Genomic DNA, 142,246 nt, shown 5'->3' on the forward strand with positions numbered 1-142,246 from the left:
GGCACAAAAGCTTGTTCGGGATAACTTATGTAACATCACTTTGTCGGGCAAAGACCCAACATCAAAACTCAAAATAACAAACACTCTTCTGTTTCACCACTCACGCCCCCTGTCTGCGTCGCCCCAAATGACGACCATCACAAACACTGGGAATCTTCCCCTTCAGATGGTCAACTTTCACATTTACCGCTCCCCCAGAAATCACTCCTTTCAATGGCGCCCAATTCACATCTCATCTCTTGTCCCCATTCGTTTGATGCGGAGTGCCTGCTCCCTCTAACCAGCAGAATCACAAACAATTATCAGAAGACCACTTCTGGTTACCTTCACTGATTCCACAGCACCCATCTCTGTTTTTACCAGCCCTGAAACCAAAAATGGATCAGCCAGAAGGCAAGGGTCCACTTTTTCCTAAAATGTCACTCCTACTGTCAGACTTATCTTTATCCTGACCCTCCGTGTAAGCTGAGAACTACACAACACCTACCACCTCCTGTCTTCGATCCAGCGTACAGCTCACTCTGCTTACACTTTCTACCATTCTTCTTTAACAAACCATCTCCCTTTTTGTCAGCCATTCTTAACCGATTCAAGCTCACCCTCTTCCTCCCTCTCTCTCTTCAACCTCCTCTGCCTCTGTTTTTCCCTCCATTCCTCCTCTGTATTCCATGTATACGGCTCCTTATGATAACATTGTACTTCCCCTAACATGCATCTCGTTCTTGCCCTCTCAAGGGATGTCATTCCCCTCGCTACCTGGGGAACCCACCAATAGCACAGTTAAATCGTCTCCTGGTTTAATATTAATATTTGTTGATAAACTTTGGAGCCGGGTGTTCTCTGGGTGAAAATGTTTTGTTGCATTTCTTCAGAATACGGATTTTTTCTTAAATCACGGCTTTATTTAAACACCATCCTCATCCCTGTATTTGTTTTCTAATGAAATGTTGCATACTTATTAGTCTATGGGCCAGAGGGTCAAATTTCACATATTTGTCCAATATGGGGTGGCAAAGTCGAATGATGACTTTCATTAAGGTCCATGTCTGTGGGTTATATTTTGGTATGATTACCACTTATCCGAAGTAGCTAAATATGGTTATCACCACATTATATGTTATGACCTCGATGCAGTGTTGTAAAGTACTTAAGTAAAAATATTGCTGCTTAAGTCGTTGTTTGGGGTATCTGTCTGTACGTTAATGTAGTTTTATTTTTTTAAATTTACAATAATGTACTTTTTACTCATTTTCCCTGACACCCAAAAGTACTTGTTACATTTTGACAGGAAAATGGTCCAAGAACATCCCTGGTCTTCTCTACTGCCTCTGATTTGGCGGACTCACTAAACACAAATGCTTCATTTGTAAATTATGTTGGAGTGTGCCATAAAAAAATGTGCCTTCTGGTTTGCTTAATATAAGGAATTTGAAATGATTTATACTTTTACTTTTTATATATTTTAGAAATTCCATTTACTTTTGATTCTTAAGGATATTTAAAACCAAAGCCTTTAAGACTTTTACTCAAGTAGTATGTTACCGGGTGACTTTCACTTTTAGTGGAGTCATTTTTTATGAAGGTAACTTTACTTTTACTCTCAAGTATGACTTTTGAGTACTTCTTCCACGACTGCCCTTATGCGGTTACTTGGGCCAACAAAGCTGTTAGAATTGCTGAGTTTTGTAATTGTTTCAAATATATTACATTAAAACACTTAAAAAATGTTTTAGAATCATTCACTGATGTCTATTGATTAAAAGTATATGCAATATGATTCTATTAATTGTGTTAACGTCAAGAAATGTGATGTGAAACCTGCCTCGTACATCGCACCTTCAGAAAGTATTCAGAACCCTTGACTTTTTCCACATTTTGTTACATTACAGCCTTATTCTAAAAATGTTTATTTTTTCTCATAGCTAGGCACACAATACTCCATAATGACAAAGCAAAAAAAAAAAATGAAATTTTTGCTAATTGATTAAAAATAAAACACTTAAATACACCATTTGCATAAGTATTCAGACCCTTTACTCAGTACTTTGTAGAAACACCTTTGGCAGCGATTATAGCATCGAGTCTTCTTGGGTATGGCACCACAAGCTTGGCACACCTTATTTGGGGAGTTTCTCCCATTCTTCTCTGCAGATCCTCTCGAGCTCGGTCAGGTAAGATGGGGAGTGTTGCTGCGCAGCTATTTTCAGGTTTCTCCAGAGATGTTCAATCGGTTCAAGTCCGGGCTCTGGCTAGGCCACTCAAGGACATTCAGAGACTTGTCCCGAAGCCACTCCTGCGTGTCGTGGCTGTGTGCTTAGGTCGTTGTCCAGGTCTCTGGAGCAGGTTTTCATCAAGGATCTCTTAGTACTTTGCTCCGTTCCTCTTTGCCTCGATCCTGACTAGTCTCCCAGTCCCTGCTGTTGAAAAACATCCCGACAGCATGATGCTGCCACCACACTTCACCGTAGGGATGGTGCCAAGTTTCCTCCAGACGTGACACTTGGCATTCATGCCAAAGAGTTCAATTTTGGTGTAATCAGCCCAGAGAATCTTGTTTCTCATGGTCTTAGAGTCTTTAGGTGCCTTTTGGCAAACTCCAAGCGGGCTGTCATGTGCCTTTCACTGAGGAGTGACTTCTGTCTGGCCACACTACAATAAAGGCCTGATTGGTGGAGTGCTGAAGAGATGGTTGTCATTCTGGAAAGTTCTCCCATCTCCACAGAGGAACTCTATAGCTCTGTCAGAGTGAGCATCAGGGTCTTGGAGTCTTGGTGGTTCCAAACTTCTTCCATTTAAGAATGATGGAGGCCACTGTGTTCTTGGGGACCTTCAATGCTGCAGAAATGTTTTGGTACCCTTCCCCAGATCGGTGCCTTGACACAATCCTGTCTTGGAGCTCTACGGACAATTCCTTCAACCTCATGGCTTGGTTTTTGCTCTGACATGCACTGTCAACTGTGGGATCGTATATAGACAGGTGTGTGCCTTTCCAAATCATGTCCAATCAATTGAATTTACCACAGGTGGACTCCAATCAAGTTGTAGAAACATCTCAATGGAAACAGGATGCACCTGAGCTCGAAAGGGTCTGAATACTTATGTAAATAAGGTTATTCTGTTTTTATTTTTTAGACATTTGCAAAAATGTCCAATTGCAATCCAACTCCACAACTGGGTTGGGAGAAACAAAGGTCGAGTCATACATCCTCTAAAACATTGCTTCATAACGCTTAACCCTGAAACCAACCGCACCAATGTGTCGGAGGAAACACCGTTCAACTGACTACCGAAGTCACCCTGCAGGTGCCGACCTGCCATAAGGAGTCGCTAGAGTGCGATGAGCCAAGTAAAGCCCCCCCGGCCAAACCCTCCCCAAACCCGGACGATGTTCGGCCAATTGCGCACTGCCCTATGGGACTTCCGGTCACAGCCGGTTGTAACACATCCTGGGATCGAAACCGGGTCTGTAGTGACGCCTCAAGCACTGCCCTAGGCAAGACAGAAAAATGGCTGCCCCTACTAGAATAGTCCCAGTAAGCAAAATGACGTTGAAAAGACGTCTAAAATATGTATTTTTCCAGATGTTTAAGTCAGTGGAGGCTCCTCTGAGGAGGAAGGGGAGGACCATCCTCCTCAGTGAATTTCATAAAAATAAAAACAGTAAAATATATAGAAAGTTATCCTATTTAGATAAAACTATACTAAATATATTCACATGTCACCAAATAATTGATTAAAACACACTGTTTTGCAATAAAGGTCTACAGTAGCCTCAGCAGCACTCTGTGGTGTAGCCGGAGGAAAGCTAGCTTCCTTCCTCCTCTGGGTAGATTGACTTCAATACAACAACAAAGAGACTCATGGTTCTCACCCCCTCCCATAAATGGAATTACTTCCGGAGGATGTCCTCCAACTTATCAAAGCTCATGCACTATGAAATTACATGTTGTCCACCCAATCAAAGGATCAGAGAATTAATCTAGGACTGAAAGCATAAGCTACAGCTAACTAGCACTGCACAGTGCATAAAATGTGGTGAGTAGTTGACTAAAAAAAGAGAGAAAAACAACAGTTGAACAGATTTTAACAAATCAATTTCTTCAAAAATGAAGGAGAACGAAGAAAGAGATAGAGCTTTGTAATTTTTGTCTCTTTCATGTTCACTTACTTAGCTAGAAAATACAGCTAGCTAGTTTAGCCTACTCAAACACCTGGCTCAAACAGATGGATGCTATGTTAGCTAGCTGGCTATGACTATCCAACACAACACTGGAACTCTTCCAAGTCAAGGGAAGCTTTTGGTTTTACAAATGTATTGCCACTGGGGACTGCCAGTGTAACTGCTAAACTGCTTACTGACTGTACACTGTAACATTACTTCATGATTGTAGCGGGTTTACTAACGTGATAGTTCTGTTAGCTATGTTGACTATGACGTTACTTTAGCAAATATGGTGACAACGAAGTAGGCTGTGTGCAGCGGTTATTATATGATTTGGCTTGGAAAGGTTTTTTTGCCTGGTCACATACAGCTGATGTATTTTGCATTGAAGTCCACAAGCTAAGGGAAAAGGTGAGAGGAGGATAGCGCATAGAGGCGAGAAGGAAAACAACGTGGCTGCTATGAAAGTGAACTGTGTTTACGGGTGATCAGGGGAGTATTCATTCCGCCGATTCTGTTGAAAAACGCTTATTAAACAGAACAAAATGGGGATAAACTTACCTGAATTTTTCCAGTAGAAATGCTTGTTTGCAAATGTGGACTAATGATTACACCCTATATTAGCTAGATGCAGGTAGAGGGTGCACATTCAAGTGTTGAATGTGTCACTGTCTGTCCATGTGTCACTGTCTGTCACCTCTAAAAGAATTCTCGACCTGTGTGCACCTACTAGTAGAAAGAGGAGGAAGGGAAGCGCTACTAAGGTACACAATAGTAAATGTTGGTAGACAGAAGGTGCTCTTTGGTAAAAGGGTTGAGTTGGTCTTCAAAAAGAAAGGAGGACCAAGGCACTCTTCATATAATTGATTAAAATGCCTTTATTAGTATGGCATGTTCAATAGAAACAATGTTTTTAAAAAACCGACGCGTTTCGGCTGCATGGCCTTCATCAGGGTGTACAAAGAAATAATACAATGTTCTCTGTTTAACAGCTTTTCCAATTAACCCTAATTAGAAGGGGGAGTGGTTAAAATTGATTGGACACACCTAGTAAGCAATAGTATACACACTTTAAAGTGAAATGCTGTAGCTATGTTATCATAAAAATGTAACTCCAAACTAGAAGTATCAGAACACTTAGAAAGGTAGTTCTAACCTTAAATATGTCTGGGCGAAGTGTCAAGAATAAGAAAGCAATACATTCCATAGTACACTAGAACACAGCAAAACATGAACAACAAGAGTCTAAACATAGCTGAGGGCAATTGAGCAAAGATATCCACTAGATGACAGCAAATGTACCCATCACAACCCTACAGGAAGGGTGAGAAATCCATATCTTCATTCAAACCCGGGTATTTAGTGGCCTGTAGTTTGTAAATCCAAAAACTTTCCATTTGGTTTAACTGTTTAAGGCGGTCCCCTTTTCTAATAGAGGCCGGGATATGATCAATACCCATAGCTTGTAGGGAGGCAGGGTTGCCATGGTGTAAGGACTTGTAGTGCCTTGCCATGGGGTAGTCTTCATTGCCTACCCGTATGGCGTACTTGTGTTCCGCTAGGCGATCTTGAAGGCGTCTCTTTGTCCGTCCAATATAGAACACCTTGCACTGTGGACATTCCAATCTATAGATGACATGAGTGGTTTTGCAGTTAATGAAATGCTTGACGTAATACTCCATTTTGGAAGCTGTATCAACGAAATACTTTTTCTGTGCAATATTTCTGCAATGGTTGCACTGGTTACATTTAAAAGAGCCCTTGGGTTTGTGGCCAAGCCAAGTTTTTTGAGAGTCACCCGGAAGATAACTGTGGACTAATTTGTCCTTTAGGGTAGGACATCTCTTAAAGCTTATGACTGGTGGCTCAGGAAAGACTTGGCGTAGTAGCGTATCACTTTGGATGATTCCCCAATTATTTTTAATGATTCTTTTAATGTTCTCTGCTTCAGTGCTGTATTTTGTAACAAAATACACTCTCTCTGATGCATCACGAGGCACTCCCCTTCGCAACAAGTTCTCTCTGTCAAGTAATCCAGCCCTTATACCTGCATCTTTCAGGAACTGGACGCTGTAGCCCCGATTCAAGAAACGATTCTCCAATTCAGCAGATTTGACAACATAGTCTGTTTCCTGATCGCAAATTCTGCGGACTCTTTGAAATTGGCCATATGGAATATTCTCTTTTAGCCTTTTGGGGTGAAAGCTGTCTGCTCTCAGAATGGTATTCCCATCTGTAGGCTTCCTAAAGATTGATGTGTGCAAACAACCTTTGTCATTTTTACTGATGTCGAGGTCCAAAAAATGAATGTTATCCTTGCTATACTCCATAGTTAGTTTGATGTTAGGGTTAATGCTGTTAAGGTATTGGTGGAAGGAAATAAGTTCATCTTCTGAGCCGGACCAAAAAAGGCAAACATCATCAATATAGCGTCCCCACCATATAATCCGGTCAAAGAAATGGTTATTAGAAGGATCCAAAATGAAGTCATCAAACCAGCATAGGAAGGGCTATAGCAAGCTCCCATGGCACATCCTTTGACCTGTTTAAAAATACGGTCCTGAAAGATAAAGATGTTATGATTAAGAGTCCATTCAGTCAGTGAGACAATGAATTCTGTAGGAGGCATCTCAGTTTCAGGTCGGGTACTCAAGAAATGGTGCATAGCTGCCAAACCTTGTTCATGTTCAATGGTGGTGTAAAGAGACTCCACATCCATGGTGACTAAAAAGGAAGCTGTACCTATATTATTCAATTCCTTAATTTTGTTCAACACATCTGTGGTATTTTGAAGATAGGCTGGGAGTGACGTCAGAAAAGGCTTAATAAAGTAATCAATGTACTTAGAGATGGGTTCTGTCAGACTTTCATTACCACTAATGACTGGCCTGCCTGGGGGATTTTCAAGATTTGTGTGCACCTACGTTGTAAACTTTCATTCATAGGCTAGGTTGTAGCAACCTCATGATGGGTATAGGGACAATTTGAGTATCATGTAGTAGCCTAAACCTATCGATGTTAAATTGAACTGGGTGAATGGAATATGAATGACAGTCATCCAATATGCTGTAATAGAAATAAGGCCATGCTAATTAAAACAAATGTCCTCCCTCATCTTAAATGTCAGCCACCGCCACTCGTTGAAGTTAAGTTCAATTTAGGTTCTGAATGAAAGTTGCATTTCTTTTTTATTTTCCAGACTTTGAAAATGCGTATTTTCCGGACCTTGAAATCAGGTTAATTTTCGGTTCTGAAATAAAGTTGAAAATACGTAATTGTTTGGGCCAAATCAAGACTGGTCCAAGCCAGACAAAATAATTTAAATGTTTTAATTTAATTTTAATCTATTTTTTTAACCCCGTTTTCTCCCCAATTTCGTGGCATCCAATTGGTAGTTACAGTGTTGTCTCATTGCTGCAACTCCGATATTGACTTGGGAGAGGTGAAGGTCGAGAGCCGTGCGTCCTCCGAAACACAACCGAACCAAGCCGCACTGCTTCTTGACACAGTGCCCACTTAACCCGGAAGCCAGCCGCACCAATGTGTCAGAGGAAACACTGTCTACCTGGTGACCGTGTCAGCATGCACTGCGCCCGGCCTGCCACAGGAGTCGCTAGTGCTCGATGGGGCAAGGACATCCCTGCCGGCCAAACCCTCCCCTAACCCAGACGATGGGGGGCAATTGTGTGCCGCACCATGGGTCTTGGATCGTTGCGGCGATGTGTCTCTCCAACAGCACCCTGGAGAGGCGCGCTGGGAATAGACGCACTAAATATGTTTGTGTCTCTGCCTTTAAATTGGGCACGGCTTATCACAGGACGTCATCAGCGGTCACCAAAAAACCCATATGCCACTGGTTGAAAGAAATTCTCATTGTTTTGGGGCAGAATTATGTGAGGTTTTATGTCTTGTTGGATGTGTGTCTTGGTCAATTTAGCTCAGAAAATCCGTCCTCGTCAATCTGCCGCCATAGGCGGCCGCCTAAACCTGCCTTATGAGCGGGCCGGCCCTGGGCCCATCTCTCTATCTCTGTCACAGGAGCAGTGTGGTACAAAGAGCCTGGAGGACCAACAGGGAAGAGAGGTCCCAGAGCCACAGTGTGAAATATGGGGTTATAGTGAATTCAGTGTTTGAGATTTAATGATTACATTAAGACTACTATATTTACATGTTGTCACATCAGCGGTTAAATGTGAGCAAATACGTAATTGTTCCTTTATATTCCAAAATCTTTTATTTTTGTGCACTTGCTGAGGGTGTGTTCGTAAATTCACTTTAGAGTGACAGAGTGCGCTCAGAGTGCAGTCTGGGCATTCATAAATTCAGGGCATTGCCAAGATTGTACATTCCTAAATTTAGAGCGCTTCCAACACTGGACTCCCAAGCTGTCTAAAGTTGGCTAGCTTGCTAGCTACTTCCAGACACAAATAAATGAGAGAACACCTCACTCTGGCCATTTTACCAGGCCTAGCAGAGCTGTTTTGATGTTATCCAGAGCGTTGGTGACGTAACTGTGCTGCTGGCAACAATTTAATTCGCTTTTTTTGCCGACGTTTACCGACACTGGCTATATTCAACGGGTGTTCAGCGTTCATAAATGCATGTTATTCTGCGCTCTGGCACACTCAGACGATAGTTGTCTGAAATCGGAGTAGATGGCCACATTGAATTTACGAACACACCCTATAACGTTGGTGACTGTAAATGTGATGCTAGCAGCAATTGAATTACGTTTTTTGTCGACGTTTACTGAAACCCGTCATATTCAACGGGCATTGCGCATTCGTAAATGGCTCTGGCACACTCTGACAAGCTTGCTCAGGAATAAGAGTAGACAGCCAGAGTTAATTTACGAACGCACTCCTTTGTTGTAGCGCTATCGATGACGCGCAGTGTGGTTGTCAAGGAGGGCGTAACATTATTATGGGATGGTAGGGGTGAAATGGTGCTAGGCGCGGTATTTTGAACAATCGTCTACGTTTCTGTGGGTTTTACCGAGATGTTGCTCCGCCTGTACGGAACAGCGAAGGAGTGTGTGCGTTAACACGTTTCGTGTCACCAAAAGTGTTGCACCGAGGAGGAAAACAAGCCACGTAAGAATCTATTCGCTGTGTGAAAGGGGCAAAATAATGTTAGCCAACATGCTAATGAGTTAGCTGATGGCCAGGCTTGCTAGCTAACAGCTGATTATGTCCATTTGGCCAGTTAGCAGACAGCTAGTTAGCTGCATAGGAAGATACCTTATGCTAACTAGCTAACTTAGCATAGGACAACTGTTGTAGAAGCGATATGAAGTTAGAAAACATGCATAGGCACATTATAACACATTTATTTACCATTCATTCAAATAAAGGTGACTATTATCAACGTTACATAGCTGCATTTGCTGATGTTTGAGAATGACATTGATTATTCAGACTAACTTTGTGTGATTTAATATTTAATGACATCACATTACAAATGCAGCTTGTTTCCAGCACCCTGACAAATGGAGAGTAATGTTATGATTTCGTTCGCCCAGTTTGTAGTTAGGGCTTAGCTTGCAGGGGGGTTTTCCACTGCAGTTATCCTGTCTATTCAATTTTGGCAAGCCGGAAAAATACCCTCCTGGTCTGCTTACTGTCTGCTTGGTGAACTGGCTTGAAAGCAGCTGGGGCTTCGACTGTCAAATGGTCTGATTCTCGCCTCGGGCTTGGTTCCTCTAAGGTTGCTTTTTTTCCCAAGGAAGGTCATATCCCACTTTCTATATCAAGGTTTCTGGGGTGTTGTTCTGTGACAAATGACTGTAAAAAGGGTTGTTCTAATGAAATTTGTTTATTTTACATGTGAATATTTTTTTCCCCAAAGCACAAAATAACAGTTCACCACAGATGATTACCAATGGACAATAATGTAGATGTATTATTCGTGTCGTTATTCACTGTGTAGTTTTACACAGAGTACCATGTAAATATTTACAAGATAATATGGGTTGTAACGTTATGTGACAACGCGGAGTACTCTCTTAATATTGCAAACGGTACCACCATTACTTCATTGGTAAACAAGATACATGGCATGGGCGTTCATCTCCATTGCTATATCTTCCTCTCATCTCTTTAGTTAACTGATGACGAGGTGAAAATGGCGGATCTTTCGAAATCCAACCCCGGCCTGAAAATAGAAACGGAGCTAGCTAGCTGGTCGTTTTCATAGTGTTGCTCCTGTCACCAGTTTATGGTTTTGACAGGCTGCTTAGTTGAGAAAACAAGAATCAGGCCCCAACATATATCTTATAGAAAATTGAGAAGATGAACATCGATACCCCGTAGTTTATCGACTTGTATAGTGTACCATCTGTCTTATTTGGAGTACGGCGGAGGTAGGACAAAGATTGTTATTCTCTTGGATGTCCGAAGCGGCCTAGCCAAGCTAGCTATGTTAGCTAGCTAACTAGCTATCAACACAATCGATGACATGTTAGTTAGCTAGCTAGCTAAATTCTAATTTATACCGTTCGAAATCAGGTGGACTTTGTTGCAAAGTAAGCTTTTAATGTAGTATTGTAATCAAAGAGTTCGGGTCATAATGTCGTTACATAAACAAAAAAATGTGGTATTGTTCTTGGTGGCTGGCTACACTACCGCATTTAACTTAGCATTAGAAATGTTGGATAGCTATTTAAACATATCATTTATGATTATATATTTCTGTAACGTCAGATACTCGATGTTCCATTGCCTATGTGTGTACCAAACTTTTCATTTCTTATGAAATTCATCGCTGTCTTTGAAACTATTTGGTGGATTTGCTCTTGAGTCTTGCGTTATTGATAGCAGATCTATGCATCTCAATATATTTACTGATGTCACACACTACATGTTTTGGACTGTATATGACAATGACATCCTTCAAATCAATAGTGTTGGGTTTGCACCTTCTCGTGTCGTTGCAGTAGTGTGTGTGCGCAACATCCACACCGTTATATGCAAACATCAACACTTGTTTATATGCAGGAATTGGAAAAAGGTAATTCAGTTTTAGGCATCTCACTTTATTTAACTTTTTTTCTACATATAAAATACTTTTGCAATTGTTCTTGGTTGCCTATCAATTGCTTATTGGCACCAAGCAGGATCTAAAAACCTCTGGTTGGAAATGCATGTTTTGATTATATCCCAAAAGTTGCTGCAGCTATTTCTGTCGTTTTTTGTGTGTACTGGTACTTTCCTTGATATGAAAGGAAAGTACCAGAAAAGGTGTTTGATGCTTCTAATAAATTATTTGGACTGACATTCTTATTGGACTGACATTCTAATGTACCCCGTTTTGTCTCCTGCAGCGACTGATTTGAGCTGAGTGTAAACCTGGAGACATGGATGTGGTGTCGCCAGAGCTGAACATCCTCCTCCCTGACGAGATAATGGACACCGAGGCCATCGTCATGGACGACGACCCCCCGGCCGAGTCCCCTACAGCCTCTGGCCAATCACAGCCCAGCGACGATGCACCAATCCCCATGGAAACAGATGTTCTCGCCGTCCCAGAGATCGTTAGCCTGTGTTCGGATGCCACTCCGACCCAGCGGACCCAGGCCCTGACCACCTCCATCACCACAGACTCCACACTCTGTAGCACCACCTCTGCCACTCAGCTCCTCCTCACCCCATCCATAGCTTCATCCTCCCCCCTTACCCTCCGACCCGCCACAGCCTCCACCCTCACCTCTACCAGCCCGGGCGTGGTCAGTCTCACCTCGGGGGGCTTACAGAAGCTCTCAGCCAACCACCAGATCATCCTCAATAAGGTGGCCTCATCCCCGGGAGCAGACACCACCAGGTCCCCAGGCACCACCACTATCACTCCAGGGGGCCAGAAGTTCATGGTGACGGCCATAGGCAAGTCAGGCCAGTCTATTGTGCTGCAGCTGCCCCACACGGGCTCCAAGCCTGGCTCAGGTCAGGGGGAGGCCAAGGCCCACCCGCAGCATTTCAAGGTGCTGACAATAGGGGGGAGGACAGACCTGAAGCCAGTCATGGTGGGGCAGGCGGTCAGCTCGGCCAGTCAGGTGTCCACCTTGCAGGCCCAGCAGCTGAAGACTGTTCAGGTGAGACCTGACATTTTTGTAATTTTATTAGATTTTTCTCCCCAATTTCGCGATATCCGATTGATAGTTAGTCTTGTTCCATCGCAGCAACTACTGTACGGACTCGGGAGAGGTGACGGTTGAGAGCCGTGCGTCCTCCGGAACACGACCCTGCCAAGCCGCTCTGCTTCTCGACACAATGCTTGCTTAACCCGGAAGCCAGCCGCACCAATGTGTCGGAGGAAACGCCGTACACCTGGCAAGCGTGCACTGCGCCCGGCCCACCACAGGAGTCACTAGAGCGCGATGGGACAAGGACAACCCGGCCGGCCAAACCCTCCCCTAACCCGGACGACGCTGGGCCAATTGTGTGCCGCCTCATGGGTCTCCCGGGTCGCGGCCGGCTGCGACACAGCCTGGGATCGAACCAGGATCTGTGGTGACACAGATTGCGATCCAGTGCCTTAGACCGCTGCGCCACTCGGGAGGCCCGAGGCCTGATTTGTTTACTTGTTTGTTGACCTGTTTGTCTGTGCTCAGCTGTGTACACATTTTGTATTGAGGAGATTAATGTAGCCACAGGTTACCTTTTTGGAGGTTTGCTGGTGATTTGGCCAGCTTCATGTGTAGGTCTCTTCTTTGCTGTAGTTTGTACAGTGAAGGTCAATGAATGTATTTGCCAACAGATTGCAAAGAAAACGCAGGTGTCATCAGCTGGACCAATCAAGTTCATCATCACTAAAGCTGTCAACAACAAAGGTCTGACCGCCCAGACATCAGTATCCAATGTCATTACAGGTAATCACCATCACGTGTTTGTAAGCTGTGTAATCATTGAACGTACAGCCCGAGTTATAACTGTGTCATAACCGCTTTGAGCCATAGAAATGTATGTAGACTTTGACCCCTGTCCCTGGTTCTGACCTCATCGTTGTGATTCTGTGCCCTCCCCCAACCCCACCTCCCAGGTCGAGTCCTGTCCACGAGCAGCCCAGTGACCTCCCCGCGGACCATCACTCTCTCTGAGACCCTCAGCTCCAGCAGCAAGATTGCCATCTCCCCCCTCAAGTCACCTAGCAAAGTCAGACATGCTGCCACTCAATCCCTCTGACCCCACTTTGAGTGAGGGAGAGAGAGACCCATTGCAGTTTTCCCCATTTTGCGTTTGGATTTCATGACTTAAACCGATACTGTTTTCTTTTTGTGTAACAGTTGACAGTGGTGTCGGTGGCCTCCCAGGTACCCAACTCCCCTCAGAAGTCAGTGTCTCTGCCGCTCAACATGGCCCACCTGGGACAGCAGATACTAGTACAACAGTCTACAGCCACCTCTCCAGCCAAGGTAGTCTCCAGCCATTCTACTGCATAGGTAAAACTAACCTCTCTAACAGTTTCTCTGGCCCTCTGGGACCCCAGCCTCAGGACTGCACATTTTTTTGGTTCTATTCAAGCACAGGATCACCTGATTCAACTAGCCAACTTATCACCGAAAAGTAGCCTTACTCCGTTTGCACACACTGTATCTCGATTTTTCTATTGTGTTATTGACTGTACTTTTTGTTTATCCTATGTGTAACTCTTTTGTTGTTTTTTTGTCGCACTGCTTTGCTTTATCTTGGCCAGGTCGCAGTTGTAAATGAGAACTTGTTCTCAACTGGCCTACCTGGTTAATTAAAGGTGAAATTAAAAAAAAATACTCTAACCACAAGGCCGCCAAGTTAATCACCAAGCCCTTGATAATTTGAATCAGACATGCTACTGCTGACCCTGACCATTTTTTCCCCCCTCCTCTCTCCTCACAGCCCATGAAGCCGGTGCAGACTGTGACGGTGGGCGGCCCCCAGTTTAAGACCATCTTCCCCCTGTCCACCTCGTCCAACGTGCAGCAGATCCAGGTGCCAGGCAGCCGCTTCCACTACGTCAGGCTGGTCACTGCCACCACGGGCAGCAGCACGGGACAGGCCGGCAGCCACTGCACCAACTCATCCATGACCGGTAGGAGACAGACTCACCATCCATAGCATTTTGTGACATCTGTTGATGTAAAATTACGATTGATTGATTGACCATCCGTAGAGACTGTCAGGGGTAGTCTTGTAGGTCCAAACAGAGTCATAATATAGAGAAGCATTTACCATAGTGTGCTTTCATATGACCTCTCTTCCTTCCACAGCCAAGCCCATGGTGGTCAACACAGCCCAAGTCAGGATGTCTGTCCCCATCATCCCAGCACAGACCATGAAGCAGGTGAAACACACACATTACTTACAGATGGAATTGTTCCCCTACTCATTCATTCACTCGGCCACAACAGCTACAGACATGCACTCTCAATTAATGTAGTGTAATTTAACTAACCTTCATTACTCTCCCCCTCTCTCAGGTGGTGCCCAAGCCCCTGACGTCGTCGGGCCAGTTACTGACTACCCAGACCCAGCAGAGGTTGATCATGCCCGCCACGCCGCTGCCCCAGATCCAGCCCAACCTCACCAACCTACCCCCGGGCACCGTGCTGGCGCCTGGGTCTGGGAACATGGGCTATGCTGTGCTGCCCGCACATTATGTCACGCAGGTATAGTGCTGGGTTGTATGTTAGAGGTATTTTAAACGTGTGTGTCCGTGTTCTCACGTCTCTCTTGCTTCCGTTCAGCTCCAACAGTCTGCGTATGTGACTTTGGCCAGCAGCTCTGGGTTCCCCAACCCTACAGGCATCCAGACTCAGGCCAGACTGCCTCTCAATGGGTGAGCACAGCAAAGCATCACACAGTGGAAGTCTCCAACTGGATATGATCTGTGCTTTGATTGGAAAGAAGTCCTTGTCAGTAAAAATGCGGTTTGCGATCAAGCTATGCTATGTTTATTTATTTACCGAGCTCCAAAAGTGAAATTACACTGACTATGAGGCTAAAATGTACTGTCAGCTTTAATTTGAGGGTATTTTCAAAATTACAATACTTTGTACCTAGTCCCATCATTTTATGGGACCAAGGTATTGGGACAAATTCACTTATGTGCATTAAAGTAGTACAAAGTTCAGTATTTGTGGTCCCATTTTCATAGCATGCAATGACTACATCAAGTGGGTGACTACAAATTTGTTAGATGCATTTGCTGTTTAATTTGGTTGTTTTCCAGGTAATTTTTTTGGCCCAATGGAAATTAATGGTAAATAATGTATTGTGCCATTTTGGAGTCACTTTTCTTGGAAATAAGAGTAAAATGTTTCTAAACACTTCTACATGAATGTGGATGCTACCATGATTGCAGATAATCCTGAATGAATCATGAATAATGATGATCATACCCCCAAGACATGCTAACCTCTCACCATTCCAATAACGGGAAATTTGCATATTTTTTTGGGGGGGGTGTGTATGATATTTGGTGTGTAACTTTTTCACTCTTCATTATTCAGGATTATCTGTAATCATGGTAGCATCCACATTTGTGTAGAAGTGTTTAGAAACATATTCTATTCTTACTTAGAATTTAGTCATTGTATCATTTCAAATCCGCAGTGCTGGAGTACAGAGGCAAAACAACAACAGATTTGTCACTGTCCCAATACTTGTGGAGCTCACTGTATTTCATGTTTTGTTGTCACATACGCTGGATAGGTGCAGTGAAATGTTGTTTTACAGGGTCAGCCACAGTAGTGCTGCGCCCCTGGAGCAAATTGGGCTTAAGTGCCTTGCTCAAAGGCACATCGACAGATTGTTTGTCCACGTTGTTAATGCGCTGACTAATCATACGCGTATTCCTTCCTCCCACAGTTTATCAACATCAGACGCTGCCTCCAGACCACGGAAGCCCTGCAACTGCAACAAGTCGCAGTGTCTCAAACTGTATGTACTATAACTTACAGGGAACTCCAACCCACGCAACTGTGCAACAGAATTCCTGCTTTAAAAAAAGAAAAATCCTGTATTTAGAGTGTAGACATCATGGAGATGAGCATAACCTCTGAATGTGGTATTGCTCTCTGCAGGTACTGTGACTGCTTTGCCAACGGGGAGTTCTGTCAGAACTGTAACTGTACCAACTGCTTCAACAACCTGGAACACGAGACTGAGCGAGCTAAAGCCATCAAGGTGAGGAACGGGCCGCCACCACAAGACAAATCACATTCGACTCTGTCACCTTATTTGTTTTGGTTTTTGTGTGGAGAAAAGCTTTGCGTGGCTAATAGGCCTTGATTAGTGTTATCATTTGGTCTTATGTTAAAAGTAACCATCAGTTGTATCTGACTACTTGTGTAAAGAGTTGTTTTAAAAGGGGTGTATTATTTCCCCCAGGCGTGTCTGGACCGTAACCCGGAGGCGTTCAAGCCGAAGATCGGTAAAGGTAAAGAGGGCGAGTCGGACCGCAGACACAGCAAAGGCTGCAACTGTAAACGCTCAGGATGCCTGAAGAACTACTGCGAGTGTTACGAGGTGGGCCTCCATCTCTCTCTCTCACCAACATACCTGTCCTTCTACGGGTGGATGTTAAAGTTGTATTCTCTACTGTTCTATTCCATCTTACTTTCACTTGTCCAATCTTTTGATATCACTGTAGATAAAAGGTAGGAAACGATGTGAAGACTAGGACTGTGGCGGTCATGACATTTTGTCAGCCTTTAACTGTCAAGCAAATAACTGCCGGTCTCACGGTAATTGACCGTTAATTAACAAACACATTTAGCATCTCCTGGCTTCCACACACAGCCTAAAAGACACTGATGCAGACCTTTGGAACATCTACATTTTAAAAGTTGTAAGGTTTTTTTTGGGGGGGGTCACATGAAAGGCATGCGCTCTGCTCTGTTTCTTGCACAAGCTGCACACACTTCATCAGTCTCCCATTCACAATTTGACAAGCACTTGATAATATTCTCACCCATCAGACTATTCTTAATTGAATCTATTCTTATTTTTTATTTAGAATATTCCACAAAAAAAACATAATCCGTAGCCTGCAAATAGAGGTTGTTTTTAATATACCAGGTGGTTGTAAAGCAGATTTATGTGCTTAATTTTAAGAATTGAGCAATAAATATAGCAGCACGAGAAAGCTGGGATCCTCTTTTAAATAGTGGCCAGTCAAAACTCTGTTTTCACACACGATTGCGCAATGGCTGCTTATAAGATCACATGTTTCACTAGGCTATGGGCTCTCCAACCCTGTTTCAGAGGTCCTGCACAGCAGGTGATCCTATTCCACTCAAACTGAATGCCAGGGCTCTCATGAAGTGTTTGGTTTGATTTTCGATGGCATTTGCATTGATGTCAGAGTGATTCGATTTTTAAATGTTTTTGTTTAACCTTTTATTGAACTAGGCAAGTCAGTTAAGAACAAATTCTTATTTACAATGACAGCCTACTCCGGCCAAACCTGGACGACGCTGGGCCAATTGTGTGTCGCCCAATGGGACTCCCAATCACGGCCAGATGTGATACAGCAGGCTGTTTGCAACAAGGCACTTAAGTAATACTGCAAATAAATTAACATTTTGTCCTGAATACAAAGTGTTATTTTTGGGGTAAATCCAACAACACATCACTGAGCACCACTCTGCATATTTTCAAGCATGGTGGTGGCTGCATCGTTATGGGTATGCTTGTCATCGGCAAGGACTAGGTAGTTTTTAAGGATAAAAATGTGCGCCGCCCTATGGGACTCCCAATCACGGCCGGATATGATATAGCCTGGGTAATGGAGTGCTGAGTACCAGACCATTAGCAAGTTTGGTAGGCTACTAATGACCATCAGCGGCATCAGTGCGCCTTGGAGAAGCCTGGTTATCGTGACTCAACGGTCACATGGAATTTGACTGTGACTCGTGACTGGCGATAACACGGTCACTGTAACAGCCCGAGTGAAGACCTTACTTGTCGGTGTGGGCGCATGACTTTTGTTCCAGCCAAGCAGTAAAACCAAGCTGTAACACACCTAATTCAGTTCATCGTTTTCGGGGGTAAGATTCCCCACCTGACCTCATTGAGACACAGCCTTACTGTTTCTTCTCTCTCTGCCAGGCCAAGATCATGTGCTCGTCTACCTGTAAGTGTGTTGGCTGTAAGAACTTTGAGGAGAGCCCTGAGAGGAAGACTCTGATGCACCTGGCCGACGCAGCTGAGGTCAGAGTTCAACAGCAGACGGCAGCCAAGACCAAGCTGTCGTCGCAGATCTCAGACCTGTTCACAAGGACCACCCCGTCCATCACCAGCGGAGGGGGGAGGTAAAGACTCCCTCTAGACTCACTCTCTCCAGCCTCACCTTTCTAGATTCACCCTCTCGCTTTCTAAGTTTACCAGTAAACTACCAGATTTTTGTTATCTTTCCAGGATTTTATGTAATCTATCGAAAAACAACATCTAGTGGCCCTTTTTGGTACTTCAGACTATCATAGTCTGTAATAGTCTCTGGCCCACTGTGTAGTTTTATCACATGTAAAATATATGACATAAGATAATTACATACAGTACCAGTCAGAAGTTTGGACACATCTACTCATTCCATGTTTTTTTTCTTTGTTTTTACTATTTTCTACATTGTATAATAATAGTGAAGACATCAGAACTATGAAATAAGACACGTGGAATCATGTAGTAACCAAAAAAGTGTTAAACAAATCAAAATATATTTTTATATTTGAGATTTTTCAAATTAGCCACCCTTTGCCTTGATGACAGCTTTGCACACGATTGGCATTCTCTCAACCAGCTTCATGAGGTAGTCACCTGGAATGCATTTAATTTAACAGGTGTGTCTTGTTAAAGTTTATTTGTGGAATTTCTTTCCTCCTTAATGGCTCAAGTGCAATCAGTTGTGTTGTGACAAGTTAGGGGTGGTATACAGAAAATAGCCCTATTTGGTAAAAGACCAAGTCCATATTATGGCAAGAACAGCTTGATTTAAGCAAAGAGAAACAACAGTCCATCATTGCTTTAAGACATGAAGCTCAGTCAATCCGGAAAATGTCAAGAACTTTTAACGTTTCTTCAAGCGCAGTCGTAAAAACCATCAAGTGCTATGATGAAACTGGCTCTCATGAGGACCGCCACAGGAAAGGAAGACAAGTTCATTAAATGACCAGCCTCAGAAATTGCAGCCCAAATAAATGCTTCACAGAGTTCAAGTAACAGACACATCTCAACATCAACTGTTCAGAGGAGACTGCGTGAATCAAGCCTTCATGGTCAAATTGCTGCAAATAAACCACTACTAAAAGACACCAATAAGAAGAGACTTGCTTGGGCCAAGAAACACGAGCAATGGACATTAGACCGGTGGAAATCTGTCCTTTGGTCTGATGAGTCCAAATTTGAGATTTTTGCTTCCAACCGCCGTGTCTTTGTAAGATGCAGAGTAGGTGAACGCATGATCTCCGCATGTGTGGTTCCCACCGTGAAGCATGGAGGAGGAGGTGTGATAGTGTCACCAGCAAAGCACCGTCAGTGATTTATTTAGAATTCAAGGCACACTTAACCAGCATGGCTACCACAGCATTCAGCGATATGCCATCCCATCTGGTTTGTGCTTAGTGGGACTATCATTTGTTTTTCAACAGGACATTGACCTAAAACACACCTCTAGGCTGTGTAAGGGCTATTTGACCAAGAAGGAGAGTGATGGATTGCTGCATCAGATGACTTGGCCTCCACAATCACCCAACCTCCACCCAATTGAGATTGTTTGGGAGGAGTTGGACCACAGAGTGAAGGAAAAGCAGCCAGCAAGTGCTCAGCGTATGTGGGATCTCCTTCAAGACTGTTGGAAAAGCATTCCAGGTGAAGCTGGTCGAGAGAATTCCAAAAGTGTGCAAATCTGTCATCAAGGCAAAGGGTGGCTACTTTGAAGAATATGAAATATATTTTGAAATGTTTAACACATTTTTGGTCACTCCATGATTCCATATGTGTTATTTCATCGTTTTGATGCCTTCACTATTATTCTACAATGTATAAAATAGTAAAAATAAAGAAAAACCCTTGGAAGGAGTAGGTGTGTCCAAACTTTTGACTGGTACTGTGTGTGAAAATAATACTATATATGAATCCTTTTTTGGTTATTCCTATATAAATTACCAAAGTTATTGCTATAGGTTTTCTTTTAATTTCCCAAATTACTGACGATTCTGGTAACTTTGGTAAATTACTGTTAGCTTTGCAACTTCTCACCCCCTCTCCTCCACCCATCCTCTCTAGATGTATTCTGTGTAGCCTCAACCCCTCTCGCCTCCCCCTCTTCAGCCTATCCTGCTTTGTACTCCCCCTTTATGTTGTGTATCTTGTGGTAGAACAGTGGCTGATCTCATCCTCTATCCACCAGGATGCCTTTTACATTTGTGACGAAGGAGGTGGCAGAGGCCACGTGTGAGTGTCTGCTGGAGCAGGCTGAGCAGGCAGAGCTGATCCAGCAGCCCCAGGCCACCGCAGAGAGGATGATCCTGGAGGAGTTTGGACGCTGCCTCATGAGAATCATCAGCTCAGCGGGCAAGACGGACTGTCCCTCCATCAACTGCTAGACCAGGTCCATGGGTTCGCTGTCTGTATGTCTCTCACCCAGCCCAGTGAAAACTAGTGCTGGGAGACTAGAAGGGAATAGTGGCCTCCTCTCTCCCCCAGTTTGAGAGCTAAACATTAGGACTGGTGAGTGGTAGTGGTCCTTGGTTTCTCTGCCTCCCGGGCTGGCTAGCTAGCCGCCCAGTCTCAGAGATGAGCAGTGGGTCTGGGAGATGAGGGGAGTCGGCCCTGGGCGCCATCTCTCTCGCCCACCCTCTGGGCAAAGCATTGGGAGAGGAGTGGACTGTCTGTCTGCTCCACTTACTGCTAGCCATGCCCATGTGCTTTCTCTCCCATCCCTATAGTGCTAGCATTGGATAGGGTGGAGAGTGGTGCACAGTCCCGTCTATTGTTAGCTAGCTAGACCCAGCCAGCACTAGGAGGCAAGGACAGTCCTGAGCACTGCTCACCGTTTACCCACCCTCATAGATCTAGTGTTGGGAGGATGTGCATTTCTCTGGAGCTGGTGCTTCTCCTTCACAGTTAGTGGGAATAGCCTTTGCATAGCCTTGGCTGAAGGAAGGGGCTGTCCCCATGCCCCCAGCCTCCCTGAAAAAATAAGGATTGTGGGAGAGACTTGCCAGAGAAAGAGGTGCAAGGGGGAACAAACAAATGTTTGTGTTTTGGGAAGGGGTGTTGTTTTAGATAATAGGATATTTTTTTAAATCTTTTTTTATCACATTTATTTTCTCCATCTTATTATGGCTCTGTTTGCATATGTCCCTCTCTTTCACCCTCTCCCTCTGTTTGAATCATTTCTGAGGGTTGTGGATGCAGACGAGGAAAGAAGGGTCACATTCTGCCTGCCTTCTACAGGTAGTAACCCAGGTTCTAATCATGATGGCCATCTCTCTACAGAAACTATCTTATTACTGTTACCCACTATTTATTTTCCTCAACCTCTGTTTCAGCTTGTGCTCAGAGCTTTGCAAAATATCTAGGAACAACTAACACATTCCCACTGACTTTTATCACAGATTAGAATTCCATTTGCCATTTTTACATTTTTAAACAACTAAATAGTATGTATTTTGGTATGGGGGGTTTGTTCAATTGGGGGGGGGGGGGGTACTGTTTCTGACACATTCATGTAGGGTAAGGTTTCACAATATCAAATCTAAGTTATTTGCGCTACTAAAGTGCTCATGGCTTATGGTACTCTAAATTCATTGTCAGGGTATGAAAGTTGTCCACTTTATTAGGGAAATATGAATATCGGATGCTAGGTGCCCCTATTATTATTTTTTTTACTACTTTGTGAATATCAATTTGCCTCTTTCCAAACGCATGGAGAACAGCACGCACGCACACGTTGGATAACCGTCAAGAACCAGCGGTAGATTGTTCGATTGGATAATTAATCTAGTCATAGTATGTCCGAAGCACTGCAACTATTTTAGCATTGCAGAGTGCCTTTATGCTACAGTAAGCTGTAGCTTTGTGCTTTACTAAGTCATCACGGATAACCAGGCAACACATGATTTGGCCTCTTGTGTGTCGCACTGTAACGCTACCCATCAAGTGTGTGTGTTCAACAGCCTTTGGGTAGTGTTTTGAATAAAGAAAGTGATGTTTTTAAGACCCTTTTGGGTCAGTTATTTCCCTACTCACAAAGCCAATCCCTTTCTGTATGTGTTGAGTGTATTGGGACCGTGTGTTTTTAAAAATACTGCTATTAGTTATTGTAGCCTTATTTCCCCCCCAGGATACCTTTGCCTTACGTTCTCCACTCTGCTCAGGGCATTGAAGGACTTTTACTACATTGTCTGTCTATTGTTCTTTCCTGCAATGTTATTGAAGACACACGTTTAAAAAAAACAAAACAAAAAAATGTACTTCCAAGCAGGCGTTTGACAAATGACCCTCGTCCAAACTTTGTGTGTGTCATGTTTTTCACCATAAGAGATGTTATACACCATCACACATGCTTTTCAAAGTTGTAATCATCCCTATGCACTGAAAACGTTGCTGGATGCTGAAGTATTACAAAATTGCTGTACAGCAGCATCAACAATTGGTCTGCGTGTTTGAATGACATGATGCATCCCAAATAGCTTTATTCATACTAGAAAATAAACATTTCTCTGTGGCCTGTTCAGGTGGGTGCAATGTTACAGAACGTTCAGATAGAAATGGACCGTGTAGAAACGATACAATGGTATTTTAGGTAGAGGATTGGGATTCTATGCTCTGTTTTACATGTCTATCCGCAACATTTGTCTCACCTCATTGAATACACCCCTACTGTCCGTTGTCATCCCACAAAGTGGGACATTTTCAAAGGGCTTCCAATAGAGGAGCACAACCAGAACCCTGTGATGGTGCTAAACTCACTACGTCAATCTGATGATGAAAGTTAGGGAATTATTTTTTTTAGATTGTCTTCTCACGAAGTGAGACATTTAACAGAATTAATCAATCAATAGCAATCAAGCTAAATTGTGCTCTGTTGGAAAACAGAAAAGTTTAACAAATCTAGATATTTCAGGAGAAACTTAACCCATGAAACTTGGTAGTAATAAATGTACACTAAACAAAACAATGGACCTTCTCATAATGTTTGCAATAACAGGCTTTTTTTTACTGAGGGAGTCTGTACTGAACTTAGTCTTTTTCTAGACTATACTGAAGTGATCTGTGTAAATCTGCACCTCCATGTTTCAAAGACCATTTGCAATGGCTCTGTAGTACTCCGCTGTATTCCGGGTTGGTTGATTGTATATGTTACGTGACCATTGCCTGTATTACTTTCTAGGTGAAATCAAGTTCTTTTTTTTTTTTTTTATATATATAAAAAAGTTTTTATTTTACCGTTCTTGTAAACATCTTTCTGTCAAGAATGATTTATCTCACGTTATCCTCATGATTATAACACAGTATCACACAGAATTAAAGTACTTTTTTATTTTCAGATTTAAAGATTTATATTCAGTAAAGCGTATGTAAGATGTTGACTGTAATGTAAGCGAAGTACGAAGCAAATTAAATTTATACATTTAAGTATGAATTTCTTTCTCAATTGGTACACTAAATTGCATTAATATTTTACAAACAAATGCATAAGCCTGTTGGATATTGTCAGATCTCTGATTTATATAAATTATTTTCTGACGGCAATGAATTTTTTTTTACAGTGACATGAGGTTGATTTGCAAGCGATTTAAACCTATACATTAACACTTTTGTAATTGAAACGCTGTTATAGATGTCCATATTTGATTGATTTATTTTAGGAGTTGTCAGCAGACATCTTATTTAAGTCCTGCCTTTTCTCTTGTTTTTCCCACATTGCTTTGCGGTGTACATAAAAGGCGTGCGCAAATTACCACCACGAGGTCTGGTCATTTCACTTTGGTTAATAGTACAGCGAAAATCTGGCAAGTCGTGTGACATCGATGGAAAAAAAGAAATGATATTGAAGAATGATTTGATAAAGAAATGACTTCGTCATTTGTTGGCGAGATGATGACTGGGTATTTGATGCAGATCTTGCAGTAAGTTGTCTTCAGTCCTCTAATAGCAAAGCTAGCTACTGCTAACAAATGCTGATAGTAGCTCGCTATCTTTAGCCAGTGTTGACTATTGGCTATCAATATCAAAGATTCTTATCCCTTTGTCCGATGATTTAAATCTTTGCTGTTCACATCATGAACCTCTGTGATTACATTTTTTACAACTATGAGGACTCGTAACTAGCTTAAAATTGTTTAAGTCTAGACTGCACGTGGTCTGTAGCTTGACCTATGCTTGACTCAAGAATGTTGTAACAATGTATCAATTTGCTGCCTTTTCTAGTGTCTTCCGATGCAATGTTGCAGGATGGATGACAAACTGATACAGGACTCATGGTAAGATATCAAATTGGCTAGTCTGTCAAACAACTATAATTCTGAACAGTAACTGCTTGAGGAAATCATGGAGTCCAACAGACCATTTCCTTGTCCTATGATTAAAATCTGTATCTGCTGTTCACATCATGAACCAAAGTGATTATTATTACATTAATATGAGGACGTGCATTAGCCTATAATTAGTATTTTGACTAGCTTTGATTGTACTGTATTTTAAGCTTACATTTTGGTGCTGATCCAACAGAATACTGTTGGTGGTGGAAAGGATGTGACTTGGACCAGGAGGTCAGTTCAGTACTTTTCCCTGATACAACATGGAGGCCCGTATAGATCATAGCAACTGTGGAGAGGCTCTTGATTTCTTCAGTGCTGTGCAGCAACTCACTGGGTATTGGCAGACAGCCGTGTTATAACAGAAGGTATACCAAAACTTTTATTTTTACTGCTCTAATTACATTGGTAACCAGTTTATAATAGCAATAAGGCACCTTGTGGGTTTGTGAGATTTGGCCAATATACCAGTTACGGCTGTATCCAGGCACGTGGTATATTGGCCATATACCACACCCCCTTGTGACTTATTGCATAAGTATGATGCAGGTAATCCTAGAGGGTATATTTTAATATGGATATGCGTGCAGGCTGTTTTAATGATTACTACCAATCTGACCTAGTCGTCCAAGCCTGGGGGAGATTTTTTATTATTGAACTTGAATGAGGGTAGTGTCTTCAATGTTTCAGTTATATGGCCAGGTTATTGTCATTATTTAGTATGCAGGCATGTTTAAAATGGCTATCAAAGGACATATCCCTATTCACACTAACCATGAGTTTCTGTTTTTCCCCAGGCTTCGGCAAGAAGAGTGCCCTGGAAGGTTTCGTGTTTTCCATGGTGACATTGCCTACAAAGATGGCACCTTGTGAAATTGCAGCACAAATTAATATAAGCATTTACTATCCCTTGTCCAATTCCAATAAATTTTTTTGGGGGGAATAACCCTACAAAGTATGTTAATTTGAATGACTGATCATTTCAGAAATATGTGTGGTGTCTCACGTCTTGGCAATAGAACATTGAAATGACATTTTGAAGGTGAAGGTTACACGAACGCGATTGAAATGCATGTAGGGAAATTGATTAACCTGGTTGTTTTACTAGAATAGCTAAACCATGGTAGCATGAAGTTGAGTGGTCAGGACCAAAGCTTGGATACCCAATACTGTGCAATGAGAGAATTAAGAGTCCATTACAATGATGCTGAGGGATTTACTCACTTTATTCAGCGGTTGACATTTTGCCTGATGCAACAAAATGGAATGGGTTTTAAAATGTCAATGTATATCCTATAATGACACTTACGGCAGAGGGTGCACTCTAATGAAGTATGCAAACAATTTGTGTTCGCTACAAATAACATGTACAGTAGGGCTGCAATGAATTGAGTACATGTATGTGCTGTACGTAGGCCGTATGTACGACGTTCAAGCCGTTCACCGGAAGTGCCTGATGGAGGAGGAGATTATTGTGCCACGTTGATGGAGCCGAAGACCAGTGCGGACGTGGAATTTCATTGAATGTGCAATCTGCAGCGGAGAGCTGTCGGCTTGTTAAGTCTTGCACATTAAGAAAAGGGAACTTGCACGAGTGATCAACGTTTTTTTTTGTCGCATATCGACTGTGTATGTATGTGTTATAAGAGCGAACGGAACTGAGAAGGTAAGCACTTTTTGGATTAGCTAGATGTGTGACCCTGTTGGACAGTATTTCGCTTAGCTCTTCTAGCCATGTTGCTAGTTTCTAGCTCACATATTACTCTAACTGTACTAGTTAGCTAGCTACTGAGTTCATTGTGTTAGGACATAAACCATTGATTTGCAGCTGTCGGTTTCCTTTTCTTACGAATCTAGTGCTACTATCAGAACCATAGTCTCCTTGAAAGGTACCGACGCATTTTTAGCATTAGCTTTGCGGCTTCTTTTAGCTAGCGTACCAGCGAAAAATGTAGGTTACTTTACTGCACAAACAACTTGTCTGTGTCATCTCCTTTGAATGGAAAGTTCCTTTTGTGTGACTTGGCTATCTATTCAGTAAAAATGGAACGGTAACTACACGAAATCCATTCAAAATGTCTTTCATTTGAATGCACCTTTGCCCTACCTACCCTATTTACAGCCATATAAATCTATACCCAGTTCAGATCCACCATATCCAGTCCCCTTATTCTGTATTTCTGCACGTTGATTATCAGACGTTCTGTATAAAGTGACCGTAGATGAAGAAGGGTAACTATTTTTAGGACCATTTCATTATCTATTGTGATCCATTGTTTCTGTGTGCTAGAAGCTTGATTAATTCTTGCTTGGGTTGTTTTCTCCCCATCAGAATGAAGCTCAAAGAGATCAACCGCACGGCCATCCAGAGCTGGAGCCCAGCACAGCACCATCCTGTGTACCTGGCAGCAGGTATGTTTTCCTGTTTTGTACACTTCACTGAGAATCTCGGACATATTTGACAGAGGGAAGTAGGTATTTTCTGCATATGCGTTCTTTTGAAGGCCAAACTGGCCGTTCGTGTGCGTGGCCAAAGAGCTCTATTTTCATGTCATCCGACCATAGCACTGCCTGGAGTTTGCTAAACGGCATTGGCACTTGGATTGGAATCGGTGCAATAGTCGTAAAAAAAAAAAAGGTATTTGGCCACGCACACCAGCGGTGTTTGACTTTGAAAGAGCAATGCAGAAAATACCTAATCCCAACTGTAAAATATGGTGAAGGATCTTTGATATTATGGGGTTATTTTGCTTCCACTGGTCCTGGTGCCTTTGTTAAGGTCAACGGCATCATGAACTTGACCAAGTACCAGGACATTTTAGCCAAACACCTGGTTGCCTCTGCCAGAAGGCTGAAACTTGGCCTCACGTGAATCTTCCAGCAAGACAATACCCTAAGCACACAACAAAATCAACATTTTTCAATGGCCATCTCGGTCTCCGGGCTTAAACTCGATTGAAAACCTGTGGTTTGAATTGAAGAGGCCAGTCCATAAGCACAGACAAAGGATATCAAAGATCTGGAAAGATTCCGTGTTGAGGAATGGTCTAAGATCCCTCCCACTGTGTTCTCCGGTCTCATAAAACATTTTATAAAAAGGCTCAGTGTCGTTATCCTCGTAAGGGGAGGGTGCAGGAATATTGAAAACGGGATCCAATCATTTTTAACCCTATTTATTATTATTTTTTCTTCCCATTATTACTTGTTACACAAAATCAATTTCTCTGAGCAATTTTTTGGTATCAAATATTATAATTTCCCAGAATGTCTTTGCATACAATATAGCTCAGTATTTGTGTTATTTATTTTAGACATTCTTTTTGGCTTATCATCAAGGGACCCCATAATTCAAGACCCCCAACTGTACATGTTGCACTGACAGGGGTGATGTGTCAATTCCCCAGATGAATTTCAGAAAGAGTTGAGCTGCAGGAGCAGCTATTCTCCTCTCTACGTTGGAGTCATAGTCTCATCATGAGCTACAAAAGTTTTTGAATATCCTTGAAAACTGACTCGTTGAATATTTGTTGTTTGTACAGCTGTCCCGTTAGTGTGTCTACCTGTCTGTCTCACCTGTCCGTCTCTGTGTCCAGGTACGTCAGCCCAGCAGCTGGATGCCTCCTTCAGTACCTCCGCCTCTCTGGAGATCTTTGAGCTGGACCTGGCTGAGCCTTCTCTGGACATGAAGCTCCGCGGAGCATACTCCTCCTCTCACAGGTAGGGAAACCCTAGCACTAGCCGTAACCCAAACCCAGTTTTATGTTTTATTTAACTAGGCAAGTCAGTTAAGAACAAATTCTTATTTTCAATAACGGCCTAGGCCTAGGAACAGTGGGTTAACTGCCTTGTTCAGGGGCAGAACAACTTTTTTTTTTTACCTTGTCAGCTCGGGGATTCGATCTTGCAACCTTTCGGTAACTAGTCCAAGGCTCTAATCACTAGGCTACCTGCCGCCCCAAAAGATGCAGCGCCTTAGACCGCTGCGCCACTCGGGAGCCCCCATTCTTTCAACAGGATTCTTAGTAAATTATATTTCTTCAGATATCTCAGGTAGTATGGTAAACCCAGGCAGGGAATAGTAGTTGTGAAAACTGTAGTGGTTAAAACTCAAGTTACTGGAACAAACAAGTATAGTCAATCAACAAGGAGTGGTGAAGGGTTCTGACAAGGGTACAACAGCATCAGAGCAAGTCAACTCTTGGGTAGGTTTAGAAAACATACGTCATAGCTCAGACTGCTCTTATCACACCCAATCAGATACCACAAGCTGGCGTGGGGTCCCCACGGCATGGATGCACAGGGTCTCCCGTCTGGAGTGCTCATCGCAGGGGGAGAGAACGGCGACGTCATCCTTTACGACCCGGCCAAGATCATCGCTGGACACAGTGACGTTGTCATCGCTCAGAGTAACAAACACAGCGGGCCAGTCAGAGCCCTTGACGTCAACTCCTTCCAGGTAGGTACACCGAACTAACTGTAACTATGCTCTCACTAACCGCTTTGGCATTATACTGTTCTGTGCATAATATGCACGTTGAGATACTGCTCAACTCACTTGAGATCTTCTTTTGTTTTATTGGAATACTAACGTTTTGGTCTACTGACCTTTGTTGACTGTTCCACCAACTTTGTCAAGTGTATCTCGTTGTGTTTGTTACTGTACTTACATTGTCACCACCATGTTAGCTAGTGATGATAATGCATTACTTCCGTCTCCCCTTCCCCAGACCAACCTGGTGGCTTCAGGAGGTAATGAATCAGAGATCTACATCTGGGACCTGAACAACTTTGGCTCCCCGATGACACCAGGCCCTAAAACTCAGGTAAGACCCATGGCACCAAAACATGTCTCTGCATGGTTAACTAAGAAAGTATTGACATTTGTACCTTTTTTTTTGGAGTGCTTTCCTTAAAAATGTTCATAGGTTATCTAGTCTACGAGGATCCAGCACCCAGGTAATTTGATAGATGAGGAACATTTTAAGTGTTTATTTCAGCCTCTAGAGGACATCAGCTGTGTGGCGTGGAACAGGCAGGTCCAACACATCCTGGCCTCGGCCAGCCCCAGCGGCCGCGCCTCTATCTGGGACCTCCGCAAGAATGACCTAATCATCAAAGTCAGCGACCACAGCAACAGGGTACGTACCGGAAAGCACGTCTGCTGTTTAGGGCTCAGTCTGCCACTTATGTACCCAGAAACAAGGTACCTAGTAACACACGTTTGTCCGTGTCTGGTCTGCTGTTAAAGCCTCAGTCTGTAATTTGTGATCACAACAGATGGTACTCTCTATGCGTGTCTGTCTGCTGTTAAAGGCTTAGTCTGTCACTTTCATCTCCAGTTTAAAAGTCCTCTCCCGGGCCTGCAGCTTTCTGCAAACTGTTGGGGGGTGGGTGGGAAGTATTCCTAGCTCCTTCACTTAAAAGCTCGTCACTTTTTGGGGGGGACAGACAGACAGACAGACAGACAGACAGACAGACAGGATTGGCAACTGACTAGGTCTGAGGCTTTTGACATTAGTACAAACCAGGGGTTGGAACAAATTATTTTCCAGAAGTGTTATTTTTTTTTCTCTAATTAAACACCTCTCCCTAATTTCTGAATTACGCTTGCAATGTCGTAAGTAGGCTACAGTAACCTATGCTTCAGAGGGCAGGTGGCCTACACGTGCAGACACCGGCAAAGATTGGAATTCATTTCTGTGACAGTGAGGGCTTTGTGTAGGCACTTTGTTGTGATTTTTGTGAAACTGAAAAAAAATGCCCGGAACATTGCTTTTAAATGAACGGTTCTGTTCCGGAACAGTATAGATCACTTTCGGTTCGGGTTCTGTTCCTCAAATCATACAATTATTTTCTGGTTTTCGGTTCTGTTCCCTGAACCGATTCCAACCCTTGGTACAAACATAGTATTAACACCACGTGACAGATGGGCAGAGAGAGAACCACACATTCATTATAATAAGTCAATTAATAGATAACTTGTGTGTGTTCAGATGCACTGCTCTGGGCTAGAGTGGAACCCTGAGGTAGCTACTCAGCTGGTGCTGGCCTCGGAGGATGACAGGATGCCAGTGATCCAGATCTGGGACCTGCGGTTTGCCACCTCCCCTCTCAAAGTCCTGGAGAACCACACACGGTAAATTACGACTTCAAATGAATCTGGTATCCGGTCTGGGGAAAAAGTCATGTCAAAACACTGACTGTCATGGTCCACACTTTTGTATTGAATGGAATCATGTTCAGCCGTTGAGGCTGAACTTTGTGAGAGAACCACGTAGGAATGTGGCTACGGTATGAATTTGTTCTTGGTTACTAGAGGTCTCTGGGAGATGGGGATGACTGCTATCAGAGGAGTGATCAGAACACGCTAATCTGGTGTGACGGCTGACAAAAGAACGGCACACCCAAGACATGTCAGAACTAATTGCAAGTGTTCATTAGATCGAATGTGATCGGATTACATTATGCTAATTAAATCTGCTGGGGGGGGGGGTGTGTGTGTTCGTCAGGGGTGTCCTGGCCATCGCCTGGAGCCTGGCGGACCCTGAGCTGCTACTGAGCTGCGGAAAAGACAACAGAATCCTCTGCTGGAACCCCAACACTGCCGAGGTGAGTGTGTGTGGTCTCGCATACACAGAGCCGTTGTCTCTGTGCTATTCTTAGCACGGTCCCTAACTACAAACTACAGTACACTGCTAATAATTATCATTACGGAGACAGGAATGCCTTTCTGGTTACACGTCTGCCGTTTTACCTCCAGGTGCTGTATGAGCTGCCTACCAGTACCCAGTGGTGCTTTGACATCCAGTGGTGTCCCAGGAACCCAGCGGTGCTGTCGGCTGCAGCCTTCGACGGACACATCAGCATCTACTCCATCATGGGGGGCAGCAGCCAGACACAGGCAGACACGGTGGGTAAACAGTTTCACATATGAACACTGCTGAGGTTGGAAACTGGCCTCCGTGTTGGTTGTTTAGGGTTACATTCGCGGTTCCAACGAATTCTGAGATTTGGAGTCGAAACTCGCTTCAATTTTAGCCCATCATTGGAGACACTTGATATGAATGAATACATAATCTGTAAAAAAAAAAAAAAATTGTTAATTTTGCCGCTCTGTGGCATGTCTATGTTCTAGATCAGCACGTCATTTGGCAATATGGACCCGTTTGGGATGGGACAGACCCTGCCCCCCCTGCAGCTTTCCCAGCCCTCGCCCGCCTCCACCACCATCACCCCCCTCAAAAAGCCCCCCAAGTGGATCCGCAGGCCAGTGGGGGCCTCCTTCGCTGTGAGTCACTATCTTCTCTGCCTTCATCTCTTTGCTATGTTTGTCAAGTCGTATTCATGTTGGTATGATGTACAGTGTGTCACTCAGCACTATCATCTCTCCTCCTGGCAACTCTTTGCTGCTGGTTCCCGTCTCTCTCACTATAGATATTCTATCTATGTTGAAATGGTGCTAATAAGCTCACTTCTCTCCCCCCCCCCCCCCCCCCCCCCCCCCCCCCCCCCCAATCCAGTTTGGTGGTAAGCTGGTGTCGTTGGAGAACATCAAGCCCAACCCCCAGCAGCCTCAGCAGCCCACGGCCCATGTGGTTCACATTAGTCAGGTGATTACGGAGACGACCTTCCTGGAGCGCTCTGCCCAGCTGCAGGCCACACTGGCTGCAGGCAGCTTCATTGACTTCTGCCAGGAGAAGATGGACTCTGCCCAGAACGAGTTTGAGAAGACCGTCTGGTCCTTCCTGAAGGTAAGGATAGGGACTTGTATTGTTAAAACAGAAGTTTTTTTTCTTGCTGGTCTTTTCCTACCAATGTTAAATTGTGTTTTCAGGTGAACTTTGAGAATGACGCCCGTGGAAAATACCTGGAGCTTCTGGGATACAAGAAGGAGGAGCTAGCAGCAAAGGTGAGGTTTGAAATGAACCGTCACTGAATGTCCTCAGGCCTTGTCAGTCTGTTGTTGTCTGTCTGGTCCTAATGCTGTCTGTCAGCCTGGTTTCATTCTGCTGCGGTTGTTTGTTTGTTCACAGATTGCAGCAGCATTAGAGGGAGAACCTATTCAGCCCGAGGAGGTAAGGACTTCGTGTGTGTGTGTGGAAGAAACATAATTCCTTATTTGTGACAATTCGATGAACAACATTGAATACGGTTCAGTATGCGGTAAAGATGATGGTAATGCAGAGCAAATATATCTGCTCATTCACTCTCTGTAGCTTTGGTCTCATTGCTCAAACAGGGAAGTGGTAGGGGCATTGGGAAAGTGTCCAACTTGACTAACTCTAGGTTTCACAATACAGTTGTTTATTTGAAGTAAGAAAAGGATGCGTTTCTTATTCACGCGCTGAAAGTTGTTGAATTGCTTTCCTGACTTTTGTCATAGATCATCATTGAATATGATTTGGAGAACTTCACCTCACATATTTCAATTGTACATATATATATATATTTTTAACCGCAAGACAATGCTATTTTCTCATCAAATTCTTAATGCTATTGTACTGCTAAAATGAAAGGATATTTTGTGACATTGCTTAACCCGGGCTCAACGGTAACGGTACTAATAGCTCAATGGACACAATCAATGACATTTTATGAATATTGTTGGGTTTCCAACATGTCAGTGATTCTATTGATAATTTATCTACGACTCTCAGTTGAATGGCTCTATCTGCTGAACTCTGTGTGAATCTGGCTCTCCTCTCCTACTCCTTTCCCCTCCTGCTGTATGAATGTATGCAGCCTGCTCCTGCCCCCACCTCTGAGCCTGAACCTGAGGCTGGACCAGAACCAGAGGTAGTGCCCTTTCCCGCTCCCCAGCTCAACACGGAGCCTGAGGTCCTTCCTCCCGTGCCTGAGGCTGCTGCTGTTGAGCCCACCCCCGAACCGCCGCTTGAGCCCGCCCTCCAACCCGGACCCCAGCCAGAGCTTGCCCCCCCACCCAGCGGTGACCTTTCAGCTTCTGATCCTATGCCTGTCCTCCAATCGGAGCCTGCCCTTACTCTTGACCTTAGCGCAGAACCCCAGCTTCTTGCTCCCGTTGCTCTCCTGCCAGAGTCTGACCCTGCTCTGGCCCCCCCAGCTCTGACCCCCCCAGCTGACCTGCAGCAAGCACCCATGTTTGATCCCACTGCCTCCTTTACCCTCCAGCCTCCAACAGAGTTCAACCAAGTGAACTCACTGCCTGTATCTGAATTTGACCAGGTAGCTTTGCAGCATGTATTAGAATTTGACCCGGTGGCCTCGCAGCCTGTATTTCAGTTCAACCAAGTTGACTTACAGCCTGTTTCTGCGTTCAACCAGGTGGACTTACAGGCTGTATCCGACCTCACCAACCTGCAGCCAGTACCTGGCTTCGACCCGACGTCAACAATGCCCAGTCTGCAGTCGGCAGTCCAGCTGGACCTGTCTCCTCCTGTCCCCACCTTGCAGCCTCTAGCAGACCCTGGACTCCCGCCTGCAGATGCATTTGACCTCATCGCTGCTACAAACCTCCAAGCAGCGGAACTGGAACTCACACCTGCTCCGGAACCAGAAGCGGAAGATCCATTTGACCTCATCGCTGCTACAAACCTCCAAGCAGCGGAACTGGAACTCACACCTGCTCCGGAACCAGAAGCGGAAGATCCATTTGACCTCATCGCTGCTGCAAACCTCCAAGCAGCGGAACTGGAACTCACACCTGCTCCGGAACCAGAAGTGGAAGATCCATTTGACCTCATCGCTGCTACAAACCTCCAAGCAACGGAACTGGAACTCACACCTGCTCCGGAACCAGAAGTGGAAGATCTTTTTGACGTCATCGCTGCTGCAAACCTCCAGCCAGCAGTGGGACTGGAAGTGACAGGAGCTCTGGAACCATTGGCAGCAGAAGCAGACCTGACAGAGGCCCTTGGAGCTGAGGCCATCGCCCAGGAAGAGATGCCAGTAGACCAAGAGATTCCTCTGGAGGAGGTACCTTCTTCTCATCCCGTCAGTCCATCCCAGAGAAAGAGAGTGGCACATCGTACTGTTATTGCTTTGTCGTTATCGTTGTTCATGGCTAAAACTGTAAACCTATTACATTGGTGATGCTATGTCATTATATTGCTCCGGTTATGTTGTGACATTGCTTTCACATAGTGTCTCATCTCTAACGATAAGTAACTCGCCCAATTTTCTTTTATCCCCCTATTTTCCTTCAACTTCCTCTTCCTCTCTGGGGTAGACTCACACCTGTTCATTTTGTTTCCCTTTGCTGTTTTATGGTTATATGTAAAGCTCGGAGTAGATGGTATAGCGGTACAGAACAACAATTGTTTTGCGTCGTTATGCTTCCGAGTAAATCTCCCGTTGACATCAGCAGATTTACGCAGTAGTTGGAATTGTACTGAAACTCCAGTGAAGGTCTCGGTCAAATAACACTGATCAACTCTCCTCTCTGGTCTGTCAGGAGGCTGCTCCACCAGTAGAGGCAGAGGCCAGCCTGCCAGGGGAGACGCCAGCTCCAGTCCCAGAGGGCATTAAACTCCGCGTCAGTCAAGGTAAACATCCGTTGATATCACTCTGAATCTCTATTTGGAGTCGTTCACAGTTTAGGTTGACTGCGTGCTGCTGTTTTTTTTTGTCGGAAGTTTTACAAAGCAAACGGTTGTTGGTTTGTCCCGTCAGGCGTGGATGGCCTGATCACCCAGGCCCTGCTGACGGGGGACTTCCAGGGCGCAGTGGACCTCTGTCTCCATGACAACCGCATGGCTGACAGCATCATCCTGGCCATCGCCGGAGGGGCGGAGCTTCTGGAGAAAACACAGAGGAAGTACTTCACCAAGACTCACAGCAAGATCACCAAGGTAACCCAGCACTGGTCGCGACAAGATCATCGAGGTAACGAGCACCATGATGTCAGTCATGGTCATGTGATCAGGTAGTGGTTGATCTGTGGTATTGGCTACTGTTCTGCTACTGGTTTACTGTCAGTGTATCCTCCTGCAGAGGGACGTGGACAGTATTGGTTATGGCCGTATTAGTTCTCGCAGCTGATCAGAGGGAGGTCTACGGTATTGATGATGTCGTTTTTTTGATTAACAGCTGATCAGTGCGGTGGTGATGAGGGACTGGCGTGACATGCTGCAGACCTGTGAGCTGCAGAACTGGAAGGAGGCTCTGGCTGCAGTCATGACCTACGCTCAGCCAGAGGAGTTCTCCTCTCTGTGTGGTAGGAACTGACACTTCCTCTATCACGCACTCTCCCTTAAAGCCAATTTATGCTTGCTCCTGCATCGCCGTGCGCGTTTCTCAGATGTTGTAACATTACGGAGGGCTCCGTATAGCTTCGCATTGACATAATTGGTTGGGGGCAGGAGGTCCTGTATAAACACCAGCTCACTTCCTTCATAACAGCTCTGCTCAGCGAAGTGCAAGAAGTATGAATGCCCTGACTTCTACAGAGGCCGGATCACAGTAAATACTGCATGGTCAATGCAGACGACGGATTGACCATGCAGGGCCTTTTACTGTGTCTTAGCCTTTCACGCTCTCCCTCACTGGCCTTCCCTTTCAACGTTTCTTTCCATTTCTGTCGCGTTTGCTGCCGTGTGAACCAGTAGCGATGTGAATTTTGAACCCAACTGTGCTGCTGTCTCTGTAGACCTGCTGGGCTGCAGACTGGAGGCTGTTGAGGACAGCACGCTGCAGGCTCAGGCTTGTCTGTGTTACATCTGCGCTGGCAACGTGGAGAAACTGGTCACCTGCTGGACCAGAGCACAGGACAGACACTGCCCTCTCTCTCTGCAGGTACGCCGGTGTGTGTGGAGTGTGTACAACCGTTTTGTGTTTGTGTGTGTGTGTGTGTGTGTGGCTGCCTTCGTCTCTCTCAAGACATGGTTGTGTGTGTGGGTCTAACTCTATGTAATGTTTGTATCGCGGCAGGACCTGGTCGAGAAGGTGGTGGTGCTCCGCAAGGCGGTAGAGCAGAACCAGGAGCCTGGTCCCTCTGCTGTGGGGCTTCTACTGGGAGAGAGGATGAGTCAGTATGCCAGCCTGCTGGCCTCCCAGGGCAGCCTCACCAACGCCATCGCATACCTGCCCCAGAACACAGAGCAGGTCAATGATACACACGATACGTTTTCCCCACAATCTGCCTCGGCTTACTCGTTCAGAACCGGAACGTAATGTCCGTTCTACCTCTTCTAATTCGCCGGTATTTCCTCCACCGCCAGGTTGCGGTGCAGCAGCTGCGTGACCGTCTCAGCAGAGCTCTGGGTCAACAGGCTCCTGCTGTAGCCCAACCCCAACTCCCGTCCCCTCAGCCCACAGCTGCCCAGCCCAGGCAGCCCTTCACCCCTGCCCAGCCTTCTATGGTGTCCCAGCAGCCCGCTCCAGCCCCGGTGCCTGCCGCTGCCCCCGCACCGCAACAGTATTACCAGCCGGTAAGTGACAGTCACTCACACAGCCTCCTCATTAGCCCCTAAGTGGTTGATGATCCTCTCTTGATTCTGACGCTGTTCTGGGTGCCCTTTTGGTCTTGTTCCTACATGTTGTGTGGCCGACGGCCGCTGACTCTGATGGTGTTGAGTAGAGGTCGACCGTTTATGATTTTAACGCCGATACCGATTATTGGAGGCCCAAAAAAAGACGATACCGATTATTTGGCCAATTTAATGGAGAAAAAAAAAATATATATATATATTTATTTATTTATTTATTTGTAATAATGACAATTACAACAATACTGAATGAACACTTATTTTAACTTAATATAATGCATCAAAATCATTTTAGCCTCAAATAAATAATGAAACATGTTCAATTTGGTTTAAATAATGCAAAACAAAGTGTTGGAGAAGAAAGTAACAGTGCAATATGTGCCATGTAAAAAAAGCTTACGTTTAAGTTCCTTGCTCAGAACATGAGAACATATGAAAGCTGGTGGTTCCTTTTAACATGAACCTTTGACTATTGGATATTCTTACAGGCACTTTAGTATTGCCAGTGTAACAGTATAGCTTCCGTCCCTCTCCTCGCCCCTACCTGGGCTCGAACCAGGAACACATCGACAACAGCCACCCTCGAAGCATCGTTACCCATCACTCCACAAAAGCAGAGCAAGGGGAACAACTACTTCAAGGTCTCAGAGCGAGTGACGTCACCGATTGAAACGCTATTAGCGCGCACTACCACTAACTAGCTAGCCATTTCACATCGGTTACACCAGCCTAATCTCGGGAGTTGATAGGCTTGAAGTCATAAACAGCTCAATGCTTGAAGCACAGTGAAGAGCTGCTGGCAAAATGCAGGAAAGTGCTGTTTGAATGAATGCTTACGAGCCTGCTGCTGCCTATCACCGCTCAGTCAGATTGCTCTATCAAATCATAGACTTAATTATAAATAATAACACACAGAAATACAAGCCTTAGGTCATTAATATGGTCGAATCCGGAAAGGATCATTTCGAAAACAAAACGTTTATTATTTCAGTGAAATACGGAACCGTTCCATATTTAACTAACGGGTGGCATCCCTAAGTCTAAATATTGCTGTTACATTGCCCAACCTTCAATGTTATGTCATAATTACGTAAAATTCTGGCAAATTAATTACGGTCTTTGTTAGGAATAAATGGTCTTCACACAGTTCGCAACGAGCCAGGCGGCCCAAACTGCTGCATATACCCTGACTGCTTGCATGGAACGCAAGAGAAGTGACACAATTTCCCTAGTTAAAAGAAAGTAATGTTGGTAGGCAATATTAACTAAATATGCAGGTTTAAAAATATATACTTGTGTATTGATTTTAAAGAAAGGCATTGATGTTTATAGTTAGGTACATTGGTGCAACGACAGTGCTTTTTTCGTGAATGCGCTTGTTAAATCATCACCCTTTTGGCAAAGTAGGCTGTGATTCAATGATAAATTAACGGGCACCACATCGATTATATGCAACACAGGACACGTTATATAAACTAGTAATATCATCATCATCATCAATATCATCATGTGTAGTTAACTAGTGATTATGTTAAGATTGATTGTTTTTTTTATAAGATAAGTTTAATGCTAGCTTGCAACTTTCCTTGGCTTCTTGCTGCCCTCGCGTAACAGGTAGTCAGCCTGCCATGCAGGCTCCTCGTGGAGTGCAATGTAAAGCAGGTGGTTAGAGCGTTGGACTAGTAACTGGAAGGTTGCAAGATCGAATCCCTGAGCTGACAAGGTAAAAATCTGTCGTTCTGCCCCTGAACAAAGCAGTTAACCCACCGTTCCTAAGCCGTCATTGAAAATAAGAATGTGTTCTTCACAGACTTGCCTAGTTAAATAAAGGAAAAAAAAAATAATCGGCCACAATCGGTGTCCAAAAATGCAGATTACCGATTTGTTATGAAAACTTGAAATCAGCCCTAATTAATCGGCCATTCCGATTTTAATTGGTCGACCTCTAGTGTTGAGCTGGGGTTGTTTTTGTCGGGGCTCCTCCATTGTGTGTTCATCATTGGTCTGTGTGTGTACCATGCGGTCTGTGTGTATGTGTGTGTTCTCCAGGTGAGGTCTGCCTCTACAGTTACCTCCTGGAGTAACCAAACTCCCACAGCTCTCCCCAGTGTCCCTCCTCCTCATCTAGGCCCTGCCACCACAGAGCCCCAGGTACACACACACACACACACACTAGCCCTGACGATGGCTGTGACCACACACACACACACACGTGTACCACACCAGCAACTGTGCTTCAGCTTTTTGGGCTTATGTTCAATATTCCTCAATCTTGACTAACTCCTCAATCTAATTCTAGCAGCTAAATAAACACACATTGTTGAAATATTTTCCCTGCTTTCTTTGCCGGTCACTACCTGCTGTAGTTGGTACCAGTAGCTTTCCTTCCTAACTCTTTTCCCTGGATGTTTTATACGCCTCTTTGATCTTTCCTCTGGTTGACTGTCGTCCCATTTTGGTTTGGCCGGTTGACAATGAATTGATTAATTATATTGATTCAAATGGGATTTAAACCAATGAATTGATTTTCCAATGGTCTCGTTACTAAGGTTTTTTCTTGTTGGACATGCTGTGGTTCTACGCACTTCTCTTGCTATTGTGGTACGACGTAGACCTGACACGTATACCAAGCACAGGGTCCCAGCCATGTACCCCTGACCTCTCACCTCAGGGTCCCAGCCATGTACCCCTGACCTCTCACCTCAGGGTCACAGCCATGTACCCCTGACCTCTCACCTCAGGGTCACTGACCCCCCCCCCCCCCCCCCCCCACCCCACTACTGCATGACCCTAGTCTGTCTCTCTACCTGACCCTTTACCTCCACAGTCACAGCTCCAACCCCCGTTGTCGTACGTCAGACAGCGCGGCGGCTTTCTGCAACGCTCCTTGCAACGCGCGTCATATCATCATGACGCCACCCCTTGTTCCCATGGTCCCCACACCAGCTGGTCACTTACTGTGGATGCTGTAGTATGCATGTCACCCTGTTGATAGCCCAACCCACCCTGGATGCATGTCACCCTGTTGATACCCCAACCCACCCTGGATACATGTGTGGTTTGTCATGCATGTCCGTGTGGAACACCTGATCCAACCGTATTTCTTAATTCTGGTCCTGGCGACCCAAAGGGTTTGTGTTTTTGTCCTAGTACTACACAGCTAATTCAAATGATCAACTCATCATCAAGCTTGGATGATTTCTAAATTACGTGTGTATTGCAAAAACAATGAAGTGCATCCCTTTGTGTCCCCAGGACCAGGATTTAAGAAGAACTGCTCTGTCTCTTTCTTCAGTCCTGTTTGTCTCTTGTTTCTGATTCACTCACAGCTCTTGTGTTACACCATTTTGTACATCTATCTAGTTGTCTTGAATATAACTGCCCAGTGTTTCCCGATTTTTCTATGAAATATTACCTATAATTACTTGCAATATGAGTCAAATATTTTTCCCCCGACTAATTGTAATTATGTTGAAATGCAGCTTTTATGTATTTGCAATGGTGTGGGCATATATCGGTCATAAAAAATATTCATGCAAGTAGACCGCTGATTGGCCAGATAATTCTGCTCTAGACCACTGATTGGCCAGTTCTTCCTCCTTGGGGAGATGACATGTTCTATGAGGAAATAGCAACATTTTTGGAACGTCTGAGGTGGGTTTTTGAAGTGTTTTTTTCCCCTTTTATTTCTCCTCCAATTTTATGCTTTGGCCACAAATGAGTATAAATACAAAAACAGAGTCAAAAACAGTATTTGGATATGACTTAACAGAATATGAACTTTTAAAAGTGAGCTTATTACTGGGCAGTTAATTTAAGCTCTGTGAAGGGGAGTGAACAAGACCTGAAGAGGGGGAGATTCTCTCTGGAATGAAACCCAGCCCTTGTCGTGGTTATGATCCTGGCTGCTTCCCAAATGGAAGCTTATTCCTTATATAATGCACTTTATAGGCCAGGGAATAAGGCTCTGTTAAAGAATAGTGCAATATATAGGGATTAGGCTGCCATTTGGAATGCAGCCCTTGAGTCTGTGATGTCATCTTTTGTGTCTGTCCTGTCGATCATTGCAGGTTCAGCCGACACCCCCCATGTATGGGATGCCTCCCTCTGGGCCAGCTGCTCCCCCAGCCTCCTCGTCTGCTGCATACCCCCCCATGTACTCACATCAGTACCAGCGTAAGTGTCTCAAACATCACTACCACTTCCAGGTTATAGGTACTCTCTTCTTCGTGTAGGAGGAAAATGGCAGCCTGAACACCTAGAAGTGTCTGCTGCCACCAACCGGTTTGGAGTATACACTGTGTAGCTTCAAGAGCTAATCGTGGCTTCGCACATACAGATGGGAAAAGGGGGATACCTAGTCAGTTGTACAACTGAAATGTGTCTTCCGCATTTAACCCAACCCCTCTGAATCAGAGGTGCGGTACAGATTCTAGCCTTGGGTATTCTATATACAGTTAGTCTGACTTCCATGCCCCGTTTTCTAAATTTAAACCATCAAGCATTTTCTGGTGTTGAATGTTTGCCTAGTGTTCTCTCTTTCGAAAGTTCTTTGCTAATTAGCTCGGCCTTGAGCCTTCTATGGCCATGTTTCTAACCCTGAAATATCGCCCTTAAATGAGAATGAGAATGTTTTGCTGTTAACTCTCTCTCTCTGCATGATGTCCCGTTCTGAATAACACATCTGTCATGCCTGATTAGTCTATCTATAAACGCCTACATACTTTTGAATGAAGTTCTAACAAAGTTGAAGCATTTGTCTGTAACGTTACCCCTATTGTAATTATTAACAGAGGAAATGCTTCTGTTTCGCTTTTCCTGAACTGCTAAGAATTAGAATGCATGTTACTACTGCTAAAGGACCCCAGAGGGCACTGTTCCAGTTAGTCTTTTTAACGTGACTAATGCATGCTGTTCTCTCTCCTGTGAACCCCCAGCCTACCCTCCGGCCAGCCAGTACAACCGTGGCACTGGTGGCCCAGCTATCTATTCACCCCTCCAGTACTCTGCTCCTCCTCCTCCTCCCTCCTTCTCTTCCTCCTCACCCCAAGCCCCAGCCCCAGGCTTCATGCCCCAATACACCCAACAACCCCTCTACCCACCTCCTTCCATGGGCCAGCCTGTGTCCTCCGCTCCTCCTTTCTCTCCTCCTCCGCTGTCATCTGGAGCGTCTTTCCAACATGGCGGACCGGGTTCGCCTGCCTCGTACATGCCGCCGCTCCCACCAACCGGATCCTCAGGTACACAGCCTGATCCGGCCTCTGGGAGAACAGGTGTGACTGGATCTGTTCCAGGATCCACACTACAATAAACCCTCAGAAAGAAGCAGTGTATCCGACCTGCATTCTAAAGTGGTGTGCTAGCGTGGGTATTGGAACATAGCCATAGTTCTGTTTGAATGGCCGGGTCCAAATGTGGACAGGGAATGTCAAGTGTAGGGTCAGAGAACAGTATAGGAAGCTAATGGCGGATATTGAACTGGTCTGAATGGAGTAAGTGACCGAAAGCAGCTGTTTTAGACGGTGTCCAACTGTAAGGGCATAGCGGAGTCAGGAGTCTGTGTGTGTGTGTGTGTGTGTGTGTGTGTGTGTGTGTGCGTGCGTGCTATCTGCTTAGTGAGCACAGTGCAGCCGAGCACAGACGGCCTTCAGATTTGTCAACGGCTGCTGCTGTTCCAAGCCTCTTTCTCGCACCTCTCCCTCCCTGGGCGGGGAAAGTGGAGGTAGCAATTCTCAGCTGAGACACCGTTACTCCTCTGAAATATGGTGGTTCCTCATTAACAGGGTCACGTCTGTTTTTTTTGGGGGGGGACCAAATTGTGTGAGGGGTGTTAATGGTATTAGCGTTAGCGCATTGTTAAATGAAATGGGACTTTATTAGTTGTAAACATTTACAGGTACAGTAACACTCACTAACGACACACGAGTATGCTGTTATTAGTTCCCTAGCTATCAACTTCATTATTATCTCTCACATCTGCTCTGTTGGCTCGGTGAAGTGTTCTAGAGTGTCTTGTTTTCGTCCACAGAGGGATATAATCCAGACACTACCTGTTTCATGGAAGGTGAAGGTGAATTCAAAGACCGCTCCGCTACCTTATACAATTACTGCCTGTAAATGACCGTCACCGGCCTGACCAGATCATACTAATCAATTTAATCAATCAGCCATCAAAAGCGCTCGCCAATATCCCTGATGATCGACAATGTGATGCATTGCCGCTTCTGCATTGCCGCTTCTGTTTTCAGGTGAATGTTCAATCAAAGAATCTGCAGCAATTTCTAAAACCAGCTCATTTTAACGGGGCGCCTATCACATAATCAACTTTCTCATAGACCTGAAGTACCGAGGACATAATCATTATCATCGTAGCTGTTGATTAGAAAGGTAAACATGAGTGTCAGTTCGTTGACCTAGATGTGTGGCGCTCTGGGCAGGAGCGTAAGCGGGAATGATTGGGTTGGTAAGTTAGTCAGATTGGTTTGATTCGGAGCTTTGCTTGGCTATCTAGGGCAGGCAATATCCTGATGAAAATGGCAGGCAGGAGGATCATGGTGATTATATTTAGGGGTTAGCCCAGGCTACGCTGCACTCAAATACCAATACATTTAGCCTGAAAGACCTGTTTTGGTCATTTGCTCAAATGGCAAGAAAATGATCTAACCGTGGCAGGTAGCCTAGCGGTTAAGAGCGTTTGACCAGGAACCGAAAGGTTGCTGGTTCGAATCGCCGGGCCGACTAGGTGAAAAATATATTGATGTGCCCTAATTGCACCTGTAAGTACCTCTGGATAAGATGGTCTGCTAAATGACAACAACAAAAAAATATTCTTTGCTCGTTGTCGTGCTGATGCCGTATGAAATGTGTTGCGCTGTGAGTAGTCTAGGTGCCAGTCGATCTCTGGTTGTTTATCTTGCCCAGCTAGAGTTAGCAAGGCTAGCTAACAATGTAGCACGTGTGAGTGCAGAGACCGTGGCACCCAGACTGTAGTGAAGAGGCGGGTGTGTGATGGGTTTCTGTTTGTCAACAGGCCCTCAGAATGGCTGGAACGACCCGCCTAACCTGAACAGAGTGCCAAAGAAGAAGAAGGTGAGACCCATCCCACAATCAATTACACTTGTACATTGTCATGCTGTGGTCACTGAACCTTGCTCTATAGTTCTCCAGGACACAGGAGCCATTGAAAAAAAAACATAATTTAAATGGAAAATCTACATAGGCCTACAGATGCCAATTATCAGCAACCATCAATCCTGTGTTCCAATGGCACGTTGTGTTAGCTAATCCAAGTTTATCATTTTAAAAGGCTAGTTGATCATTAGAAATCCCTTTTGTAATTATGTTAGCACAGCTGAAAACGGTTGTCCTGATTTAAAGAAGCAATAAAACTGGCCTTATTTAGACTAGTTGAGTATCTAGAGGATCAGCATTTGTGGGTTTGATTACAGGCTCAAAATGGCCAGAAACAAAACTTTCTTCTGAAACTCGTCAAGTCTATTCTTGTTGTGAGAAATTAAGGCTATTCCATGCAATAAGCTGAAGATCTCGTACAACACTGTGTGCTACTCCCTTCACAGAAGGGACGCCTCACAAGTCCTCAACTGGCATCTTCTTTAAATAGTACCTGCAAAGTACCAGTCTCAATGTCAACAGTGAAGAGGCGACTCCGGGATGCTGGCCTTCTAGACAGAGTCGCAAAGAAAAATCCATATCTCAGACTGGACAATAAAAATAAAAGATGGGCAAAAGAACACAGACACTGGACAGAGGAACTCTGCCTAGAAGGCCAGCATACCAGAGTCACCTCTTCACTGTTGACATTGAGACTGGTGTTGTGCAGGTACTATTTAATGAAGCTGCCAGTTGAGGACTTGTGAGGCGTCTGTTTCTCAAACTAGACACTCAAATGTACTTGTCCTCTTGCTCAGTTGTGCACTGGGGTCTCCCACCTCTGTCTATTCTGGTTAGATCCAGTTTGCGCTGTTCTGTGAAGGGAATAGTACACACCACCACAGAAAGCACTGAGCTAGGCTGCATTTTGGATCTGCCTTACTCAAGAAAACGAAAAAAAGACAGTTTTTATGCATCTTTATTAATTCAATGATATACATTTTTATTTACATAGTTTGCAAACTAATGTGACACGTATTAATGACAAACATGCAAAAAAGTAAATACATTTTTATATGTGTATATATTCTTTTTATTACAGCCTGTAATCGAACCTACAAAAATATATATTTTTTTATGTGGGGCTCAAAACAGGTGGGGCTCTGCCTGATCTTGGCAAAGGAGAAATTCCTCACTAACACGGATGTAAACAAATGTGTGCACAAAATATGAGAGATGGAAGCATTTTGTGCGTGTGGAACATTTCTGCTATCTTTTGATTTCAGCTCATGAAACATGGGACCAACACTTTAAATGTTGTGTTTATATACACTGCTCAAAAAAATAAAGGGAACACTTAAACAACACAATGTAACTCCAAGTCAATCACACTTCTGTGAAATCAAACTGTCCACTTAGGAAGCAACACTGATTGACAATAAATTTCACATGCTGTTGTGCAAATGGAATAGACAACAGGTGGAAATTATAGGCAATTAGCAAGAAACCCCCAATAAAGGAGTGGTTCTACAGGTGGGGACCACAGACCACTTCTCAGTTCCTATGCTTCCTGGCTGATGTTTTGGTCACCTTTGAATGCTGGCGGTGCTTTCACTCTAGTGGTAGCATGAGACGGAGTCTACAACCCACACAAGTGGCTCAGGTAGTGCAGCTCATCCAGGATGGCACATCAATGCGAGCTATGGCAAGAAGGTTTGCTGTGTCTGTCAGCGTAGTGTTCAGAGCATGGAGGCGCTACCAGGAGACAGGCCAGTACATCAGGAGACGTGGAGGAGGCCGTAGGAGGGCAACAACCCAGCAGCAGGACCGCTACCTCCGCCTTTGTGCAAGGAGGAGAAGCACTGCCAGAGCCCTGCAAAATGACCTCCAGCAGGCCACAAATGTGCATGTGTCTGCTCAAACGGTCAGAAACAGACTCCATGAGGGTGGTATGAGGGCTCGACGTCCACATGTGGGGGTTGTGCTTACAGCCCAACACCGTGCAGGACGTTTGGCATTTGCCAGAGAACACCAAGATTGGCAAATTCGCCACTGGCGCCCTGTGCTCTTCACAGATGAAAGCAGGTTCACACTGAGCACGTGACAGACGTGACAGAGTCTGGAGACGCCGTGGAGAACGTTCTGCTGCCTGCAACATCCTCCAGCATGACCGGTTTGGCGGTGGGTCAGTCATGGTGTGGGGTGGCATTTCTTTGGGGGGCCGCACAGCCCTCCATGTGCTCGCCAGAGGTAGCCTGACTGCCATTAGGTACCGAGATGAGATCCTCAGACCCCTTGTGAGACCATATGCTGGTGCGGTTGGCCCTGGGTTCCTCCTAATGTAAGACAATGCTAGACCTCATGTGGCTGGAGTGTGTCAGCAGTTCCTGCAAGAGGAAGGCATTTATGCTATGGACTGGCCCGCCCATTCCCCAGACCTGAATCCAATTGAGCACATCTGGGACATCATGTCTCGCTCCATCCACCAACGCCACGTTGCACCACAGACTGTCCAGGAGTTGGTGGATGCTTTAGTCCAGGTCTGGGAGGAGATCCCTCAGGAGACCATCTGCCACCTCATCAGGAGCATGCCCGGGCGTTGTAGGGAGGTCATATAGGCACGTGGAGGCCACACACACTACTGAGCCTCATTTTGACTTGTTTTAAGGACATTACATCAAAGTTGGATCAGCCTATAGTGTGGTTTTCCACTTTAATTTTGAGTGTGACTCCAAATCCAGACCTCCATGGGTTGATAAATTGGATTTCCATTGATTATTTTTGTGTGATTTTGTTGTCAGCACATTCAACTATGTAAAGAAAAAAGTATTTAATAAGATTATTTCTTTCATTCAGATCTAGGATGTGTTGTTTAAGTGTTCCCTTTATTTTTTTGAGAAGTATATTTGTTCAGTGTACATTACACACTCACGCTCTTTCCACTGTTGCAGGTTCCAGAGAACTACACGCCTCCTTCCCCCATCACGGCCCCCATCTTTTCTCCCCTCGGTGCCGGGGACCCCCAGCAGCCCCCCTACATGCCTCCAGGCCAGGCCCAGAACCAGGCCCCCTACCAGGGCATGCAGCAGCAGATGGCCTCCCCACCCATGAACCCTGGCATGCTGAAGACGCGTGGAGGAAGTGTGGAGGGAGCGCCCGGAGCCCCGACTGGAGATGTCATACAGGTGCTGGTCTAGTCCTACATAAAATTGGTCAATTCCTCATTGAAATTATGAGAAACATATTGCTAGTGGATTACATTACTGGTAGTGCAATATGGCCTCAAAGCTCTTAACGTGGTACAATTGCAACTTAGAAAGCGCCACAACAATACCTAAGAGGTAGTCTAAAACCCATGTGCTGTGGTTAACCTTCCAGCCGCTGCAGTCCATCCCTGCTGAGAAGATCACTATGAAGCCCATCCCTGATGAGCACCTGGTCCTGAAAAACACCTTTGAGGGCCTCATCCACAAGTGCTTGGCTGCTGCCACCGATCCTGTGAGTGCGGCGTGTCTATCGAGTCAGATTAGCTACGGAGTTCATACATCGTCACGTACAACTACTTTTCCTTGTGTTATGTCATTAGTGTAAAATTGTTCACACTTCCGCTTCAAACACTCCCTCAGCTTAGGGCTGTTGACATGCGTGTCTCATCATATTTTTCTCTCCCCACAGCAAACCAAGAGGAAGCTGGATGACGCCAACAAACGCCTTGAGGCTCTCTACGACAAGCTACGAGAGCAGACAGTGAGTTGGAACAATTGCGTTGTCACAATTCAAACATTCCGGGTTAGAATGTTGCATGTAATTTTGAGACGTGCACTTACATCTCTCTCAATTTCTCTTTCTCACGCTTTCTCTCTCTCGCCTCTCTCTGTTTCCCTCTAGCTCTCCCCAGCCATCATAGGGGGCCTGCACAACATGGTGCAGTGCATCGAGTCTCGATCCTACGTGGAGAGCCTCAACATCCACACACACATAGTGAGCAGCAGCAACTTCAGCGAGACGTCTGCCTTCATGCCTGTGCTCAAGGTGGTGCTGACACAAGCCAACAAACTGGGGGTCTGAGCAGGAGAGACCCTCCCCCACTCCTCAGTCTGAGGTGAGATGGAGAAGGATTGGTCAGAGATGATGTCATAAGAGGCCAGGAAGTAGAGTAGGGAGCCAGGTGTTTTAATCAGTGGGAGTTCCATGTGGCTCCCAGTGCAGATATTACACTTCCTGTAGAATCATGAGATTTTATGACATAACTGTCTGATCCTTCTTCATCCCATTCCGGACTCAAGAGACCCCTTCTCTTTTACAACTCAAACACAAGCCATGCCACCAGTATCACTACAGTATAGTAAACACATGCGGGACATAAGACCAAGATGTATTGATATTGCCAGTCTTATCGTTGTCACTGGGATAATATGTTAAAAAGCCAAACAACCCAGTTTTGAGGATCATATTTTGTTTTTAGAATATTTTTTTTTTCGTTCTGTTTTATTTTCTTGTTCATTTTTAGTGTAATCATGATTTTCAGACAGAGCAGAGTGCAATGGGGGTTGCTCCCCTTTTAACCAGAGACTGTACTTTAAAACACAGAAACCAGAGACTGTACTTTAAAACACAGAAACCAGAGACTGTACTTTAAAACACAGAAACCAGAGACTGTACTTTAAAACACAGGAGGAATGCATGCTAAGATAATATGCCAGGGATCATCATCAGACTGTTTTAATTGGGTATTATTGTCAGGTTTAATAAAGAGGGAACTAGCTTTTTATAATGGTCGTCATGCCACGAATTTCACAAGACAGCGTCCATTTTCTTTCCACCAGTTCTTGTCTTCAGTATGATTTGGTCTTTTGATTAAACAGTATTTGTCTCTTCATCCCGGTAAGATCAGAAATACACTTATGTTGCAAATGGGACATTTTAAAATCGACAACATGCAATATTTTCAATAAATAGTATTTATTTAAAACCTGCTGCTTCATTGTTTTAATATCAGTTGCTTTCAGATGTTACTAATTCATGTTTGCCATAAACAGCTTAGATGTCATAAACAGCTTGGATGTCATGTTTTAATAGACTAATTGTCTTTCGGTTTACAAATACTGGCCAATTTAGTTGGTACTGAACATTTAACTAATCTGATACTGGATGCAGTGTCTGAATGCAATGCGAGTGTGTTGGAACAGAGAATGAAACGTACGTGTCTTGACTGTCTAGATCCATCTTCAGCCTTGACCTTTAGGGAGTTTTTAGTATCTTCAATTTGTAACGTTCTTATGTATTTACAAAATAGAGTCACTATTAGCTTTTATAACAATCTCTGCCTGCCCTCCCTCATATGTACTAGGCCTAATATGTATGTACATTAGATTTAACTATGTAAAATGTTTAAAAAAATATATAAAAAAACAGGTAAAATAAATAAATGCTTTCACAAATCATGTGCAGTCTGATCTTTTTCCTCAGATCTCCAATATTCTATCATGATACATTAGGCTACTGTAACGTGTCGAGCCTGTACAGATCGACTTTCACTCACAGAATATTTTCACACAACACCTACTTTAATCGTCTTGTGGCAAATATGCTCTTCTACAGACAGTCCCGTTGCTTGAAAACCTTTCGGTAAAAAGCTAAACTGTACAAAATAAGTTATTTTCCTGGATCATCATCCTTGCACTCAGCTGGTCCTGATTCCACGTGTTCTTACATCAGGACCACCTCAGCTGCGCCACTGCAGCTCCCGTGCGCGCCACACTAGGGCTTTCAACGCTCTCAGCCAGCGCACCTCATCCTCACTGGCATTGAGGTCAGAGCAGAGGAAGGCGAGAGATTCCGTGTGTGTGAGCTTTTACCTGGAAATGTATGCGTTTTTGCTACATAGTTTGTGACTTTATATTTTCCATTGAGGTAACTTCGTTTTAGCCTGTCGAACTGATCAGAGGCCATAATTCCCACATTGCGCATTGTGCTGTGGAGATGGTGAGTGTTCCGGACGCAGTCGAGGAGCCAATGGGACCTAAGGACTGGAGCGAGATGGCGATGGAAGCTCCGTGTCGGGCTGGAGATGAGAAGGCTGACCGGTGGCGGTCTCTGGGAATCGTATGGAGAAACGTTATCCTCATGGCCCTTCTGCACATCGGGGCGGTGTATTCCATCCTTGTTATCCCCAGAGCGAAGCCCCTTACCTGGGTCTGGTGTAAGTCTTATCTGCCGGAGATAACTTGCCGTGTGGAGGCTACCACTCATAGCGTGCTTGTGCAACTTCTGGAAATTACCATTGCAGTCGGTCGGTGCAAGCGGATGCCACTGAATACGTGATGAGATGCATGTTATATGTAGTCTACTCGACTCCCAAAGTGTATGCTATTTATGTTAAAACATTTGAGTAAACAAAGGAGATGCCAGCACTATAAATAATGTTTAATATTGCGCTTGTGAATTACACCTGTGAATTTAATTTGACCTTAAAAAAAAGGCATATTGTGTTTTTTCAATGTTATAGAGCAGAGTGGCCTGTCTTCGTCTGTAACCAACTATTTTAGAGACAGTAATTCCTCTGATTTCATAACTAGGAAGGTATTGTCATATTAGACGTTTAATGCACGTAAGCTAATATGTAGATTTTTTTAGAGTACGTATATTTTTTTGCTGTGAGAGCTTGTAGTGAGATAATTGAGATGACAATTGAACATCTTGAACAGATTGTTCCTTCAAGATGTAGTGGCGTCAAGTACGCACCATGTCAGAAACAGCAGGCATCTTGTTTTATAAGGGTTTCTAAATTAAACCTGTTTAAACGACAAAGTGTGTTGATGACCTAAAACATGAATATATATGGTAGGTAATATCCGAAACGAATTCAAAAGAATAATTTAAAATCAAGTGTTATCGTCTACCAAATGACCATGTTATAATTATTAGCTACATCATCATTTTGAGCTATTAAGATATTAATTGAGGGATAACCATAATCTGTCGTTTGTTTATTTTCTTGGAAGACGTTGATGCTGGACCATGTCCAGTCACAGCTTGTCCGGCCACGTACGGGCAGTGTCTGTGCCAATCTGGGTGTTTACCATGCCACTCTGGGCGGGTGTTTACCATGCCACTCTGGGCGGGTGTTTACCATGCCCCAGTCAGCCAGTCATCACAGTGATGCACTGTTCCTGGAATCAATTCCCCAGAGACATCAGATGGCACAGCTCTCCAAGTGGAACCCTTTTCATTAGTCTAGTCATTAATCGTTTGAACAGGGGGGGGGACACTATTTATAGCTGCACAGCCTCCGGTCTATGAGCCCTCATTATTCAAAAGCACCTTTTTTTTGTGAACTGGGTGCCAAACAGGGAGATTTGGATGAGCATAAACTCTCAGCCTGGTATCCACCTGTAACATTTACTAACCTGCTCGCCCTGCTGCTATCCTGGACCAGGCCTCTCTTGGGCAAAAGAGATTTCATCTCAGTGAGACTAACCCAGATAGATGAATGTCAAATAAAAGAGAGGAATGTGTTTTTTACAGATGAAACTGTTGTGTGCTCAGGTGTGTAACAAGAGGGTATTCACCTATATGTTTATTCATTTTTTTAATTTTTATGACTGTCGTGTCTTCTGGCGTGTTGTTGCAGCCTACGTGTGTTTCATCGTGACAGCCCTGGGGGTGACAGCAGGGGCCCATCGGCTGTGGAGCCACCGCTCCTACAGGGCCAAGCTTCCTCTCAGAGTCTTCCTCGCAGCCGCCAACTCCATGGCCTTCCAGGTTAGTTCATGTCCTCCATCTCTCTCTCTCCCTCCGAACTGTTGACATCCCCCTGAAGATATTTGTTAATTAGTTCAGGTGGGAGTCACTCGTTACTCGTTCATAAACCATAAAGCACAGGGGATGTATATACATCTTCAATATAGTATCGTATTGCTGGTCTTTCTGCCCTTTCAGACACATAAAAGTCATCTGCGTTTTTTGAAATACATTTCTAAAACAGGTAGATATTGTTTCATTTCTGTACTTCTACAAATCAAAAGCTATTTCTTCCAAAGTCTCTCTGTTGCGTCATGTCAGCATTACCTCTGAGGAAAGGACCAAAACACAACTCAACAGGCAAACTGGCAGCTATAAACCTGAGCTGAGTTTCATCCCTCTGGAACACATGACCCCATTTGATCTGAGTTTCAGGTTAATGAATCTAATTAAGTGGCTGACCGTTGTGCTCTCGGTCTCCTCCCAGGACCTGAAATATGTTACACCACTGGTTTCTAAAGCAGGGAAACAATAGCTGCTGTGGGAAGTCTCCTGGACAGAAAGAATAGTGGTGTCGTCATGACTACCCAGGTGCACTGCGAGAGACTTTTCTAGAATAACAAACTGTAGATGTCATGTCTCTCTTCCACAAATAAATCATGAATGTCCACCAGAAACTGAATGTCCTCTTTATGTAAAACTTGCCCGAATGCAGGATTCAAAATGTTCACTTCGCACATTTTCACCCATCGTTTTCCTCCTCTCTTCCCCAGAATGACATCTATGAGTGGGCGAGAGACCACCGTGTGCACCACAAGTTCTCAGAGACAGATGCAGACCCCCACAATGCAACACGAGGCTTTTTCTTCGCTCACATTGGCTGGCTGTTTGTGCGTAAACACCGCGATGTCATCGAGAAGGGAAAAAAGCTGGACGTCACTGATCTCTTGGCTGACCCCGTGGTCCAGTTCCAGAGAAGGTGGGTCCACTGCCCCATTTCACATTGACCCTTAGCTCTAGCCCTGTTTGATTGACCAGAACACAACACCCTAACTCTGTGCTTGTTTTACTGTACGTTGAATACAGATATCACAAGTTACTCTGAATAAGAGCTAAGATATACTCTCCTCTCCCCTCTCACCCCCTCTTCCTTTCTACTATTTCATCCCAGGTATTATAAGACCTCAGTCCTGATCATGTGCTTCCTGGTTCCCACTGTGGTTCCCTGGTACTTTTGGGGTGAGACACTGTGGAACTCCTACTTCCTGGCATCCATCTTGCGTTACACGGTCTCGCTCAACGTCACCTGGCTGGTGAACAGCGCCGCCCACATGTACGGGAACCGGCCGTACGACCAGAACATCAGCCCCCGCGAAAACCGCTGGGTCACCTTCGGAGCCATCGGTGAGTCTGGCTATGACCTGTTATAACTCCTATACAATGTCTTATACTGTAGTGACTGATAATGTTGCTGTATCTAGGGCCACTCTTCATTACTGATTTGACTTGTCTGATATATTGTCTGATATTGTACGATTCAGATGAATGGACTGAAATGACTGGAACTGTATGCAAAATAATACATATGACATTTGTACTTCCACTCCCCACCTATCCCCTATACACATACTCCTAGGTGAGGGTTTCCATAACTTCCACCACACTTTCCCCTTTGACTACTCTACCAGTGAGTTCGGCCTGCGCTTCAACCCCACCACCTGTTTTATCGATCTCATGTGCTGGATGGGCCTAGCCAGCAACCGCAAGAAAGCCTCCGTGGAAACAATACAGTCCAGGAAACTAAGGACAGGGGATGGGAGCTACGGAGCGGTCAACAGCACACAAGATAAAGAAGCATGAGTGGTGGTTCTCACTGAACCAAGTCGTGGTTGAGAAGTCCACGGTGAGACGTCAATATGTTCTTAGACCGCCACTGCATTATGATTTCTCATCATGTTTCGTCTGCTATATTTTGTACTTTGTTCTTTTGGATCCCCGAATTGTACATTATGTTCTGACACAAAGGTGTCGTTTTTGACTCACTGGTTAGTTAATCCAAGGTTTAGTCTGGAAACCAAGACAACCAGACACCTTTTGAAATCAGAAAATCAAATCCTAGCGTTGTTACTTACCTGTTGCATGAGCTTCCACAAGCCAGGCTCTGCAGTACATTACTATGTGGAGAAGGGTTTCTAGTGCAGGGTGACTGGTGGGGAGACATTATAAAAGATGACTCCTGCATTCAGGATACACATGCTGTTTATTGTCAACGTTTTTGGTTGTCGCGTCTTGAAAAAGGTCACAGACCGAAACGTGGACGGTAAATGTCAGTCACGTGTAGAGGTAATGGTGTATGGGAGTTAACTTTAATATGTTTCGACATGTTTACCAGAACGGGACGTAAGGGAGAGGAGAGGTCTCTTGTTTCCTGTTCATGGTCCCTGGTGTGTTCCCTCTAGCGTGGAAACTCACGTCACCTGTACCAAGTCCCCACCCCCCTTCAATCCTTCATCACATCGAGATGACCTTAGGCGGTGTGAAATAGGGCCGCTGGTTGCGGGGAACGTTTATTTTATTCCCTTGCCTTACCATCAATCAGAATGTATCGCCTGTGATGTATAACTTGTCTGTTTCCCTCCACGTTCAGCTCGTCTGCGAGACACAGACATGCGGAATAAAGCAACGTCTAAGTAGACGTCTGAGAAGCAGTTAGATGACTGAGGAGGTCAGATAGATGACTGAGGAGGTCAGATAGATGACTGAGGAGGTCAGATAGATGACTGAGGAGGTCAGATAGATGACTGAGGAGGTCAGATAGATGACTGAGGAGGTCAGATAGATGACTGAGGAGGTCAGACTGAGTGGATGAATATTACTGGTCTCTGACTGATTCAGTCTTTAATGATCATAGTTCACCTCTATGCGTACAGGGAATCTAACGGACCGTGGAAGAAGTGGCGGGTAGATGTTCAATATATCAGTCAAAGCAAGGCCGTACTGCATCTTCCATGGCGACGAATTAGTCGTTTAAAAAACGCTCACAGGAACATTTCAGCGTTATCTACTCACTATGCTGAAAGTTCAGTCTCCATATTTACACCACACCACTACTCTCAGGTATACAACAGAAGTCTGTCGCTCATGATGTACTTCGTAGTGGGAGCGATTCAGATTTGAATTCAATACAAGACAGAACATGAGAAAAAGACATGAGGTACGAGAGCATGTACTGAACTTTGATCTATCCCTTTGATGAATTGATGATCTATCTATTTGATCTATCCCTTTGATGAATTGATGATCTATCTATTTGACCTATCCCTTTGATGAATTGATGATCTATCTATTTGATCTATCCCTTTGATGAATTGATGATCTATCTATTTGATCTATCCCTTTGATGAATTGATGATCTATCTATTTGATCTATCCCTTTGATGAATTGATGATCTATCTATTTGATCTATCCCTTTGATGAATTGATGATCTATCTATTTGATCTATCCCTTTGATGAATTGATGATCTATCTATTTGACCTATCCCTTTGATGAATTGATGATCTATCTATTTGATCTATCCCTTTGATGAATTGATGATCTATCTATTTGATCTATCCCTTTGATGAATTGATGATCTATCTATTTGATCTATCCCTTTGATGAATTGATGATCTATCTATTTGATCTATCCCTTTGATGAATTGATGATCTATCTATTTGATCTATCCCTTTGATGAATTGATGATCTATCTATTTGATCTATCCCTTTGATGAATTGATGATCTATCTATTTGATCTATCCCTTTGATGAATTGATGATCTATCTATTTGATCTATCCCTTTGATGAATTGATGATCTATCTATTTGATCTATCCCTTTGATGAATTGATGATCTATCTGTTTGATCTATCCCTTTGATGAATTGATGATCTATCTATTTGATCTATCCCTTTGATGAATTGATTCCACTCTATTATTATGTTATGAGAGATAACATTACCATAGGACTTTTATTACTACTTTATTACTACTGTGTTGAGAGATGAGCTTGTCTGTTATATGCCTGTGTTCTCCTCCCCCAGTGACTGTATTTGTTTGTATTCTGTACCTGTCTTGTGTGGGTTTTATACTGTGTCGATATCAATAGCCTATATATTTCTGGTTTAGTTGTTTAGTTCTTATTGGACACACACATACACACATACAGTTGTGTTTAGCTAACCTTGTAGGGACACACAATTGATTCCCATTCAAAATCCTATTTTCTCTAACCCCTAACTCTAAACTGAACCCTAAATCTAACCCTTACCCTAACCTTAACCCGAAAACCTAACCTTAAACCTTTAACCCTAAACCCCTAGAAATAACCTTTTTCCTTATGGGGACTAACAAAATGTTGGTCAATTATTTTCTTAGTTTACCATTCTTGTGGGGACCCCTGGTTACTTACACACACACACACACACACACACACACACACACAGTCTTATATAACTAACCTTGTGGAGACACACAATTCAGCTCCATTCAAAATCATATTTTCCCTAAACCCCTAACTTTACCATAATCCCAAAACCTAGCCCTAAACCTAGCTCCTAACACTAATTCTAAACTTAACCCTAAACCCTCTAGAAATAGCATTTGACCTTGTGGGGACTAATAAAATATCACCAGTTGGTCAAATGTGAATTAGTTTACTATTCTTGTGGGGACCAGATAAGTAAACACGTCCAGAGGACGGTGGAGTTTCCTTTGTAAATGACTGAATCCGGCTGAGAGGATACATATGATTAAACTGATGTGTGGGTAACTGAATGTCTATAGTGTATCATCGTGCCATTATTATAGCTAAGAGAAATGATTTAATGCAGATGCTTTATGTGTGTGTTTGTTGACTTTGTGCCATGCATTGGAGAGGGCTTTTTCAATAACCAACTATAGTATAGGGGAGAGTGGGGTAAGTTGAGCCATTTTTGACATTCAGCATCACTCCATCAAGGGAAATATAGTATTGTTTCTAACAAAGATACCTATATACACTGAGTGTACAAAACATTATGAACACCTGCTCTTTCCATGACATAGACTGACCAGGTGAATCCGGGTGAAAGATATGATCCCTAATTCATGTCACTTGTTAAATCCACTTCAATCAGTGTAGATGAAGGGGAGGAGACGTGTTAAAGAAGGATTTTAAGCCTTGAGACATTTGAGACATGGATTATGTATGTGTGCCATTCAGAAAAATGTAAGTGCCTTTGAACAGGGTTTGGTTGTAGGTGCCAGGCGCACAGGTTTGTGTCAAGAACTGCAACACTGCAGGGTTTTTCATGCTCAACAGTTCACCGTGTGTATCAAGAAAGGTCCACCACCCAAAGGACATCAAGCCAACTTGACACAACTGGGGAAGTACTGGAGTCAACATGAGCCTGCATCTCTGTGGAACGCTTCGACACCTTGTAGTGTCCATGCCCTAACGAATTGAGGCTGTTCTGAGGGCAAAAGTGGGGGTAAGGATATTGTGTATCCTTGGAAAAATAAGAATTCATTTTAAACAGTTTTGAAAGCAAAGCTTGTCCAAAAAAAAAGTGGTATCTTGACACAACCTACCCTGGGTATGAGGTAAGTTGAGCCGCGGGACAGGGTAAATTAAGCCGTCTACAAACTTCTGTAATGAATGAAATATGACCACTACCTTTTTAAAACCATTGTCTTTTAATCATTTTAAGCAGATTTGAACACAGGCTTAACACTTAACAAACACTTTGTACTTAAAAAAAATAAACACTTAACATCAGGCCAGGCTCTGTTGTTACCTCATATCCCAGTGATAATGTCTTGCGTTACGCCTGGGAACAAAACATTTCAATTGGCTCAACTAGCCATTGGCTCAACTTACCCCATAGCCATTGGCTCAATTTACCCCATAGCCATTAGCTCAATTTACTCCAAGGCAAACATTTTCATGCTGGTTTAGGACCTCATATTGAAGCTTATAGAGACCCTAACTGATGTATAGAACAATCTTTAAATGATCTACTTTGCTTTAGATACACGCATAATTAAACCTCTAACACAATAAATTCATTTGACCTGGTGAAAATGTGTTTTTTGGACCTAACTTGCTCACCACTTTTTCCATTTGGTTTCTTCCTTCAGACTTCATGAAACGATGACCTCTTCCTAAACATTGGGTCCAATGATACATTTTGTGTATGGTTTTCGAGAACTTTAACGCAAATCTCCCCCGTGTTTATGTTTATTGTCTGGAAAAGCAGCTGATGTCCCTCCCAAGTCCTCTGAGGATGGAGGAAAGTTTGTGTGCATTTTCTTTTTCATTTCAAGTACAGAAGATATATTATGGTTTTACTCTATAGCCATTGGCAACAGGCCAACATAACACGATTCCATTATAATAGCCTAGTATGCATTAGCATAATTTAATACAGCAGAAACCCACATACTTGGGAGACGCACCACAGCAGAGCAGCTCCAAGTGGCCTGCTCTCACGTCACACAGGCTATAGTGTAGGATAGGGCAGCTTGCGTGCTGGAAACAAGAGGCGTACTGCCATTACTCTTTCCTACGGAGCATGGAAAAGATGTGTCACGGGGTTAAGGTGTCAATGCATTACGTTCAATGGGAAAAGACGTGTCACGGGGTTAAGGTGTCAATACATTGCATTCAATGGGAAAAGATGTGTCACGGGGTTGACGCGTCAATACATTGCATTCAGTGGGATTGTCACAAGGATGATGCTTATGTCAATCCATTCCAGTCAATGGGAATAGATGAGTGTCAACCAGTTGACGCTTATGTCAATATATTGCGTTCAATGGGAAAAGGTGTTGTCACAGGTTTGATGCGTATGTCAATACATTGCATTCAATGGGAAAAGATGAGTGTGACAGGGTTGACATATGTCAATACATTTATATTCAATGGGAAGAGTGCCACAAGGATGATGCTTATGTCAATCCATTCCAGTCAATGGGAAAAGACGAGTGTCAACAAATTGATGCTTATGTCAATAAATTCCAGTCAATGGGAAAATATGAAAAGATGACTCAGACAGACATGTCTCTCTCTCGCTCTATTCTCTAATCCCCCTCTACCTCCCTTCTCTCTCCTCTTTACCTCCCTCCCCCTTCTTGTACCACCTATCTTTCCCTGCTTCTCTGTTTTTCTTTCTCTCTTTGTCTCTCTCTTCCATCTCTCTTTCTCTCTCCTATCTCTTTTTCCCCTCCCTCCCTCCTCCCCCTCCCTCCTTGACCCTTTCCATCTTCCCTCTCATCTCTCTCTCCCTACTCTGTCAATTGACTCTCGCTCCCCTCCCTCCTCTCTCTCCCCTCCCTCCTTCACCCTCTCCATTTCTCTCCCCTCTCCCCCTCTCCATTTCTCTCCCCCCTCACTCTCCCCCTTCTCTCTCTCCCTCCTCCCCCCTCTATTATCTCTCCCTCCTTCATTCCATCGCTGCACCTCTTCTCATCTCTCTCTCCATCTCCCTCCTCTCTCTCCCACCTCCAGACAGGACATTGACGCATAAGTCAATACATTGCAATTAAGGCAAAAAGGTTGGTGATACAGCTTCAATTGATAAATTGGTGAAAAACTCAGACAGACAGAGACCGACAGGCAGACAGATCGGTAGACAGAAAGACAGGCAGGCAAAGGCTGACAGATACACAGACAGACAGAAATGCAGGCAGACAGACGGGCAGACAGGCAGACCGAAATAAAGACTGACTCGAAACTGCAAACTGTCTGTGTCTATCTAAACTAATGTGAACAATATCCTCTTCAGAATTCATTCTAAGAAGGCTCTTAGCTTCCAGAACTGCAAGACCATTGTGTCCAATGGAGGTGAAAAATGCTATTGGGTTGATTGACTTCAAATTCCATATGCCAGGTCATGACGGTACCCTGGTCACAAATATGTCAAATTTGAGAAGATTCAACCGCTTCAAGTCTTTACGTTAAGAATTGACTGTCCTACAGAGGACAGAAGACAGTGTTTTTGTGAAACTTCAGGGAGAGTTTAAAGCACTATGTTGAGGATGAATTAAGCCATTTCCTGTTGCCACGGTAAGCTGCGCCTCAACACAGGGCATCCCTATAAAGTCGCAATGAGTTGTGCGGAAGGACGGTTAGCTAGCGCAATTGCAGACCACGGGTGCGTCATGGTTATGAGGGCTGTAGGAAATGCTTTCCTCTATGGAAGAAAGGCCTTGTTCTCTTGGGAACAACGTTTTCACTGTTGAAGAGTTCATTTCACATGGTCAGGCTTGCAAAAATATACATCCCACACTCATGGCTTAAAAAATAAGACAACGGTACCATGTCAGATATAGAGTTGAAATGTATTCAATTATGAGTTTTCATCCCAATATTACACAGAAGACTGAAATATAACAAAACCGTTCAACATAGAAACACAGGATTTTCATCAGTCTTTATTCATTATGAAAAATATGAATAACATTCCACCCATGAAGCCAAAGAGGGCGCTTTTGGTCATTGACTGCAGGAAAGGGCTACATAGGGTTATGTATAGGGTTAGTGGACAAGAAGTTATGTCTAGGGCTAGGGTTGAGACAAAATGTAGAGATGAGGCAAATGTTTAGGGTTAGGGTTGAAGCATAAGGTTTGAGCAAGTAGTAGATATGAAGCTAGGTTTAGGGTTGATGTAAACTAAAGTAGCAGGCGTTAAATAAATGCCTGAGCGAGGTTGAATATAGGGGAAACGGAATCTAGGTTGAATATAGGGGAAAAGGAAGCTAGGTTGAATATACTACATCCCTGAAAACTGTCTGCCTGTCTATCTGTCGGTGTCTGTCTGTCTGCCTGTTGGTCGGTTGATCTGTCTGTCTGCGTCTTTCTGTCTATCTGCCTGCCTTCTGTCTGTCTGCCTGCCTATCTGTGAGTTTTTCACCAATTTATCCATTGCAGCTGTATCACCCAACTTTTTTGACTGGAATGCAATGTCTTGACTTGTGCGCGAATACCCTTGATGCATATTTATGTGTCAAATATCCTGTCTGTGGAGGTGGGAGAGAGGAGGGAGAGGGAAAGAGAGAAGAAAAGATGGGGAGGGAAAGAAGGAGAGAGAATGGAGGGGGGAGTAGGGAGAGAGAGAAGAGGGAGAGAGAAAAGGGGGAGTGAGGGGGAGAAAGGGAGAGGGTGAAGGAGGGAAGAGAAAGAAGGGAGGGGAGAGAGAGTCAACAGAGAGGTGGAAGAGGGGAGGGAGAGAGATTAGAGGAAGGGAGGGAATGAGGGAGAGGGAGAGAGATAAAAGAGAGAGAAAGGAGGAGGGCGAGAGAAAGGGGGAGAGGGTGTAAGAAGGGGAAGGGAGAGAAGAGGAGGGGGGATAAAGAGGAGGTAGAGAGAAAGAGATGGAGGGAGGCAAAGAGGAGATAGAACAAGTGTATGTAGGGATGTGTGTATTGACATAACCATCAGTTGGTTGACGCTCATCTTTTCCCATTGAATGCAATGTACTGAGATAAGTGTCAACCTTGTGACACTCTTATTTTCCCATTGAATGCAAAGTATTCATCTAAGTGTCAATAGGTTGACACTCATTTTTTCCCATTGACTGCAAATTATTGCTGAGCAATTAACCAAAATGTAGGTTATTTTTAGTAGGTGATTTTGTCAGACAGCATAGGCAGCAGCTCTATAGAGATGAGATGATGACTTGCGCAACAACTGAAATATTTGATCAAAGTAAAGTAATGTGAAAAGATGATGGTTAATGAGTGATAAGCGGTAATGGGCAGTCACTACCATCACGGGACTTTTAATAATTGTTTTATTCTGTGTTACAGCATTCAACCCACATAATGCATAGTGCATTTAATGTTTCTTTTTTAACAATTGAACCGACCTCAAAAAGCACTAATCGCTCCGTACTACTGTAAATGTATCGACATAAGCGTCTATCCTATGACACACATCTTTTCCCATTGAATGCAATGTATTGACATCACAGGATGTTGGTGGCAATTTAACTGGGGAGGACGGGCTTGTGGTAATGACTGGAGCAGAATCAGTGGAACGGTATCAAATACATCAAACACATGGTTTCCAGGTGTTTGATGCCATTCCATCTGCTCCGTTCCGGACATTGTTATGAGCCATTCTCCCCTCAGCAGCCTCCTGTGATTAACTTAAGCATCAATTGGTTGAGAGACATCTTTTCTCATTGAATGCAATGTATTGACATAAGCATTAATTGGTTGAATCATTTTCCCCCCATTGAATGCAATGTATTGATATAAGCATCAGTTGGTTGACGCTCATCTTTTCCCATTGGCACCGCAAAGCCTGCTGGAAGCATAACCAATTGACATAAGCATCAATTGGTTGAGGCCTAACTTTTTGCAAAAACGTGATGGGATGACATTTTGAAGCAGATAATGGGCTGATATGGGCTGATAACAGAGAGAGGATCACCCATGACCTGGTGCATGTTGGGGACTGCACTTTCTATCTCACTATCTTTGGATTTAGTGCTCTCTAGCACGTGTTTATCCGACGCCAACGTTTTGTCTTGGTGGTGGTCCAGATTGGCCTTGATTGCAACGTCCACTAATTTTTATATATTTTTTTGGAACCAATCATAGACGTCTATGTTTGGTTCAGATTTGTTCCGGTTTCAACGTCCCTAGACGTCCGGTCCGGACCGACTTGAATTTGGCCCAAACATAGACGTCTATAATTGATTCAGATTTGGTCCAGTCCTGACCGGCCTTGATTTGGCCCAAACATAGACGTCTATGATTGGTTCAGATTTGGTCCAATCATAGACATCTGTTTTTCATAAGTTTGGACAGCACAGTACAGGACAGTACATTACAGTTATGAAAAGTAGAGTTTAGTACAGTATAGTTCAATAAAGAAAAGTATAGTTCAGTACAGTTCAATAAAGAAAAGTAAAGTATAGTTCAGTAGAGTACAGTAGAGTATAGTACAGTATAATGTACTGTATTTTACCCTAATGTACTCTACTGAACTAAACTGTATTCTACTGAATTAAACTTTACCGTACAGTACTCTACTGAACTGTGTCGTACTGTAGCGTGCTGTTATACATTGTGAAATTTAGCCTAGACATCTATAATTCGTTCAGATTTGGTCTGGTCTGGCCAAATGTGTACTTGTTTGGGTGCGGAGCTCATTAGAATAATACCCAGCATGCTCTGCAAGTGTTTGTTTTAACATGTTGGTCATTCAGCAGACGTTTTTATCCACAGCGACTTACAGTCAGTGCATCCAAATAAGGTAGACCTCTTTTCAACTTTCATTCAGAACCAAAAATGAACCTTATTTCGACATCTGGAAAATACTTCCAAAAGACGTCTTTTCAACGTAATTTTTCTCACTGGGGACTATGACTGAAAACAAAAACTGCGTGTTTCAGTCAAATATGAAATGAGAAGACATAATATAAATCCAACAGGCGCCGGCTGACAACGAGGTATTTCATGTGTGTGGCTGACGATTAAAAAGAGAGACCGATCATATTGGGATTGGTGAAGCCAGTTAGTGAAGGTATCCTCCATTTTATAGGTTGTGGGGAACAATAAAAGAAAACACTTGTCTGGGAAATTGAACTGTTGTCACTCACCTACATGTGAAGCTGTCTCTGTTGTGGAAGCATCGTGTCAGAAATGACTGAACAGCATATTGACAAGGTGTTACATTCCAATTCCCAGCACACCAGCAATAGAATGGACAGCGTTGCATGTTAGCTACGTCGTTTTTATTCAAGGCTATGCCAGAGACAAAACACATTCACCATTTATCTCTGCCTCTAAAGATACATGCACTCTGTATGTCAGTTAATTCAAGGCTATTACAAGTGCAATTACTTATGACCGCTTTAGGAGAAGTAATTATTGTAGCAGCTAGCAGGCTATTGGAGTAGGCTACTAGCCCTAGCAGTTGAGTCCTCTCCAATGGAAGCCTACTGCGGAAGAGGTGACTGCAGTCTTACGTTGTAAAATTCAGGGAACAACGCATCATTGTGTTTTTCTTTTGTAGATCTGACTTGGTCTTGGTCTCACTATTCGTAAGTGTGGCATCTGAACAGCATTCCTGTGCTTCTATTTTGAGTTACAGTAATTCCCTCAAACACACACACATCTCAGGATAGGTTCCACCCGTTTTGCCTCAGTTGGTTCTAAAACAGTCCTACCTCCTTCATTTCCTGTCTTACCGTTGATAGACAGTGGAGATGTTTGAAACGGTCTTTGTATACAGTAGACACCATGAGGAAGTGCAGTCCTTGGACGTTTCTCCCTTCCATGTACTCTCTCTTCACAGCTGCTGGACTCTGGGTTGTGTAAGTACACATTTTGTTATCTGTTTTTTTTTAAACACGATGTTTTTGCTATCTCACACACCATTTGGCTTTACAGCTGTGTGTGACATTAACAAAATGGTCATCATTGGTTGCAGGTATTTCATAGCTGTTGAAGATGAGAAGATAACACCCCTGAGTTCAGAATACAAGTAAGGACTATTAATAACGTAGCAATATGATATTCCAGTTATCATCACGCACCAGTTTCTAAATATTACATGTATTTTTTCACAGGCGATCTGGCCCTAAATCCCCTCCATATATAAGGTACAGTACACACACCCTATACTAGTGCCAACCTTACTGGTTTCTAATCTTTACCTAGGTTTTGTGATTCCTGTCAATACAATTGTATCTCTCTCTCTCTCTCTCCATCATCCCCCTCTCTCTCAGCATTGCAGGCAATGCTCCCCCGGCCAGCTGTGTATTTAGCCAGGTCATGAACCTGGCTGCCTTCGTAGGTAAGACTGACGCATGTTCTTCTATTTATCTCCTGTATGAACATGGAAACATGGTCAACGTTGACCGCTGAACCAAAAGTAAATGGCAGGATAGAGACACTAATAGAAACAACGGGATGCACATTATAAAATGGGGAAGTGCTGTCTATTGCTTGGCATGCATTTAGTCAGTAGTTCCAATGGTAGACCATGTAGTGCTCATTACAAACAGTTGTTGAGGATGTTAGTATTGAGTTGGAACAAAAGCCTGCACATCCTGTGGGTTCCCAGGACCAGGAATGAAATGGTTAGAGACCACCAGACCAGAGATAGATCCCTTATGGGTCTTCTCCTTTCAGGGTTCATCATTGGTGTCCTCAGATACCTGCAGCTGAAGCCCCAGGTCCACAAACCCTGGCTCAACATCAGCAGTCTGGTGTCTCTGTCCCTGGCCTGCTTCGGCATGACACTGGTGGGAAACTTCCAGGTAGGAGTCACTGACCCTGTTCTAGACACTTCCCCCTATCTCCTAGACTGTCACTGGACTACTTCGTAGGAGTCTGACAACTCCTAGCCCCCACCGCCCAGACCCAAGACATTTGGGAACCACTGGTAAAATAGCCAAAAAACCTCAACCTGGTTTGCAGTGATAATAAGATGTTTGCCAGAGGTTGTAAGGTCACAGTAAACATGAAACAGATAAGAGCCATGTCTGTTTTGTCTTTGTGTCTGGTCCAGTTGTCAAATGACGAGGAGCTCCACAACATTGGGACGTCCATGACGTTTGGCCTGGGAACGTTGTTCTGCTGGGTTCAATCTGTCATCACCCTGAAAGTCAACCTTAGGAACGAGGGTCGGAGGGCAGGCATCCCTCGCTTCCTGCTGTCTGGGGCCATCACCGCCTGCATGCTGCTCTGTATCCTTCCTCTGGCTTTGGCTTGCACCAAGGACTCATTCTTGTCACTTAGCAGACGCTTTTACAAAGTCATTTACGACACAGTTAGTATAATATTATGGGTATGTTGGCTGGATACAGCTGTAGAGGTGGAAACCTTGCTTTCACTTATTCAACAGTTCGATCAGTGTTTACCTCAAAGGAGGAAGCTAGGAATTAGGCATTTTGTGTTTTGTATAGTGTTTGTTTGATCCTCAACTCCCCGGTTCAGACTTTGTCCTGATGGCGCAGCGTCTTCACATGCATGCGGCGCGAGCTCAGTGGGCGCTGGTCATGTTCTTTCTGAGCTTCCTCGCAACCTTCGCCATCGAGTTCAGACACTGCCACTTTGAGATCGTCTGCACCGACAACCGCGACCCGCCTCTCAGCCTGTCAGAAACCTTCTCAGAGGTGTCCGAGTACCAGTCGGACCAGCTATAGAGCAGCTCTGGGGGACAGAACCAGCTATAGAGCTTTGGAGTACTACAAAACAGTTAAGTTGCCTGTGGTTGTGTGTCGGGGGGAGGGGGGGGGGGTGTACAAATGAACATGAAGTCTCCAGTGGGTCTCTGTTAGTTACTGAAGAAGAGTTAGTCTCACTACGGCATGTCTGCCTGTTTGAACGTAATAACCAGTGAATGACTGTCTTACTACTACTACTGTACGTCAAGGTGATCTTTCAAAAGCAAACAAACTCTTTCCATGAGCAACTTTTGTCATCTCATCAGCTGGGATGTTCACTAAAAGATGCTAAACAATTTCATTGAAGATATATGAACATGGTTGTTTATCATGTAGCTGTGAGTTGTAGAACTCATGTCTCAGATTAAATAGTGACACCATACCTCACTGACTTTCAGATGAATGTAGGCAAGTCCTCAAAATGTGGGAGTCATCACCCTCTCCCATTTTTGATTCTACCCAACTTCCTCTACCGACATGAGGTTTTCTGCTGCGTTCGCTCTCTTTCCTGTCTACCTCTATTTTCAACCTGACTTAAGACAGACCGTTTGTGAGGAAGTCTCAGCCCCTCTGAAGATTAGTACAGTAGTATTACTTTTTAGGTCATCACCCAGGTACAATGATGCCATTCTGAACCATATCACTGTTGCTCCCATTAAACACAAGTCATGGGAATCTTTTTCAGTGTTCTCTCCATTGCATGTGATTTAGTACAACAATTGGCTTTGTCATTCGAGCATAACTGACACATGCATCTCAGTGTTGTACTGCTGTTTGTTAGAACATTAAATGATTTTTTACAATAAAACATGTCTTTGCATTCTGATTAATGACCAGTACAGGATTGGGCTATACTCAACATGCTTCAAAATGTGACTCACAATGGAAACAAAAACAGTATAGAAATGTAATACTCAAACTTCCAAGTTCAATCAGCATGATTTTGAACCACATTAGTTAAATACAAATAAAGTGATCAACTTAAATATGGTTTTTATTTAAAACGCTTAAAAAAGGTGAAAGAAACCCTGCGAGGTCCCTTAAAAGGTGCAGTCTGCAGACTGGTACGACTCTTGGTGCCCACCGCCCACCCTGTGTGTAGCCTAGATACCCGACTGTTTCTGTTTTCAACAACGCTACACTGTTACCTGGCTAAGACAACGACATGTTGGCTAGAGCAGAAACAGACTGGCACCCAGGCTCCCCTTTTAGTGCATTCCCAAAATCCTTGGATCACTGGCCGACCCTCCCATTCCCCTCCCCTTGGACAAACAGTTCTCATGAGTGGCCCAGTTCAATTTCAGTTAGTAGCTTCTTCCCTTAGCCTACTCCCCTTCAGAGTCTGAAAGGACCAGATAGGGGAAAGCAATAGCTCTACCTGGCTCTCCAATAGGCTGAAAGGTGCGTCAATCACTTTGCTTTTACCATTCCAGTCCTTTGATAAGACCCAAGGGGCAGCAGGTGCTAGGGGAAAAGGCTAGGGAACTTGATTGAACAGGGCTAGTAAGTGTACTCCCTCTCTCTAGCGGTGTTCCGATTCTCTCCCAAGTGTACACTCATTACTCCCCCATGTATTTAAAAACAAAAAGGTGTTAGATATGGAGAAACCTCCCATGCGTACACTTATCCAGTACCTTTACATCCACAAGGGGGGGGGGGTGATGAGTGCACACTTTGGGGAGGAAAAGGGCAGAATTCGAACGGCAGCATCTCTCCCCTCCAGTGTTAAACGCGGCCCATCACTTCCAGTTGGCTGAAAGTTGTAATGAGGTTATAGTGTGACCTCTCCTCCTCCGTCAGCTCCATGTTCCCCGGCCGCACCACCACCGCCACGTTCACACCCGCATCCTCCGCTGCCTTGGCCTCTGCAGGTAAGAACAAAAACAAATATCATGTTCCCTGAGACACACTAGGATCCCAGTACAGCAGGCTCACCCAAGTCCCAGTAATGGTGTAACAGAGGCCCTAACCCTTGGTTCTACACAAAGAAAGGTAGGTGATTGTGGGGCCAGCCGTGTGGCTCTCCACACGATGGCATCTGCTTCCCCTCAGGGTAGAGTGACCACATTTAAAAATACCCAAATCGATGAGTTTGGGGGACATTCGCACCCCTCCACTAATGTAGCCCATTGAATATCATTATACAAAACGCATCCTCCAACTGCAACGTCTGCCTATGAAATTAGTATTTGTAATACCCTCAAACACCAAGTCAGGCTGCCTAATATCTAAAATGGACAAGTCTCCACGTTTTATGGTGAAATATCCAAACTGCATGCCAATCATTTGATCTCAAATCGGTTTCATGGGAATATTCATTTAGATCTTCTTGAATTACTGTTTTGTGAGAAAATGAGAGAAGATGGTGTTAAACTGTATAGCCTTCCTGTTTCGTATTTTTTTTCTCCAATCAAAATTCCATTCTGCCTTGTGGCGTACGCGGTGGAGTTTTGACCGCATTCGATAAAAAAAAAGTACTATTCATCTAACCATTCTAAAGTCTCAAGAAATTAGTACCAGTAACGTTATACTATGCGATTATTTGGTTGTTATATAGAATACTAATTCAACCTTATAATCTTCCGAGACATTGATTCAGCTTTGATCCAACTTTACACAATGAGCACCACTGTAAGATGTGGCGGAGTGACACTACTCCTGCAGCACTACACCCCTTCTCCCGCTGCACTGAATGAGCCAACTGAAGCACACCTAGCCTACTCTTTTGGAGATGAAAAAAGACAAATGTGGCTGTTTTAGGAAAATCTGGGAATGTGTTGCCAAGGAAACATCTCTGGTTGGTCTCAGGAAATGTAAAACAGTTAGGAAGGTAGACTTAAACAGGATTGAGTGAAGTAGTAGAAAATATGATGAATGAGCAACTAATGAGCATAGAGAGCCTCACAAGTTTGACGAAGTCACCTTATAGCCCATCTTTCAGTCTAATACAGCTGTTAACTTACTTTATCAGCTTTTCATTAGTAGTTAGGCCTAACTGTCCTCTCCAAGTTCAGCTGGAATTTAGCCCGAAAGGATTTCAGAAATGTCAATGGTTGACATTGGCCTGTGTCTCGTCTTGCACAGAATATCAGATCTCAACAACGATTGGAGAAGTGTTCAACACCCCTGTACCAAATCCTAATGATATAGGCCTACATATTTTCATAAGTCTAACTGTAAGAGACCGGTTTGAATGAAAAATGGGACAAAACAAAACAAAAAAATTGTTTGAATTTGTTGATAAACTGCGGGACATGATAGTATAGTTGCGGGATGGGGGACAAAGGGCCAAACTGCTGGACTGTCCCGCGCAATCCGGGACATGTAGTCGCCATACCTCAGGGGGAGGCTCGCACTCTGATGCAGTACAGCATATAGCTCTAACACTGTACTGATTTAACGCCGATACAACAGCCTTTCCAAGTGCTATTCTGCACTAAAGCAGGGCTAGCTACATGGCCTCAGTTATCAAAATCTGGTAAACACATCCTCTTCCTTCATGTTACCCAGTAGGTTATTGAGAACATGCATGTCCATAAAACAGTCCATAACATAGGAAAATAAATACAAATGAAAATATGCCCATTTGACATTCTATAAGCAGCATATATACTTTAATGCAGGCTGGGTTGTTGTTGTTGACAAGCCTTTTGACAAGCAAGTGGGAAATTCCACTGTGGAATTCAGGCATAGCTAAGGTTGGCAAAGCTTCTGAGGCTGATCCTGCTAGGTAGAAAGGTTCTGGCTCAAACAACATGTAAAGAGCATTCACCGTTGAACTCATTTACCTGCTACAACACTTACCCCGCGTGATATCGGTCAGGAACATGATTTCTTCAGACAGGCAGCCCATTCTCTCCGCAATTCTCTCATAGCTTTTACTTTCTACTTTAGCGCCTATGTTGGTGTCGAAGTGGCCATCAAATAGCTGAAAGGATAGAGACAATCTGAAGTTAGCTGGGAGTAGGACTACAAAATTCCGGTAACTTTCCCAAAAATTCCAATTTTTTCCAGAAATCCTGGTTGGAAGATTCAGGAAATTGGGGAATCCTGGAGGGAATAAGCAGGAAAATGGGGAATCTTCCTACTGGGATTTCTGGAAAACCTGGATATTTTGGGAAAGTCACTGGAATTTTGCAACCCTAGCTGGGAGTGTATTACAATTAGGGATGTGACAAATTGACAATTTTCCTTAACGTTTAAACTGTTTTTTTCTCTCGATTAAATACGTTTTTTTTTTTTAATTGCATGAGAATTCACAAGGCAAAATATTGTGCTGCATATGACTGCTAGGGGGAAATGCAGTTCCATCTACCGCAGTCATGGCTACTCCGTCCCTTATCAGTGCTTTCAGGTCTGTTGTCGGGGGGCCTGCTCTGCTGCCAGCACCAGGTTGGGTCTTACACTGCGTCCCTTTCAGATGGTTAAGCATTGCACCTGTACTACAATTACTTTAGGCCTACCCCAATTCCACAGCGCAAAGTTTGCATTTCACCACCTTCTCATAGTATTGCAATACAGGATGCTGCTGTCGCTTGGCTTTCTCTGCCATTTTCCCAATGACGACGACGTAGTGGTGGAGAGTCGACTCCAAAATAATCAATTCCTTGACAGCTTGCACATCCACTCCCAGTTTCAACTCCTATTTCTGAGTGTCAAGACTCAGTATTTTTGGAACGGAGGAGACTGATTTGTTGCCGTACCCTACTTCCAAGAACACAAAACACTCGCATCTTTCATAGCAAGCTAGCAAGGGAAAGAGAGGGGAGGGGCACAGTATAGGCAGGTCAGCCACCAGGCAGACAGTCAGAACCGTGCACGAGACCCATCTATTGGTAATTAAAAGCTGTATCTCACAATCTCTTGGCTTGCATGTGTCTCGCAACTTCAGTAAAGCAGGGCCTATCATCAATGAATAGGCATGGATATTGTACACGCATCAGACCGAAGACTGAACACACTCGCATCATGAGCAAAGAGAAAGAGCAGGCGAGCCAGCGCGAGGGGAGGGGGCAGGAAGCGTACGCACGTGTCTTGGTAATCTGTATCTCGCATATTCACCAAAGTAGTCTAAAGTTCCTCTTCCTCCCTGGTTTTATTTAAATTACACAACTTTCTCCAGGCCTTTATAGCCTATCGTCTAGTTAGGCTATAACACGGAAAATAAAATAACTGCGCTGTGATTTTAATTTTGTGAGAAACACCCCCACACACATTGTTTTTCGGTTGACTTTTTCTAAACGTTAACAATCCCAACTGCGTTTTAAATATTCACACCCCTAATTACAATGAACCAGAGAGATCAGTGCGTGTTCTAAACAGTTTATAAAGAGAAGAGGTTCTTACGTCTAGGACGTCTCCCTCTACAGAGTATCCAAACAGTAGTTTCTGGGCTTCAACGCTGCCAGAGGAGTAGATATAGACCTTCAGGCCCTGCCGTCTCCACCTCCTGATGGATGGAACCACGTCCTGGTACACCCTGGTTCACACACACACACACACACACATATTAGTAATACTGTCTGGATGAGTCATCAAGGACTCCAGACAATGAAGGTTTGAAGGTGACATTTGGAAGAAATGCAGCAGTACAATAGGACTTGATCCTCTCACAGGTGGTTTAGAAAACATTAGCATTAATACCACTACATAAAAGACTAAACACACCCTGTAGATCTACATTCCTGCAGGGGAGAGAAAAAAAATAAAAAAATGAAAAATTGAAAAAAATTATAAAAAAATTGGATCTTGCAATCTGTGCACACATACAGTTGTGGCCAAATATATTGGCACCCTTGCACTTCCCTTAAATAATTCCCCATTTCTTCTACAATAAGTTGAACTGGAAAATAAACCGGTGACATATGGCAACGTAGTATAGAGCGTATCCACACCTCATCAATTTACATAAAGATATGGGCTCATTCAGTTCAGAAGTGTTGCACCGTTTCCATTACTCAAATGACAGGCTGGCAAGAATCTATCCAAATTTCAACCAAGTGTTTGTGATTCCGCGGCTGTTTTAGTCACGCCAATCTCTGAGGGGGTTTTGTTACATATGTGAAATCTGCTCACAGCCATTTAACAGTTGCCATGTAGGCTACTTGATCATAATGTCGGCCTACCATCAAAAACAATGGAGAAAAATGCATCCCATAACATTTTAACATGGAAATAGCTGTTCTATCATGCAGCCTACAGTAGCAGCCAATGTGTGGTGTTCAATGTTTTCAAAAGTCTGATGGAATGTAGGCTTCCATCAGATGTACATTCCATCAGACTTTTGAAAATAAACCTGCATTAACCTGTTTATCCACATTTCCTTCAGACAAGGTGACTGAAAATGTTGTGTTTGATGCTAGAAACAACTTTACAAATTAAAAATGCATTATTCCCATACCATAATTACAGAGAATCAGACAAATGATGCTACCCTCTGCCTATTGGCTACTTAGCTCATTCAACCCGGTCTCAAAAGAAATCTCTTTACCTGACTCACTTTTCAAAGATGTCTAGAAATGTATACGTTTTGTACTCTTGTAGGAAGCAATCACTCCCTTATTAGACTACAAATTAACTAATAACTCACTAACTAGCGAAGGATATGAACAAAATGTGCACACGTGGCTACATGCAGCTCTTGCTTTAATCTCATCTACTCATGACCGCTCATGCTGTAAACACAGTCCAGTTCAACATAAATGGCACAGATCCATATATGGCAATGTTCTATTTGCATTTAGGCCTACTGCAGCTCTGATTGTTTATGCCGCACCGGTCTGTGTACACTAGAGTACGGGCGGAGACGTGCGTGTCAATGCAATAGAATCCTACTCTGATGCGTTCTGCCTACAACAAAATTGTTAGCAAAGTTTGTTTTGTTTCAGTATGTTGCATTGAAAGTGGCTAATATTGTGTTGATTCTATCACAATTGCCACAGTAAAGGGAAATGTTGATAGGGTTATCAAGGAAAACTCTAGAACAGTTGGCACCAACCTTTGAGTCAAAATACAAGCCAAGATCTACTACTCGGATATTTTTTATTTATACATGACTTAAAAAAAAAAAACATAACCCTATGCAACATGAACTAATTAAAAACAGAACTGTAACAATGAGGTTTGTGCAGTAAGCTATAGGCCCAATACATTATCACCGCATATTGACTTTGCTTGAATTGCCCTGCCAATGCATTGTTGGTCGTGTCATTTTTAGGCTATATGATCACACCTGTAATAGATTGGTTGTTGTATTACTTGTGAAGCACAGCTGAGTGAGCATACATTTAAATAATTAGCTTTTTATTAAAAAAATGTATTGGGCTGATGGGGCCTGCATCTGATGGTCAGTCAGTGGAGGGAGAGAGCATTAGACTGAGGGTCCGCCTCTCAACATCTCTCCGCTCTCCCATTCCTCCACCGACCAAAAAGGGACACCGTCTTCCAGCTGATGGCGAAACTCGAGTCGTACCGCATTATTTCTGCCTAATGCACAAATTCATGTTGTTACTCCTATGAACAGAGAATTAAATATCCCTCGACATTAAAAAAAACCCAAGCCGCTAATAACAACAACGCAAGCCTATAGATACATTTTCCTAGTCATTCATCACTGCTGCAGGTAGACCGCACATTTTATGGTTTATAAAAGTGTTGAATACAAAGTGTTGACAGTGCTGAGTAAGAACTTAAACATGAACTCACTCATAAAATCAGCAGCTCTTTGCTGTATATGTTGACAGTCTCTAGTCATGGTTTTAAACATTTTGAAATTTCAGAGTAGCAACTTCTCTGTAGCTCTCTTTTATGTCTGCTACGTTACAGCAGACACGGTAATCTGAACCATCCGATTGGCCAGCGTTAGACCTATAGTGCACTTGATTTGCTCTCTGGACCCGCCGGGAAGGCAGAGTTTATACCTTCAGACACATGAAATGGTTCAAAATTGCAACAGTTCACCTACCCGGCAAGCAGGGCAGCTGAATCGGGCGCACCTACCGCCAACAGCCCGAGACGAATAAAACAACAAAATAGGTATTTTACAGAAATGTTTGGTGATAGACTAGGAATGCCTTCGTGATCAGTCGATTGTGATTGACTGGTTGGTGACCACTGCTCTCGAAAGTTTAGTGAAGTTCAATGTCATTCTTGTCCCTGTGGGCTAATATTTCTGCGCAGCAGTCTCGGGCTACTGCAGTTTAGAGGGAACATTGCACGTGACTATTAAACAATCTGAATCCGATTGAATTGGAAGTCGGTTTCTCTGGTTTCTCCCGGTTCTGGGAGCCTGGGGATACACATCTTTGTTTTTGCCCTAGCGCCAGCTCACTCGATTTAACTTAACAACTTATTTGCCTCTGATTGTAGTCGGTGTGTTGGATGCTGGGGCGCGTATTTGCACCCCTCCGGGTCCCTGGGACTGAGATTGGGGGACGCTGTCGTAGGCCAAACATGATAAGAGTTGCTAAGAAAGAACATTCTCTAAGGCATTCTTAAAATGTCAGCAGTGGTGCTGTAATTACCCCTTCATTACTATTATGGTTATTACTTATTGCCCCTTCATGGGGCGGCAGGTAGCCTAGTGGTTAGAGTGTTGTACTAGTAACTGAAAGGTTGCAAGATCGAATCCCCGAGCTGACAAGGTGAAAATCTGTCGTTCTGCCCCTGAACAAGGCAGTTAATCCACTGTTCCTGAGCGTCATTGAAAATAAGAATTTGTTCTTAACTGACTTGCCTAGTTAAATAAAGGTAAAATAAAAATATTATGGTTATTACTTATTGCCCCTTCATTACTATTATGGTTATTACTTATTGCCATAGTTTTTTTGTGCAATTTTTGTATGATGCCTTGGTGGGGTGGGTGAGGGATGTATTACTGTCTTCAAATTTGAATTTTTTTTTTACAAATAAAGTATTTTTTTTAAAAGACTAACTTTGGGTCTCCACACCTTGTTCTTGGAATTTAAACATTGCAAAACTAATTTACATTTTTGTTAATGAAAAAAAAAACAAGCGGCATGGACAAAATGATTGCCACTCCAGAGGTAGTACTTAGTTGCACAGCCTTTGGCCAAGATAACTGCCGACAAATCCTTCTTTCAGACAGCTGCACCTTTAAAACTGGCAATTTGTCACTCTTCAGCAGCAAAGCAACCAAACAGCATTATCAAACCTCACCCAGGTTTGATTGTAGGGAGGGTGTTCTTTTCTTTGAATGCTTCATTTGGTCATTGGTAAACATAGGAAGACCCCACTGCTGAAGGAGACAAGAAAGCCTAGTTGAACTTCTCAAAAACCCAACTAAACAAGCCCAAATCCTAGGAAACTGTTCGGTGGATCATTGAAACAAAATTAGAGATCTTTGGCTATACAGATCAATGACGACCAAATGAAGCATTCAATGAAAATAACATCCTCCCTACAAACAAACATGGGGGGAGGTTTGATAATGCTGTGGGGTTGCTTGCTGGGACTCCCTAAAAACACAAAAACAAATACAGTTACAACCGGAAGCGGCTTTTCATAGCCGGCTAGGAGAGCTTTTTCGCTAACCCTAACCTCATCCTAATTCTCCTAACCTTCGGCGTAAGTCACTTCCGGTCGTAGCTGTATCGAAGTGGTGTCTTTTTAGGGAATCTCTTGCTTGGCTGCCTCTGGTACGGGGGCCTTGAACGTGCGCAATGCATCATGAAAATCAGCAGATGATCAGGTGTTTGAGTCTAACGTTCAACCCAGTGTCCAAAAACTGGGTCTCCATTGAAGGTTGTGGTTCTTACAGCATGACAACTCCAAACACACATCAAAAAGCACCAAGTAATGATTCAAGAAGAAAACGCTAAACTGTTCTGGAGTGATGTAAATCCGAAGCGAAGAGATGTAAAACCTATGGTGAGATCTGAAAACAGCAGTTGGTCGAGGGAACCCCTCAAACATTAAAGCAGTTTGCTGCTGAAGAGTGGCCCAAATTGCCAGTAGAAAGGTAATGCAAGCTCATTGATGGCTATAAGAACCAAAGGCTGTGAATGTCTGTAACTAACTAGTTTGCCAAAAGGCACCTAAAGACTCTCACACCATGAGAAACAAGATTCTCATGATGAAACCAAGATTGAACTCTTTGGCCTCAATGCCAAGCGTCACATCTGGAGGAAACCTGGCACCATCCCTACGGCGATGCATGGTGGTGGCAGCTGTTGTGGGGATGTTTTTCAGCGGCAGGGACTGGGAGACTAGTCAGGATTGAGGCAAAGATGAACGGATCAAAAAACAGAGAGGTCCTTGATGAAAACCTGCTCCAGAGCGCTCAGGACCACAGACTGGAGTGAAGGTTCACCTTCCAATAGGACAACAACCCGAAGCACACAGCCAAGACAACGCAGGAGTGGCTTCGGGACAAGTCTCTGAATGTCCTTGAGTGGCCCAGCCAGAGCCCGGACTTGAACCCGATCGAACATCTCTGGAGAGAACTGAAAATAGCTGTGCAAGCAACGCTTCCCATCCAACCTGACAGAGCTTGAGAGGATCTGCAGAGAAACTCACCAAATACAGGTGTGCCAAGCTTGTAGTGTCATACCCAAGAAGACTCGAGGCTGTAATCACTGCCAAAGGTGCTTCAACAAAGTACTGAGTAAAGAGTGAATACTTACATAAATGTGATATTTCCGTATTTTGTTGATAAATTAGCCAAAACTTCTAAAAACCTGTTTTTGCTTTGTCATTATGGGGTGTGTCGATTGATGAGGGAAAAAAACGATTTAATCAATTTTAGAATAAGGTTGTAACATTACAAAATGTGGAAAAAATCAAGGGGTCTGAATACTTTCCGAAGGCACTGTATTTGGCCGGAACTGTATCGGTCTTATGCTAACCATGAAATTATGTCAATAGGATATTTGCACTAAAATCGATTTAGGATTCATCTGTCATACAGTACATTCAGTGCAATAGAAGGAAAACTTCTGGCTACTTACTCGCCTTTGATTCTCCCAGCAGCGTAGGCCGCCCTCCACATGTGTCCCTGCAGCTGTTTCAGGGCCGTGGTCTTCCTGTCCGAAGCCATCTGCCACAGCACGTTGTCCACCACCTCCCTGATGGCTTTCTCCTCGTCCGTGTGCCCAGACTGGTCCAGGGCGTGCTGCGCACATGCTCGGTTCAGACGCAGGTCCTCCTCAACCTAACATGAAAGGGTTAGCACAGGGTCAAGGGTTAATCAGGGTCATGTTCATTAGGGAGCAGGGTTGGAATTAACCATCGACAACTCTTGGGGTTATCCAATGTTGAAGACAGACAGCTCTTGGCCGACGGGAAACTGTTCATTCCAGTAAATTAGATATTATGGTAGCCGCCACGCTATTATGAGAACTTATCACTGTTCTGCATTGTGCAAATCAATAAGCTCATTGGAGGAGGAGAGAACTCATTAGCTCCATTCACAGACCTGGCTGCATCCCTTATAGAAGAACCCAATGTTGTTACAGAATTTACTGTAGTCAAGTGTTTCTCGGATGTAGATAGCTTTACACCAGGGAGGGACTGGCAAAGAACTTCCTGCAGTAGGTCTGCTTGACTTCAGCAGCCAGTGAATGTGAGTGCAGCTCTGAACGCTTGTCTCGTCGCTTGCACTCATGTCATCTGATTTGACAGGATGCAAGGCACTTAAGGCCGGCAGCTAATCAAATACACCCATTAATCTGTGACCTACATAGCTAAACTCAGCAAAAAAAGAAACGTCCCTTTTTCAGGAGCCTGTCTTTCAAAGATAATTCGTAAAAATCCAAATACCTTCATAGATCTTCATTGTAAAGGTTTTAAACACTGTTTCCCATGCTTGTTCAATGAACCATAAACAATTAATGAACATGCACCTGTGGAACGGTCGTTAAGACACAAACAGCTTACAGACGGTAGGCAATTAAGGTCACAGTTATGAAAACTTAGGACACTAAAAAGAGGCCTCTCTTCTGACTCTGGAAAACACCAAAAGAAAGATGCCCAGGGTCCCTGCTCATCTGTGTGAACGTGAGACTGGGAGACGCCTAAGACAGTGCTACAGGGAGACAGGACGGACAGCTGATCGTCCTCGCAGTGGCAGACCACGTGTAACAACACCTGCACAGGATCGGTACATCCGAACATCACACCTGTGGGACCGGTACAGGATGACAACAACAACTGCCCGAGTTACACCAGGAACACACAATGCCTCCATCAGTGCTCAGACTGTCCGCAATAGGCTGAGAGAGGCTAGACTGAGGGCTTGTTGGCCTGTTGTAAGGCAGGTCGTCACCAGACATCACCGGCAACAACGTCGCCTATGGGCACAAACCCACCGTCGCTGGACCAGACAGGACTGGCAAAAAGTGCTCTTCACTGACGAGTCGCAGTTGTGTCTCACCAGGGGTGATGGTCAGATTCGCGTTTATCGTCGAAGGAATGAGCGTTACACCGAGGCCTGTACTCTGGAACAGGATCGATTTGGAGGTGGAGGGTCCGTCATGGTCTGGGGTGGTGTGTCACAGCATCATCAGACTGAGCTTGTTGTCATTGCAGGCAATCTCAACACTGTGCTTTACAGGGAAGACATCCTCCTCCCTCATGTGGTACCCTTCCTGCAGGCTCATCCTTACATGACCCTCCAGCATGACAATGCCACCAGCCATACTGCTCGTTCTGTGAGTGATTTCCTACAAGATAGGAATGTCAGTGTTCTGCCATGGCCAGCGAAGAGCCCGGATCTCAATCCCATTGAGCACATCTGGGACCTGTTGGAGTGTGAGGCCTAGGGCCATTCCCCCCAGAAATGTCTGGGAACTTGCAGGTGTCTTGGTGGAAGAGTGGGGTAACATCTCACAGCAAGAACTAGCAAATCTGGTGCAGTCCATGAGGAGGAGATGCACTGCAGTACTTAATGCAGCTGGTGGCCACACCCAATACCGACTGTTACTTTGATTTTGACCCCCCCCCCCCCTTTGTTCAGCAACACATTATTCCATTTCTGTTAGTCACACGTCTGTGGAACTTGGAACTTAGGTCGCAGTTGTTGAATCTTGTTATCTTGTTGTTAACATATTTACACATGTTAAACTTGCTGAAAATAAACACAGTTGACGTTTCTTTTTTTGCTGAGTTTATATATTTGGGCTAAACCCAAACCCACTGTAGACACCCTGAACTGCTGATTCATTTAATGTACTAATCTGAGGCATACCACATAAGCAATCATTAACAGGCTCAACAAAGAACAAGGTATATGTTTTCACCCAGAATGTATGCATGGGTGTTGCATATTCTGTCTGATTCTGTGCAGTCACTGCTAACTGCTCATCATTGTCCACAGTTTTCAGAAAACCAGTTACCTGTTTCTTCAAGAGATGCACATCTTGTTTGCATTCATCTTCTTCCCAATGCGCAGACAGATGTTCTTCAAGATGATCTTTGATGTATGGGAATAAAATGTCCTACAGGAGAAAATAGCACCGTTAGCATATAGCTAGCTAGCTGCCATTCATTACCTAGTGTGCACCATTCGACTCCCCTTGTTCATGGATGTTGAAAAGACATTGAAATTTGGTCTTTCCACCCTGTCCTTGATTTCAAGGTCTACAGACGTTTTTGGACGTCTATAATTGGTTCAACTTTGGTCCGGACCGGCTTAGATTTGGCCACGTCTATGATTGGTTCAGATTTGGTCCGGTCCAAATCTGAACCAATCATAGACGTCCATCTTTCACAAGTTTGGAGAGCACAGTACAGCAGAGCACAGTACAGTTGAGTATAGTTCAGTACAATACAGTAGAGCAGCTTAGCATAAAATACAGTATAATGTACTATATTGTACGGAATTAATCTACTGTGCTCTACTGTACTTAGCTCAAATTTAGATAAAATTAATAAATAAAATAATTAAAGGTATTTATTAATAAGCTGGGTCTGAAGGGCAATCCATAGCGACAGCTTGCGAGATATCACCAAACCTGTTGCTGTACCCGTTTTAGCAGCACGTGCCCAGTGTTGGGGATGCTACCCCCACCCCCTCCAATCTAATTGAAAGATTCCTAAGCTGTGCACTCGCATGGCACGCTTTCACATCTAGACAGGTAAACACACTGCCTGCAATAATACCAAATCCTGCCTGTGGTTCACGAGCACTAGCCAGAGGCTGTGATATACATTGATGTTATATTATTGACTGCATCAAATCAATGTAAAGCAAGCAAGCTATGCTAACGGTGTTAATTTTAGCAGCTATTTTATATTTAGTCTTAAAATAACTTAGTCTTCGTCACCGTTTGATAACTAACAAAGGATGAAATTTTAGTTCAGACGACTAAACCTCTGGACAATTTGTCTCGTTTTAGTCAGCCATTTTAGGTCACAATATAGTCTGTGTGTTTTTTTCTATTAAATAATGAATATTTAGGCAATCTCTAACTTCCATCATGTGCACATTCAGATAGGCCTAGATGGACAAGGCTACTATCCCCTTTTATACCTTAGCTGGCAACATTGATATTATGGCAGATTGTAACCAATGCCAGCCATAATTAACCATGTAGGGTATAAAGCCTACAGGTAAACAATTTACAACTCCGATTTTCTCCCCATCATAACCATCAAGGGGTTAAATAACAGTGGTTTCCTGGAAAATGGGAGAATTTTTGCTTTCCAAAAATGCCAGAAGTATTACTGTACTAATATTAAATCAACAAATATCATTCATTTTTACCCATTGGAAAAAAAGCAACCGCAACTCGCTTTTGTCGACTGCGGCACGAGAGTGGCCACACAGATGAATGCAAATATAGCCTACATTAAAGTAAGAGAGGTTAGTTACAAGTCAAGTGTCTTGGCTTCAGAGCAGTTCAAAAGATTGACGAGTAACTGAAGTGACCACCTGGGAGCTGTTCGGGAGACCACGCAACTGAATTTTTTTTAAAATTCTGCCAATGAGAGGATTGCATGAAATATTCTACATGCATGAAGGTTTAGGAATAGACAAAACAGATGAAAAGGAGCTTCATGTCAAATTGATTGTCCATTACTGTCACATGGAATTTTTCTCGTCACATTTTTTGTCAAATAAAATGAAAAGTTATTAGTAATAGTTTGTCAAGAAAAATAGGTTGAGTAGTTGTTGATGAAATTAACACTACACCAGCCAACTACCTAGCTAGCAAGGATAATTGTGGCTATTTTTCCCCGCACTTCCTGTCCTTTTCTACAACAAATCAATTTAGATTAAACAGCCTACCTGCTGTTTGCTAGTTGTAGTCTACTCCTCATTAAAGTAACATATTTCCGTCATTTTAATTCCATTTTGCATTCCACTTCATCTGCTAGACTACATATGGTCCCGACTGCTAAACTGCAACTCCAGTCCTCGGGGGGCCTGATTGGTGACACACTTTTGCACCAGCCCCAACTAACACACCTGATTCTAATTATAAACTAATGATGTTCAGGTTTAGAATGTAATTAGTTTAGTCAGCTGCATTTGCTGAGGATGGGGAAAAAGTGTGACACCACTCCGGCCCCCGAGGACTGGTGTTGCCAAATCCCTGCTCCAACTGTACTGTCGCTTTGACAACAAGCGGCATTTTATTTTGTGTTACACATCATAACTACATTCAAAAGTGTGTCAAATATGTCATCGTATTACCTGCTCGTCGAACATCTCGTTCCAAAATCATGGGCATTAATAACGGAGTTGGTCCTCCTGTTGCTGCTACAATAGCCTCCATTCTTCTGGGAAGGCTTTCCACTAGGTTTTGGAACATTGCTGCGATGACTTGCTTCCATTCGGCCACAAGAGCATTAGTGAGGTCGGGCACTGATGTTGCGCGATTAGGCCTGGCTCGCAGTCGGTGTTCCAGTTCTTCCCAAAGGTGTTTGATGGCGTTGACGTCAGGGCTTCCACACCGATCTCTACAAACCATTTCTGTATGGACCTCACTTTGTGCATGGGGGCATTGTCATATTGAAACAGGAAAGGCCCTTCCCAAACTGTTGCCCACAAAGTTGGAAGCACAGAATCATCTAGAATGTAATTGTATGCTGTAGATTTAAGATTTCCTTTCACTAGAACTAAGGGGCCTAGCCCGAACCATGAAAAACACCCCCAGACCATTATCCCTCCTCCACCAAACTTTACAGTTGGCACTATGCATTGGGGCAGGTAGTGTTCTCCTGGCATCCGCCAAACCCAGATTCATCCGTCGGACTGCCAGATGGTGAAGCATCCCTCCAGAGAACGTGTTCCCCCTGCTTCAAAGTCCAATGGCGGCAAGCTTTACACCCTTCCGGCTGATGCTTGGCATTGTGCATGGTGATCTTAGGCTTGTGTGCAGTTGCTCGGCCATGGAAACTCCTTGCAAGAAACTCCCGAACAGCTTTGTGCTGACATTGCTTCCAGTGGCAGTCTGGAACTTGGTAGTGAGTGTAGCATCCGAGGACAGATGTTTTCTGAGCGCTATGCGCTTCAGCGGTCCAATTCTGTGAGCTTGTGTAGCCTACCACTTTTCTGCTGAGCCGTTGTTGATTCTAGACGTTTCCACTTTACAATAACAGCACTTACAGTTGACCGGGGCAGCTCTAACAGGGCAGACATTTGAATGGGTGTCTACGTACGTACACACACACACACACGTGTGCATGTGAGATATACATACACACACTTGTATGTAGCAATATCATATGAATAATTGTATTTAATTCAGACAAAGCCTTTTAAATTGTAAAAAAGAAAAATAGGCCTATATTTTTTTGGTTAAAAGAAATGTATACTCTCGCAAGTAATTAAATACTGACATCCGTTCGGATATTCGATTAACCATACCCATCTGTAATGCAAACGACGTCTCCCAATTACAGATACCGTCCAACACGGGACAAGTGCTGCTAAAACAGGTACAGTCATTGGCCGAGTACTAATCTTGCACACTTCTATGCAATGCACAAAGACCAAACATTACTGTTTAAATAACTGTATTTGCGGTTGTAACTGTATGTGACAGCAAGTTTTGTAGGGCTATACTGTACCGTCCAAACTTGAGACAGAGATCCAGTCCAGCCCAACCAAATTTGCTATTGTTTGGGGGCAGAGCTCATTAGAATAATACCCAGCATATTTTGCAAGTGTTCCTTTTCACATGTACATTTTGGGCTTTTAGCAGACGTTCTTATCCAGAGCAACTTACAGTCAGTGCATTCAACTAAAGGTAGATAAACAACCACATATCACAGTTAAAGAAAAAAACTTTTCTGTAACCATTACTGAGAATGAAAGTTTTCAGACAAACATGATCACTGACAGTTTCAAAGCTTTTTCAAAAGCTGTGACAGATGGAGTAATAAATATTCCATACTGAAATCTTCAGCTTGTTCCATTGTCTTACTTAAATTGGAATACAAAAATAATGTGATAATGCTTTCTTAATTGACATGTATATAAGTGAATGTGTACGGTTGAAATTTGGCTATAGAAAATATTTATTTTCAATTTCCATTCAGAACCGAAAATTAACCAAATTCCAACGTCTGGACAAGACGTATTTTCAACGTCATTTTGCTCATTGGGTAGCAATCGGTCTAGCAAAGAATGTAACTTGCGAGCTACAATACACACCTCAAATGCCATATATTAGTCTCAGCTTGTTGTCCTACCTTTACAAACGTTATTGGTGTCGTGGTTCCTTCAATATCCAGCAAAAGTGCGGTAGTGTTTGCAGGGATTGAAACCGTAGCCATGTTTCTGTCTAAATCCGCCTAGTATAGCGATTGTTAGCTTAGCTATCTACTCAGCGATCCAGGTTGGAAAAATACGGTAGCCAACCTAAGAGAGAGGAAAACCAATTCCTTTCCAAGTCGTGTTAGGTTCCTTTTCAATTAGCTAATGTTGGATAGTGGAGTCTCGTCACGTCAGCAGACATGTAATAGCCAGACAGACCCATTTGAACGTTCTCAACACATGGAGCGTACATAATAATAGCCGAGTGCCCAGGAAGTGTTCTGCTTCTTTGGTATCTTCTTCTTTGATGAGGCTTAACGGCGATTGGCATCCAATAAATGTTGCATTACCGCCACCTACTAGACTGGAGTATAACTCCCTTATACTTTGCTTGAATATAAATTAACAAATAACCTACCATCTAACGTTACACACACACACACACACACACACACACACAAAATACCACCCTACTCCCTTATTCAAATCTATTTATTCCTACTTCAAGCCAACAACCTGAAAGGGTTGGACACCACCACTTAACACACCTTGTAACTCCTCTGATGACAAGTCTCGCACACTCAAATACCTCTCTGCAGCTGCCACCACAACCTCAATTTTCAGCGACCTACGTTCCATTCCTGCAGGACAGTTGATAATCATTGCTAGAAATGCAAAAAATCCAATCTTACTGAAACATCTACAGTTGAAGTCGGAAGTATGCATACACTTACGTTTGAGTCATTAAAACTCATTTTTCAACCACTCCACAAATTTCTTGTTAACAAACTATAGTTTTGGCAAGTCTGTTAGGACATCTACTGTGTGCATGATACAAGTAATTTTCCCAACAATTGTTTACAGACAGATCATTTCACTTATAATTCACTGTATCACAATTCCAGTGGGTCAGAAGTTTACATACACTAAGTTGACTGTGCCTTTAAACAGCTTGGAAAATTCCAGAAAATGATGTCATGGCTTTAGAAGCTTCTGATAGGTTAATTGACATCATTTGAGTCAACTGGAGGTTTACCTGTGGATGTATTTCAAGGCCTACCTTCAAACTCAGCGCCTCTTTGCTTGACATCATGGAAAAATCAAATGATATCAGCCAAGACCTCAGAAAAACAATTGTAGACCTCCACAAGTCTGGTTCATCCATGGGAGAAATTTCCAAATGCCTGAAGGTACCACGTTAATCAGTACAAACAATAATACGCAAGTATAAACACCATGGGACCACGCATCCGTCGTACCGCTCAGGAAGGAGACGCGTTCTGTCTCCTAGAGATGAACGTACTTTGGTGCGAAAAGTGCAAATCAATCCCAGAACAACAGCAAAGGACCTTGAGAAGATGCTGGAGGAAACAGTTACAAAAGTATCTATATCCACTGTAAAACGAGTCCTATATCGACATAACCTGAAAGGCCGCTCAGCAAGGAAGAAGCCACTTCCAAAATCGCCATAAAGAAGACAGACTACGGTTTGCAACTGCACATGGGGACAAAGATCAAACTTATTGGAGAAATGTCCTCTGGTCTGATGAAACAAAAATAGAACTGTTTGGCCATAATGACCATCTTTATATTTGGTGGACAAAGGGGAAGGCTTGCAAGTCGAAGAACACCATCCCAACTGTGGAGCACGGGGTTGGCAGCATTATGTTGTGGGGGTGCTTTGCTGCAGGAGGGACTGGTGCACTTCACAAAATAGATGGCATCATGAGCAAGGAAAATTATGTGGATATATTGAAGCAACATCTCAAGACATCAGTCAGGAAGTTAAAGCTTGGTTGCAAATGGGTCTTCCAAATGGACAATGACCCCAAGCATACTTCCAAAGTTGTGGCAAAATGACTTAAGGACAACAAAGCCAAGGTATTGGAGTGGCCATCACAAAGGCCTGACCTCAATCCTATAGAAAATATGTGGGCAGAAATGAAAAAGCGTGTTCAAGCAAGGAGGCCTACATACCTGACTCACTTACACCAGCTCGACGACCGTTAGACCCGATGACGTGTTTCTACGCATGAGTTTAGCAAGCCAACGTCGCCATGACATCGCCTACAAGTGTGATTGGGGTTTTCTATTGGATGAACAGTTTTAGCCTATCTTCATACTGTACTGTATTTATTGGTACTTGTATGAGGTCAAAGCGCATGTGAGGTCTGAAAATAACCAGTAGATGGCGACAGAAATGCTTGCTTTGGCTATCTCCAGCTGTGCAGGTACTGTATCTCCAACTGTGCTGCTCCATGGTGCTGCTCCTGGAGAAATATTACAGTATCTGTCTCTGGCTGTTGCAGAGATGTTTGAAACCTCTTTTCAGTTTCTTTGGTGTATGTTAAATGTTGATTACAATGGAAATCATATGCAGCATTTCATTTTTGACACAACAAAAAAGGGCATTTACTGTGCTGACAATTTTACCACAAAACCTCTATTTTGCCAAAATCGGAGATTTTAAAATAAATAGCATTTGGTAAAATGAAGAAATATTAAAATCAGGAAGTTGTTTGTAATGATGATGATCTAGGATCAGCTTTAACATTCCCAATCATAACCATAGTCCTTTACGTAAAAACTCAAAGCTGAGGTCGGACCAGTGCTTGTAGCAAAGATCACAGCGCCTCCCCCACTGAGAACGGTTGTGATTTGATTTATTAGGATCCCCATTAGCCAACGCCAATGGAGACAGCTAGTCTTACTGAGGTCTGACATATAACAAAAAAACATTACAAACAAGACTTTACAATTTACATACATTTAAAAACATGAATGTGTGTGTGTGTGTGTGTGTGTGTGTGTGTGCGCATCTATCAGTTCCACATGCATGTCAATACATACACACAACAAGTAGGTCACATGGGGGAGAGGCATTGTGCTGTGAGGTGTTGTTTTATTTGTTTTTTGAAACCAGGATTGCTGTTCACTTGCGCTATATGAGATGGAAGGGAGTTCCATGCACTCATGGCTCTGTATAATACTGTACGTTTCCTTGAATTTGTTCTGGACCTGCGGACTGGTGGCATGTCTAGTGGGGTAAGTGTGTGTGTCAGTGCTTTGCGTAAGTCTACCATGCAAACAATTAGACATTTCCAACACATTAATGGTTCTTATAAAAACAAGAAGTGACACAGTTAGTCCGACCTCAAGTCTTAGACAAGAGCGACTGGTATGCATAGTATTAATGTTCGTCCTCTGATTACAATGAAGAGCAAGATGTGCTGCTCATTTCTGGACCAGCTGCAGCTTAACTAGGTCTTTCTTTGCAGCACTTGACCATATGACTGGACAATAATCAAGATCAGACAAAACTAGAGCCTGCAGGACTTGCTTTGTGGAGTGTGGTGTCAAAAAAGCAGAGCATCTCTTTATTACAGACAGACCTCTCACCATCTTTACAACCATTGAATCTATATGTTTTGACTGACAGTTTACAATCTAAGGTAACACCAAGTAATTTAGTCTCCTCAACTTGTTCAACAGCCACACCATTCATTACCAGATTCAGCTGAGGTCTAGAACTTAGGGAATGATTTGTACCAAATACATTGCTCTTAGTGTTAGAGATGTTCAGGACCAGTTTATTTCTGGCCACCCATTCCAAAACAGACTGCAACTCTTTGTTAAGGGTTTCAGTGATGTCATTAGCTGGTGTTGCTGATGGTTGAATCATCAGCATACATGGACACACATGCTTTGTTTAATGCCAGTGGCATGTCATTTTTTTAAATAGAAAAGAGTAGACGGCCTACTGGTACACCCCACTTTACATGTTTGACATTAGAGAAGCTTCCATTAAAGAAAACCATCAGTTCTTTTAGATAGATAGTTCTGAATCCACGATATGGCAGAGGTTGAAAAGTCATAAAACATACGTTTTCTCAACAAATTGACAATAATATCAAAGGATGCACTGAAATCTAACAGTACAGCTCCCACAATCTTTTTATTATGCATTTCTTTCAACCAATCATCTGTCATTTGTGTCAGTGCAGTATGTGTTGAGTGCCCTTCACAAGCATGCTGAAAGTCTCTTGTTGATTTGTTTATGGAGAAGTAGCATTGTGTAGTAGCATTTTTCCCCCAACAGTTTGCTAAGAGCTGGCAGCAAGCTGATAGGTCTGCTGTTAGTGCCTCCTTACCACTCTTGGGTAGCAGAATGACTTTGGCTTCCCTCCAGGCCTGAGGACAGACTTTCCTCTAGGCTCATATTAAAGATATGACAGACAGGAGTCAGATACCATCCTCAGTAGCTTTCCATCTAAGTTGTCAATGCCAGGTTGTCACTATTGATCAATAAGAATAGTTTTCCACCTCTCCCACACTAACTTTACAAAATTCAAACTTGCAATGCTTTTCTTTCTTTCTTAGAGTGAGTGACTAGTTACCACACAAACAAAGTCAAACATTGTCTATATCGTAGAAATGTATGAACGCCAAAAATAGCTTTTTTACGTTTTTATTTAAGGTTAGGCCTAATGTTAGCAGTGTGGCTAAGGTTATGTTTAAAATAAGATTCTAAGAAGATACATTGTGGAAATAGGCGAGGTTTAGGCATAATTAGGACTTTGCGGCTGGGGTAACTAGTGATGACACACTGATGTCGCGTTCGAGTAATAGTCGGAACTAGGAAACTCTATTTCCGACTTGCCAACTTGTTGTAGTTATACACGTGCCGCGTTCAACGAAACACCAAGTCGGAAATGTCCGCGTTTCCTAGTTCCAACTAGCATTTGAACGAGGCATGAGCCCCAGCAAACAAACCACATCATCTGCGTCATTCCCCGCCACCCTGGCCGCCCTAGATGTCAGCCATTTTACATAGCAATCGCGACTGAATTCGTCCAAAAAAGTAGCTAGCAATCAGGCCTAAATACAAATTTATATTTACAGCTGACAACCGGCTGAAGTGAAAAAATGGAAACCGAAGGCCAAGTTGACTTCAGCACAGACGAGTTTCCAGAGGGCTCCAAGATAAACGCAAGCAAAAACCAGCAGGATGACGGGTAAGCGACTAACCAGCTAACGTTAGTCAAGTAACATTACAGTAGCTAACTTACTTTTACGCGTAACTAGATACTGTTATTTTGCCAGCTGGAGACAAGTAGTTCACGTTATTGGAGTGGCAACAAGCCAAAGTATACTAGCTAGCTAACGTTAGTCCCTGTTGTGATCGTGCATAGCTAGCTAACTACTGATAGTTAACAAGTTAGCTATCTAACCAGCGCGTCATATCTGGCCAAGTTGGCTGACGACGTTAACTTGACTAACCAAGTTGTCACCGCGATATTTATAACTTCTGAAAAGCATTGATTTCTATTATCAGATTGTCATTGGTGTAACGTTAGTGTTAATGGTCTTGTTGGTTATTGCCGCACTTTTTTTCCCTTCTCATACACTAAGTTACTGCTGGTTTAGAATCCTGACATATACAATAATAAACCTGTCCTGAGCATACACTCCGAGACTAGAATCAGAAGTGACGAAGTTCACTGTTCAGGATACAGTGACAAAGCTGTTGCCTTTGTAGTTAACCTTTCTAGACAGCTTTAATCATTTAGGCCTAATCAGCTTGCAGGTGACAGCTATCAAAGCTTGATCTAATGTAAATATGTCATAGTTAGTGACTCAGCTTGTTAGGGAGGTAACTTCAAGATTATTTTAGTCTGAAATCTCAGTGTCAGTAGCAGTAAGGATGTAGTTATGACTGTCTGATGTCGCCTGTATTAGTATCCTTCATTCTCCATTCACAGCAAGATGTTCATCGGAGGGCTCAGTTGGGACACCAGCAAAGCGGACCTCATGGATTACCTGTCGAAGTTTGGAGAGGTTCTAGACTGCACCATCAAAACAGACCTGATGACGGGCCGGTCCCGGGGCTTCGGCTTTGTCCTCTTCAAAGACGCAGAGAGCGTAGACAGGGTAGGCACTAGAACAGACTGAGCACAGGACAGGGCATGATGCCTCTTCTTGTCTTGTTTTCTTAATTCTGCACAGATGTGAAATAACTAGATAGGTTTGAAGACATACATAGTTGGCATCCACTCACTTCACTTGAACAATCACACGCACACCCTGTTTCACTGACACTTTGTCCTGTGTGCAGGTTTTGGAGCTGAAGGAGCACAAGCTGGACGGGAAGCTGATCGACCCAAAGAGGGCCAAAGCCATGAAGGGGAAAGAGCCGCCCAAGAAGGTGTTTGTCGGAGGCCTCAGCCCAGACACCCCGGAGGAGGAGATCAGGGAATACTTTGGAGCTTTTGGAGATGTGAGAGAATGCTTGTACTGTCCAATGTATTTATGTTTTATATATGGTAGACCCATGCTTTTTAGGAAGTTGTATGTCCACTGAGCGATAGAGCTGATGCTATTGTATGATCAATTATCCTCTTCACGTGGTACAAAGACTGGGCGATTTGCAGAATGTTATGATTACTGTCTTCATAGCAGCTAACTGAGAGAACCTCTTGTGTTGTTTCCAGATTGACAGCGTCGAGCTTCCCATGGACACCAAAACCAATGAGCGACGTGGTTTCTGCTTCGTGACCTACTGTGAGGAGATCCCTGTCCAGAAGTTGTTGGAGTGCAGATACCACCAAGTCGGGGGCGGAAAGGTAGCTGGAGTCCGCTTATTCACAGTGAACCCTGTTACCCATCTTGTGCTGATATTCTTTCTATGCTATTTAACCAACTTAGTTTAGACGGTGATTTTGAAGAATTATGTTTGCAGTCAAATAAGTAGGTTCTTCAAGAAAATGTCAGCACTGTTTTTCAGACGTGTTTTGGTTCCTGGTGTGTTTTCTCTGCAGTGTGAAATCAAAGTGGCCCAACCCAAAGAAGTGTACAGACAGCAGCAACAACACAGAGGAGAGAGGGGGGGCTACGGTGGAGGCGGAGGATACAGGGGCCGGGGAAGAGGAGGTATGTACAGCTACATCTAGCCTATGGCACTGAAGAATACACATCAGAAGAATCCGTTTAAATTCAATCAACTTTATTCTTCCACAAGGGAATTTCTTGTGTGGCATTTGACACATGCAACAATGACAGTGCTGATGACCGAACAGGGCATGCATTGCAGTATATTGAAAAGAAAATCAAGACCTACAAATATCTTTGAAACTACAATACATTCTTGTCACACTAAACCTCTCCATTGTCTCTGTGCAGGTCAGAGTAGCTACAACCAGGGTTACAACAGCTACTACGGCCAGAACTATGGTAGCTACGGCAACGGATACAACCAGGGATACAATGGCTACACAGGCTATGACTACTCTGGCTACAACTATAATAGTTATGGTTATGGACAGGGATACGACGACTACAATGGTAAGCTACACTATTGATGGCAACTATCGAAACAAGCAGTGCCTTTCAGCCCCCAGCAACAACTCTTGTACCTATAGCTAAGACAACAGGTGGAAAAAATGTCTTCTTGTATGTACTCAATAGCTCTGGAAAAAATAAAACTGATGTCTGTAATGCTGCCTGCCTTGGGTCTCTTTGCTCTGGTGCATGTTTGGGAGGGGTCCTCCATATCCAGGCAGTGCACTTTGTTATTTTATAGGGAACACTTGCAACATTAATGATCATTGAGCCCATATACAGTTCTATAAGATTACATTTGTATGGCACACACTTCTTAAGAGTACTTGTAGTTCAATTCCTAGGTATATAGAGTAAAGCACACCTTAATGTACAGAGTCTCTTTAGCACATTTGCGGTTGTTTTGTCACGTACACCAAATAGGCGCAGTGAAATGTACAGGGTCAGCCATAGTAGTATGGTATTGACCTTTTGGTTACTGGCCTAATGCTCGAACCGCTATGCTACCTGCTGCCCAATCTTGACACATGATTGTGCATCTCAGTACTGATAGAAAAATTCCATTTGAAAGTCCAAGAAAAAAAAATATCAATTAGGTACACAAACACTACATCCTACTGATTATTTATGATTTCTTGCTGCCATTTACCCCATAAAGGAAAGTGAACTTAAACTCCCATGTCAACTGAACTCCAATTGATAACACCTTGATAGGATTTCCTCCTGCAACTGTTTTGTTTCTGTGAAGTTCTCCTGTGACCCTCAATCTTCCTGACCTCTAACCCTTGACCTTTCCCATAGGCCAGCAGAGCAGCTATGGGAAGGCCTCTCGAGAGATCACAACCCACCAGAACAACTACCAGCCTTACTGAGCTGATCTAATCCAACAAGACCTGCTTAGACCTCTGGTAAGACAACACTCTCACCTTCACATTAGGGCTGACCTAAAAAAAACTTAAAGATCAATAGACACTAAACAATTACTTTAAAACCTATCAAGAGAGAAAGCAAGTGGTTTCTATTACCATGCACCCCCCCCGTTCTGACAGATAAATCTAAAGAGTCATGTCTATAGATCTTTAATTGAAAAAAGAAAAAAATGCTTCTGTAGCGGTTTGCCTTTTTTATTAAGCTCTCCAGAAAAAACGTAAGCGTTTTTCTGTAGATTGTCCTTTTTCCCCTTGCTTTTTAACAGGTGTTCATAAGGAAATAACATAAAGAGACTTGATAGCATTGTTAACAGGTAAAGTACTGCTAAGGGTACAGAGTAAGGACCTATCGTAAGTTTTCCTTTTCTTTTCCTAACTCTGATGTTGTACCTTGTTTGTACCTGCCAGCGGGGACTTCATTGCAGGCCGTGTGTCGCCTGACCACGACAATCTCTGGGCGTCGCACATAGCGGGCAGAGAGCACGGCATGCACAAGAAAACGCTGTCCTGCGGTATGGTCTCTTCACACTTCCTGTAACCAGCGATTTTTAAACAAAAAGAAACATAAGAAAAAGGACAAATTAATCTCTTTTTCAGTTTAAGTGTTTGCTTTAACGATTTGTCAAATTGATTTTTTTTACAGGATATTAATATGAAACAGTAAAAAATGTACCTTGACTTGTATTTGTGTATTGTCTTAATTTTAGTGGTCTTGTGTTTCAGTTCTGGAGCTTCAGTGGTTTTGTTTTTTTTCTATAATGAACCCCTTAAACTCAATGCTTGCTTTTTCTTTATAGCCCTTAGAGAACTTCACTTGATAAACAACTTTTTTTTAAACTTAGGTGTTAAAGATCATATGTAAACCAGCTTTATGATGCCATAAAAAGCTGACGACTCAAAATGTAATATTTGAGCCATTTGTGTAGCTGGCTTGAGACTTCCACCAAATGTTTTACCTTTTTATAGTTTAGATATGGTCATGTTTGGGCTTGCTCCTTAATGGTGAAATTGAGCCACCAATTCATTGGAGCTGAAGCTTTTGCTGGCCGGTGAGCTGTTACAGAACCTTGGTGAAGCTGCGAGTTCTACATATGATCTTTAAAACGGAATGGAGAGAAACAAACTATTAATAGTTTAAAGTTGACAGCACAAGCAGAAGTTAAACAGTGAAACATGGACGTGCAAGGTTCACTGTGCCTTACAGAGCTCCAGAGTTGGTAACACCTACTGTGTTGTGTCCTTGTTTGCAGACGGACTGGGCTGGCTGGTGGACTGGAGAATGACCCTGTACCCATGTGGCAGCATTGGGGGATGAATCCTATCCTGTCCTCAGATCAGCTCATGTTTTAAACACCAGAATCCTCTTCCTGAGATGAAGCTGTCATGAAGACATGCAGCGCTTCTGACTTTGTAAATAGCGAGGTTGACAGTTTTTGGGTTCTTGTCCCCTCCCCCCCCACTTCCCTTCATCTTGTACTGTGCTGAGGTTGTAGGTCTAGGTTTCATCATGATTTAATGTGTTCTTATTACGTTGATTTAACTTAGCCTGTTTTCTGTTTTAAACTTGGATTTTTCTGCAGTGTTTTGGATAAAGGTATTATTAAAGAGGGTACAAAACAGATGTGCTTGACTGCACTTGATATTCTGTTCTGCATTTCATAACACCAAACCATAGCTGCTGCTCTAGTCTTTGACTTGAACATTAGGCCTGTAGGTACGACTTCAGCCTTGGTGCAACAATCACGACACATTAAATAATATTTTGATTCACACATTTTTGGACTGAGTTTATCAGGAGAATAAACACTGCCTTGTTTTTCTAGGATGTCATAGTTTATAGACATCCGTGCATGGAACCTGTCAGTTGGATGACAACTCTCCTGTCATCCAAACTGTTATGACCGCAGTGCGTTTCAAAGCATATAAGTAATTACATTTGTGCTATTTTGGTTTTAAGAGGTCTAGAAAAATGAGCACCTCCCTCAGGCTAGTTCCTCCATTTTATACATGACGCCATTTATGTTTACGTCGCTAGCAAGAAAGCAAGTTGTCAACTGCCGGTATCTTGCAATATATACTAGATGAAGTAGGACCGTCGGTAATAGTCAGCGAAACCAGAAGGATTGGTCATCCGTGGTGCCTAATATTTGTTTTGTGTCTGGTCTTTAGCAAGATAATGTTACTAACCTGGCGGGAAAATATAACGATTTCCAATTCGAAAGCAATTCAGACAGACGAAACAGAAGCACGCATCATCGATAGCAGCTGATCAGCTAGTTATTTGTGCAACACCAACATGTCGGAGGGTCTTGAAACCCGAGAAGATCCAACTGTGGAGAAAATTGAGGACGGACAGGCTATCAGCGAGGAGCAGACACCAACGGCTGCAGAGAGCGGTCAGTCAGGACAATCCAAGGGATCAAAGATTGATGCCAGCAAAAACGAAGAGGATGAGGGGTGATTGAGACCGCTAGCCAACGTTGGATAACTGATGTTCCCTATATTGCTAGTTAGCTCAGCGTTGAATAAGTGACTAGCTATTTTCTTGAATACTTTTGGCATTTACATCGTTGAGTAACTTCTATGAGGAATAACTTTTTTTTATGCCAGTACCTAGCTAGCTAAAACTCACCTTAGGGTAGATCAGGTAACTATTGTGGCTGTCTCATCCATCAGCTCCCAGGCGACGGTGCTTGTTGGATGTAGAGTTGTGTAATGTGAGAAATGGATGGAGAAATGATATGTGTAGATTGCTATTAGTTACATCCGTCACCACATAATAAACGAGAATAGAAACAACGTGTTAAATTCCAAATCGTTTGCATAGTCAACTTACAGCACTGACACACACACTTACCTCACCAGACAGGCCACCAGGGATGTTTTCACAGTCCCCAGGTCCAGAACAAATTCAAGGGAAAGTACAGTATTATACAGAGCCATGAGTGCATGGAACTCCCATCTTATATAGAACAAATGAACAGCAAACCTGGTTACAAAAAACAAAGCAACATCCCAAAGCACGATTCTTCTCCCCCATGTGACCTACTTGTTGTGTGTATGTACTGACGTGTGTGTAACTGATAGATGAGCACACACACACACTACATGTTAATATTTTTAAATGTATGTCAATTGTAAAGTCTTGTTTGTAATGTATTTTTCGTTATATGCCGAACCCTAGTAAGACTAGCTGTCACCATTGGTGTTGGCTAATGAGCATCCTAATAAATAACATTTAAAAAATCCTTTACATCTTGTTAAAGCTGCTGTACAGCATTATCCAAGGATGCTCTTGCTAATTATCATAATCATATGTCTAATGATAACATTGACCCTAATCCAAGACTGGCTGTGTTCCCTCTCTAATGTAATGGCTTCAACTCCTTTCTTCCTTTCCTTCTTTCCCACTGATGGGTGAAAGGAAAGCAGATGAGAAAGGGAATTGGAACACAGCCAGAGTCCTTGTGTTGGGAATTGGTATTCAGAATTTAACATGTTTGTATCTGCACTATCTTTAAATGCAGGAAAATGTGTGTTGGTCTGAGCTGGGACACAACAAAGAAGGATTTGAAGGCTTACTTCAAGTTTGGGGAGGTGGTAGACTGCACCCTGAAGCTTGACCCCATGACAGGTCGGTCTCGGGGGTTTGGCTTTGTCCTGTTCAAAGCAGCTGACAGCGTTGATAAGGTATTCCTGATTGTATATGTTGTGAATATGGCATGGCAGCAATGGGATGTGAATCTTTTCTGCCCAATCAGTTTCTTTATTATAATTTTTCCACAAGCTGAATGGGAAGGTGATCGACCCTAAGAAGGTCAAGGCCATGAAGAACAAGGAGCCAAACATGAAGGTCTTTGTAGGTCTTTCTCCAGACACCCCCGAGGAGAAGATCAGGGAATACTTTGGTAGCTTTGGAGAGGTAGGCTACAGTAGACTTACATTTGACATGGTCAGATGTTCTTCAGAGAGTGTGCTCGCCTGGGTGCCATTCTGAACGATTGAATCAGATCAGTGCAAAGCAATTACCTGAAAGAGCTGATATTTACTCTTTGTTTTCTCGCGGCCTGTGTGTACAAGTCGACCAAAACATTAAATTCTAGTTGAACAATGGATTATTATATTCCTGAGTTCTCTGTGTGAACAGGTGGAGTCCATTGAGCTCCCCATGGAAACCAAAAGCAACAAGAGACGGGGCTTCTGCTTCTTCACCTTTCAAAGAGGAGGAGCGAGTGAAGAAGATTGTGGAGAGAAAGTACCACAATATAGGATTAAGTAAGGTACTGTACAGTACATCATGGCTTCCCTTGGGGGTGTACCTGTGGATGTATTTCAAGGCCTACCTTCAAACTCAGTGCCTCTTTGCTTGACATCATGGGGGGAAAAAATGTAATCCACCAAGACCTCAGAAAAAAAATTGTTGACCCCCACAAGTCTGGTTCATCCTTGGGAGCAATTTCCAAACGCCTGAAGGTACCACGTTCATCTGTACAAACAATAGTACGCAAGTATAAACACCATGGGACCACACAGCCGTCATACTGCTCAGGAAGGAGACGCGTTCTGTCTCCTAGAGATGAATGTACATTGGTGTGAAAAGTGCAAAGGACCTTGTGAAGATGCTGGTACAAAAGTATCTATATCCACAGTAAAACGAGTCCTATATCGACATAACCTGAAATAACCTGCTCAGCAAGGAAGAAACCACTGCTCCAAAACTGCCATAAAAAAGCCAGACTATGGTTTGCAACTGCACATGGGGACAAAGATCCAACTTTTTGTAGAAATGTCCTCTGGTCTGATGAAACAAAAATAGAACTGTTTGGCCATAATGACCATCGTTATGTTTGGAGGAAAAAGGGGAACGCTTGCAGCATCATGTTGTGGGGTGCTTTGCTGCAGGAGGGACTGGTGCACTTCACAAAATAGATGGCATCATGAGGATGGAACTTATGTGGATATATTGAAGCAACATCTCAAGACATCAGTCAGGAAGTTAAAGCTTGGTCGCAAATGGGTCTTCCAAATGGACAATGACCCCAAGCATACTTCTAAAGTTGTGGCAAAATTACTTAAGGACAACAAAGTCAAGGTATTGGAGTGGCCATCACAAAGTCCTGACCTCAATCCTATAGAAAATTTGTGGGCAGAACTGAAAAAGCATGTGCAAGCAAGGAGGCCTACATACCTGACTCAGGTACACTAGCTCTGTCAGGAGGAATGGGCCAAAATTCACCCAATATATTGTGGGAAGCTTGTGGAAGGCTACCCGAAACATTTGACCCAAGTTAAACAATTTAAAGGCAATGCTACCAAATACTAATTGAGCGTATGTAAACTTCTGACCCACTGTGAATGTGATGAAAGAATTAAAAGCTGAAATAAATCATTCTCTCTACTATTATTCTGACATTTCACATTCTTAAAATATAGTGGTGATCCTAACTGACCTAAGACGGGGAATTTTTACTAGGATTAAATGTCAGGAATTGTGAAAAACTGAGTTTAAATGTATTTGGCTAAGGTGTATGTAAACTTCTGACTTCAGCTGTATGTAAATGTCATATTTCAGTTTTGTATTTTTTATTAATTTGCAAACATTTCTAAAAAACAGTTTTTACTTTATCATTTTGTGGTATTGTGTGTAGATTGATGAGGGAAAAAAACAATTTAATACATTTTAGGATAAGGCTGTAACGTAACAAAATGTTGAAAAAGTCAAGAGGTCTGAATACTTTCCGAATACACTGTACGTATACAAGATTCTAGAATATTCCGAAATGCATCAGAAAAAAATAAAATACATTTATCTGGAATTGAATTTGAAATAGATGTATTTTTGTTTTTGAAGTAGTGTGAACTGTTTGGTACGTTATGCTTTACCCTTGGACAGTACACTCACCGGCAACTTTATTAGGTACACCACCCTGTTCACGAAAATTGATAAGTGGCTGTAGCTTGCTATATAAAGCAGGCATCGAGGCATTCAGTTACTGTTTGATTGAACGTTAGAAGGGGCAAAATGAGTGACCTAAGCAACTTTGAGCGTGGTACGATAATCGGTGCCAGGTATGCGAGATCCAGTATCTCAGAAATGGCTGCCCACCTGGGCTTTTCACACACGACAGTGTCTAGGGTTTACTGAGAGTGGTGCGACAAACAAAAAACATCCAGTCAGCGGAGGTCCTGTGGGTGAAAACAGTTCGTTGATGAGAGAGGATGAAGGAAAATGGCAAGAATCGTGCAAGCTAACAGGCGGGCTACAAACAAATAATGTCACAGTACAACAGTGGTGTGCAGAATGACATCTCGGAACGCACAACTTGTCGATCCTTGTCACGGATGGGTTATTGCAGCAGATGACCACACCGGATTCCAGTGGGCACGCGATCACTAACGCTGGACAATTGAGTGGAAGACATTGTCTGCTCCGTCGATTCCTGGTTCTTGTTGTTTCATGCTGATGGCAGAGTCAGGATTTGGTGTAAGCAGCATGAGTCCATGGACCCATCCTGCCTGGTGTCAACGGTATAGGCTGGTGGCATTGATGTACTGGTGTAGGGAATGTTTTTCTGGCACAAGTTAGGTCCTTTGATACCAATTGAGCAACAAACGTTTTTGACACCTTGTAGAATCAATTTCCCAAAGAATTCAGGCTGTTCTGGTTGCAAAGTGGGGTCCGGCCAGGTACTAGATGGATGTACCTAATAAACTGGTCGGTGAGTGTAACTCATTGTTAGTGGAGTGTAACTACACGGTAATGGAGTGAACTATTGTAGTGAACTATTATGGCTGCCAGAGGTGGCCACCAGTAACAAATATGAAAATCATCCAGTTTAAGGAATTCAATACACCTTTATACTGTGGGATGAGGCCCCTAAACTGTAATGTTAGTGGTGAGAAATGTTCTAAACTCAGCAAGAAAAGAAAGGTCCCTTTTTCAGGACCCTGTCTTTCAAACATAATGTGTAAAAATTCAAATAACTTGACAGATCTTCATTGTAAAGGTTTTAAACACTGTTTCCCATGCTTGTTCAATGAACCATAAACAATTAATGAACATGCATCTGTGGAACGGTCGTTAAGACACTAACAGCTTACAGATGTTAGGCAATTAAGGTCACAGTTATGAAAACTTAGGACACTAAAGAGGCCTTTCTACTGACTCTGAAAAACACCAAAAGAAAGATGCCCAGGGTCCCTGCTCATCTGCGTGAACGTGCCTTAGGCATGCTGCAAGGAGGCATGAGGACTGCAGATGTGGCCAGGGCAATAAATTGCAATGTCCGTACTGTGAGACGCCTAAGACAGCGCTACAGGGAGACAGGACGGACAGCTGATCGTCCTCGCAGTGGCAGACCACGTGTAACAACACCTGCACAGGATCGGTACATCCAAACATCACACCTGCGGGACAGGTACAGGATGGCAACAACAACTGCCCGAGTTACACCAGGAATGCACAACCCCTCCATCAGTGCTCAGACTGTCCGCAATAGGCTGAGAGAGGTTGGACTGAGGGCTTGTAGGCCTGTGTAAGGCAGGTCATCACCAGATATCACAGGCAACAACGTTGCCTATGGGCACAAATCCACCGTCGCTGGACCAGACAGGACTGGCAAAAAGTGCTTTTCACTGACGAGTCGCGGTTCTGTCTCACCAGGGGTGATGGTCGGATTCGCGAATATCGTCGAAGGAATGAGCGTTACACCGAGGCCTGTACTCTGGAGCGGGATCGATTTGGAGGTGGAGGGTCCGTCATGGTCTGGGGTGGTGCATCACAGCATCATCGGACTGAGCTTGTTGTCATTGCAGGCAATCTCAACGCTGTGCGTTACAGGGAAGACATCCACCTCCCTCATGTGGTACCCTTCCTGCAGGCTCATCCTGACATGACCCTCAAGCATGACAATGCCACCAGCCGTACTGCTCGTTCTGTACGTGATTTCCTGCAAGACAGGAATGTCAGTGTTCTGCCATGGCCAGGGAAGAGCCCAGATCTCACGCCTGGGACCTGTTGGATTGGAGTGTGAGGCCTAGGGCCATTCCCCCCAGAAATGTCCGGGAACTTGCCTTGGTGGAAGAGTGGGGTAACATCTCACAGCAAGAACTGGCAAATCTGGTGCAGTCCATGAGGAGATGCACTGCAGTACTTAATGCAGCTGGTGGCCACACCAGATACTGACTGTTACCTTTGATTTTGACCCACCCTATGTTTAGGGACACATTATTCAATTTCCACAAATGTCTGTGGAACTTGTTCAGTTTATGTCTCAGTTGTTGAATCTTGTTATGTTCATACAAATATTTACACGTTAAGTTTGCTGAAAATAAACGCAGTTGTCAGTGAGAGGACGTTTCTTTTTTTGCTGAGTTTATATTGTGTATTTTTTTATATAAAAATAGACCAAAAAATATTATGAAATGTATCTTATTAAATATCAAATGAACAGATCCATATAATCCAAAAACAAGCAAACAAATTCCAGGAAGCTTATTTACAGAAGTCATAATGTGAAATGATATTTTGTCACGTTACTATGCACAATCCACCTTGAATCCGCCTTGGAGGAGACTAAAATAAAATTCAAAACATGACTCGGTGATCGTGGTTTGTCCTTTTCCTCGTGTTGATAATGTAGTACTGTAGGAGTCTGTGAGGGGATTTAACTGGGGATGACACCTGTAGCAAACAGGATGATGAGGATGAGGATGATCAGAACGATCACTCCGATGATGATCATCATCTTGGCGTTCTTCCACCAGTACTTCCGGGCTACCCGCGTGGATGTCCTCTGAAAGGAGTCTGCCTGAAAATGGGAGGAAATTATGGAAGGTTAACTCGAATGTAATTGTGTTTCAAGTAAGCTAAAGCAGAAACAGACAGGAAAGCAAATGCAGCTTGGCTGTTTAAAGCCATTCTCCACACTACAGGAACCGCACTTCCTTATCACCTTGCCAGGATAAGAAAAAAAAACCACAATTGTCTTTTTTTATAATACTTACGGTTGCTTGTAGGTCATGTGTCTTGTCAACCAAGTCATCTAACCTCTCTCCCCTCTCCAGCACTTTGTTAATGTTGTCTTTGAGTATAACTTTGACTTCGTTGACTTGGCCCTGCACCGAGTCCAGCTTAGAGGAGGCTGGCTGTTGAGAACTGTAGTCAGCCTACAGAGAGGAGGAGGAAGGGGAGAGAATCTTCTCTGAATAACATCAACATATTAGGTATGACATACTGTGTAAACATTGTCGTCAGAATAACATGACATGTATCATTACTGTAGGAGAACTATTTTAATGACCAATTTCACCACAGATCATCACATAGAAGGGAATGGATAACCTGCATTTGTTCACAGTGTGGAAATTTGCATCCGACTTAGCAATGATAACAGTAGCAACATTAAGAAGACTCGTCAATATCAATTAACTTAAACAAAATGTGCAAAATATAGGAGCCAATACATGATGGGGCAGAATGCAATTCCATGCAATTCCAGGACATATCATATGAACATACTGTATCTGAAAGCAGGGCCAAGTGGATATTGCTTTAGCGCTCAGCCTCAACCATTCCTTTATTGACACTCTCCTGACAAAGAAAATCCTCCTCACAGCTAGGTCACCGATTTGTTTAGTCCAAAAGCTTCTTGCAATGTTACGAGTTCACTGGGCTCTCAGACATTTACTCACACATGCAAGTCACATGTAAATAATTGTATTCACAGTCTGTTGTCCCTAGTCTCCGAGGCTTTAACCATTCATGCGCTGCTCACCCTAGTGCTAACGGTTCAGATCATTAGTGTGCCCTCAAGGCCTCACAACCTCCACTTGACAAAAGTCTAAATACTTACCATGTCAGAATAGTACAACAAAATGAATATACATCCACAACCACTTCAGAGGGTAAAGGTTTCACAAAGACGTTTTATCCGGGCTGACTACAAGCATAGTAAATAAAGTCGAGACGGGTAAAGTCTGTTTCAAGCAGCTGTAGGTTGAGACACAGGTTTCACACAGCGCCTCCCCTCCCTGTAGTTACACATTAACCACTGCTGCTGCACTGGAGCGCTACCATTGGCCCAACGTTAGTCACTCATCTCTTTACATAGAACTAGGATTAGTAGAAAAGACATTGCTCTTAAACCCACCCCCATGAAGATCTTCATAACGTTATATATTTCTATGGCACACCCAATATTGCACGTAGAGCACTTCAGATAGAAACAGGAAATCTGACTGAGAGGTGATGTGATAATAAGAATGTATGTCATGTTGTTCTGACTAGGAATTCTCATTCTACTAATTCTATGTGTCTTTAGGACATACCATCAGCTGTCCAAGCACCTGATGCAGGTCGGAGCTGAATTCATACGGCTGGGCAAAGGGCGCTTTCTTTATCAGGGGGCTGTTAGCAAAGAAACTGCAGATCTGGAAGGCAATAAGAAGTGAAGTCGCTTGCTACATAAGCTACACCTGATTTCCATGGCTGGTCACGTTCAGAGCTTTCTGTTCAAACCAGGAAGAGCAGGGCATACACTATATTTATGGAAATAAGCTCTGCTCTTGTTCTTTTAAAGAGACAGATTTGATCTAATTGTTTTGGCATGCTTAAGTGTTACCGTTTAGGTATCACAGGATGGTTTAGAATGAATTGTATAACTTAGTGACTTCTGTAAAGAGGGTATAACTTGAAGAAAATAAAGAAACAATTTCTTTGGCCATCAAACAGTACCAGTACCCTATGTCTTGTGGTGGAATCTGCCATTGTAACTCGTTATGTAAGCCACTACAGTATAAGATTGTACATGTAAACTGACCTGGTTAAGGAATTCATGGGCCCTCCTGGACTCATAGCTGAGCTCTGTGACACAGACGTAGGACACTCCACCCTCTGACAGGATGTGGTATCTGAACCTGATTGTTAAAACAAACACATTATGGCCAGCACATGGAATTACATTTGCTATGATGTAGTTTGGTAATAGCTCTCTCACCCATCCAATTGTATGGACCTTCGATACAGAGCTCCAAACGGAAGAGGTCTCAGAAAACTCAATGCTGCTTCCTACAACCCAGAAATGCATCTACAGTCGTGATAGGAATAATCCCCCCCCCCCCTTCCACACACACTGACACACACTAGCCTACCTGAAACCTTCCACCTCTGAGAGCAAGATCAGCAAGGATGATGTTGCTTCTTTCTACACAGCAGTACACTATTGGCATGGTCTTTGGTTGATTACAAAAAGTCTAAATACTCATCTGTGCTGCAGTGTTCTTGTAGGTAAATCTGTCATTTGAGGAGAGTAAATATTGCTTGGTTAAATCACAAATGAATTTATGATACGCTAAACTCATATGTTGCATAGGTTTGCAGCAATTTCACTTTGTTGCTACGGTTATCTTTGTCCATCTGATGACCCTACCTGTGTAGCCTGCGCGCTTGTCACTGTTACTTTGTAACAATTTATTCAATATAATCTAGCTAGGTTTATGTTGGATTCAAAAGCATATGTAAAAGCACAACGTTAGCTAGTTTAAAACAGAACTAGTAACATACATTTTGTTAGCTAGCAAAATGGCTAGACCGTTCCGTTTCCAAGGGGACGTTAGAATGTCACGAGATTCGAAGACAGATCCATCATCAGGTTGATCAACAGCTGGATGCATGCACATCATATCATGGCCAGCAGACGGCGCTATTTCTATTTTGTATTTTTGTATTTTATTTCATCTTTATTTAACTAGGCAAGTCAGTTAAGAACAAATTCTTATTTACAATGACGGCCTACAAAAAGGCAAAAGGCCTCCTGCGGGAACGGGGCCTGGGATGAAAAATATCAAAAATAAATACAATATAAATATAGGACAAAACACATATCACAAGAAGAGAGACAACACAACACTACATAAAGAGAGACCTAAAGACAACAACATAGCAAGGCAGCTACACACGACATGGGAGCAACACAACATAACAACAACATGGTAGCAGCACAAGACATGGTACAAACATTATTGGGCACAGACAACAGCACAAAGGGCAAGAACAATACATCACAGGAAGCAGTAAGAGTGTCCATGATTGAGTCTTTGAATGAAGAGACTGAGATAAAACTGTCCAGTTTGAGTGTTTGTTGCAGCTCGTTCCAGTCCCTAGCTGCAGTGAACTGAAAGAGGAGCGACCCAGGGATGTGTGTGCTTTGGGGACCTTTAAACAGAATGTGACTGGCAGAATGGTTATTGTATGTGGAGGATGAGGGCTGCAGTAGATATCTCAGATATGGGGGAGTGAGGCCTAAGAGGGTTTTATAAATAAGCATCAACCAGTGGGTCTTGCGACGGGTATACAGAGATGATCAGTTTACAGAGTAGGATAGAGTGCAGTGATGTGTCCTATATGCAGTGAACTTGGAACTGTCGCCTACTGTAGATGTATAAATGTAATAATCATTAATCAACAGTATGTATGGCACCTGTTTCCGTTCTAACCTCAAATCCAACTCAAGCTTTTGATTGAAGCGCTTGTTTAACCGACCAATTGAAGATGAATCCCAGCGACAACAGGTCCAGTGTGAAACCACCTCAACGTGACTGAACTCTTTGTGCACTATAAGCTGTTGTGAAGACGGGTATGGTTATGTTGTGAGGAGAGGTCACCTCCAAGGCTGTAGTGGCTCTCGTGGAGGTGGTCAGGAACACCGTTAAGAAGATCGGTTACGTTCATTCCTCCAAAGGTACAGTTATTCACAGAGCAGAGTTAGCCTCAGCCAAGGTACCAGACTGTTTATGCATTTCGCAATGATACATCTTTGCAAGACAGCATCGGTCCACAATTTAATTTGAAAATAAAGTAAATTGGTTTCTAGTGATAGCCTACATCACGAGGTCAATGTGTACGTGAAAGTGACAGTAATGTAAGGCGGCTGTGTCTTCCAGGGTTGGACTGTAAGAGGAAACTGTGTCACTGTCTTTCTCTATTTGACAACTGTCTCCTATACTGCATGGTTTGACTTATAACATGGTTTGACCTCAGTGGCGATTTTAGCATGTAAATCTTGGTGGGGCAAAAAAATACAAAAATGGGATGCATGCCAGCAAGCCACTACACAACACGACACTAAACAATACATTAATTACACTATAACGGTGACAAACGGTGCCCACAAACTGTTAGGGCCTACATAAAGCTGTCTGGCAGCGAAACAGATCATTCAGCCTTATTTACTGCCCTTTAAAAAAACATAGCTGATATGGCTGACTTGCTTAAACAAATGTGGTTTCTACTGACAATTGAGATGTACAAACTATGGCATAAGGGGACGACAAGCGGATAAGAGGCAATCCGTGATTTCTATTAAGACATTAATGAGCGAGTTAGGACGGACGTAGTCAATATAACTATTTGTTCAGCACTTTTGAAATGTACAGTGACAGAATTCAGAACATGGGTCGTTCTTACAGTGTACTCCCTGTACACCAAGTCAGAACCGTAGGATAAATAATGGAGGCACATAAGCAGACAATGAAAGCTCTTACAATATTCGATGATGACATTTCTCTAAAACAGGTTATAGGCTACATGTGCACCACCAAGTCAGAACAGTAGGCAAAATTAAGAGGTGTAAATAGACCAAATTATTAGGATGAGGCTCATGGGCTACTATCATCTTACTACACAACATACACTTAGTATTACTTTCTTAGCTACAGTATACATATCTCCCTGGCATATTACAACATTTATGCAGCAGTATGCAATACATTTTTGGGCACACCATGTTGTACTGTGCTCATTTGAACAGGAAGGTGGAGTGGCGGTCCTTCGTGGGCAAATTTTGTCATCAAACTTTGTCATTTGGGCAGTCTTGATACAACATTTTGAACAGAAATGCAATGGTTCATTGGATCAGTCTAAAACTTTGCACATAAACTGCTGCCATCTAGTGGCCAAAATCAAAATTGCGCCTGCTCTCCTACATTCCTTTCACATTTCCACAAACTTTAAAGTGTTTCCTTTCAAATGGTACCAAGAATATAACTCTACCCTACTGAGGCCATTTGCCCAGAGTGGATTTGCCATACATAGATTTTTTTCAGAATTAAAAATCTTCAGCATTAAAAATGTATTAAAAGATGATCTTTTAATTAAATCTCTCCTTTGTGTCCTCATGTTCACATTCATTTGATGTGTTCTATCATCATTTACAATGCTTATTGCTTCTGCATTGCTTTACGTTACAGACAAGTATATATTATACACATATATTTTATTTTAGACATTAGAAAAACATATTTTTGTGCATTTTGGATTTCCTACATTTACTTACTGTACAGACAAGTAGATTTTATACACATATTTAGATTTTTATTTTAGTTTTCGGTCTTCCCTGTGGCTCAGTTGGTAGAGCTTGGTGTTTGCAATGCCAGCATGGTGTTTGCAACGCCAGGGTTGTGGGTTTGATTCCCACGGTGGGCCACTATAAAAAAAAAAAAAATGCATGAAATGAAATTTATGCATTCACTACTGTAAGTCCCTCTGGATAAGAGTGTCTGCTAAATGACTAAAATTAATATGCATATCCTTGCTTCAGGGCCTGAGTTACAGGCAGTTAGATTTGGGTATGTCATTTTGGGTGAAAATTGAAAAAAAGGGGAGGATCCTTAAATAAGCAAGTCAGCCATATCAGCTATGTTTTTTTAAAAGGCAGTAAATGAGGCTGAACGAACAGTGAAATAGCTGCCAGAAAGGCTCCCCTGATAGCCAGGTGTAGCAGCGGTAAGGTTTTAGGACTGCTGTTGGAACAGCTTTATGTAGGCCCTAACAGTTTGTGGGCACCGTTTGTCACCGTTATAGTGCAATGAATGTATTGTTTACCTTCTTGATCCTAATCAGTCAGGTTTCAAGACTGGGCATTCAACTGAGACTGCTCTTCTCTATGTCACGGAGGCTCTCCGCACTGCTAAAGCTAACTCTCTCTCCTCTGCTCTCATCCTTCTAGACCTATCTGCTGCCTTTGATACTGTGAACCATCAGATCCTCCTCTCCACCCTCTCCGAGCTGGGCATCTCCGGCGCGGCCCAGGCTTGGATTGCGTCCTACCTGACAGGTTGCTCCTACCAGGTGGCGTGGCGAGAATCTGTCTCCGCACCACGTGCTCTCACCACTGGTGTCCCCCAGGGCTCTGTTCTAGGCCCACTCCTATTCTCACTATACACCAAGTCACTTGGCTCGGTCATATCCTCACATGGTCTCTCCTATCATTGCTACGCAGACGACACACAATTAATCTTCTCCTTTCCCCCCTTCTGATAACCAGGTGGCGAATCGCATCTCTGCATGTCTGGCAGACATATCAGTGTGGATGACGGCTCACCACCTCAAGCTGAACCTCGGCAAGACGGAGCTGCTCTTCCTCCCGGGGAAGGACTGCCCGTTCCATGATCTCACCATCACGGTTGACAACTCCCTTGTGTCCTCCTCCCAGAGTGCTAAGAACCTTGGCGTGACCCTGGACAACACCCTGTCGTTCTCCACTAACATCAAGGCGGTGACCCGATCCTGTAGGTTCATGCTCTACAACATTCGCAGAGTACGACCCTGCCTCACACAGGAAGCGGCGCAGGTCCTAGTCCAGGCACTTGTCATCTCCCGTCTGGATTACTGCAACTCGCTGTTGGCTGGGCTCCCTGCCTGTGCCATTAAACCCCTACAACTCATCCAGAACGCCGCAGCCCGTCTGGTGTTCAACCTTCCCAAGTTCTCTCACGTCACCCCGCTCCTCCGCTCTCTCCACTGGCTTCCAGTTGAAGCTCGCATCCGCTACAAGTCCATGGTGCTTGCCTACGGAGCTGTGAGGGGAACGGCACCTCCGTACCTTCAGGCTCTGATCAGGTCCTACACCCAAACAAGGGCACTGCGTTCATCCACCTCTGGCCTGCTCGCCTCCCTACCTCTGAGGAAGCACAGTTCCCGCTCAGCCCAGTCAAAACTGTTCGCTGCTCTGGCACCCCAATGGTGGAACAAGCTCCCTCACGACGCCAGGACAGCGGAGTCAATCACCACCTTCCGGAGACACCTGAAACCCCACCTCTTTAAGGAATACCTGGGATAGGATAAAGTAATCCTTCTAACCCCCCCCCCCCCCAAAAGATTTAGATGCACTATTGTAAAGTGGTTGTTCCACTGGATATCATAAGGTGAATGCACCAATTTGTAAGTCGCTCTGGATAAGAGCGTCTGCTAAATGACTTAAATGTAAATGTAAATGTAGTGTTGTGTTGTGTTGTGTAGTGGCTTTACTGGAATGCATCTAAAAAAATGTTTTTGCCCCACCAAGATTTACATGCTAAAATCGCACTGATAATATGCGATATACCGCGGCTTATGAGTCAACCTGCGCAGTAGCAACCAATGTGATAATGGCTTGGGTTATTCATATCACTACACTGTATTTATTTTATTATTTTATTGAATGTTTTTCAGGTTATGAAACGTTTTGAATTCAATGCACTAAATATTGTATGCCTAAATGCCAGTGGTTTACGAAACATAACTAAAGGAAAAGTACTTTTTTATTTTGTAAACACTAATGCAGATTTCATTCTACTCCAGGAGACTCACTCCTACGATTCAGATTCTAGTTTGGTCACGCCCTGATCTGTTTCACCTGTGTTTGTGATTGTCTCCACCCATCTCCAGGTGTCTCCTGTTTTCCCCATTAGTCCCCGGTATATTTATCCCTGTGTTTCCTGCCTCTCTGTCCCAGTTTGTCTTGTATTGCCAAGTCAACCAGCATTTCTCCTAGCTCCTATTTTTCCCAGTCTCTGTTTTTTTCCTAGCCCTCCTGTTTTGTTTTATTTTATAGTATTTAAATTTTTTAGCCCTCCTGGTTTTGACCCTTGCCTGCCCTGATGCCGAATCCGCCTGCCTGACCACTCTGCCTGTTCTGACCTCGAGCCTGCCTATCCCCTGGTACTGTTTGGACTTGAACCTGGTTTAAGTATGAACTCTCGCCTGTCCCCGACCTGCCTTTTGCCTACCCCTTTTGGTATAATAAATATCAGAGCTCAACCATCTGCCTCCTGTGTCTGCATTTGGGTCTCGCCTTGTGCCCTTATAAGTTTTTGGAAATCACAATGGGGAAATACTGTTAATTATAGTCACGGGTCTAGCCACTCAGCTGGTTATATGATATTGCTTCATAAGTTTAGAGGTGATATTTCAGAGTCTTGTGTGTCCAAAGATGGGAGATGGGTTATATTGATCTCCAAACTAGATAATGTTTTTTTTCATATGCAATGTGTATGGGTACAATTCTCACACCTCAAATAATACTTTCTTTTTGGATCTTGCTGATAAGCTTACTGAGCTGCAAAACAAGTATACACATGCATGGCTTATAACAGCCAGGCTGTTTCTTTAATACAAACTTAAACGATTATACCTGGTGTAATAGGTCAATGATGGTCAGATCCAGAATTGATTTGTTTCTCATTTCTACCCCACTTTTACAGTATGTACAAGAAGTAAGTCATAAACATGCTCCTTTGATTGATCATAAAAGGATATTTTTGAAGTTGGAATGTTCTGAAAAATCCAGTGGCATTCGAGGATACCGGAAACGTAATAATTCACTACTAAATGATCCTGTTCTTTATGCTCTTGTTAAAGACAAGAGTGTAAAGAACTTGATCATACTCATTTAATTCAGATGATTTAGAACCAAAGCATGGAAGTAACTGGGAAATATTTCATATTTAAGGTAAGATCTATCGCCATTACACTCAGTAAGGAACTATAGAAGCAAAAATGTTTGAAAGACAATGAGCTTATGAATAAATTGAATGTTCTTTTAGAAAAGGCTACCCTTTCAGCAGAGGAAGAAACAGATTTGAATACATCTCGAATAGAACTAGATCAAATGTACATTGATTTAGCTAAAGGGGCCTTTATTAGATTTAGAGCAAAATGGGTTGAGGAGGGTGAGAAAAACCCAAGCTGTTTTTTTGCTCTTGAAAAAAGAAACTATAAGAACAAATCTCTTTCTGCCTTAAATATTGACAACACCTTGTGTAAAGACCCTATGAGCATCACTAGCTTTGTGTATTCTTTCTATGACAATCGGTATACATTTAACGGGATTGAATGGGAACATTTTATGAAACATGTCCATGGTCATGTTCCAATTATTTCTGATGAGTTCAAGTCCATATGTGAAGATGAGTTTCCTTTAGTGGAGATCAGAGATGCGCTTAAATCTATGAAGAAGAGCAAAGCACCTGGAACAGATGGTCTTTCTGCAGAATGTTATTTACACTTTTGGGAACATTTAGAGGGACCAGTATTCAACATGTTCCAAGAATGCCTAGCTAAGGGTGAAATTCTTACTACAAAGGGTTATTTCCTTAATACCGAAACTTGATAAAGATCCCCTTTTCATAGATAATTGGATACCTATTACATTATTAAATACAGATTATAAATGGATTACTTTAGCGTATGCTAATAGACTTACAATGGGCCTAAACCACCTTATTCATGAAAGGTCGCCACATCAGCTGTAACATTGGGTTCGTTTTAGACTTGATTAATTATGCTGACTCAATTGACTCAGAGGCTATTATTTTATTCCTCGACTTTTGTAAAGCATTTGATACAACTGAACACAAATTCCTAATACAGTTGTTGTACACTTTTGGTTTCGGGAGTAGCTTTGTGTCTGTTATCAATATGTTTTATAATGATATTAATAGTTATATTATGATTAATCTTAACACATCTAAAATATTTAATATTCACCGTAGTTGTCACGTCCTGACCAGTAATAGGGGTTATTTGTTATTGTAGTTTGGGGGTGGTTGTGTGTTAAGTGGTGTGTTTGATTTATTATTCCGGGTTTTGGGCACTGGTCTATGTTAATATATTTATATGTTTAGTCTAGTTCTTTGTATTTCTATGTTTAGTTAATTGGGGATTGGACTCTCAATTGGAGGCAGGTGTTTTCTAGTTGCCTCTGATTGAGGATCCTATATATAGGTATGTGTTTGTTCTAGTGTTTTGTGGGAGATTGTGCTGTGTATAGCTCTGTGCCTTACTGGCCTGTTATTTGTCGTTGTGTTTTTTGTGTACGTATTTATTTTGGTTCACCTTCTTGGTCTGTTTAATAAAAGAAGATGAGTGCACATTTCCCCGCTGCGTCTTGGTCCACTTTACCCTACGACAACCGTGACAGTAGTGTACGCCAGGGTTGCCCTATTTCAACTTTCTGATTCCTTTTAGTTGTCGAATTACTATACATTAGGATTTTAAACAACCCTGAATTAAGAGGAATTTCAATATTTGGAAAATGAATACAAATATCTCAATTAGCAGTTTCTAAAGACAAGGATCAACTTAATATTATCAAATCATTCTCTTCAGCTTCTGGTCTAACTTTACTTAAATAAATGTGAAATATTGGCCATACATAACTCAAATTACCAATCTGTTGAGAATATTCCAGTGAAAGATCATGTGAAATATTTAGGGGTACACATGGCGAAAAACCATATTGCCCATCAACATCTCAATTTCTCTCAGAGATTAAAGAAAACAAAATCCATCTTTAATAACTGGCTCCAGCCTGACCTCTCTATTATTGGAAGGGTTTTATTGTCCAAAGCAGAGGGTCTGTCACGTTTTGTCTACCCTGCTCTATCCCTATCTGTAGCTGATCAAACCAGCAAGGAAGTCAACAAAACTTCCCTAGACTTTATAAGAAGTCTGTAATATCAAACCAAAGATCTGATGGTGGGCTTGAAGTACTAGACTTCATTGATATCATCAATACCTTTAAAAATATGTATGCTTTGCTCTGAATCTATATGGTACTTCATTCCCTGTCATATTTTTATGAAACCGTTCTCCAGCCAAATTACCCATGAAACTGTTCAAATTTCATGAACAAGCCCTTTTAGCCTGGAAACACTTATGTCCACAACTTCTCCCCACACAAGGCACTTCTGTGGAACAACAAAGATATCGTTGTTAAAAACAAGTCTTTGTCCTTCCCTAAGTGCTTTGAAAGAAATATTATATTTGTGCTTGATTTATTTGATAAAGAAGGAAATATACTCTCTTATAGAAAGTTCTTACAAACATCTAACTTCCCAATACATTCAAAATAATTTAATTCTATACGCAAAGCAATACTTTCAGGACTTACTCAATTAATGAAGTCTCATCCGTGCTTTGGAGAACATAGATGCACAAATTAAGATAGATGCACAATTTATGTTAGAAGGTTGCCCTCTGCTGGATAAGAAATGTAATAATACATTCTTAAGAGAGCCTTTAAACTCCAAAAACAAGATCTCTCCTAGAGAGAAAATCTTCTGGAATGCATATATTACTGAAATTGAATGAAAGAAAGCTTGGTTGCTCCCTCACAAATTTTGTATATCAAATAAAGTAAAATAAATTCACTTTAAAATTGTGCACAAAATATACCCTTGCAATAACTTGTCTAAATTCATGAACATGAAGGACATATGCCTTTTCTGTGGTAAAGAAGGGGAAACAATTGTACACATTTTTTATGAGTGTGACTCTGTGAAGTTATTTTGGAGCGAGTTAAGTATCTACATTTATTATTTCATTAATGAGACCCATGTATGTACAATGAAATATGTAATATGTTATTATTTCAAATGAAAACAAAACTATGGAATTTGTCATTAATTTCTTCATTCTCTCTGGTAAATGTTATATACGCAAAAACAAATATTAGAAATCTGTCCCCAAATGCAATATATTTTTATTTGAATTCCAATATTTAATTAAAAACAAATAACAAAAAGCCACCGTATTCCCCAGGTGGTAAAGGTAGGCAATAACACGTCTGCCACGTTGATCCTCAACACTGGGGCCGCTCAGGGGTCCATGCTTAGTCCCCTCCTGTACTCCCTGTTTACCCACGACTGCCTGGCCAACCACAACTCCAACACCATCATTAAGTTTGCTGACTACACAACAGCCTCATTATCGACAACGATGAGACAGTCTATAGGGAGGAGGTCAGAGACCTGGCAGTGTGGTGCCAGGACAACAACCTCTCCCTGAATGTGAGCAAGACAAAGGAGCTGATTGTGGACTAGGCCCCCATTAACATCGACGGGGCTGTAGTGGGGCAGGTCGAGAGTTTAAAGTTCCTTGGTGTCCACATCACCAACAAACTACCATTGTCCAAACACATCAAGACAGTCGTGAAGATGGCACGACAACACATTTTCCCCCTCAGGAGACTGAAAAGATTAGGCATGGGTCCCCAGATCCTCAAAAAGTTATACAGCTACACAATCGAGAGCATCCTGACCGGTGGTATCATCGCCTGGCATGGCAACTGCTCGGCATCTGACCGTAAGGCGATACAGAGGGCAGTGCATACGGCCCAGTACATCACTGGGGCCAAGCTTCCTGCCATCCAGGACCTATATTTATTTTATTTGTATTTAACCTTTATTTAACTAGGCAAGTCAGTTAAGAACAAATTCTTATTTACAATGACGGCCTACCCCGGCCAAACCCGGACGACGCTGGGCCAGTTGGTCGCCGCCCTATGGGACTCCCAATCACGTCCGGATGTGATACAGCCGGCCGTGATTGATATATACTAGGCAGTGTCAGAGGAAAGGCCAAAAAATTGTCAAAGACTCCAGTCACCCAAGTCATAGACTGTTCTCTCTGCTACTGCACGGCAAGTGGTACCGGAGCGCCAAGTCTAGGATCAAAAGCTCCTTAACAGCTTCTCCCCCAAGCCATACGACTGCTGAACAATTAATCAAATGGCCAACGGGACTATTTGCATTGACCCCCCCCCCCCCCATTTGTTTTTACACTGCTGCTACTCGCTGTTCATTATCTATGCATAGTCACTTTACCCCTACCTACATGAACAAATTACCTCAACTAACCTGTACCCCCGCACATTGACTCGGTACCTGTACCCCCTGTATATAGCCTTGTTATTGTTATTTTTTGGGGGTGACTTTTAATTATGTTTTATTTTACTTTATTTGGTAAATATTTTGAACTGCATTGTTGGTTAAGGGCTTGTAAGTAAGTATTTCACGGTAAGGTCTACACCTGTTGTATTCGTGACAAATAAAGTTTGATTTGATTTGATCTCTCATAGGTTTGTACATTTGTAACCCCTGACCTTATTTTATTTATTTTATTGTAGGTGCTTTAACTTTTCAAACTCAAATCATGTGTAGTGATTTTATTATTTTACTTTAATGTTATTTTATGTTTCTTCAGAGAAAATATACGTCTAGTGATGTCCTATGTTTTTTTCACGTTATTGTATTATAATTTGAAATGTAATAAAAATACAGAGTTTCCAAACCCCCCAAAAAATATAAAAAATGAATGATAATTGTCACGCCCTGACCAGGTGAACTCTTCTATTTTGGTCAGGGTGTGGCATTTCTATAGTTTATTTTCTATGTTTTGGTATAGCCTTGCTTTGGGGCGTATTTCTATGTTGGGTTCTGTCGATTCCCAATCAGAGACAGCTGTCGCTAGTTGCCTCTGATTGGGGAATCATATTTAAGTTCCTTTTCCCCCCACGATGTTTGTGGGTTGTTGTCTCTTTGATTTTGAGCAGCTAACGTATCGGTATTTTCTTGATTTTGTGTACGTGTTTATTTCGGTGTAAAAGAATAAACATGTGTTCGCTCCCAGCTGCGTTTTGGTCCGCTTCCTCGTTACCTGACGCCGAACGTTACAATAATGGCTTGGGCCATTTTTTGCTTGTTTTTGCTATTCTCAAAATAGCATTTTAGAGTTTTTAAATTGTAGCCTATAGAAATGCAGTAGTCTAAATGAGCTTAAACGTTTAAAAAATGTATAGGATGGGAAGACCCCCCCCCCCCCCCAAGTCCGGACCTCACTAAAACCCAGACCCTAGCGATGGCCTACCAGCAGAGATTATTGTTACACACATATTACTTATGCCTCGAGAAAAGTGAAAGGCACAATATTCACTATCACCGCACATTGACTCTGTTCTGAGTCCAAACGCCCTTGGCTATCTGCTCTGTTGTTTTTGTTGTTTGAAAATTGTCCAGTCTGTTCCTCAAAACAAGCTCGACCTGATACGCTAAAAGGGTCTTCTTTCTTGCACGAGGTTTCAACCAATTGAAATCTCTGTAACATAAAGCTGTGTCACACCAAATATTATTGGTGTAAATTCACTAACGTTGCCATTGTTCTTAATAAGAGCATTATATTCTGCAGCAGCAGAGACAACATCAAGCTTTATGTGAAAAAGTAATTGCCCCCTAAACCTAATAACTGGTTGTGCCACCCTCACCAGCAACAACTGGAATCAAGCGTATGTGATATCTGGCAATGAGTTTTCACGTCACTGTGGAGGAATTTTGGCCCACTCTTCTTTGCAGAATTGTTTTAATTCAGCCACATTGGAGAGTTTGAGCATGAACCGCCTTTTTAAGGTCAGGCCACGGCATCTCAATTGGATTCAAGTCCGGACTTTGACTGGGCCACTCCAAAACCTTCATTTTGTTTTTTTAAAACCATTCAGAGGTGGACTTGCTGGTGTGTTTTGGATCATTGTCCTGCTGCAGAACCCAAGTGCGCTTCAGCTTGAGGTCACGAACTGATGGCCGGACATTCTCCTTCGGGATTTTTTTATAGAGAGCAGAATTCATGGTTCCATCAATCACAGCAAGTCGTCCAGGTCCTGAACCAGCAAAGCAGCCCCAGACCATCACACTACCACCACCATATTTGACTGTTGGTATGATGTTCTTTTTCTGAAATGCTGTGTTACTTTTACACCAGATGTAACGGGACGCACACCTTCCAAAAAGTTTGACTTTTGTCTCGTCAGTCCACAGAATATTTTCCCAAAAGTCTTGGGGATCATCAAGATGTTTTTTGCCAAAAGTGAGACAAGCCTTTATGTTCTTTTTGGTCAGCAGTGGTTTTCATCTTGGAACTCTGCCATGGATGCCATTTTTGCCCAGTCTCTTTCTTATGGTTGAGTCATGAACACTGACCTTAACTGAGGCAAGTGAGGCCTGCAGTTCTTTAGATGTTGTTGTGGGTTCTTTCGTAACCTCTTGGTTGAGTCGTCGCTGCGCTCTTGGGGTAATTTTGGTAGGCCGGCCACTCCTGGGAAGGTTCACCACTGTTCCAAATTTTCTCCATTTGTGATAATGGCTCTCACCGTGGTTCGCTGGCGTCCCAAAGCTTTAGAAATGGCTTTGTAACCCTTTCCAGACTGATAGATGTCAATTACTTTTTTTCTCATCTGTTCCTGAATTTCTTTGGATTGCAGCATGATGTCTTACTTTTTGAGATCTTTTGGCCTACTTCACTTTGTCGGACAGGTTCTATTTAAGTGATTTCTTGATTCAACAGGTCTGGCAGTAATCAGGCCTGGGTGTGGCTAGTGAAATTGAACTCAGCTTTCCAAAAAATGTGATTAACCACAGTAAATTCATGATTTAACAAGGGGGGCAATTACTTTGTCATGTAGGGCCAGGAAGGTTTGGATAGCTTTTTTCCCTTAATAAATAAAATGATAACTTGAAAACTGCATTTTGTGTTTACTTGGGTTGTCTTTGTGTAATATTAAAATTTGTTTGACGATCTGAAACATTTAAGTGTGACAAATGTGCAAAAAAATAAGAAATCAGCAGGGGGCAAATACTTTTCACAGCACTGTATATATATATATATATTTCAAATAACCAAAGCCTGTGCGATGTATGTCCCAACCCTGTGAACATTGCAACATTGGTTTGAGGTGTCTAGGTCACATGGTCAATTAGATATTGTCAAGTCCTGACCAGCAGATGGAGCTGTTGTAGTAGTTTGGGGGTCAGGACGTGGCAGTCTTGTGTGTGTGTGTTTGAATGTTCTCTGTGTCTTGTGACTCCTGATCAGGAACAGCTGGGGATCGTTGTTCCTGATTGGGAGTCATATATGTAGGAGTATGTTTGTCACTGGGGGTTGTGGGGAATTGTAGTGAGCACTGCTTTTTTTGGTTTAGCCTGCTACACTGTCGTATCGTGAGTACTGTTCATTGTTTTGTTTATTGTTTTTCCCAGTGGATACTTTACTTATTTTTGTTAATTAAAGAAACATGAGTGTCCACACTTCTGCTGCGCCTTGGTCCTCCTTTCAAATCCACGATGGAAACTGTGACAGAATTCCCCACCAACACAGGACCAAGCAGCGGAAGAAGGCTGGCGAGGACTGGGAGACACGACGGGTAAGGGAGACCGAGAGGCACCCCCAATATTTTTTTAGGGGGGGGCACAAGGGGACTTTTGCGGGGCAAGAATGGAGCCCCAGGCCAGCTCCCCGCACTAGCATGGAGGTGCGTGTTCACAATCTGGTACGCCCAGTACCAGCACCACGCACCAGGCTTCAAGTGCGTGAACCCAGCCTCGCCAGTCAACAGTCACCAGAGCTGCCCGCCAGTCAACAGTCGTCAGTGCTGCCCGCCAGTCAACAGTCACCAGAGCTGCCCGCCAGTCAACCATCACCAGAGCTGCCCGCCAGTCAACAGTCGTCAGAGCTGCCCGCCAGTCAACAGTCGTCAGAGCTGCCCGCCAGTCAACAGTCGTCAGAGCTGCCCGCCAGTCAACAGTCGTTAGAGCTGCCCGCCAGTCAACAGTCGTCAGAGCTGCCCGCCAGTCAACAGTCGCCAGAGAGGCCAGATTGCCCTGAACTGCCGGAGTGGCCAGACTGCCCTGAACTGCCGGAGTGGCCAGACTGCCCTGAACTGCCGGAGTGGCCAGACTGCCCTGAACTGCCGGAGTGGCCAGACTGCCCTGTACTGCCGGAGTGGCCAGACTGCCCTGTACTGCCGGAGTGGCCAGACTGCCCTGTACTGCCGGAGTGGCCAGACTGCCCTGTACTGCCGGAGTGGCCAGACTGCCCTGTACTGCCTGAGTGGCCAGACTGCCCTGTACTGCCGGAGTGGCCAGACTGCCCTGTACTGCCGGAGTGGCCAGACTGCCCTGTACTGCCGGAGTGGCCAGACTGCCCGAACTGCCGGAGTGGCCAGACTGCCCCGAACTGCCGGAGTGGCCAGACTGTCCCGAGCTGCCGGAGTGGCCAGACTGTCCCGAGCTGCCGGAGTGGCCAGACTGTCCCGAGCTGCCGGAGTGGCCAGACTGTCCCGAGCTGCCGGAGTGGCCAGACTGTCCCGAGCTGCCGGAGTGGCCAGACTGTCCCGAGCTGCCGGACTGCCCAGACTGTCCCGAGCTGCCGGACTGCCCAGACTGTCCCGAGCTGCCGGACTGCCCAGACTGTCCCGAGCTGCCGGACTGCCCAGACTGTCCCGAGCTGCCGGACTGCCCAGACTGTCCCGAGCTGCCGGACTGCCCCGACTGTCCCGAGCTGCCGGACTGCCCCGACTGCCCCGAGAGGCCAGACCGCCCCGACAGCCTGGAACGGCCAGACCGCCCCGACAGCCTGGAACGGCCAGCACCTGAGCCACCTCCAGGATAGGTGGGTTGGGGAGGGAGGGTGTAGCACAGTGCCGTCGGTGACGGCAGCTACCCTCCCTTCCCTCCCTTCCCTCCCTTATTGTTTAAGGGTTAGTGTTTATGGGTTTTGTTGGGGATTTTGTTTGTTGGTGTTTTGTTTTGTGGTTAGGTGCATTCCGGGGTCTGCACCTTGAGGGGGGGTACTGTCACGTCCTGACCAGCAGATGGAGCTGTTGTAGTAGTTTGGGGGTCAGGACGTGGCAGTCTTGTGTGTGTGTGTTTGAATGTTCTCTGTGTCTTGTGACTCCTGATCAGGAACAGCTGGGGATCGTTGTTCCTGATTGGGAGTCATATATGTAGGAGTATGTTTGTCACTGGGGGTTGTGGGGAATTGTAGTGAGCACTGCTTTTTTTGGTTTAGCCTGCTACACTGTCGTATCGTGAGTACTGTTCATTGTTTTGTTTATTGTTTTTCCCAGTGGATACTTTACTTATTTTTGTTAATTAAAGAAACATCAGTGTCCACACTTCTGCTGCGCCTTGGTCCTCCTTTCAAATCCACGATGGAAACTGTGACAGATATTTAATATTAAGTGATTTTGTATAAATATAGATATAAAAAAGGCATGCTCTATTTCTTGCTGAAGTGCTAAAATATAATTCACAAGTGATAGACTAATATTGTCACCCATCAGACTATTCTTAATTTAATATTGTCTTTACATTTAATAAATAATATATGCGTGAAATGTGTTTTGATTTAGAATGGACCATTATCGTGCACTTGTCTTGAAACGGGCAGGGGAAAACAATACATGTAATCTTTGCACTTAAATAGCGAATGGAGGACGTTTTTCCCGTGGTTCATTTTCATGCCAGCCAGGTAGACTATACTCCTGTTAAAGAGAAGCAATGTGCTTAATATTAGTAAAGTCGAGAAATAAATATAGTAGGCATAGCCTATAAAAAGCTGATGTGATCCTCCTCTTTTTAATCAAGGCCATCACTCCTTTTTCTCACACAATTGCATAGCCTTTAGAAATGTTGTGCAACATGAGCTCATGGGCCCTCATGAAGTGTTTGATTAGATTTTCGATTACATTTGAATTGTGATTAGAGAGACAATAGAGTGCTGAGTACCAGGCAGTTAGCAAGTTTGGTAGGCTACTAATGACCATCAGCAACATCAGAGGTTGGAGAAGCCTAATTACCATGACTAAACAGTCACTTGGAATTTGACTGCCATCATGACTCATGACCGCTGGTGTGGCGGCAATACGACCACTGCAACAGCCCTAGGGACACAGTATAGCCTATTATCGTTTAGACAGGACTTTGAAATATCTTCATGCCTAGTATAAAAACCTCCAGGCTTCCATCACAAGAGTCAATTACGTTCAAACATTTTTTGAATTACAGGGGCCAATTTGGAAAAACAAATCAATCCTGTGTGAATCGTCCTCTGGAATAACACACATGCTTGGATAATAATTACATAACCAACGTCTCTAGTAATACCTGTCCGAATAGGGCTATAACATGGCATTGGCAAAGAATAGTCTAATCAGCAATGTTCCCTCTAATTTTGTTTGGCAATGAGTAAATTTCAGGCCTGCTGATCGCAAACTTGAACATTGTGAAAATGCTGTGCAACTTCCAGCGTGCATTTACTGTGAACACTGAGGATGTACCCGCTTTAAGTTACAGTTTTAGACAGTGGTCAAGTAGGCTATAGTGGCCATTTGATCATAACGTAGGCCTACCAGAGTGGCCTACCATCAAAAACAATGGAGAAAATGTGTTGCATAACATTTTAACATGCAGAGCTTGACATTAACCTGTTTATCCACTTGTCATTCAGACAAGGAGGTGACTGAAAATGTTGTTGTGTTGTTTGATGCAAATCACTTTACAAAATAAAATGCATTATTATGCTACCCTCTGCCTATTGGCTACTTAGCTTATTCAAGCCTGTATCAAAATACAACATTGCCACTTTAAGACAAAAAAAAGCTCTTTGTCGGACACGCTTTTCAAAGATGTACACGTTTTGTGCTCTTGTAGAAAGCAATCACTCCACCATTGCTAACTACAAAGGATCTATAACTGGCTAATAACTCACTAACTAGCAAATAAATCACTAACTAGCAAAGGATATGAACAAATGTGCACACGTGGCTACAAGCAGCTCTCACTTTGATCTCAAAACAAGTGCATCTACTCACGACCACTCATGCTGTAAACACAGTCCAGTTCAAAGTGACTGGCACAGAGCCATATATGGCAATTGTCTATTTGCATATAGGCCTACTGCAGCTCTGATTGGTTATGCTGCAGTACAGGCTGAGTCGTGCATGTCAATGCAATAAAATCCTACTCTGATGCGTTCTGCCTACAACAAAATCACTTGCATAGTTTTACATACTAAGTCTCGCATAGTTCGTTTTGTTTCGGTATGTTGCATTGAAAGTGGCTAATATTGCGTTGACTCAATCATAATTCCCACAGTAATGGGATACGTTGATAGTGTTAACTAAGGGGGAAAACTCTAGAAAGTTGAGTAAAATTCAGTCTCGTGCTTCTCTGCGCGCGCCGATATTTCATCAACCCATGGGATCCGTCAAGGCTGCGCACAACAGAAATATCACTGAAATATTGTAGTTCCTACACATCACCTTCTATATTCAAAGAAAATAGGCTTTTTATAGTCTAAGTTGATGAGCTAATGGCCAGCATCATGCTCATGTCAGTCCTCTAGAAGAGATGTAACCTTCAAAGGCAAATGTAGTCTTCATTCGACAGGATTAGGTGGATGCCTATGGCGGCAGATTGACGAGGGCGGCATTTTATGAGCTAAACTGACCATGACTCACCTCCAACAACACATAAAACAGGGACGGAAAATATTTATCTTGTCCATTCCCAGCGCACCTCTCCTAGGTGCTGTTGGAGAGATGCAGAGCTCCACCAATGTTATGTCAAAAAAAGAATCTAACAAAGCCTTTAGCAGAAAGTGTATGTGGCCTTTTCTGTAGCCTACAGGCTGGAGAGAAAATGTATGACAATGTAATGAGACTGAAACTTTTTACATCATGCAGGTTTCTCCGATTAAGTAGCCTAACATAAATGGCGCCCAATCAAATAAAGAATGCATTGACATGTTAACAAACATCATAGCCTATCTTATCCTAAATACAAGACAGGTCAAATTAAAATGGACAATATGGAATGTACAATCAGGCTACTCACAACTGCTGTCCAGGAGTTTCATCCCGTTGTCTCGCCCTGACCTGATTTTTCTCTGTTTGGTTAGGTCAGGGTGTGACATGGGGTGGGCATTCTATGTGTTGTATGTCTATGTTCTTTTTTCCATTGATTGGCCGAGTATGGTTTCCAATCAGAGGCAGCTGTCATTCGTTGTCTCTGATTGGGAATCATACTTAGGCAGCCCTTTTTCCCCACAGTCAGTTGTGGGATCTTGTCTTTGTTTGGTTGCATGTATTTTTGCACGACAAAGCTTTTCGTTCGTTGTGTTGTTTATGGTTTTTTGCTGGTTCACCTTTAAAATAAAATATGATGAACCCAACTCACGCAGCGCCTTGGTCTACCCCTAACGACGAACGTCACACCCGTGGGCTCAATTGTCATGATCATTGGCTTCAATTTTTGACGAGTTGATGATAGTGAAAAAGAAAATACTTCTGCATTTCCTGTGTAAACACATTACAAATAGGCTCAGGATAACTCCTTCTGATAAAGTTGGGTAGCTGATATTCAGAGCTTAAATAGCCATATTAATAAGTCTCAGGAATCAGGTCTAATAAAGCCAATGCAATGACCTGTCTTACAAACGGTGGGCCTACCACATGGATGGGCATTTATAAAATTCCATTGGGAGCCGACATGGTAGACTATACCTCAGTAAGCAGGGGCCGATGCCTTTTGGACATATTTGTTTGGTGCATGCCTTGATTTCCACGTCCACGGATGTTGGTTTTTGATCATATCCGAACCATATCTGAACCAATCATAGACGTCTGTTTGGTTACGATTTGGTCCGGTCTGGATCAGCTTTGATTTGGCCGAAACATAGACATCTATAAATTATGTCTTTCCATCTTTCATTCAGAATTTAATTTGAACCTAACTTCAACATCTGGAAAATAGGCAATATTTTGGTCTCGCCTAGGGCAGCAGAAAGGCCCGGACTGGCCCTGCTTCCTAGTAGGACTCTGCAATAATAAGGTGTGTGTGTGCATCCATTTCAGCGTGCTTTGGGAGTGGAGCAAGAGTCGAATCCTTCGACTCCAACCACAGGAGTTGGAGTTGACTCCAAAAATCCTGCAGTCATCCAACACTAGTGAGAAGTGTGGTAGCAATTCTATAGGAAGAGAGAAACTTCAGATTATTTTAAACAACACTTTATTATAAGATTTACAAAAATGGAGAATCAATCATCCACTCAACAGTGCATAGTTGAAAGCTCAACGAAAAGTTCTCAGCTTTTATAGAGAAGCACATCCTTTTTGTATATGTGGCAGTCAGCAGATCGTGTGTAAAAGGCAATTAGTTGTCTGTGCAGATTTAAGATAGCACGAGGTTGTTAGCCCGAGGGCTCAACCGTCTAACTGCATTCACAACAGAAAACACTATAATGTGCTCCTTTCTGGAAGTTTCCATACATGTGACTTTCTATAGATAGTAAACCCACAGGATGTCACATGCTGCGGTTGCTCCCAAACGGACCTTAGCTATACGCCCAGTCTTATGACTAAGTCCCACAAAGACAAGATTGTATCAGGTTAAAAAAACACTAGCATATAATCAGAGACTATTCTTTAAGCAATAAAACACAGGATGGCATGACTATTTATTTAATTTTACATGACATTTCGTCCCTTTTGAGACTAAGTCTCAACCTTATAGAAAATTACTTACAAGCATTGTCATTAAACAAGCATTAACATGAGGAAAAAGAGGGAAAAGGAAAGACTTTCTTACACTTAGTACATTACAATTGTAAATTACTTCCGTTGTCATTGAGTTTCAACCCTTCACATAGTGCAATTGCAATTCACTCTCAGAAGGGGGAAAGGAACATATGAATTTAAACATCACTACATACTTTATCACCACACACAAGGTAATCACTTCGTTGAGACTGTCCATATTACCACAGGGTCACTATGATGGTAGGGCCTTAACTCTACTTTGAGAGCACCATTCACATACCCCCATCCCCCTGTGGGCATGGACATGCTGCACTATTAACTCAATGTTTTTACCTTGGTGTTATGGATTATCATTGTCTTCATCAGACATGTAATCAGACAGGAAATAAATCAGGTAAATGGGGTTCTGGGCGCCTCCTTCAGGCGTCAGTAATGACATGGCAAGAATAGTCTCAATGGCTTTGCTGCAAAATTTCTTAACAGGTGTCGGAGTCGACTATAATAAGCATTATTGTAAAATAATAAAATAAATAAGCCATAGATCAACCAATGATATATTGTAGCTCCCATAACACCAAATAATAACCCATCCAAACCAATTCCAATCGTTGTCTGGTTGGTGATCTTTTGCGAGATCAACACTGAGCTCTTTCAGATGCTCCACTACAATAGTCAAGTTACCCTCACCCTGGGGTATGAATGTACAGCAATGGTCACCTATCATTTGGCACACTCTTATGCAAACATTCTGTCCCTGTATGTACTTAGCCTCCAGCTACAAATACATTTTGCACAATGAATCATTCTATCTAACCCATAACACGTTAGTCACTACTGCTAGTCCACTTATATAGTTATAACCATACTAAAACATGCTCAAGTCAATTGTGCTGTATCATCCAGAAAGCCATATGTATTAATGCATTTTAACATTAGAATTCTGATAACATGGGAGAACAAAACCCCTACTATCAATGTTATACAACCCAAATTTAGAATGACAGTCTTCAATGCTCCACGTTGAGTCTATCATTCAAATTCAAGACCCTCAACTTAGCACACATTGTCACGGTTAAAATGTACATTTACAAACAGTATATTCATCTTATATTCCCAACATTAACTATTCTCATCACTTCTGATAATTACAGATTGGTATCTCAATGCATTCTTAGTCTAAATTACAATACATTTCGCAGTGTGCAGACCTCCACAATCAACCTGATACCCCAAATAAACAATTACGGGCACGGTTGACCAACCCCTAAATATGTTATCTCTTGTATCGCTGGTTGTACTTACCCATATGATGCCTTGTGACCCTGCTCTACCAAATAGTTTACTAATGTGGTGATGTTTGGCATGAGTTTCTTTGTCTTTTTACGCCAATAAGACACTACATACTGTATCAACACAGAACCCTTAAATGTACACCATTTAGTGATTGTTTAAATTTGGCAAGATACAAAGTTTGACTATTTGTAAACCTCATTCGTGCTCTCGCCCATATATACTGCCAATTTTAATATGTTACCCCCGCAATATCCATGTTAATAACAGGTTTCAAACCTGCAATCAAAACATATGTACACATTTTATCAATATACTCGTAAACCTAAGCTGTGTTCAAATACCCATACTAATATACTATATACTACATGCTTAGTGAGTATATACTTCATACTATTAGTTCATTTTAGTATACTGTAAACAAATGGTAACCTTTCAGTTGAGCTTTGCATGTCTACCGGAAGTTGATGCTGTTGCTATGCAGCCTCTTGCTAGCTTGTTAGCATAACAAATGACTAGTTAGACATTTTACAACCTTGGGTGTTTTGGAAATTCAGACTGTTCAGAGCGCACACTGCCCGCTCTGGCCAAAGAGCAGGGTTGATCCAAGGTCTCTGACGTAACAAAGGCAGTCAAGCACCCAAGCTAACATGCTAAAGTTGGCTAGCTTGCTAGCTACTTCTAGACACAAATAAGAGAACACATCCTCACTCTTACCATTTTACTCACCCTAGCAGAGCTGGTAAGGCTTTTTCCATGTTATCCAAAACATTGGTGACTAACTGTGCTGCTGGCAAGAATTGAATTACGTTATTTTCCCCCAACATTTACTGACACGGGCCATATTCAACGGGTGTTGAGAGTTTGTAAATGTATCAGTTATTCTGCGCTCTGGTACATTCAGACAAGAGTGTTCTGAAATCCGAGCAGATAGCCAGAGCGAATTTACAAAGCACTCATTTTAACAATGTCCATTGAAAACGGACAATGACAATAATATTTAGCTAAGGCAAGTGTGACGTGAATAATCAAGTCAATAAATGTTGGGTAGTTGAATTGTAACGACTGTTGCAGGGAGTAGACCAAGGCGCAGCGTGTTGAGTGCTCATCGTGTATTTATTGTACTGAGAATAAATACAGAAACAAAAACCGACAGCCAAACAGTTCTGTCAGGTTAGCAACACTAAACAGAAATTAACCACCCACAAAACCCAAAGGAAAACAGGCTGCCTAAGTATGGCTCCCAATCAGAGACAACGATATACAGGTGTTCCTGATTGAGAACCATACCTGGCCAAAACAAAGAAATACAAAACATAGAAAAAAGGACATAGAATGCCCACCCTAGTCACACCCTGGCCTAACCAAAATAGAGAAAAAAAAAAAAGCCAACTGACACTTACTCTTGTGTTACTGACTTGTTGTACCCTCGACAACTACTATGATTATTATTATTTGACCATGCTGGTCATTTATGAACATTTGAACATCTTGGCCATGTGCTGTTATAATCTCCACCCGGCACAGCCAGAAGAGGACTGGCCACCCCTCATAGCCTGGTTCCTCTCTAGGTTTCTTCATAGGTTTTGGCCTTTCTAGGGAGTTTTTCCTAGCCACCGTGCTTCTACACCTGCATTGCTTGCTGTTTGGGGTTTTAGGCTGGGTTTCTGTACAGCACTTTGAGATATCAGCTGATGTAAGAAGGGCTATATAAATACATTTGATTTGATTTGAATGTCAGTGTTCTGCCATGGCCAGCGAAGAGACCGGATCTCAATCCCATTGAGCATGTCTGGGACCTGTTGGATCGGAGGGTGAGGGCTAGGGCCATTCCCCGCAGAAATGTCTGGGAACTTGCAGGTGCCTTGGTGGAAGAGTGGGGTAACATCTTACAGCAAGAACTGGCAAATCTGGTGCAGTCCATGAGGAGGAGATGCACTGCTGTACTTAATGCAGCTGGTGGCCACACAAGATACTGACTGTTACTTTTGATTTTGAGCCCCCCCCTTTGTTCAGGGACACATTATTACATTTCTGTTAGTCACATGTCTGTGGAACTAGTTCAGTTTATGTCTCAGTTGTTGAATCTTGTTATGTTCATGCAAATATTTACACATGTTAAGTTTGCTGAAAATATATATGCAGTTGACAGTGAGAGGACATTTCTTTTTTTGCTGAATTTATTTTTCCGGTACATACTGCTGTAATGATATGCTACACGGTTCATAAGGATAGAGTAACTAACAAATTGTCATAATTAGCCATAGCAACCAATATTTTTGCACTGATTAAAGTATTTAGTTTTTTGTCGGGATTTTGTCCTCAGATGGAAGGATGAAAATAGTATAAATGACACTAAATAGTACAGCCACAAAATTCTCATTTTTTTTAAATCTATTTTTCTCAGGTTTTTGCCTGCAATATGAGTTTTGTTATACTTACAGACACCATTCAAACTGTTTTAGAAAATTCAGAGTGTTTTCTATCCGAATGTCTTAATAATATGCATATCCTAGCTTCTGAGTTGGTGTAGGAGGCAGTTAAAAATGGGCACATATTTTTTTCAAAATTCTCAATACTGCCACCGTGGCCCGTAGAATCCAGATCATGTCAGTAATGTGACCGACTGATGACTGACTAGTTTTGAACCTGGGTCAACTGTGCACCACAAGACTATGTTAGCTCACCGAGTTAAAGCCTCTGACAATCACATGCATTACTCCACAGTCTATGTTCAGTAGATTCCTAACCGTCCCTCATCCTCTCTTATCTGGCCTCAGTCTGTTAGCCCTCTGAGCTAAAGCCTCTGAAAATCACCTGCAGTAGTTCAGCTCTGTTCAGTACATTCCCTCCCCTCTCCTGCCTGTCCCCAGTCTGAAGCCTGCTCCAGGGGATGGTGTGGGGATGACCAACCCATCTAAACGTCACCGGGACCATCTGAACGGGGAGCTGGACCGGCTGACTGGCCTTCTGCCCTTCTCCCAAGAGGTCAGGGGTCGGTTGGACAAACTGACCGTCCTCAGGCTCAGCGTGGGATACCTCAAGGTCAAGAGCTTCTTCCATGGTGAGTGGTCTACGGAAGTGCACACACACACAGGCACACACACACACACACACACACACACACACACACACACACACACACACACACACACACACACACACACACACACACACACACAGAACCATACACACCACAATGTATCTCTAAACTCACTGTTGGAAAGTAATAAGGCTATGAACACGCTCTACATTCATTACATTAGCAGGTTATTTTTATGTCCTCCAGAAGTGTGAAGTGGAGAGTATAGATTACCATAGACAACGAGGAATGTGTGTGTGTGTGTATCGCTACATTGCTACTGACAGTTGAGGGTGTCGGAAGGAACTATTTCCCTGTTTGACCACTAGGTGTTATGGGTATTATGAGACCTTCATTGTGGGGCTCTAAGTGATAACGATGAGTCGAAATCCACTTAGCCTAATTATTGTTTTCTGGCACATTCTTTATTTTCTTTCGCGTGTTTCCTATAGCCCATAGCCAGCCATGGAGTCATGGTGCATAGGCTATTTACTATGCTTTGATTGACGTTTGAACAGCAAGTGTTGACTAGTTCATAAAAGGTGTCGAACTCAGTGAATAAAGTCGATCTCCTACACTACCATTTAAAAGTTTGGGGTAACTTAGAAATGTCCTTGTTTTTAAAAGAAAAGCTAATTTTTTTGTCCATTAAAATAACATCAAATTGTTCCGAAATACAGTGTAGACATTGTTCATGTTGTAAATGACTATTGTAGCTGGAAACGGCTGTTTTTTAATGGAATATCTACATAGGCGTACAGAGGCGTTTTATCAGCAGCCATCACTCCTGTGTTCCAATGGCACGTTGTGTTAGCTAATCCAAGTTTATCATTTTAAAAGGCTAATTGATCATTAGAAAACCCTTTTGTGTCACAGGCGTCGAAATGAGTAGACCAAGGTGCAGCGTGGAATATGTTCATCTTGTATTTTAATGCCAAAATGAACACTTTACAAATATACCAAAAATGACAGCCGACAGTTCCGTCAGGTACTTACAACAAAACAGAAAGCAACTACCCACAAAAAACAAAGGAAAGACAGGCTGCCTAAGTATGGCTTCCAATCAGAGACAACGATAGACACCTGCCTCTGATTGGAAACCATACTTGCCCAAAACATAGAACACAAAACATAGAATGCCCACCCACCTATCACACCCTGGCCTAGCTAAACAGAGAAAACATAGCTCTCCTAGGTCAGAGCGTGACATTTTGCAATTATGTTAGCACAGCTGAAAACTGTAGTTCTCATTAAAGAAGCAATAAAACTGGCCTTCTTTAGACAAGTTGAGTATCTGGAGCATCAGCATTTGTGAGTTCAATTACAGGCTCAAAATGGTCAGAAACAATGCACTTTCTTCCGAAACTCGTCAGTCTATTCTTGTTCTGAGAAATGAAGGCTATGCCATGTGAGAAATTGCCAAGAAACTGAAGATCTCGTACAACGCTTCCTTCACAGAACAGCGTAAACTGGCTTAAAAAAGGTTTAATGTTCTCCACTTAGTAAATAGTCCTGTTTATAGGCCTAGATGATATTCAAAATAATACAAAAATACACTGAATTCATACATTTTCAGTAATGTAATTGTAGTTTCTACTCAATACCACAACTCATTTTACCAATCTGGGGGGTAAAGTATTAAATGAGTTCGCTGTGTATTTCGGATGGAATCAAGGCATTAGAATGTAACTGAGGCAACTAAAATAGAGCATGTTAATAATGGTATATTCTCTAGATTGACATAACATTTTGTTTGGAAAAAGACCCCAGTCTTACCCAACCCACTGCTGTGGCACATAGATGGAAAATTAAAGGTGGAGCGGCGATGGCTAGAAGACCGGTGACGTCGACCACCGAACGCCACCCGCCGACACCGGTTGACGCATGGCTCCAGCAGCGCGCCGACACCGGCCTCGGGGACGACCCGGAGGGCGAGGTGCAGGGAGATCCGGACGAAGACGGTGGAACTCCCGCAGCATAGAAGGGTCCAAAATGTCCTCCACCAGGACCCAGCATCTCTCCTCCGGACCGTACCCCTCCCAGTCCACGAGGTACTGAAGGCCCCTCGCCCGACACCTCGAATCCAGTATGGAGCGAACGGAGTACGCCGGGCCCCCTCGATGTCCAAAGGGGGCGGAGAAACCTCCCGCACCTCAGACTCCTGGAGCGGGCCAGCCACCACCGGCCTGAGGAGAGACACATGGAACAAGGGGTTAATACGGTAATCGGGGGGAAGTTGTAACCGGTAACTAACCTCGTTCAGTCTCCTCAGGACTTTAAATGGCTCCACAAACCGCGGCCCCAGCTTCCGGCAGGGCAGGCGGAGGGGCAGATTTCGGGTCGAGAGCCAGACCCGGTCCCCCGGTGCGAACACCGGAGCCTCACTGCGGTGACGGTCTGCGCTGGCCCTCTGGCGCAGCACGACCCGCTGGAGGTGAACATGGGCGGCGTCCCAGGTCTCCTCCGCGCGCCTGAACCAGTCGCCCACCGCAGGAGCCTCGGTCTGACTCTGATGCCAAGGCGCCAGAACCGGCTGGTACCCCAGTACGCACTGGAAGGGGGAGAGGCTAGTAGAGGAGTGACGCAGCGAGTTCTGAGCCATCTCGGCCCAGGGCACGAACGCCGCCCACTCCCCCGGCCGGTCCTGGCAATAAGACCGCAGAAACCTACCCACATCCTGGTTCACTCTCTCCACTTTATTCATGCCCAAGGAAAACAGCGATAACGCCTGAAGTACACAAATGGTACAATAAGCAAAACACATTGGTCAAACATATACTGGCGCAAACCAGCCTGATGCGAACCACATTCAACAATTCCACACACAGACATGGGGGGAACAGAGGGTAATATACATTTAGAAAGATGAGGGAATGTGAACCAGGTGTGCGGAAAACCAAGACAAAACAAATGGAAAATGAAAGGTGGAGCGGCGATGGCTAGAAGACCGGTGACGTTGACCGCCGAACGCCGCACGAACAAGGAGAGGGACCGACTTCGGTGGAAGTCATGACAGATTATGGCTATGTATAAAACTGAGCGTTACGGTGAATTCGTTTTGGACTTGGGAACTGTGAAGAGACCCCTGGTGGCATGTCTTGTGGGGTATCTGAGCTGAATGTTATTTGATTATGCAGACAATCTGGCCTTTTTGTCACAGTAATATTTCTCATAAAAACTAGAAGAGAAACAGTTAATCTCTTGATAAGGGAATAATATGTTCAAAGGTAAATGATTAAAGAATCCAACCATGTCACGTAACCAATTAGTAATTAGTAGTTATGTAACATGTATAATGAATAATTAAAGTACTAATCGAAAGGCCCATAAGGCCTAGTAGAGGCCCGGGACAAAAATTAAATGCGTGTGTGTGTGTGTGTATTAGTGGGCCTAAGAAAACAACAAGTAGACTGTGATTGACCCGACTGCTGAGGAACTTTGAGTAACTTAGAGAAGAAAGGGAGTGACCCTCAAGGTCCCTCTAATCTCGGGGGAAAGGAACAGGCGCTGTTGCACCTTCTTCACCACACTGTCTGTGTGGGTGGATGCCGAGGAACTTGAAGCTTTCCACCTTCTCCACTGCTGTCCCGTCGATGTGGATAAGGGGGGTGCTCCCTCTGCTGTTTCCTGAAGTCCACGATCAGCTCCTTTTGTTTTGTTGACGTTGGGTGAGAAGTTATTTTCCTAGCACCACACTCCGAGTGCCCTCACCTCCTCCCTGTAGGCTGTCTCGTCATTGTTGGTAATCAGGCCTACTGCTGTTGTGTCGTCTGCAAACTGTAGTAGGCCTGATTACCAACAATGACGAGAGCCTCTTAGGTACTGTTATCAAGCTGCTGAGCATTGTTGTTGATGGAGCTGATGGGGGAGGCAGGGTGAGACAGGGTGAGGTATCAAGAGGGGGAGGAAGGGGGGAGGAGTCCTAGAAGCTCTGAAGCACAGTGGCACAAAATGCGGGCTCTTGACAAGGGTGTGTGTATGTGTTGTGAGTGTGTGTTTCTGTGTGTGGATGGGAGTGGGGGGGGCTTTCCAGCGTCTAGGCGACAGCGAAACTAACAAACATCAACATGTCAGACCAGTCACATGGGATGAGGACGCCATATTCTGTAGCGGTTATCGTAGTCCTACAGCTTTCTACCTCCACTGTAGCCACAACAACACAGGCAGCTACTTTATGGAGACTCAGGCCTCTTGATACTGACATACAGCTGCCAACATGCAGCTAGTTCCCCAGTCAACTAGTCAGTCACAGAGCAGGATGTGTTGTAGAGTTTATATGTGTTCTTAGAGGGAAGAATCCTATCTGGAGATAAGTACTCTGCAACTCAAACGTTCACTCAAATCTCCCATTGACATCAATGCATGACCTGTGTGAGAACCTGTGTGAGAGAAATTCAAGTTTCCAGCCTACTGAGGACGGCTAAGTCCATGACATATCTGAAATGGCACCTTATGGTCTGGCCAAAAGTAGTGCCATAGAAAGAGTTTTATCGGGGATCTGATCACTGAAAGATAGCGAGAGATGGCGAGAGAGAGAGAGAGAGAGAGAGAGAGAGAGAGAGAGAGAGAGAGAGAGAGAGACAGAGAGAGAGAGAGAGACGGGGGAGACAGAGAGCGAAAAGGTCTGAGGTAGAGAAAGACAGGGAAATAGAGAGAGTGCAGGAGAGACTGACTCCCTCCATCTGGAGGAGCATTAGATCACGCCTCTCTGATACATCTCCCCACTGCTCCAATCCCCTGAGCAGCTGTACCTTTGCACCGTATGTCATCCCGTAACAACATGTTATCTATCCGTCTCCAGCCTAACATGCAAATCTCACCGGCCACGTTGCAAGCGCGAGCGTTGCAAAATAAATGTACGAGCGTCAACGAGTGTCTGCGTAGCCAAGCTCTAAAATAGAACAAGTCCCCTCCTTATTGGATATCAGGAAGACAAACGAGGAAAGATTCATTAATGTTAACTAAATGAAAACTAACTAGGTTTCCATTTTTATCCGTGATTTAATTGTTGGAGTAGAGAAACACAAGGTTTTGTTTGACTCCGGGTCAAAAGTCTACAAAGAACCAGCTAAAAAGAGGGCAATATGCATGTCAGGTGTTAATCTCCCAGGACAAACTAGCTAGCTAGATACATGTAAATTTAATGTTTCATGTGTGTTTCGACATGCCCCCAAATGAATATAGTTGGTTTTGATATTTTAACCGGCATGTTATGGTCGGGTCTGGTGTAGATGGACAAAATCATCATGCGCGCATTGGCGCTCACGCCTGGAGGGTGTAGTCAGCATGCAACTCTGTTTACATCTGTACCTATGTAAAGCCTGGCGGGTGTAGTCAGCATGCAACTCCGTTTACATCTGTACGTATGTAAACGCAATGTGGACATCTCCTCTACCCACACTACGACCAGCAAGAATGTAAATTCTCTACAAATGGAGGCTGCGTGTGTGTGTGTGTGTGTGTGTGTGTGTGTGTGTGTGTGTGTGTGTGTGTGTGTGTGTGTGTGTGTGTGTGTGTGTGTGTGTGTGTGTGTGTGTGTGAGAGAGTGTGTGAGTGTGTGTGTGTGTGTGTGTGTGTGTGTGTGTGTGTGTGTGTGTGTGTGTGTGTGTGAGTGAGTGAGTGATAGGGTTTCCATTAGGAAAATGTGTCACCGGACATTTGACCGGCAGCATTTTCATTTATTGGACATTTGAGAAATGTACCGGATCCATATGCATTGGGTGCGTAACCTGATTAGGGCGTCCACCCACGGTGCTCAGAGTGACAGAAATCACATTTAGATGATGGTAATTCATATGAACAGAACATGCAAATCGAGAGATGCAATGATGTGCTGTCCTTCTTATCGAATTCTGAGGCGTACTCTGAAGATGTTAGAATAACTGTCCACATTTACTTTCCCCTCAGCTAATAAGATGAGTAACGAACAGCAACATTTCTAGTTTATGTCAATCTACTATCCCCCATAGTAGAAAAGTTGACCTATTATATTGGTCAGCTTGTTGAGAAAGAAATAGCCTATTCCAAACTGACTCTGGGACAGTTACGGGATGATAGATCCTAAATTCATACAACCAGTAGGACTAGGCTACGTTAAAAAAAAAGTTAAAAAGCATTGGGTCTGATCCAACAGATCAGATTGTTTAACTTAAAATGTTTATAATGAGCGCAGCAATGTGCACAAGGCAGTAGGATACGCACAAATGTTTTTCCATAATGCAATTAGCCGGAAAACGCCGTTGTCAAAAGCGCACCGCACATGCGAGTGACAGAAATTAAAATATCTGTTCAACATTTAGAAAGAAGGGAGATCTAATATGCAACAACTGACAGTCAGATTTTCCGCTGAAAGGCTCTGTATCTGTACGTGTGATAAATAAGATACATAACAAATATTATGTATACGCGCCAATTTAATTCCACTAAATTATGCAAATGAACCTTTAGACCGATAAGCATGACCAGTCAAATGAAGTTCCATAGACTGGTATTTCCATCAAGGAATAGGCTAAAAAGCATTATTTCACAATGGGATTTTTTCTTCTTCTCCTGGGAAATTGGCTGGTGCTAGTTTTATTTATCATCTTTTCAATTTTTTTATAGGCCAAACGCCGGCTATTACCGGCTAAAGGTTGTGTGTGTGTGTGTGTGTGTGTGTGTGCACGTGCAATAGTGGTGTAATAGGGATATCTGTGCCAGTTTATAGCTAATCAAGCTATTCATTATCAGAATGGCTCGAGGGGTTCTGGAACACACACACAGTGACACACTGTTAGAATGTCTGACAGGACAAGCTATTGTCGGTCACCTCATTTTGTTCTTCTCTTACCACTGAATCCTAACCTCAGAGCTGTCTCTGTAACGCAAACCTTTTTCCCTCAAATCTTCCATTGCATGATCAATGAGTGATTTAAATGAAAGTCTTGAGTTAAAGCACATGCACATGCACAAATCTCAAGTCAAGATTCAGCCCTCCATGTTGAGTGTTTGTTCCTCTGAGTTTAGGTGCAGCTCTTGATGTTCTGTATGTTCTGTATGGTTAGTGGTTGTGTAGTGCCCATGTCTTTGTCCTGCTGTCTGTCTGTCAGAGGTGGCTGAAGCCTGGCTGTCTGTTGTCTGTCTGACAGGATGATTCCCTTCCAGGGAGAGGAGAACAAAGAGACTTAATAGAGAGGTGAATTTTTCTGACCCAGATTTGGTTGTGTGTGTGTGTGTGTGTGTGTCTGGGCCTCTTTATCGACCCTGTATGTGTGTGTGTTGTTCTGTAGTAATTGTACATGGTACACTGCCAGGGTACAGTACCGTCTCAGTCTGTGTTTGGCAGAACTCCACCTAGTGCTGGACCATATGGCCTAAAAATCATATCTACATTTTTTGAAACTTATGGGCGATTCACAATATATACAGTATCTTGATTTTTTTTTAAACATTCTCTAAATAAGCGTTGTTGTACAATTTAAAGGTCAAATACTTTTTATTTATGTTTATTTAACCTTTATTTAACTAGGAAAGACAGTTAAGAACAAATTCTTGTTTACAATGACGGCCTACCAAAAGGCAAAAGGCCTCCTTCAGGGATGGGGGCTGGGATAAAATGTGTTTTAATATAGGACAAAACACACATCACGACAAGAGAGACAACACAACACTACATAAAGAGAGACCTAAGACAACAACATAGCATGGCAGCAACACATGACAGCACAGCATGGTAGAAACACAACATGACAACAACATGGCAGCAGAGCAACATTTTTATTTATCTTTATTTCACCTTTATTTAACCAGGTAGGCCAGTTGAGAACAAGTTCTCATTTACAACCGCGACCTGGCCAAGATAAAGCAAAGCAGTGCAACTGTCACGCCCTGGCCATAGAGAGGGTTTTATTCTCTATTTTGGTTAGGCCAGGGTGTGACTAGGGTGGGCATTCTATGTCATTTTTTCTATGTTTTGTATTTCTTTGTTTTGGCCGGGTATGGCTCTCAATCAGGGGCAGCTGTATATCGTTGTCTCTGATTGGGAGCCATACTTAGGCAGCCTGTTTTCCTTTGGGTTTTGTGGGTGGTTAATTTCTGTTTAGTGTTGCTTAACTGACAGAACTGTTTGGCTGTCGGTTTTTGTTTCTTTGTTTATGTGTTCTCAGTACAATAAATACATGATGAGCACTCAACACGCTGCGCCTTGGTCTACTCCCTGCAACAGCCGTTACAGCAACACAAACAACAACACAGAGATACACATGGAATAAACAAACGTACAGTCAATAACACAATAGAAAAGTCTATATACAGTGTGTGCAACATGGTAGCAGCACAAAACAAACACACTGCATTTCAAACAGTCAGAAATAATCTAATGAATTCAAGGCTTGTGAAGTTATACCTAGGCTAAATACAGTGGGGGGAAAAAGTATTTGATCCCCTGCTGATTTTGTACGTTTGCCCACTGACAAAGAAATGATCAGTCTATAATTTTAATGGTAGGTTTATTTGAACAGTGAGAGACAGAATAACAACCATAAAATCCAGGAAAACGCATGTAAAAAATGTTATAAATTGATTTACATTTTAATGAGGGAAATAAGTATTTGACCCCCTCTCAATCAGAAAGATATCTGGCTCCCAGGTGTCTTTTATACAGGTAACGAGCTGAGATTAGGAGCATACTCTTAAAGGGAGTGCTCCTAATCTCAGTTTGTTACCTGTATAAAAGACACCTGTCCACAGAAGCAATCAATCAATCAGATTCCAAACTCTCCACCATGGCCAAGACCAAAGAGCTCTCCAAGGATGTCAGGGACAAGATTGTAGACCTACACAAGGCTGGAATGGGCTACAAGACCATCGCCAAGCAGCATGGTGAAAAAGTTGGTGCGATTATTCGCAAATGGAAGAAACACAAAAGAACTGTCAATCTCCCTCGGCCTGGAGCTCCATGCAAGATCTCACCTCGTGGAGTTGCAATGGTCCCCGCAAGGTCCCCCTGCTCAAGAAAGCACATATACATCCCCGTCTGAAGTTTGCCAATGAACATCTGAATGATTCAGAGGACAACTGGGTGAAAGTGTTGTGGTCAGATGAGACCAAAATGGAGCTCTTTGGCATCAACTCAACTCGCCGTGTTTGGAGGAGGAGGAATGCTGCCTATGACCCCAAGAACACCATCCCCACCGTCAAACATGGAGGTGGAAACATTATGCTTTGGGGGTGTTTTTCTGCTAAGGGGACAGGACAACTTCACCGCATCAAAGGGACGATGGACGGGGCCATGTACCGTTAAATCTTGGATGAGAACCTCCTTCCCTCAGCCAGGGCATTGAAAATGGGTCGTGAATGGGTATTCCAGCATGACAATGACCCAAAACACACGGCCAAGGCAACAAAGGAGTGGCTCAAGAAGAAGCACATTAAGGTCCTAGAGTGGCCTAGCCAGTCTCCAGACCTTAATCCCATAGAAAATCTGTGGAAGGAGCTGAAGGTTCGAAGTTGCCAAACGTCAGCCTCGAAACCTTAATGACTTGGAGAAGATCTGCAAAGAGGAGTGGGACAAAATAACTCCTGAGATGTGTGCAAACCTGGTGGCCAACTACAAGAAACGTCTGACCTCTGTGATTGCCAACAAGGGTTTTGCCACGAAGTACTAAGTCATGTTTTGCAGAGGAGTCAAATACTTATTTCCCCCATTAAAATGCAAATCCTTTTATAACATTTTTGACATGCGTTTTTCTGGATTTTTTTGTTGTTATTCTGTCTCTCACTGTTCAAATAAACCTACCATTAAAATGATAGACTGATAATTTCTTTGTCAGTGGGTGTCACGTCCTGACCAGCAGAGGGTGTTGTTGTGTAGTTTTGGTCAGGACGTGGCAGAGTATGTCTGTGTATGTGTGTTCTGGGTGTTGTATTTCTATGTGGGTCTGTGTGGCTCCCGATCAGGGACAGCTGGTTATCGTTGTTCCTGATTGGGAGTCATATAATTAGGAGTATGTTTGTCACTTGGGGTTGTGGGTGGTTGTGCTAACACTGCTAGTCTTTTGGTATGTACGTAGCCTGTTAGTCGTTTTGTTTATTGTTTTTCCCGTGGATACTTTGCTCTTATATATTAAAAAGATGAGTATTTACATTTCACCTGCTGCAGTTTGGTCTCTTCAACACGGCTGTAATTATGACAGTGGGCAAACGTTCAAAATCAGCAGGGGATCAAATACTTTTTTCCCTCACTGTAGAAGCCTTCCACAACCATAAGACCCACTAATAATTAAATGATTTTATCAAAATAGTTTAGCCTGCTATTTTTTTGCAATAATCACTGATCTGGCTATGAAAATGCCCTTTTTTGTTACAATTTTAACTAGAACTGTCAATGGTGTGCGTACTGGTAGCGGAGTCAGGTGCAGGAGAGCAGAGAGTTGTGAACAGGCGCACACTTTATTGAGGCAGGAGAAACCAACAGACGGACGCCACTGCGTCAAAACCTCCAGCCAATTGGCAAAAGTGCAAAACGCGCAAACAGTCACAATAATTATGTTCAAACAAATAAACATACCTCGTGACAAAACACGGAATATACGAACACCAGTCTGGCGGGTCAAAATTGACACATAACACAAAACAATTTCACACAAAGACATGGGGGGGGGAAACAGAGGAATAAATACATGCAGTTTGATTGGGGATGAAAACCAGGTGTGCAGGGAACAAGACAAAACAAATGGATAAATGAAAAATGGAGCGGCGATGGCTAGAAAGCCGGTGACGTCGACCACCGCCTGAACAAGGAGAGGAGCCGACTTCGGCGGAAGTCGTGACAAGAACCTGCATAATGCACATTCACTAATGATGACTAACTTCTTGTAGCAGGCATTAGGCTATAGAAAATGAACACAGGTCTCATCAACAATCTCTCAAGCCCACATGCTGGTGATTAGCCAGCTAATCTTTATATTTCAAGTTTAGCCAACTTGGATCTATTTGCTAGCTAACACGGTTGAACAGTTGAATTGTTATGAATACACCCTTCTGTCTGTCTCCAACTGTTTGAAAAGCATGTTAGCCTGTCCACTTTGCTCAGATGTTGAAATGCCTACCTTATTTCTCAGAATGAGAACGAGTTGCCAATTCCTAATATAATTGTATTTTATGCTTATTGCACATTTCTAAAACATTGACTACACAACTAGTATACTAGTCTTTGGCTAAAATGGTGCTAGCTGTATGTGTTACCGCAAAGCTGCACGCGACAAACTGGCAGTGGTGGGAAAAGTACCCAATTGTCATACTTGAGTAAAAGTTTAGATACCTTAATAAAAAGTTACTCAAGTAAAATGAAAGTCAGCCAGTGAAATTCTACTTGAGTAAAAGTCTAAAAGTATTTTGGTTTTAAATGTATTCAAGTATCAAATGTAAAAGTATAAATCCCTTAAAAATCTGGATATTAATCAAATCAAAATGTATTTGTCACATGCACCGACTACAACAGGTGCAGATCTTACCGTGAAATGCTTACTTACAAACCCTTAACCAACAATGCAGTTAAGAAAAATAGAGTTAATAAAATATTTATTTACTAAATAAACTAAAGTAACACAATATGCTAACAATAACAAGGCTACAGTATATACAGGGGGTACAGGTACCGAGTCAATATGCTGAGGAACAGCTTAGTCGAGGTAATATGTACATGTGGGTAGGGGTAAAGGGGCAAAGCAGACGGCATCATTTTCTTGTGGGGCACACTCCAACACTCAGACATTATTTACAAAAGATGCATTTGTGTTTAGTGAGTCTGCCAGAGGCAGTAGGGATGACCACGTGTTCTCTTGATAAGTGCACGAATTTGACAATTTTCCTGTCATGCTAAGCATTCAACATGTAAGAGTGATTTTGGTTGTCAGGGAAAATGTATGGAGTAAAAAGTGCAATATTGTCACGGGTGTCGTAGGGATTAGACCAAAACGCAGCGGGAATGTGAATACTCATCTTCTTTAATGAAGGAAAACGTAAACACTTAACAAAATAACAAACATCGCCGAGAAACAGTCCTGTCAGGTGCAACAAACACTAAACAGGAAACAACTACCCACAAATCCCATAGAAAAAACACCCCTACTAAATAGGACCTTCAATTAGAGGCAACGAGGAACAGCTGCCTCCAATTGAAGGTCAAAACAATAAACTAGACATAGAAATAGAAAAACTAGAAAATAGAACATAGAAATACAAAACACAGAACACAACCCAAAAACCCCGACAACACAAAACAAACACACCCCTGCCACGTCCTGACCAAACTACAATAACAAATAACCTCTTTTACTGGTCAGGACGTGACAAATATTTTATTTAGGAATGTAGGGAAGTAAATGGAAAAGTTGTCCAAAATAGTAAAGTAAAGTACAGATACCCCAAAAAATTACTTAAGTAGTACTTTAAAGTATTTTTACTTAAGTACTTTACACCACTGCAAACTGGGCATTCATTTTCCAGAATCAATCTTCATTGATACTCTCTTTTAGTAGTGTCTTCTCTGTGTGCAATTTGAGTAGTTGAGACGTAAAAAGGGTATCGTTAGAAAAGGTAACTTCTCCTCTAATACAGTAAAATAGTGTCTCAATGTGTTTTGGTGTCCAAACACACACATTTATTTGATAAGAATGGGTAACAAACAGACAGGCCTTTCTGTATACCCAGTGGAGGCTCCTCAGTGAATTCCATAAAAATAAAATAGTGAAACATTTTAAAAGTTATCCTTTTTAGATAAAACTATACTAAATATATTCATGTCACCAAATAATTAATTAAAACACACTGTTTTGCAATGAAGGTCTACAGTAGCCTCAACAAAACTCTGTAGGGTATGTCGTGACGTTGTATTAGTTAATGTGACGACTGTTGCTCATCGAATGATTAACGGTTTATAATTACGTGATTAAATGAATTAAGCAATGAATCAAGCAATTATTAACTCATTAACCTGGGGCACCATGGGAACATTGTTTTGATTGAGTTTCTATTTCCCAAATTAACTCAAAGGATATCAGAATATCGATTACAACAGTCGCTAAATTAATCAGTTTCCTCTACAGTCTCATAATCTGAAAGTCGTATAATCCGGGAATCTGCACGGACCCGGGCTTTACCACTGAATTTACCACACCAATCTTAGTTGATTATTTATTTACTAGCAAGCTAAAATGATGATAAAAATGCACATACACGAAACACAGTCTAGCTATCGATTAGGACTTAGTATAACGGGCCAACACACTATGGCGCTTGTTACCCAAAATGGGGATTTTAAAGAGAGAGAAATAAAGGAAGTACACGAGAGAAATATACATTTGGGTTCATTTGTCAGCCATGCTTATTTAAAATTAGCCTTGCCCCGAACTGCCGCTCTTATGGGTCAGAATATAATGATGTAATTACGTGTTGTAGTTCTCAGGTGGGAAGCTCCGCGTGGTCGTTTAGGCTTCTAAATGACGCAGTTCTCCGGCGCAACTCTCGGGTTGTCCTCACGATGTCAGTGTCCTTCTTGGCTAAGTGGTCTGATCCTCACCCTTGATCGGAAAGGGGTCTTCTGAGGACAGACAGCTCTGTAGCTCAGAGCTCACAGCTTCGGCTCGAATGGTGTCGATACCACGATTCAATGGAGAGTGGAGGCTGGGTGGTTTGGCTTGAATTCACCCGCTTAGACACAGCTACTCGTCCGTAGCTCGGGTAGAAAAATATTTCTTTATCTTCAACCTTGTGTTTCGTTTTGGGGTTCGTCGACTTTGTTAGACCTTGGCTGCAGCTTGGGGTCAATAGTCTACTATGTTAATTCTTCACTCTCCTGTCTTATACCCTCGGGTCAGAAGTGGGTGTAACAGCCTTTAGGGCGATTCTCTGGGCGGACCAAGTACAGGGGGCAAGGCTTAGATTTGGCTAAAAATCCGATTTTAGACACTAACTTCACATTTCATCTTTATCAAAACATTCTGTTTGATTTGGATATTTTCCAAACAGCGTACAATGTATAAACATCAGGCATATACTGGGAAAACTCTTAAAGGTACAATGTTTTCATAATAACGTCATCTCTTAACCTTTAAAAACAACTACAAAAATTACATACATTTTAATATTCCACTTTTCGTCATAACCACCATTGTGGCTGACGGAAACCATTGTTCCAAAGTTCCTTTATTGCATGTTTAAGGTTCTGAGGCCAGTTCTCCATTG

At 43.2% G+C, this 142,246-nt stretch overlaps 7 protein-coding genes, 1 long non-coding RNA gene and 1 pseudogene across 28 annotated transcripts; 6 read left to right on the forward strand and 3 right to left on the reverse strand.

Annotated features, from left to right (window-relative positions):
• Window positions 1-9,050: 9,050 nt before the first annotated feature.
• Window positions 9,051-25,632, forward strand: LOC115159237 (protein lin-54 homolog). Of its 3 annotated transcripts, none has more exons than XM_029708743.1 (17): window positions 9,051-9,255; window positions 11,484-12,248; window positions 12,914-13,025; window positions 13,196-13,308; window positions 13,440-13,568; window positions 14,029-14,221; window positions 14,400-14,473; window positions 14,610-14,798; window positions 14,877-14,968; window positions 16,000-16,071; window positions 16,215-16,317; window positions 16,522-16,659; window positions 18,244-18,446; window positions 20,540-24,266; window positions 24,568-24,620; window positions 24,868-25,042; window positions 25,472-25,632. In XM_029708743.1, exons 2-14 carry the CDS (start codon window positions 11,517-11,519, stop codon window positions 20,733-20,735), a joined length of 2,346 nt encoding a protein of 781 aa, XP_029564603.1. In that variant the 5' UTR covers window positions 9,051-9,255; window positions 11,484-11,516; the 3' UTR covers window positions 20,736-24,266; window positions 24,568-24,620; window positions 24,868-25,042; window positions 25,472-25,632. The 3 variants fall into 3 exon arrangements, with proteins under 3 accessions (XP_029564603.1, XP_029564604.1, XP_029564605.1); XM_029708744.1 differs by lacking the exon at window positions 9,051-9,255 and adding an exon at window positions 10,204-10,523; XM_029708745.1 differs by lacking the exon at window positions 9,051-9,255 and adding an exon at window positions 10,588-10,685.
• Window positions 25,633-26,124: 492 nt separating this feature from the next.
• sec31a (SEC31 homolog A, COPII coat complex component) lies at window positions 26,125-49,689 on the forward strand. 7 transcript variants are annotated; one of them, XM_029708736.1, is made up of 30 exons: window positions 26,125-26,340; window positions 27,007-27,086; window positions 28,268-28,391; window positions 28,932-29,130; window positions 29,402-29,497; window positions 29,672-29,812; window positions 30,668-30,810; window positions 31,184-31,283; window positions 31,435-31,584; window positions 31,810-31,962; window positions 32,195-32,425; window positions 32,509-32,583; window positions 32,708-32,749; window positions 33,417-33,878; window positions 33,978-34,628; window positions 35,107-35,197; window positions 35,325-35,503; window positions 35,742-35,868; window positions 36,301-36,446; window positions 36,582-36,755; window positions 36,872-37,081; window positions 39,188-39,289; window positions 41,209-41,314; window positions 42,076-42,378; window positions 43,167-43,208; window positions 44,169-44,227; window positions 47,200-47,433; window positions 47,627-47,746; window positions 47,924-47,995; window positions 48,137-49,689. In XM_029708736.1, exons 2-30 carry the CDS (start codon window positions 27,008-27,010, stop codon window positions 48,314-48,316), a joined length of 4,791 nt encoding a protein of 1,596 aa, XP_029564596.1. In that variant the 5' UTR covers window positions 26,125-26,340; window position 27,007; the 3' UTR covers window positions 48,317-49,689. The 7 variants fall into 7 exon arrangements, with proteins under 7 accessions (XP_029564596.1, XP_029564598.1, XP_029564600.1 ...); XM_029708740.1 differs by having other exon boundaries at window positions 26,126-26,340; window positions 33,417-33,470; XM_029708738.1 differs by lacking the exon at window positions 39,188-39,289.
• Window positions 49,690-49,913: 224 nt separating this feature from the next.
• Window positions 49,914-54,200, forward strand: LOC115159238 (stearoyl-CoA desaturase 5). Its single transcript, XM_029708746.1, has 5 exons — window positions 49,914-50,450; window positions 51,882-52,012; window positions 52,765-52,970; window positions 53,163-53,395; window positions 53,628-54,200. Exons 1-5 carry the CDS (start codon window positions 50,231-50,233, stop codon window positions 53,849-53,851), a joined length of 1,014 nt encoding a protein of 337 aa, XP_029564606.1. The 5' UTR covers window positions 49,914-50,230; the 3' UTR covers window positions 53,852-54,200.
• A 3,933-nt stretch (window positions 54,201-58,133) lies between these two features.
• Window positions 58,134-63,709, reverse strand: LOC115159241 (uncharacterized). The gene is made up of 2 exons (XR_003868874.1): window positions 63,623-63,709; window positions 58,134-58,576 (listed from the first exon to the last, which is right to left on the reverse strand). It is a non-coding gene; the product is annotated as an uncharacterized LOC115159241 (long non-coding RNA).
• Window positions 63,169-67,004, forward strand: LOC115159240 (transmembrane protein 150C). Of its 7 annotated transcripts, XM_029708751.1 has the most exons (9): window positions 63,169-63,472; window positions 64,039-64,066; window positions 64,258-64,339; window positions 64,456-64,509; window positions 64,595-64,627; window positions 64,754-64,821; window positions 65,160-65,287; window positions 65,539-65,716; window positions 65,967-67,004. In XM_029708751.1, exons 3-9 carry the CDS (start codon window positions 64,266-64,268, stop codon window positions 66,173-66,175), a joined length of 744 nt encoding a protein of 247 aa, XP_029564611.1. In that variant the 5' UTR covers window positions 63,169-63,472; window positions 64,039-64,066; window positions 64,258-64,265; the 3' UTR covers window positions 66,176-67,004. The 7 variants fall into 7 exon arrangements, 6 of the variants coding, with proteins under 6 accessions (XP_029564611.1, XP_029564609.1, XP_029564610.1 ...); XM_029708749.1 differs by having other exon boundaries at window positions 63,169-64,066; XM_029708750.1 differs by lacking the exon at window positions 64,039-64,066.
• A 168-nt stretch (window positions 67,005-67,172) lies between these two features.
• Window positions 67,173-84,212, reverse strand: LOC115159239 (enolase-phosphatase E1). Its single transcript, XM_029708748.1, has 6 exons — window positions 83,855-84,212; window positions 79,549-79,650; window positions 77,164-77,366; window positions 71,543-71,675; window positions 70,001-70,124; window positions 67,173-68,061 (listed from the first exon to the last, which is right to left on the reverse strand). Exons 1-6 carry the CDS (start codon window positions 83,936-83,938, stop codon window positions 67,922-67,924), a joined length of 786 nt encoding a protein of 261 aa, XP_029564608.1. The 5' UTR covers window positions 83,939-84,212; the 3' UTR covers window positions 67,173-67,921.
• A 4,451-nt stretch (window positions 84,213-88,663) lies between these two features.
• Window positions 88,664-93,806, forward strand: LOC115159242 (heterogeneous nuclear ribonucleoprotein D-like). Of its 3 annotated transcripts, XR_003868875.1 has the most exons (9): window positions 88,664-88,933; window positions 89,681-89,849; window positions 90,034-90,195; window positions 90,410-90,541; window positions 90,737-90,848; window positions 91,098-91,259; window positions 92,058-92,164; window positions 92,594-92,697; window positions 93,436-93,806. XR_003868875.1 is itself a non-coding variant. In XM_029708757.1 (8 exons), exons 1-7 carry the CDS (start codon window positions 88,845-88,847, stop codon window positions 92,126-92,128), a joined length of 897 nt encoding a protein of 298 aa, XP_029564617.1. In that variant the 5' UTR covers window positions 88,664-88,844; the 3' UTR covers window positions 92,129-92,164; window positions 92,594-92,869. The 3 variants fall into 3 exon arrangements, 2 of the variants coding, with proteins under 2 accessions (XP_029564617.1, XP_029564616.1); XM_029708757.1 differs by lacking the exon at window positions 93,436-93,806 and having other exon boundaries at window positions 92,594-92,869; XM_029708756.1 differs by lacking the exon at window positions 92,594-92,697 and having other exon boundaries at window positions 88,666-88,933.
• Window positions 93,807-94,508: 702 nt separating this feature from the next.
• Window positions 94,509-100,845, forward strand: LOC115160255 (heterogeneous nuclear ribonucleoprotein D0-like; annotated as a pseudogene).
• LOC115159243 (vesicle-associated membrane protein 8) lies at window positions 100,555-103,740 on the reverse strand. Of its 5 annotated transcripts, XM_029708759.1 has the most exons (7): window positions 103,615-103,740; window positions 103,337-103,478; window positions 103,183-103,253; window positions 103,006-103,102; window positions 102,515-102,616; window positions 101,192-101,353; window positions 100,555-100,995 (listed from the first exon to the last, which is right to left on the reverse strand). In XM_029708759.1, exons 2-7 carry the CDS (start codon window positions 103,412-103,414, stop codon window positions 100,852-100,854), a joined length of 654 nt encoding a protein of 217 aa, XP_029564619.1. In that variant the 5' UTR covers window positions 103,415-103,478; window positions 103,615-103,740; the 3' UTR covers window positions 100,555-100,851. The 5 variants fall into 5 exon arrangements, with proteins under 5 accessions (XP_029564619.1, XP_029564621.1, XP_029564618.1 ...); XM_029708761.1 differs by lacking the exon at window positions 102,515-102,616; XM_029708758.1 differs by lacking the exon at window positions 103,615-103,740 and having other exon boundaries at window positions 103,006-103,411.
• Between the last annotated feature and the right edge of the window lie 38,506 nt (window positions 103,741-142,246).

Source organism: Salmo trutta, chromosome 23 (genome assembly GCF_901001165.1).
Source record: "Salmo trutta chromosome 23, fSalTru1.1, whole genome shotgun sequence".
Taxonomy (NCBI): Eukaryota; Metazoa; Chordata; class Actinopteri; order Salmoniformes; family Salmonidae; genus Salmo; species Salmo trutta.

Coding starts and splice junctions, on each gene's coding strand:
- LOC115159237 (XM_029708743.1), top strand. CDS start 11,517: ATGGATGTGGTGTCGCCAGAGCTGAACATCCTCCTCCCTGACGAGATA. Junction 14,474..14,609: donor CAGCACAGACCATGAAGCAG/GTGAAACACACA, acceptor CCCCTCTCTCAG/GTGGTGCCCAAGCCCCTGAC. Junction 18,447..20,539: donor ATCACCAGCGGAGGGGGGAG/GTAAAGACTCCC, acceptor TCTATCCACCAG/GATGCCTTTTACATTTGTGA.
- sec31a (XM_029708736.1), top strand. CDS start 27,008: ATGAAGCTCAAAGAGATCAACCGCACGGCCATCCAGAGCTGGAGCCCA. Junction 44,228..47,199: donor GAGTGCCAAAGAAGAAGAAG/GTGAGACCCATC, acceptor CCACTGTTGCAG/GTTCCAGAGAACTACACGCC. Junction 47,996..48,136: donor ACAAGCTACGAGAGCAGACA/GTGAGTTGGAAC, acceptor GTTTCCCTCTAG/CTCTCCCCAGCCATCATAGG.
- LOC115159238 (XM_029708746.1), top strand. CDS start 50,231: ATGGTGAGTGTTCCGGACGCAGTCGAGGAGCCAATGGGACCTAAGGAC. Junction 50,451..51,881: donor GCCCCTTACCTGGGTCTGGT/GTAAGTCTTATC, acceptor GTGTTGTTGCAG/CCTACGTGTGTTTCATCGTG. Junction 53,396..53,627: donor GGTCACCTTCGGAGCCATCG/GTGAGTCTGGCT, acceptor ACATACTCCTAG/GTGAGGGTTTCCATAACTTC.
- LOC115159240 (XM_029708749.1), top strand. CDS start 64,266: ATGAGGAAGTGCAGTCCTTGGACGTTTCTCCCTTCCATGTACTCTCTC. Junction 64,340..64,455: donor GCTGCTGGACTCTGGGTTGT/GTAAGTACACAT, acceptor CATTGGTTGCAG/GTATTTCATAGCTGTTGAAG. Junction 65,288..65,538: donor CACTGGTGGGAAACTTCCAG/GTAGGAGTCACT, acceptor TGTCTGGTCCAG/TTGTCAAATGACGAGGAGCT.
- LOC115159239 (XM_029708748.1), bottom strand. CDS start 83,938: ATGGCTACGGTTTCAATCCCTGCAAACACTACCGCACTTTTGCTGGAT. Junction 71,676..77,163: donor GCTGGGAGAATCAAAGGCGA/GTAAGTAGCCAG, acceptor TGTGTGAACCAG/GGTGTACCAGGACGTGGTTC. Junction 70,125..71,542: donor TAGAGGGAGACGTCCTAGAC/GTAAGAACCTCT, acceptor CTATCCTTTCAG/CTATTTGATGGCCACTTCGA.
- LOC115159242 (XM_029708757.1), top strand. CDS start 88,845: ATGGAAACCGAAGGCCAAGTTGACTTCAGCACAGACGAGTTTCCAGAG. Junction 88,934..89,680: donor AAAAACCAGCAGGATGACGG/GTAAGCGACTAA, acceptor CTCCATTCACAG/CAAGATGTTCATCGGAGGGC. Junction 91,260..92,057: donor GGGATACGACGACTACAATG/GTAAGCTACACT, acceptor CCTTTCCCATAG/GCCAGCAGAGCAGCTATGGG.
- LOC115159243 (XM_029708758.1), bottom strand. CDS start 103,272: ATGCATTTCTGGGTTGTAGGAAGCAGCATTGAGTTTTCTGAGACCTCT. Junction 102,617..103,005: donor CCCATGAATTCCTTAACCAG/GTCAGTTTACAT, acceptor ATTGCCTTCCAG/ATCTGCAGTTTCTTTGCTAA. Junction 100,996..101,191: donor CACATGACCTACAAGCAACC/GTAAGTATTATA, acceptor TCCCATTTTCAG/GCAGACTCCTTTCAGAGGAC.